Below are 141,765 nucleotides of genomic sequence, written 5' to 3' on the forward strand. Positions count from 1 at the left end.
TCCTTTTTATAACACAGACTCTATAACACAGATGACATAAGCGGAAGGCTGTGCTCTTTCCATTAGGAAAATAAAGATGAATCCCCCAAAATCTTAGCAGCTCAAGGACAGATGAAATAAAAACATGTAATGGAAGCATGAAAGGGAGATTTCTGACAGGACACAATATGTTTCTCTGGGTGTTATAACCGAAAGGCTATTTGTCCTCATATTCTCAGGCACATCAATAATTTAATCCAGCAGAAAATAAAAGAGGCCGTAAATGAAAATAAAGCAGGCATTCAATCTATCCATCACCGAGCATTCATTTTCATTACGCTAGCCTTATTTGTGCGCGTCTCTCCCTCTCTGTGTCTGTCTGCTCCCACCGGTACCTCCCAGCCTCTCTGACTGTCTGCCTCCCCTTTTATTAAACAACCTAAACACAGTGAGTCGGGGGAGATAATGAGCCTGATACTCCATGTTTCTGTTTGTTAAGCCTCTCCCTCCAACTACCATATAGCCCCCTGAGTCACGGCCCATCTCAAAGCAGAGGACACAGAGGACACACACAACCCTTATGCAATATTTATATTTAGACAATTTCACCTGACCAGAGCCTGAACTAATATGGAGTAAGGGCAGCTTGTGTGTCAGAAGGACTTGGGTACTGGATATCTGCAGCAGTGTGTGTCCCGGACCGGAGCACGTTAGCGTCATTAATGATGCTTCTGTCACGTTATCTTGCTGGACGAGAAATTGAAGCTATAGTGAAGAAGACTAGTAGTTAGTCAGGAGTGTATTGCTCCCTCTTCAGTCTAATGTGTGTGTACGCACACACACACACACACACACACACACACAATTTCTATCCCCCTTCCCTCCTCTGTTTTCAGTGAGAAATAGTATTTTCAGTCTTAGTGTTTAGTGTTGTTGCCTGTGTGGACATCTGGTGTGGGCTGTGAGTGTGTGAGTGTGAGGAGCAGAGGGTGTGCGGGCGAGACCGATTCCACCACACACCTTGGAGAATTCACACTGGAGTCATGTCAACACAAAACACACAGCTGAGGATCCATACCGAACCAAATGAATAACTGTCACGTTACATGGTTTACCCACAATTCCACAGGTTCTATTCACCGTGAGTAAATCAGTGATAATCGGGAATACGCTTCTCTCCTTGTGCTGTCACTGGGTATTGAGAGGTTACACAGATCTGTTATCGGTTTTGCTGACCCAAAAGGTCTTGACTGGCGAACCTCTGCTGTTATTTGGGTCGCCAGTAAAAGTGTAATATTTTGTTAATGCTTTCACTGTTAAATTTACTCAAATGGTCAAATATATAAGTAGATCTCACTTGTTTAATTCCAATATACTGTGGTGTAGAACAGATTCTATATCAGTATATATTACCAACATACAGTTCATTTAATGCAAAACTGTTTAAAAATGTAGATGTCAGGCAGGGCTAGTGAAATATTTCATATGGCAAACCTAGTATATTCTAATAAGCAATATTTGAATAACATATTAATATACACTGAAATCACGGGTCAGGAGTTAGTAGGACCCCCACTAGCCTAGAGAGTGCAGCAACTCAACATGGCAGTGATTCCAAAAGTGGACAGAAGACGTCTGGAGGGTCGTGGAGATAGACCATCTGGACCAGTGGCGGATGCTGGTCTTTCAAGGAGGGGAAGCTCAATTTCGGCTTGAGTTATAGAAGTCAGTCTCCAAACACAAGCAGCTACAACAAAAACAACCCGAAATAGAAGCTCGATTTGTCGCTAGTCGTTTTTAACGAAGAAAATGCCGCTAAGGGGATTAGGAAAATCTCCGGTTCAACTCAGAACAGAATGAAAATTTTAAAAAATTACATTAAATGCTCCCGCGGAGGTTTACACCAAAAGATCGCTGATTCGCTCATTTCGCTGTCAATCAAAAAGGGATTCGGCCTCAGACAGATCATCCAATCATCATGCAGAAGCTGAGCATCCGGGCCAGCTGAGGCCAGCCCACTGCCCCATAGACCCCCAGAGACGCTGAGCATCCGATGGGCGGGACAAAGCCCAGCATTTATCCAATGGCTCGTCTCGTTTCGCTGCAACTCTTTGCTTCGCTATTGAACTCTGTAGACGCTCAGCGTCCACACCGTTTAAAGCACCGTGAAGCTGCGGGACTGAGTGAGAGGAAAGCCGCGTCGTTACCAGTGTTAAGAAGCTGATTCTGAACAAAAGTTGAGCGCGTTGTAGCGCATATTTAGTCAATGACATGTACACACAACAGTATATGTTTGATCACTTATTTTTTGACATTTTAGGGGAAGCTGAGCTTTCCTTGCAGTCTTAAAGCAATCGCCACTGATCTGGACAGACAGACACAGCGTCCTGGTTTTTGTAGGTGCTCTCTCCCAGGTACGAATGGACCTCTCCACCACGTCCCATAATTGCTTGACAGGGCCTGTGTCAATGTGCGTTGGTTGGAACCATCCAGAATGTTCCTCCAACCAGCTCAGGACAACACGCAAATGGTCACCAGTGGAACATAGTTGGTACCGGTCAATGACATGTTCAGGCAGACCAGAGAATGCAACAGGCCGTGAGAACACACCCCACCACAGTTTGGAACCACCTCCAGCCCGCACAGTGCCTTGTTGACAACTGGGGTCCATGTCAACATGGGATCTGTGCCACATATAAACCCCACGAGACCACTGGTGATATGACTGACCGTACCACCCCATTGTTGCCATACCTCTAGGGTCCTGTTAGCAACCTCACGAACCCAAGTGAGGCGCCGTTAACAGGGCCAATCTGGAGGGGATTCTGTTCCCATGCCCCGTGGAAGCTAAAGAGCGCTGCACTGACCTGAGGGATATGTGTGTGTAGGGTGGCTCCTGCATCGAATGTGCATGTGATTTCTGCCATAGCTGTTTATCTGTTCATATGGACAATTCTTGCCAAAGACCTCCAGTCACGATCCTGAAGAACCTGTGGTTGGCCACTACGCTGTCCATGGAGAATTATACTCCAATTACCTTGTTAGCTAGCAGAAAATTATACTCCACTGTTAACTAACGGAGTATTATACTCCTATGACCTTGTTAACTAGCGGAATGTTATACTCCACTGACGTTGTTAGCTAGCGGAGTATTACACTCCACTGACCTTGTAAGCTAGCGGAGTATTATACTCCACTGACCTTGTTAGCTAGCAGAGTGTTATACTTCACTGACCTTGTTGACTAATGGAGTATTATACTTCAATGACTTTGTTAGCTAGCGGCATATTATACTCCACTGACCTTGTTAGCTAGCAGTGTTATACTTCACTGGCCTTGTTAACGAATGGAGTATTATACTCCAATTACTTTGTTAGCTAGCGGCGTATTATACTCCACTGACCTTGTTAACTATTGGAGTATTATATTCCACTGACCTTGTTAGCTAGCAGAGTATTATAAGAGCCTATTTTAAGATGAAGCTAGCTACCTTGACAACCCTGCTCAAATAGCCACTCTGAAATCATCACTGCCTCCTTCGTGCATCCATATTTTATCTCCAACACCTTTATGCAGGTTCTTAAAATGACTTTATTTTAAGAACATTTTGGCTAAACTACTTTATTTCATTCTGTCTTTCTATCTCATCACTAACATAATTTAGAGGGGGGTAAAAAGTCTGTGACTTCGCTGGGCTCAGTAATCAGCAGCTCAAACGTAGTCTAAGGAACCATACAAGGATGATGGCCTCTCTGGCTGTCAGTTATTGGCCCAGAGTGCACTGATGGAGAGGCTTCAAGCCGTGTCCTTGTTGGGAGGGGCTTTGGAAACAGATTTAGATGGAGTCCGTGGGATTGTACGGAGGGGGTGTACTCCTTTGGTAACCTGGTCTGGCAGAAGTTAGGGAAAAAACTGACTACCACTGCTTTAATAATGAATGAAAGCTACATTAATTATTCTCTTAGCAGTATTGGTAGATTGGGTGAAATTGATGCCATATTTGCAACAGTGACAGTTGTGTTTTGTGTTTCATTTTTCACATCAGTGGACAAGTCACAATTGCTTTATTTGTGGTATATATATCCAGTATATTTAGCCAATTTTATCGCATTTGAGGGAGTTCTGTGTTTGCACTCATTTGCATATGAAAGTACATTTTCTCTAATGCACTCACTATAAGGTTCTCTTTTGAGGTTTATGTATCTGTAAAATTATGTAAAATCATCCTCTCTGCTGCTTTCATTCATATTTTTTTTTTTTTCATTTTTTCCCTGGCCTTATTTTTAGCAGAACTGGAGAGTTAATGTAATCGAGTCTTCTCATTCCATCATTGCATTCATTATTCCATCACACAAGGATTTACTGCTGCGATTAGCAAATATTCCCTCCGCTGTGTCACTGTTCATCCTTCCAAGTCGCAATTACCCCCATCAGGCACTACGGTCGAGGCGCCGGGCACCTGGCTCTCGCGTTTCAGTACGAGCGCACTCACATCCTCCCCGCTGCTGCCGAGCCCAGGCGCTGGGGCTCATCCAAACAGTCACTGAAGTTTCCGGAACAAATTCCTGAAGCTGTGTGACACGGAGGCCGCGGCTGTACTTTGTCTCCAGAGAAACAGACCACAGCCTGTGTGAAAACATCTTGGGTGAAAAACGCAACTGCGTATCAAGAACACCTCTTCAGCGAGGGTGGTTATTTTTACGTTACAAGAGTGTCAGCTTGATTTACGAATGATTCAAGGGCGATTTAGCTTGGATTTACTACTCTGGAAAATGACATGCCAGAGGCATTAGACCATGTTTTTATAAATGGAATATGTTAAAATTTTTCACAAATGGCATTTGTTTATACATCGTAACTCTTTGTCTGGATATGTTTACATAACATTTGGCAAAGACAGTTACATCTGGCAAGTCGCTTTCCCTCATGGAATCTTGGAAGTCACTGACTTACATTACAGGCTGGTCCGAAGTGAGCAGATGTCCGCATTAAACTCTGGAAGGCCGCAATTACTGCAGCCAGGGCTTCCCTTCAGGCAACAGAGAAGGTCACAGAAGGTCATATTCTGGTGCTGGCTGAAATTGTTTTTATATGCTGAGCAGACAACCTGTTTTGTCACTTATAAGAGACACTGATCCAAGTTCAGCTCGTAACAGCTCCATTTACTGCAGCTAATATTTTCAGGAGCAGCTTGGTATTGGTCAGTGCTTATCTGCATAATGGGAAACCCTCAGGGAACACTGCAGGTTAGCTGAGGAATGGAAGGCTTCAGTAGAAAGGAGGAGGGCACGTGGGCCGTGACAGAGGAGACACTAACAGCACGAGCTCAACCCTGTTGGAGTCTCAGCCCCAAAGGCGCTGCCTGGCCGAGTCTTCCACTCAAGTCCAAGTCACTGAAATTAATAGCGGTGAGCACTAAGTGAGAAAAGGGGAGTCTCTTATTAACTATGACAGTGCAAATATCCTAAGGTAATGAACACAAACGCTCCGGTGCAAACTGCCTTGCAACGGCTGTGACATTCGCAGGCAGCTCTGTGGCAGATGAAGATGAAATAGCTAGCGTACGTTTGAAACGTGATTCGCAGCGAGAACATCATTTGGCGGGGTCCTGTGTTTACAGTAATGTAGTGGTGAGCCTGTCAGGATGCTGGGAACCCGTCAGACCGTCCAGGTCCCGAAGGTCCCAAACCTTTAGATCTCATCACCAACACTCAGCAGTATGAGGGGCACCACTGCATGGCTCTGAAAGCTTTATTGATTTTTATTGCTAATAAACATTACAGGCAAAACCCAATATTGATGTTCTTGGAAAATGGGGCACTAGAAGGTGTTCATCAACAATCAGTGCGCATACACTATAAAGTTGAAGCTCTACAAATCCCAATTTGTGTCTTAGGTTGGAAAAAACTCACTTTTCTTTTATCAATTTGAACAGACATGCATGTTCTGGACTTAAATGTGATATCAAAGCCTAACGGTCTTGACAAGACTATACCTATTTGAATATTTAAATATTTAAATCTTGACTATATTTGAATAGATCTGAATGTATTATATTCGAATAGTAAATAATGAATGTAGTCTGTTCTTTATTTGGACCATCTTCAACATGAAATTCATAAAAGAAAAGGAACACTTGCACTTGGACCTTAAATTAAAATTTTGTTTGTTTGTTTGTTCATACTACAAAAGACAAAAGGAAAACTCAGAAAGAATCGAAACCACCACTGCGGCTCCTGCATAAACGTAACTCACTTTAACTAATTTTCACTGATATTCACTACCTCCTTGTGAAAAAGTCAGAATGAGGAACATTCTCAGACACCCGTGGTACAACCGTGGTACAGGCGTGGTACAGCCGCGGTAAAACCGTGGTACAACCGTGGTACAGGCGTGGTACAGCCGAGGTACAACTATGGTACAACCGTGGTACAACCATGGTACAGGTACGGTACAGCCGTGGTACAGGCGTGGTACAGCCGCGGTAAAACCGTGGTACAACCATGGTACAACCGAGGTACAACCATGGTACAACCGTGGTACAACCATGGTACAGGTACGGTACAGCCGTGGTACAGCCGTGGTACAACCGTGGTACAACCGTGGTACAACCATGGTACAGGTACGGTACAACCATGGTAGAACCGTGGTACAGGCCCAGTACAGCCGTGGTACAACTGTGGTACAACCGTGTTACAGCTGTGGTACGGTGTATTATTCCGAGCAGTGACACTGACAGAGTGCTGGCATGGTAGTGGGTGTTGCACTGGAGAGAGTTTATCATTTTTTACTCAGAGTCACAACTGGGATGAGTGGGGAAGAAGAAGACGGCTAACGCAGACTGTCGGAGCACAGCGTCCACTATGACTGTGCACCCAACGGGACATGACTGATGAACAGCCTCAACAGAGTGGACGGAGAGTACAGCTTCTGCTGGTGGTGTTGTTGACTGAAGGTTGCCATGACAGCACTCTGTGTAACAACAACAGAAGTGTACACAAGCGTTTGACATGGCTTTTCTTCTCAGAAATCCGTGTCCTGTCATGCTGTGTCCACCTCCAGTGCTCTAGGGTCCTTCTAGGGTTTTCAATGAGGCCGTCTCTGACAACAGAAAATCATATGCGTTCTTTAAAGAGTGAAATACTTTCATACACTCCATTTTATATTTAATACATAAATATGATAATAAATAATACATTCATAAAAAGCATAGTGAACACAGCAGTGAGGCTAATTAAGGCGTTTTAAGTGATTGTTCTCTAGTTGCATGCGAGACAGAGAGACACAGAGAGTTATCTCACGGGTCTGCTTATGAAATATTGGTGCCAGAGGATTTAACCCTGATTGATACTGGATCCTGTTTCCGCTCTCTGTACTTTCATCTGTTTTATGCACACACAAACTGCTACAGACACCCCACCCCCAAATGCAAAAATGACCAATAAGTATGTGTGTGTGTGCTCTAAACAAATATCTCTGCCGATAACAAAAAACTCTGGAAATCAGATAATTTAGCACTTTTTTAAATTTTCCAAACATCTTGTCTTTTCAGTCACATTTAGTTTATATATGAGCAATTATGCAAAATTGTATGCTTTTAAAACAATTGCACAATTATTGCAATTGGCTTTAATAGAGGATTTAATCTTTCAATTAGTCCACTCAGCTCCCAGTGGTCCAGACATCACTAAACGATGAAGAATCCATTACATTTAATGTTGAAAAGACAAAGCAAACAAGACAAAACCTGGAAACGAGAGCAGAATGACTTTGCAGTTTATGCTAAGCAGGCACCACAATGGACGGGGCTAAATGGAGTCAGGCAGAACTCCTAGGCTGGATGGCCATGAATAGAGTAATGCTCTTTTTTCCACTTTGGCTTCAATTTTGCAGTTTCCCAGGTGAAATACCAGTCATATCAAAAATGAGTCAGGCACAGTGAGAGGGGAGAGAGAAAGAGAGAGGGAGAGAGAAAGAGAGAGGGAGAGAGAAAGAGAGAGGGAGAGGTGCGACCCAGGCAGGAAATGTGCCTCGTGGTTGTAATGTATTGGCCTCCATTAACATGCAGCGTGGCAGTGTGGATCCTGGAGCATGCTGGGTAAGCTGAGAGCCGCGGCTCAGAGGATACGCTAGAAATGCAGCTGGACGTGGAGAGCACAATGAGGACAAGTGCACACACACACACACACACACACACACACACACACACACACACACACACACATCCCACCCCCGACAGGTTAACGTTCTCTTACATTGCGCAGCCTTACCAGAGAAATCACCGAAATCTCTTGCTGTAGCATGTGACATCAGCAGCCTCTCAGGATCAGAGCATCGCATGAGTCTGGGGAGATCAAGCCCTGTGTGTGTGTGTGTGTGTGTGTGTGTGTGTGTGTGTGTGTGTGTGCGTGTGCGTGTGCGTGTGCGTGCGCGTGCATGTGTGTGCGTGTGTGTGTGCGTGCGTGTGCGTGTATGTTCAAGGCAGTGTCTGATAACTAGGATTGTATATCTCTGCTAGCAGACCACTGAAAGAGAAGAGAAAGATATAAAAGAGATTGATTCGCAAGCAGAAGAATGGAAGTGACAGGAAGAGAGTAGAGGAAGAGATTTAAACAAAGAAAACGAGATGAGAGTAAAACGGTGAGTGGCTCTCAGAGAGAGGCCTGCACTATAGATTTATCCGTGATTGAATATTTAATCTGGAGAGCTATGGATGATTCATCAGCTTCTACTGCAGCAGAGAACATCCTTCTTTGCTGACAGAACACACACACACACACACAAGTCTGTTCTTGTCACCAGTCCATGGAATATGAGACCCGATCGGTCTGTCAGGCTGTGTGCGTTTTAAGGAGCCTCCTGTCATGCTTGGTGAGACCTTATGCTGCATGTGGAGGGTCACACGCTGCAGAAGCTCCGTGCTGGAGGTCTAGTGAGGCCTCTGCTCTCCTCACACTCTCCACTGGCACCGCGCACTAGCAGAAGCACCCGCAATGGTGACAAGGGACAGGAGCAGGCCAGAAAACGTCCTGCCGTCTTACTGGAGCATCGTGTTGTTCAGATGTTCAGAGCCATTGATGGACAGTGTGTGGGTGTGTGTGTGTGGGGGGGGGGTGTTGAGATAGTGATTCTGGCAGCCAACACGCTTTGCTACGTATACCGCTTGCTGACAGCATAGCACACAGCCAGGAGGTGGACAAGTGAAGAAATAGAGAGATGAAAGGAGAGGAAGTAAAAGTAAGAAGGGAAGAGTAAACAGTGGAGTGGAGGAGTGGAGGAGTGGAGGAGTGGAGGAGTGGAGGAGTGGAGGAGTGGAGTCACCTGAGGGGTTTGGTGCAGCGAAGAGGAACCCGGGGGGGACGCAGAGCAAGAGACGACCTGGGACAGGCTGATGAAAGAGGACACAGAGGGGAGGAGGGACGGGAGGGACGGGGCAAAGCCAACCCAGGGCAGACGGGGCAACAGAGGAGCAGTAAATTATTACAAGTTCAGCAAATATGCCCAGAGTCTCCCTCCACTTCCACTCTTATTTGGAGTGACAGCGTAATTGTAGCATCACAAGATGACACAGCAGAAAAAAAAAAGAAAAAAGCAATGAAAAGGATTTCTCCAGGTCTTCCATCACGACTCGGCAAAAACGAGCCGCTCTAGAGGAAGAGCCTGGCTCTCGCATTGTTAAGCCCAAAACAATTACACCCACATCAGCTTTGATGCCTGGACTCATCGGCTCGTCCACAGAAGCTCGTGGCTCAGTGCAAACACTGATCCCAGTGGCCCACAGCGGGGAAACATAATGAGTGGACCTGCAGTGGACCTGCAGCTAATTCAATAGCAGGGTCAACTCAGGACAGGAATACGCTGTAATTGTCTGGCTGTGCACATGCGTGTGAGATAGGGGGAGTGAAAGGGGGGAGAGAGGGAGAGAGAGAGAGAGAGAGAGAGATGGAGACAAAGAGAGAAAGACAGAGTAAGAGAGAAAGAGAGAGAATGAGACAGAAATAGAGACAGAAAGAGAGTGTGTGTAACAGAATACTCAATAACTGCTTCCGAAGTAAAATGTGGGGAAATATTTGCTTTGTCAAGACAAGTTATTTGAATTCGAATTTTATGATGAAGTTCATGAGTATAAAACTTTTTTGAGTGTGAAACTTGCCTTTATTAAAGGAAAACATTGTTTGTACCTTTGACTGAACCCAGCATTAAAAATGACATTATAACCAAATTACCATTGCTACATCCTGTCACTGTTTGTTTTTTTTTTTTGGTTTGTTTGTTTTTGTTTCCCTCTCTCTCTCTCTCTCTCTCTCTCTCTCTCTCTCTCTCTCTCTCTCTCTCTCTCTGAACGAAACCACTGCTGTGTTGGAGGTGTGTGATTACCTTACTCCACACTGTGGAACTTACAGACCCTACCGTTTCAGAACAAAGCTTCATTAGAAACACTCTCTCCAAGTGTGACGAGAGTCTTGGCCGTGAACGCCTCAACACACGCTGGTTTGGTGAAGACCCACTAACCATCAGCCACACTTCCTGCTGGGTCAGCCATTTTCCATCTCCACCACAGACAACACTTCAGCTAAGCTGTTTCCATCACTGTCTGCATGGAGCACCCAGTGCACTGTGCACACAAACACATACTTAGAATACACGGGGTATTTCTATAAACAAAGAATGAAACTAAAGGACCGAGGTCGGGAAGCATTGGCACGTTTAACTTCAGCAAAGGCGTTCCCGCCAGATTTAACACCTGCCTTATGACACCGTCATAAAGGTCATTCCTATAGCAATGGACCGCCAGCTCACGCTGACCAATCGCCGCGCATCTCTGGGTGGGACGTGATGGTGCAGACCCCACTGACGTCACTCAGTCCGGCACCCCTCTGCTAACTGCACGTGCGAGACTGCTGGACGTGTGTGTGTGTGTGCGTGTGTGTGTGTGTGTGTGTGTGTGTGTGTGTGTGTGTGTGTGTGTGTGTGTGTGTGTGTGTGCGCGCGCGCGCTCGTGTGCGTGTGCGTGTGTGTGTTTTGTACTCCTAAAGTTAAAAGGTTTTAAGGAGCAGGTGTCGTAGATGACAACAGTGAGCAGCACGTTTCCTTCATCAATACAGGAATAGTAAATACTGAGCAGGTACTGAGCACGAGGCCGTGTAAACACCTTTTACAATTTGCAGTTGTTCTTCCATTTAAAGGGCTAGTTAGTCGAGACCCTTCGGCGTCTCCTCTGCGACTCAGGAGAGTGTAATAGCTGAAGGCAGCTGTTTCACACGACAGCATCTGGCGGTCCGTTTCAGCGCGTCCATTGTGCTTCCCCGCACGATAAGCAACACGAGATCCATTTCGCACGTTCCGCGTTTCCTCCTCACGGCTAATCGGACACAAAAGCGTGGCGCAAAATTACATCAGACTTTTAATTGCCTGCACGTCGTACTGCGGGGCTTATCAGTGTCAGCGCCTTTCAACACTCCGCTTTCATTTCAGCTGTCGGTGGCGCGGAGATGGGAGATATTGACTGGGGCTGCTGCCTCCCGTCCGTTACAGCCCCCGGGCTGATTGGACTGACACCGGGAGAGTTGGTTTCGGTCGTAATGAGTCGTTTCCCGTGGCTGGGGCGCATTTTGCATTTCCATTTGGCATCAGAACGGAGAGAGAGAGAGAGAGAAAAGAGAGAGAGCTCCCACAGTCGAACTGTTGGCGCTGCCATCTGAAATAAGAGGATCGACCCCACAATTCTGTTCTCCACCCTTAACACCAACATACTGCTTGGGGTTCTTTCCTTTCCACGGAATTTCAAGCACTATATTGTTATTAAATTCGTCATTAATGCATCATAAGTGAATCCCTCTGCGCATGTTAATGGCAACACGTGCTGATAACGGACACCAACTGAGAAAACATACACGAAGACTTATACATATATAACCGCACACTCCAGTGTGCAGACGTGTTGAGGAGTGAGGTGACGTTTCATAAGCCTACAAACCGAGTCTTACATTTTAAATTCTGATTTAATTAAACTGGCCTTGCCTTCTCTGACATGATCAGTGTTTCATAATGGACAGAGGGTCCCAAACGTTGGATTCAAACACGAGTGAATAAGCCACTTAATAGATATTTTTATTTGATTTGTGGCCGCGAGGTGCTCCAATTACACAGCGCGAATCATCTTAACAAAAGCGAGCTGTCATCTGGGATGCGCTCGTAGATGTGTGCACTGTCTGTCTGCACTTAGACCAGACAAAGCCAACGCCCATATTGTCCGCAGTGATGCATTCTATGACAGGGACGACTTGTGTGTGTGTGTGTGTGTGTGTGTGTGTGTGTTTAAATCATGGCCCTTTCACAAGATGACGTACTCTGAAAGGGCTCCTCCTTGGCTTCCATGCTACCACCGTGATAGGAACGGCTGCAGTGTGTGTATACTGACTGTATCTGCTCTATATGCCCTTTAAGACGTGTTATCCTGCTGTGGCGTCTTGTTGAGCCTGCCCTTCCGGCATGTTCCAGGACAGTCTTAATTAGTCTGTCCTGTGCTTACTAAGAGGGACAGAACCTGTGGCAAAGACAAACTGGAAAAGCCTCCTGAATAGAGGGGGGGGAGAACGGAGGGAGAGAGAGAGAGAGAGAGATGAAATAAAGCATCTAATTCAGTATACAAGTGAGTGAGTGACAGTGAGTTTGTGTGTGTGTGTGCGCGGGTGTGTGTGTGCCAATGTTCTGTGTCCTCCAAACAAATATCTGTGTGTGTTTATGTGAGTGTAAGTGTGTGAGTGTGTTTATGTGAGTGTAAGTGTGTGAGTGTGTCCTGCCTGAGGCGTAATCATTTGTGCTCCATGCACTCCATTGAAGAAGCCAGGCGTTGGGGACCACTGAACTGCACTAATTCTGCTTTGCAAGGTATCAGCGTGTCCTGCTGACCAGACAAGCCGGTTCTGGAGGGTGAGACCCAGATATGACACTGTAACACTCTGCTCTGGCGCTTGGCTTTGATCCGCTGAAGACTTCGGGTTTTGGACACTGATTCTTTCATGCACATACACACATACGCACGCGCGCACACACACACAAAACTGCTTTATTCTGATGTTTTAGATCTCTGAGCCTCCGTCACTCCCCTATACGGCATCAGAATCAATTAGCCAGTCATTTTCTACAAGCCAGAGAGCAGGAAAAAGAGGGTGTGGCTATGGAGACAATCAGGAAGGCTGTCAATAAAATCAAGTAAAGTCCTCTAAAGAGAGATGAATACATACACAGACAAAACGGGACTGCTGAGAACCTGGAATGGAAGTCAGTAAGTCAACTATGTTTACACATGGGTGGGACCGAGTTTTCAGTAATGAGCAGGTCACCTCCGAACAGAAACTTAAAAAAATCTTGTAAACTGAGGTTAGTAACAATGAGAATAGGGAAAGAAATGCAAAATGAGCAAACTCCCACAGCAACAGCATTTAAACCGCAACATTTTCCAGCATTTTTTCAATGCTTCTGGGTCTCCCTAACTTTAATCATCTGCAACTGAAGCTCCCTCCCTCAGAAGTTCTCCAAGCCGTCCATAGCACCGCCCAGTTCAGCGTCCAACCTGTGCCAGTACAACTGTCCCTCCGCAGCAAGCCAGCTAATTATCAGGCCCTTCATGACTGAATCGAGCATGTCAGCACAAAGCAAGCTATGTGATGCCATGACCCTCCGGGTCTGGATCTGAGCAGCACTGCCCTAGCTGAGGGGCATTAAATACTGAACTCAAATTGGCCTCAAATAGTGCTCCCATGACTCCCAGAGACTTGACATGTGCTCTGACGTAGCCTCACCTGGCCAAGAATAACAAAGATAGTCGGAGGACAAATATAAAGGCACAGCGGGGCAGAATCATTATGCCCTTTGTTACCCCTGTGTTCATCTGGGGAGAAATAAGAGGCTTGTGTCTTATGCTGAAGACCTCATTTAAATCTACATGCACCACTTAAAACTTCACTTAATTACCCACCGTTGTCAGAAGGCTTATATCTCCTCATCTTCTCACGCTTGGTATTCAAATACAGCCTAATTACATTGGCATTTAGAGGATCCCATACACTTGGTGCTTTAATAGTGCACCCAAACCCCACAAACAGCAATTATACAGTGATTGGTCGGTGACTATTCACATATTGACCAAACGGACAGACCACCGTCTGAACGCAGCACGATTGGCCACTGAAGCTGCATCAGAAATACGAGGAGTCGCGTGATTGGCTGCTCAGAAGAGCTGGAGAAATGAGTTTCATTCTAATGAATTCAGGACTGCAAAAACCAACAGTGTGTGTGTGTGTGTGTGTGTGTGTGTGTGTGTGTGTGTGTGTGTGTGTGTGTGTGTGTGTGTGTGTGTGTGTGTGTGTGAGTGTGTGTGTGTGTGTGTGGAGCGAGGAAGCATTAGCAAAGAAAATCAAACAGAGAGAGAGAGAGTGAATAAAGTCCCAGCGGGTAAAATCCAGCAAACAAATAAGCAATGGTTCATTAACAGCCCGTATATCACAAAATTCACTTTTGTAGTGAAGTTTAATTCTGCACCAGATGATAATGTGCCAGCACTGAAAGCTTTTAACGTGTGAATCAAAGCCTTTGGTCAGGATGGTCAAGGTCTGAGCTAGTTCAGTGCGTATCAAAATGCTGGTTAATATCATCAGCTAATGCCAGACGCATGCAGCGAACTGGGTGTGGGAGAGCGGTGGACAGAGACATGTCCGTGTGTGTGAGTGAGTCGTTTTTGACACTAGTCACTAACGCATTAGTCATCACACTGCGGTGGAGCTGAATCAGAGGGGGAGGGGCTAACGCCAGACCCAAAGAGAAAATACAGTTCAGCCATACACCAGAAAGTTCACACAGTAATCTTAATCCATGGAATCTCCTTGTGGTCAATACGGTGGCAAATCCCTTATCCCCATCAGACATCGTACATGTACGTGCACACACCTCTCATTAAATAAGCTCAGTTCAACTTAACTTCGATTACAAGCGGTATAGCCGAATCCTAGAATCCCAGTGTCCCAGTGTCCGGTGGGAGTTTGCGATGAGAGCAGCGCCCATACAGGTCACCATGCACCACAACAACCCCTCCTGGCTCCATCGGTCAGGGAAGGACCATCAAATCAAGGCCATTAGTGCTACATTACAGCCCTGCACGGACGGCCAAATGGGCCGAGCAGAAGACTCGTTTAGCACTTTGACGGCTATCAAATTCAGCATGGGGGGGGGGGGGGGGGGGGGGCGGAGCCTTGGCCCCCGGGCCAGAGTGATGGCAAGCCTTGGATGAGAGGCTTTGAATTACCACCAAATCAACTTGCACTAGAGATGAAGGGGAAGAGAGACAGACCCCCTGAGACGTCCCCGGACACGAGGACCCGAGACACATGGGCTCCCTGCACAGGAAGGGACGTCCGATGCAAGATAGAGACTAAATGTCTCTTTCATCCACCGAGAACGCAAACTGGATTAGCAGCACGTCACCGCAGTGGACAGTGGGCGATACTGGGCCACGTGCCAGAACTGCAGAGACAGGTGCAGTAATGTGACCCAGTAGCACACAATAAGATGTGCTGATCTCCTGGTAAAAGATGTGCTTCTGCCACCAATTAAGACCTACACCACTTAGCCAGACCCGAACCGAACCCAAAATCCCAGCCATTCAGAGTCTGCACAGCTACCAGCGTTTGAAAAGTCGCAGGGATAAGAATACTGGGTGAAAGTAGCATTAAATTGAGTCACTCTTTCTTTAAGAAAGTCCTTGGGAATGTGTGGTCACTGAAAAAAAAAAAACTCGGATTGAAAGGAAGAGGTTCATGGAGGGTTTTATGACCGCATTTGTCAAGCTTATCAGCACTGAATAATACAAGACGGTACAGCACTGTGGTTTAAAATGTACTTGTAGTACAATTGTTTTCCCTTTATAACATTGAAAGGGACAAAATTGATCTATTCATTTGTTTTGTTTAATAAAATGTCAATGTTGCAGTGTTTATTATCTTTCCACTGTGTGATATAAAATATAAGCATGAACATCTGATTTTTTCATTAGGAACATAATACACTTTGCTTTATTGACTACAAGCAGAATCTTACTCGAATTATTACTGAACAAATAAAGCAAAGGCACTTGGAGAGAAAGCAGTTTCAGAGTTCACTTTCAACCATTTCACAACGTGGAGGTGATACATTCCTCTCGTCCCCAGTGTCTGCAGCATAAATGACGCTACAAACGATACTCCCACACTCCAGGTTCTGGTGAACGGCTCTCTTGTGCGGGACGTGTGGCGTGTAGCGTGTGCGTGCAGGAGGAAGGCTAGGGCTCCTCTTCCTCATGCCGGCACTTCTAGCAGACTGGTGCCTTCTGTCCCCCATCCACACTCAGCATGCCATCGTCACGCTGCTCACTGGACGATTTCCAGCGGATCAGTTGCTTGTAATTAGAGATTCTGGACTTGAATTTGTGTGTTACATGCCTACATACACAGATACATGCCGACTTCATGAATAGGCCCTATTTTCTTGACGCAGATCTGCCTGTAGACCTTCCTACAGACTTGAATGCAGACCTTGCCGCGGACCTGACTGCGGACCTGACTGCAGACCTTCCCACGGATCTGACTGTAGACCTGCCCGTGGACCTGCCTGCAGACCTGACTGTAGACCTGCCTGCAGACCTGACTGCCGGTGCTGAAGGTGTGTTTGCGAAGGTCATGCTAGGCAGAGCTTATTCACCAAGACGCCTGTCAATGACACTTAATCTTTCGGATCGGCACAGCTTGACGGCATGCGCGGACGTACTGACGGCACCGCCTACCCATTACTCTCCCGTGTCAGATCCATCTCAAGGTGATTCTTTCAGCCGCAGAAAGAAAGCAGCACATTCAACACCACCCCCAGGTCCTCTCTGCCATCACTCGCTGGAATAACGCTGCACCGCCATCACAGACGCCGGACTTTGTAATGAGAAACTCGGCAAGAGAAATAAAGATATAGCGTCAGCCATCTGTTTTGGCTGATCCAGGAACAGGCCTACTGTTTATCTTAGATTGGATTAAGATAAAGATTTGTGCCCAGACTGATGCTAGGTCCTTTCCAGTATGTTGTGAGGCGAGGTATCTGTACCTGGTCCTCAGCTTCTCTTGCTGAACAGAGATGACTGTTTCTTATCAGCCAGATTACTTCCTCAAAGTCAGGGCCCCTAAGGGGAAGCAGCTCAGTTCCACAGACGAGGGCTGGACAGACAGGCTACAGTAAGCGTGAGTGTCCGCCTCCATCTGTTCTTTATGTACTCGTGCTCTTTCATGTGGAGACCCGGCTCCCGTATTGTTCAAAGAGCCATTTGTCGGACCCCAGAGACCACATGGCATAAGAGATGTGGAAACTGGCACCCGCCAGCATCTGCACACACCCCCGCCGCACGCCCTATCCACCCCACACACACACACACACACACACACACACACAGTCGATGTGTCTTTCATCAGGGTTTAAGAGGAAGGCATGAGTGGCAGAAACAGCGGAGAGCAGTTGCAGCATGTCAGTAACACCGTGTCCAGAGGTGTGAACTGTGAAGACCGTGTACAGGATGAAACAGGTTTCCTGCTGAAACAGTAATAGCATGATTCAAATCATCCCCACTGGACAGCATGAGATAATGAGTCAACCCACATTAACACACAAAAACACACACGCCCATGTTCCATACACACACAAACACATTCTCAATAATTCAGTGGCAGGGACTGACAATAACACAAATATCATCCTGGATACCACAGCTTTACCGAGCAGCACTGACACATCAGGCACACACTCATCACACACACACACACACACTTCTCCACCCCGCCCGTACTTTAAATGCTAGTACTGCACTCACTCCACATCGGCACATAGCAGGAGCAGCACCACCCACCACCCGAGCAGCCTCCACCCACAGGCCCCCGTCAGCAGCATGGGGGATGGAGGCTGGGTCGTGGGGTACGGAGACAGGGTCGTGGGGTACGGAGACAGGGTCGTGGGGGATGGAGGCTGGGTCATGGGGTACGGAGACAGGGTCGTGGGGGATGGAGGCTGGGTCGTGGGGTACAGAGTCAGGGTCGTGGGGGATGGAGACAGGGTCATGGGGTACAGAGACAGGGTCGTGGGGTACAGAGACAGGGTCATGGGGTACAGAGACAGGGTCATGGGGTACGGAGACAGGGTCGTGGGGGACGGAGGCTGGGTCGTGGGGTATGGAGACAGGGTCGTGGGGGATGGAGGCTGGGTCGTGGGGTACGGAGACAGGGTCGTGGGGTACAGAGACAGGGTCATGGGGTACAGAGACAGGGTCGTGGGGTACAGAGACAGGGTCATGGGGTACAGAGACAGGGTCGTGGGGTACGGAGACAGGGTCGTGGGGGACAGAGACAGGGTCATGGGGGACAGAGACAGGGTCGTGGGGGACGGGGCCAGAGAAGGCAGACACTCCCACCACAGCAGGAGGACGCTGGTCTAAAACAGCACGACGGAGAAGTAGAGGAGGAGGCGGGTGGAGCAGAGGAAGTTCTACTGGCTCACACACACCGCAGCGCCAGGAAGCAACACGGAGGTGCCGGGCACAAACCCACCTACACGCACACACATAAAAATGGAAGCGACTCGGGCGGAGGAGAACGCCGGGGTACGGGAGCGTCCGTGGCAACGTGACACAGGCAGCCGCTTCACCCCCACCCAACCTCCACCCCCTCAGGAGCGCCACAGGCATTGTACAGTGTGTGTGACACGTGTACCGGCAGCAAAATGGCCACCCCACCCATGCTGACACTTTTAGGTGAGTCAGTACAGAGGGAAGAAAGACACAGCAGGTGCACAATGATAGTGAGTTGAGCTGACCTCATAAACTCTAAATCTGGATTTAGACCAAAGCTTCTCGCCGTGTTCTGCTGGGAGTGTTTGTCTAAGCCACACACATTGCCGTAAAGGTGATTGTGTGGTGAAGATTCTGAGTAAAAACAGAGGAGGGTTCTGGGAGATGATGTGGCCCAGAGATGTCCCAGTGTCCGTCTGTCCGTGCCTGAAGGAGGTCCTGGGGGCAGTGTCTCATCCCAGTCCGTCTCACACACTCACACACACCTACAGCCACCAGTTGTTTTATTATAGAACAGCCTTAAAAGACTACCCTTAAAATAAGTGTTTGAATGAGAGCAAGAGAGAGAAAGAATGTGGGTAGATTTATTAATGACAGCAAAAATGCACTTCAGTCATCTTTGATCAAAGAAATGTCCTTTCATTCATCTCATTAGGACACACTGTTTCATCTCAGGTTGATTGCATTTTTACCATGAACGTCTTCTGATTGCATCACTCTGTCAGCTTCCAGACTTCCTTCCTGGCATGCATCTCTCTCTCTCTCTCTCTCTCTCTCTCTCTCTCTCTCTCTCCACAGTGATGGGATGCACATCTGTTCGGATGGCCGTCTGAGGGGATTCTTTCGGCATCAGCTCTGACAGCACCTTTTGTTCCCTGTGTGGTTTTTTTTTTCTTCTTTCAAAACTGTCACAGAAATGAAGGCTTAGACGAAGACATTCGACTGATTTTCTAAATTATTTTAGATGCTATGCCAATAATCACAGAGACAGAGGACTCAGAGAGCACAGATTCTTCTAAAACAACTTCATTATTTTATTATTTTGTGTCCGAAGGAACAGCTTTCAGGAATAATAATGTGCTTTAGCACCATCCATTAGCACTGGAGCTGCAGGCTCTATTGATTATTGCTGTTAGAAAGACTGTGAAGTAAGACATTCACCCAGTCTATTAGAGAGTCTGTGTGTGTGTGTGTGTGTGTGGGCACATTCATATGCAAACTGACAAGATCATATATGTTGGTTATGGTAAAATGTAAGTTACTTTTACACAATGATAGCCCCTTTTCTTATCATAGTGCCATATATGAACCCTGTCAAATTGTGAACATTTACTACCACCCACTTGTATTTGACCAGTACAGATGTCGCACTATCAAATCAAATCAAATCAAAGTTTATTTGTATAGCGCTTTTCACAACACATGTTGTCACAAAGCACTTTACAGGATTTAAAAGGTTAAAAATAGTATGGGTCCAGAACCCTAATGAGCAAGCCAAAGGCGACAGTGGCGAGGAAAAACTCCCTATGATGGTGGGGAATAGGAAGGTTGAAGAACTATGGGGGAAGAACTATGTACATATGCTCTTTTATATATTATCGTTGTTAAGAAGCTATAACACTCTTGATATTATATTAGCTAGTTGAAAAATTTATTATAAAATCTATAAAATGTTCATAGCACAAATTTCCTGTATATGGATATACTAATTTGGTTCCCTTTGTATCATTAAATGTCACTGACTGATTTTTGTTCATTTGTACCATTGAATGTAACCAGATGAGTCACTGACTGATTTGTGTTCCTTTGTACCGTTACATGTAACCAGATGAGTCACCGACTGATTTGTGTTCCTTTGTACCGTTACATGTAACCAGATGAGTCACCGATTTGTGTTCCTTTGTACCGTTACATGTAACCAGATGAGTCACCGACTGATTTGTGTTCCTTTGTACCGTTACATGTAACCAGATGAGTCACCGACTGATTTGTGTTCCTTTGTACCGTTACATGTAACCAGATGAGTCACCGACTGATTTGTGTTCCTTTGTACCGTTACATGTAACCAGATGAGTCACTGACTGATTTGTGTTCCGTTGTACCGTTACATGTAACCAGATGAGTCACCGACTGATTTGTGTTCCGTTGTACCGTTACATGTAACCAGATGAGTCACCGACTGATTTGTGTTCCTTTGTACCGTTACATGTAACCAGATGAGTCACCGACTGATTTGTGTTCCTTTGTACCGTTACATGTAACCAGATGAGTCACTGACTGATTTGTGTTCCGTTGTACCGTTACATGTAACCAGATGAGTCACTGACTGATTTGTGTTCCGTTGTACCATTATTCAAGTTCCACCTGAATAATAAAGCTCAATATTTATTCTGCCTTTGCCCTTGGTATCTGGACAACAACCTCCTGACAAAAAGGTATGTGGTTTACTGGCTTCAGGTTATGAAGCACAGGGGAGAAATTCAACTTTTCAATGAGGTAAATGTATTCAAAAGAAGAAAAAAAAACCCCACAAAGCTCATGCTGAAGATCACATATAAAGGGACCTGAGAACATTCCTGTAGACAAAATCTTCCTAAATCCTTCAAAGACCTTGGTCCTAGCTACTTAAGTCCAGGCCATGGGCTTCCAGAAGAGGGGGAGGGGAATGATCACACACTGTACCTCACAGAGGGCATTAGTGTTTTCTCTGAATGACCTCTGATGACAAAACCTTGCCCCATAATAATTAATGTAACATCACATAGTAGATTAATCTATTCATAGGCTACATGTTACCTCATATTTAGCAATAATACAGGTATTCTCAAAACTACAGATAGTCTCAAAATGACACAAAAAATCTAATTATTTACATAGTTATCTACCGTAACTATTTATTCATTATTCCACTGAAAGTATTAATCCAAAACGTATTAACACACACACACACACACACACACACACACACACACACACACACACACATACACACATACACACACATACACACACACAGTCCTGGTGTCAGGTTTATGTTCATCAATTCCATTTACTTGTGAGTGCTCAAGTAATCAATTAGGCAGACCAATCAAATGAGACATTCTTGGAAAAAAGATTTGATTAAAAGGAGAGGAAACCAACCAAACTGTTGTCGTGCCAAGGCGTAAAGCACACAGATCAACAACACAGAGAGGAAGAGAGACATCTGAGGACACCAGGAAGAAGAAGGTGACGGCCCATCAGTCTGGGAACATCTACACGACCATCTCCAAAATATTTCAGCTCCATCCATCCACTGTAAGACAAATCATCTACAAATGGAGGACACTCAGCATCACCGCAACTCTGCCCAGATGTGAACAGCCATAAAAACTCACACCAAGAAGCATCAGAACAATAATAATTCAGGTAAAGGCCAACCCACACATCACTTCCAGAGAGTCGCATACCTCTGGCAGCATCTGGGATAAATGTACAATCAGGCAAAACAAATCAATAGACATGGCATTCATGGGAGAGTTGCTAGAAGGAAGCATCTGCTCTCAAGAAAGAACAAAGTTGCCCATTTAAACTTTGCCAGAGAGCACTTGGACAAACCAGATGCGTTTTGCAAATCCATTCTGTGGATAGATGAGTTCAAAATTCAGAGGCACCATAATCCACAATTGGCACACGCCGCGCAAAAAAAAAATTATTGTTTTGCATTATTATAGTAGGTAGATCATTTTGACTTGGTCATCTTATAAGTAGCTCGCAAGCTGGAAAGTTGTGGGCACCCCTGCTTTATGGTAAGTTCATGGTCTTAGTGTGGTCATGTTGGGGTTTGTTTGGTTAGTCCGCGTCATGTCTAGTTTAGTTCGGTCATGTTTTTGTTCGTTAAACCCTCCTGCACTTGCATCTCTCCTTGTGTAATTTTACTGCCGCTAGATCAAAGCTACATCAGGTAGTTGAAGCTGGGACGGAAAATGGATTACTCAACAAGACACCGACCCAAGCGTTCCAGTAAGAGAAGGAGAAATGGCATAAGAGAAAGAAGATCTGTACTCTGGATCCGCCCAGTTGAAGTCCATCCCTCAATCCCAAATAAAAACTGTGATCAGAACGGCCTGTACACGCCAGATGTTCCTCCAACATCTCTCAACTGGTGGAGTTCTGCAAGGAGGAGTGGGCAAAAATCCTGTGAGACACTCGCTTGTGGTTACAGAAGATGTTTGGTTGAAGTAATGGATGCAAAAGGAGGTCCCACAAGCTACTAAGAGTTCACATCATTTTGCACTTGGCAGATTTTCAGTTTTTGGAGAGAGAAATTACATTTGTTGAATAAATAATGTATCCCTTATTTTGAAAGTCTGCTTTACAAATTTGATTTGTATTCATTTCATAAGATTATTTTAATGTTTTTTTTTAGAACACAACAACCATGTTTGGGCAGTGCACAAGCTTTCAAGGAGCACTGCATTTACATTGTACGCTGCAATACATTTAAATACATACTGCACAACTCCCAGAAAAAGTCCCCAAAGGAGTCATCAACCTTGCCTGCATGGACTACCCTGATAACTAAAACATCAAAAGTGGCTCTCTGTAGCGCTCGCTCCCTCCACCCCTCTCCACTGATGGTGCTGTGGATGGAGGCTTTGTGGTTGCTGTAATGAAGACAGATTTCTCTGAAGACCCACAATAACGCCACAGGAAAACCAAGAGACGGAATGGTGGAGGGGGGGATACGGTGATGTCACAATGGCCTAACGTTCCAATAGGCACTACGAAGATCTGGAGGTGCACAGAGTCCCGTTGACGAGATGTGTGTTTGGCGAAATTTCTTTGCTGGTGAAAAGGTGTTTTTTAAAGAATGCTCATTCTAAAATGTTTCCCGTTTCAGAAAGGCAGCCCGAGCTGTTGTCAGGAAAGCTTTGGAAATGGCCCCTTTTCTGACAGTGAAAAGAAAGAAAATGTTCGAAAGGAAATGACGAGGAACCAGAGTGTGAAGAGAAAGGCGAGGAAAGGTCGAAGAAATGACCTGTAATAAGCGCAGGTCCGAGACTGGGAGGAAAGGTCACAAAGTGAGGAAGAGAGCTAGAGTAAAAGCCGAGAAACACAAAACCATAAAACCAAGACGCCAGAGAAGAGGAAGCAGGAGACACTAAGAGAGAAAGCCTGGAGGAGGGAGACTCTGCCTCACATTACGTATGTGTGTGTGAGTCAGAGGAGGACACTGCAGGGCCCACAGGGCATTCTGGGACACCAGGACAAGAAACATGTCTCCCAACCCTGAGCAAGCATCAACATTTCCAGCGCTATGACAGAAGGCAGCAGTGAAAGAAATCACACACACACACCTTCATTTAAAAAGCAGCTTCTGCTATGTTCTTCATCCACTCCCAGAGGTGGATTTGAGCTAGAAGCAACGTGTGCTTCGATTCAAAGCAGCAGTCTAACGTTGGTTCGAAGGCGATCGGGGCAGCTGTGTGGATGCTACCTGTCGGCTTTCGGTGTTTGCCTCACCTGTGGGCAGTGTTGTAGGGCACTGCACGCGCTGAAGCATCTCAGCAGGGAGCCCCTCAGATAACAGAGTTCTGATAAACAGTGTTTTATATGAGGAAACGAAACGGCGGGAGGGGTTGGGAGAGCAGGTTTGCTCCAGGGACAAATCCTCATAAACAACAAAGCCGTATAGAATGGGTGCTTGAGGGACGATGGAGGGGACAGGACAGCAGGTCTAGACAGGTGTCTGACTGGGAACAGGGGCTTCGCACTGGGTGGCCGAGAAGAGACTGTGAAGTAAGTGTCTCAGTGTGTTATGACTCAAAACGAGGAAGCAGAGATACATTCCTAGTAACGTAGGAAATTCAATAATACCCATTATCGGGACTGTCTGGGACACAGTCTGATTAGTGCATGTGAAATGGAAGAGAACTCTGTAAGTAAGTAAATGATCTCCACACGCGCGCACACACACGCACACACACACACACACACACCTTACACCCCTCCCCCCCTTTTTGGAATTGCCGTGATCTCCACCTGGATGGTCCTTGCTGTTTTTCATTCCACTCAGGACAAACCTCCATGGCGCAGGAGCAGCAGGCTGTGGCCGTAGCCCCTCCCGGGTGCCCTGGCCCCTCCCGGGTGCCCTGGCCCCTCCCGGGTGTCCTGGCCCCTCCCGGGTGTCCTGGCCCCTCCCGGGTGCCCTCGCCCCTCCCGGGTGCCCTGGCGACCCGCTCCCCCACACTACGGCCATTAACGATTAATGCATTGTTTACTCCTCATTTGGCCACCCACTCTGGGCCAGAGGGGCCGCGGGAGCTGATTAGCGGTGCTGCGTGCACACGTCGCCTCAGCCCACCGAACCGCTCCCATCTGCCCCGGCGCCGGTTCGGCTGCTGCAGCAGACGCACCGTAAAACGAGCAGCGGGCTCGGCTGGCGGCGTCGCGTTATAAGCGCCCTACGAACACACCTGCGGGGGAGACTCACTGCTTCACTTCTCCGCTGCTATGCACAAGTCCCTGAAGGTGAAGCAACAACGACAGACGCGTCTGTGAGGAACTCTTGAGGTACCTCGCATGTTGGTCCACGATGGTATTGGGAAAGTTTTCCACCCCCGAAACGAACCTTGAAAAAACGTGATATTGATCTAAATCACAATAACTACACTAAGCCTTATTTGACGACCACCACAACGTATCATATCTTTACTGAACAAATGACAAACAGCCATGACGATTTGTATCAGCCATATTCAGCAAAGATCTGAAGAACACACGTGCAGTTGAAGATCAGACCTGCAGGATGGTGGGGAATTCTGATCCAGGTCTCAGTGAATAAGTCATTCATACAGAAATCCACATCAATCCAAAAGATTCAGAAGCTTCTGGCGATTTAGATGATTGAGAGAAGAGGAGGCAGAGTTTGGGCCAATCCCGTCTAAGATGGAGCTGTCGGGCGACGCTGCTCCAAACGAGGTGGCTCTTGTTGTCTTGTGTTTAGAGAGGAAACACCCCTGCTAACCCCCTGCCTAACACAGACTGATGAAGCTCTTAATCTCCCCACACCCTCCACATACGCCTAAAGGTGCAACGCAGTGAAGCTTAAAAAAACAATTCCCCATCTCATTACATCCACCAAAGCTAATGTACAGATGATCCCACCCTTACATACACAGACGGCCGGGGAGACGGAGCGAGAAAGGGAGGGAGGAAGGGGGGAGGAGAGACTCACACAAGAGTCGATGAGCACATAGTGCATCGCGCTCAGAGTTGCAGACTGTACGGTGCCACTGTGGCTGCTGTCTAACAGATGGCCGCTGCATCAGCTAAAGGTTTCTGCTCCCTCTGCAGAGACCACACACTCGGTCTGCACTGCAAAACTAACTAATGCAGAGTTCTATCAGTGTAAAACAGCCCTTAACTAACTACCATGCTGCACTGGTTTCGATCCTTCTCCTCCCAGAAGTCTGGCCCACATAACCCACATTCTTTGCCCCTCACCGCACGAGCACACAGTCATATAAAAGGTGTTATCTCCATCTCCTGCCGTGCCCCTCTACAGATTTCTGCTTAAAAACGGGTGTACAATACACATTAATTACAAGGAAGATGATTTGTACCCCAGGGAGCCCCTGAGTAAATAACAGGAAGTGTGTTGGTATGCAGTGGCTGTTTTAGACGAGATAAGAATAAGCGAGAGGTTTCGACTGTGAAAACTGGTAGCGTAGTTTAAGGTCAGAGGTCACCCCACAAGATCCACAGCACGGCGAGGTGCTGCAGTGAAAGGTGAAAGGTGCCTGCTCACTGTCCCCAGCAGTCCCCTCACGCTAAGTGCTACGGGGGACAGCGTCCCAGCTGTCTCCTGGCAAAGAGGCTGGCAGAACGCAGCTCGGGGGACGCCAGCCAGCTGCCCCAACACCACCAAGTGCAAACACGAGGAATAGAACTGTGGAGATTAAAGCAGCCGGAGCCATGCGCGAGCAACCGTTTTTTTTGTTTTTACCGATCTCTGGCCAGCTTCCTCTGCGGCAGACGCGATTCAAACCCACCCGGGGGAAGAATCACAAGACTGATCTGAGATCAGACTGCGAGCAGGAGGCACGGTGCCGCAGGCTGTAATGGATTGGATCAGCCGCTCCCCGGACTCGTGAGCCACGTAATCTGGGGCTGCAGAGGGGCGATTGTCAGGGTGAGGCAGGAGCAGGAACAGAGCGTGTCCACCGCCATCAAACAGACGCTGGACGCCTCTCACTGAAAAGACCCAGCTGTTCTGGTCTGGTACATGCACCTGTGGCACTCGCCACCCAATTAACACACACACACACACACACACACACCACTGCTGTCTCCTCGTGAAACTCAAGAGGCCTTTCAAGAACTATCTCTGAAATACAGCGACACAGGTTAATGACCCTGATTTAACGTTTTACAGCCTCTAAGCATTTATGAGCACTCTGCAGTGAGAATTCAACATTAACGCACAAGTGTTTGTGTCTGCCGCTAGGTGTGAATTCAAAAGTGCAGTTTTCAGCCAAAGTTTGAGGAGAACCTCTGTAATCAGCGAGGTCAAATGACCTAGTGTTTCATTTGCAAACAGGCTGTCCTCTTGTGGTCAATCTCTGGAACTGCAATACAGAAATATTCAACCTTTTTTCCTTCAAAAAAGGAAATTTGTTTTAAAACCACATCACACCACAACATTAAGAAATATTTCATTTTAATTAAATGCATCATAAACTGCAATTTTACAGCCTTGTAAAAGAATAGTCAGTACAAATATAACCAATATTTACAGACATACATAGGTTACATGGTTTAATACTGAAAGACTAAGAACATTGTTTAAAAGGTTGTAAAACAATGATGTCATTAACATACCATGAAGAGGCTTCTGTAACATGTCTAGCATTTGCTCACACTGAAATTGTACATAATACCAGGTTTTTTTTCTGCAATTACAATTCTTTGAAGAACAAACATAAAAATATGATTATTCTGTAACCACATCCATGACAAAACTTTATTTAAAACAGGGTTGATGTACAATATTAAATACAAATATTTACATGGTTAACCGATTATTTCTGTGAGGTTTCCTTCTCCAGAAACTTCTCCAGCTTCTCCAAACTCACTGTGGGTATCAGAGCCACTTCAAAGAAAACCCTGCCAGAAGAACCAAGCAGATATTTAAACATGAGGAAGATCTGAGGTGACATGGCGAGCGTCGTCTGGGAGCACTCAAATATGAATGAACTGCTTCGCTGCTCAAACAACTCAAATTCCAAACATCTGGTAGGGACCAGGGGAAAGCCAATTATAAATGAAAGGCATCTGTGTTGTGGAGCGCAACACAAATCACAGCCGTGAGACTCGGTTAACTTTGCCTTTCCTGACTCTCCCCGTCCATTTGAACACATCGCACAGGTAAAACTCCACGTGTGACCCTCACTCAGCCGACACGTGACCCGACACGACCCAGAGGGCGCTCTGCGACACGAAGGCCGGCGCACACGTGACCCGACACGACCCAGAGGGCGCTCTGCCACACGAATGCCGGCACACACATGACCCGACACGACCCAGAGGGCGCTCTGCGACACGAATGCCGGCACACACATGACCCGACACGACCCAGAGGGCGCTCTGCGACACGAAGGCCGACGCACACGTGACCCGACACGACCCAGAGGGCGCTCTACAACGCGATGGCCGGCCCACACGTGACCCGACACGACCCAGAGGGCGCTCTGCGACGTGAAGGCCTCTGCACATGTGATCCGACACGACCCAGAGGGCGCTCTGCGACGCGATGGCCTCCGCACACGTGACCCGACACGACCCAGAGGGCGCTCTGCGACGTGAAGGCCGCCGTGGCTTCCTGCCTCTGCGTACCTGCCGCCCGCTCTGCCAGAAGCTCAACGGAGGCGACGATGGCGTCGAGCCAGAGTGGGGGGCGGGGCTTACTTGTGGGAGTACTTGCTGCGGACGGTGGCCAGCTTGGCGTCAGGCGCGGCGCTCAGCATGCGGTGCAGGTGGCGGACGACGGGCCTCAGGTCCTTCGCGCTGTAGCCCGAGTGAAACTGCAGACAGGCGCTCTGGCGGTAGACGGGGAGACGTGCGTCAGCGGGGGACGTCAGGCACAACGGGGCCGGCTACACCCCCCGGGCTCCTGGGTCTCCTTACCTTACGCTGGCAAAGCACTTTATATCGCTAACAAACCGCCTCGGCCAACGGAGTAAATAGGCCTTCCAAATAGTCTATTTACACATCAAACTGTGTGTGTGTGCACATGGGGGGGTTTGTGCACCATTACAGGCCTCTAAAATGAGCTCTTACTGCTGACCAGGCTATTTCACCTCCAAGTCCATCACAAAACCACTCAGTACTCAAGCAATTAACTTAAAAAAAAATAATAATGAAATTAAACAATTAGCATGGCAGATCACTCCTGCACTTTCACTCCCTTGAACGTCTCTGCTGCAAGTCCAGGAGAAGCTGATGTTTTTTTTGACAGAGTGCTCTGTGTGTGTGTGTGTGTGTCAGGTATTAGCATATGTAATAAAGTCTTTGTGGTGGTTAATATAAGTGATTTTTCATTAGGCCACAATCAGCTCCATCTGCAGGCCCAGCCTGGGGTGTGTGTGTGTGTGTGTGTGTGTGTGCGCGCAGCAGCTCACCCATCCTCCCAGGTCCTTGGTCACCAGGGCGATGAGCAGGCAGGCGGAGGCCAGCAGGGAGCTTCGCACAGGGACGAAGCACATGTCCATCAGACTGAGCTCACACACGAACCGGGCCAGCGTGAGGGTGTCCATGCCGGCGCGCACACACTGCGCGCACACACACACACACACACACACACACACACACACACACACACACACAAGTCCTGAAGCACAGCAGCTAATGCAACAAATAAGAACTGTGTGAACAGTTCACTACCAGTTCAGTCACATATAAACCATTCCGGTTGGGGACAGCGTTTACAAACCAACACACGTTTGCGTACACACACACACACACACACACTCACGTACACGCACGTGTGCAAGTCAATGTCATTACACCCTAGCTAATGATTGTTATGCTAGATAATGCCATTAGAATCTGCTTTTAGGAGGGCGATTCTATTGTTTCAGTGGACTGCAGAACAAGCCTGAAGTCAATACTCACATTTCCATTCAAATGGAGTGTTCAGTCCCAGTTTGCAATGCTCTAGTGCCATTAGCTAAGGAAATCACCACCGCAGTGCAACCGCACTACAGGGCATCGTTAGTGAGCGATAGTTACACTGGCCCGGGTCTATTCCTACACTGGAACACCCTGGAAAACAAACGCGGCCCCAGTTCATTTAGCAAACTGGGATGAACTGGGAGGTTTGCGGGTCACGTGCGTTCCGCTCGCTCTGGTGCACGTGGAATGCTTTAACAGCCTGTGAGAATCTGCTGTGCAAGCCTGCAGAACATAACAGAAGAGGCTGAAGGCGGTTATTTATGTAGCATGCTCCAGTGTATGCGTGAAACTTTATACGCAACATGCAAACAAAGCCACGCCTCCCTTCAAACTTTGTGTGCACGTGCGTGTTTTATCTTATTAGAAAACCTGGCTGAAAATGACGAACTTTGACCAACATTCCACAGCAGACGTTTTTCCCCCTCACATAAGGTGGTTAACCTTTAATGTTTTACCCTCGGTGGCAAATGAGGAATGTAAAGCTATTTTTGAAATAAACAGGCTACTAATGCTGTGATTACACAACACCGCAATACTACGCTAGATTTGAAATACACTGAAATTACACAGCAAATGACGGCAAAGCACAACTTTCCCCCAGAGCCGAGAGGAACCCGCGGCTCCAATCAGACGAGTCTGCTATAAAAAGACAGCGAGCTGCACGCATCAGTGCGGCATACTGACAACTCACTGTCATCGCCGTCTTATTTCCGAAGAGCAAGAAACCCAGTCCCGGACAAGCAGGCACACGAGCGTGCGTCTGGCAGCAGAGAGGCGCAGATATCCGGGCACCAGGGCCCGCCCCGTGGGCCCGGCACCAGAGCCCGCTGCTCCGCTCCTCCTCCAGCGCACGGATCTCCAATGCCGTTTGATGTGATGGGATCGTGCTTTTGGAATGCAAGTGCCGTACAAACATTTTTTTTATTCCGAGCACAGTCAGCTTGGTGGATCAGGAACACGCAGTGATATCGTCGTTCCGGGCCTGCACACAGGTGCGTGCAGAGCCACACGCTCGGGGAGACGCACCGCGTGTTAAAGGACCCCCCCAGGAGGGTACAGAGAGGTCTTTCTGCTCTGGTTAGCCCAGGCCCATGCTGACTGCCCCCCCCCCAGTTGCTGAGGTTTGAGCCTCCTGCAGTCTCTCATCTCTGGTGGGGGAGTTAAATTCACAAAACGCACTGTGCCACCTGTGGAGACGCCCACCTTCCACGTCTCCGCCCACAGGTGGAGAAGACACAGTGCACGCGAAGCTGAAGAGAATCAGTGTTCACAAACAAAGAACGTCCTTAGTGAAGCTACGAAGATGAGGAATCCTTTCATTCTGGGGAGGACACCACCCACACTCGTTTTACACAAGCCCGCAGGAAGTGTGGGGCAGTGGGCGGGGTCAACAGCGGCTCCTCCTCTGCTCCGCCTCCTCCCATCCTGTGCACCACGGAGGAGGTGGGATGGCACAGCCAGCAGGCACAGTACATTTCAGGTGATGCTGCCAAAACTCACCGACCAAACCATCCATGCGTCTGGGTGGAACGTCCACTCTAGAGCCACCCTGACCTAACCCTTCACCCTGACCCTTCACCCACTCACCTTGGCGTAGCGGCGCAGGAAGCGGTAGGCGATGGGGATGTTGAGGTCAAAGTTGAGGCCCTGCATGATGTTCATTTCCATGGCGATGAGCTGAGAGCGTTTGTACGCGTCGTCGCAGACATACAGGAAGTCATCGACACACGGTGGCAGCCGCTCCTGAAACAGGAAGGCCAGAGGGTTTATGGGTAATGGAGTTGTTTAAATCGCAGGACCTGGGTAAAGTTAAAAGGCTGTAGAAATCCTCGGCACTCGTGTAGAAGCAGGTTATTCAACGCAGCCAAGGCAAAATCGACCCTCACAAAAGTAAACTAGAAACACACAGCACAGCCTACTGGACAGAAATCACTCCACCGATCTAGAGCTGGGGAGGCTCACCTCAAACTTGCAGGCCAGAAGCATGGCGGTGGAGCCGATGAGCTGGAGGGACTCTCGGCTGGCCTGGTGCTGGTCCAGGTAATGATCGGTTATCTTCACCGCTAGGTACAGCGTCTCATGATTCAACTCAAAGTTCTCCTGCCCAGCAAGTGTCAGAGCGAGCGAGCAAGAGAGGGAGAAGTAAGTAAAGTGGGGGGAATGGCTGAACAAAAATGTTGAAATCTAAACAATATCTTATGATTAAACCTACATGGGGAACCAAGCTATGGTGGTCTCATTAGGCATTTCTGACTGGCCCATATCCTGCTCAGCACTGCACCAATAGTGAAGATCAATATCGCATCCAATCCAACCCAATAGTGCAACCACCTGACTCACCTGGACCTCCACCAGCCAGTCCACCAAGATGGCCCTCATGGTCCCATTCAGACTTGTTTGACTCTCCATATAGTCGTGCAGTACGTATTTCTCCTGGACACGGTGATGGGTTCAGTTTAAGTTTCAGCAGGAGTCTTTAACAGATTCTGAGGGAAATGTGTAAATGATGGTGTCAACTGGATCCCACCACAATAACTCACTTCTCTGTTCTTGAGGTAGTCAAAGATCTCTTTGGCGTATTCTGGCGTGTGCGTGCAGTCATTTGAAGGATCCGAGTCGATGTCAAACTCTGGAGGCACCTGTACAGGAAATCCCAAGTGCAAGGATGTTTGAAAAATTCTTGATTAAACAACTCAAATTCCCCTGAACTTTGACCCTTCCGGGTACCCATCTCTGGTCTTACCGTGGGTGGCAGGAGATGTGGGGGAAGAGAAGGTCTGGAAATGGGCTCCTCTGGTTTCTCCACCAGGGACGCTCCATTCTGTACCTCCTCAGTTTTGTTCTCAGAACTGACCGAGGCCGACCTGGAGATGCATGTGGGCGTACATTAGGACAGTGAGGAGGGGTCCCTGCCTCGCAAAGGACGGAAGACAAAGCAGCAAACGGGTCTTTAATCCCCGTTTTTAATCTTTAGGTGTTGTGCAACATGGTGGCAGAGGTCTTACTTCTTTGGGTTGGCATCGTTCTTCACAGCCACCGAGGTTTTCTTCTGTACCTTCTTCAACAGATCCTTCTTTATAGGGTTGCTGAGCTCGATCTTGTGAGCCTAAAACACAAGGACAGTATTGTGTTTTAGTCTATTCACTTCTGCGTCTTTAGCCCTTCCCAGATGCAGGTGTAAGAACCATGAACCACAAACACAAGTGTTGGAGCATGATGGTGATTAGCATATGAAAACACCTTCTCAAGGAAACTCAGGTTCACCAAGGGAGGACCCATCAACGTAATACATACAGTGCACTCCTGTTGTGAAAGTTAAAAAGGATACACACTAGCCAACTGCCCAACTCAAATACACCCGTGGTTATGAAAGCAAAACACCTTACTGTGCACTGGTGCACACACACAGACTCAGCACTTACTGGCCTGACAACTTCCTCATCACCATCAAACTGAGGAGTCAGAAAACACTGAGACACAGCCTGGTCAAGCAGATGAAGGTGTTAGAGCATGCACACAACACACACTGGCCAAGATCTGAACGTTATTAGACTTACATTAGTGATATCAATAAACGCAGTCCTCTTCCTGGGGGCTCCATGAGGCGGAGAGGATGATCGCTTGACCTGCAACACACACACACACACACACACACACAGGGTTTAGACTGTCTAAACCACCAGAACCATCTAGTAAAGATAAGTGAAAATGATGAAAAACACCTACCTGCTTTTCTGCACTTTTGGCGCCTAGTTTGGGGATCTTGCTGGTCGTGGGCTTTTTGCCTCTTGTAAATGGCATCTTTTTTATATCTTTCCCTGGTTAACACTGAAAAACACAGAGTATCATCATCTAGTTCCCCCCAGGTCGCTGACCAGCCCGAGTTAAACCTCCCCACCACAGATGCTCTACATACACAAGAGACACAGACTACCTAACGCCAGTTAACCTGCTAAATCAACTGCGACTATGAACATTCATCGCCGACGGCCGCATAAAGGTGATAAAACTGACGCAGGGACACATAATTCAGACATTTAGAGACATTTAGAGCGCGTCTGAACACTCCAGCTGATCCGAGATCAGTCACGGCGGCCATCAGCACAGCCAGGTTAGCCGGCCAGCTAACGCCTTCAGGCGAACAACAACAGCCAAACGAGGGGAGGACGCTCTCGTATCTTACCTTATTAACTGCTATACTTCTCCCCCGTTACTAAACGGCTCTATCGGCCAGCGGGTTTCATGAATAAAACTATTTCCGCTCGGTGAGAGTTTAAAAGTGCAGTTGTGGCCACAAACACACCTTCGACCAGCGGCGTGAACACGAAACCTGCGCGCGCACGGTTATTCGCCAAGAGCTGCAGCCCGTCGACCAATGAACGTCCGGCTAAAATGCCGTTGTTAGGGGCGGGGATAATGGAATTTTCAAAAACAACCTGGCAACCAATAGGATCTTTTACTATTTGTTTACAGCCACCAGTTTTCAATAAGGAAGATGAGCTACTAAATGGATCTTCCTTTTGAACCCTATGTTGAAAATGTTGGATAGTACATTTTATTTGTATAATTATAACCCAAAGCTCTATATGTTACTAACTGGAGTACATAACCTATTTGAACCAACTCCTTATGTTTGAAAATACAATTTATAATGACATGTATAAACAAATGACACTTTCAGGACAAAAAGTGTAGATATATAGCTGGACATTTTATATCATTTTATTTGATCAAATACCTATACAGCATTTTTATGATTTTCAGCGTTTCTTTGTTTGCAAGGCCCACATTTCCCACAATACAGTCTTACAAGATTACGTGAAATGTTTTGCATCATGAATTTTCTTTCTTTATTTCTGATTTTCTTTTTAGGATTTTTAATACCCGTAGACTCTATTTCTTTATTATGGTCTCAGAAACCTAAGGTTCCTCATGCATAATCTATTGTTTATGTAAATCTGAAGACAAATGGGGCCGTTGTCCACTAAATGTTCCTCCACTCGTAACTGCGTTGAGCTTTAATCGCCGGCTGTTCCCACTCGTTCTGTCTTATTCAGCCGTGCCATCATGCCTCCAACACACTGAGATATGACCCTAACCCTGGGAGAGACGCTGGAGCTCCACAACAGCTCAACCTGAAAACAGTTCAGACGTTTGGGCGATCTGTGGCACAGACTGTCGCTTTGCTTTGTTAAAATCTCAACCAGTGTCTCGCTGTGCGTGAGTGTCTGTAGGTGTCAGACGACTGTAGACTGAAGACTGTGCAATCTAAACATACAGTGAAAGAAAACTATTTTCTAAGTGTTACAGTGGTCAGGGGAATGGCCTATGATTAATGAACAAATGAAAATGTAACAACTTTTCAAGATCTCTTGGAGTGAGATTTGAACCCGGTGGGGTGGCGAACGCAAATTGGGGGGATATAAAATGGACACAAATTAAGTATTATATCGCGATCCGATCACTGCGGTCAAGCCAGCCCTCACTTAAAAAATCTTGGTCAAGCCAGCCCCCGAAAAAATTGCGAAGTTGCGCGTATACCATAGATTACGGTAATGGGTGATGCTGCCTGTGATTCCACATTTAATTCCACAAGTAAATCGTTTAATTCAGAACTAATAAATCATGACTCAAACTGTATTTAATGTCTATGAAAATGAAAACCTTGAAAGTAAATTTAAATTATTACATTTGTTACTTTTACACCGTTTTATATTTACAGTGTCATTAAAAAAAATCCTCCTGATTGCACTGAATAATTTCACTACAGAATGGTAGAACACCACCTACAGATGTCACTCAGTCAAGATCAAGAAGATCTGATGTGGCATTTCAAAGTAAAGGTCCTCAAATTACCATATTTGATAAACTTTATTCTATGTTTACAGTGTCATAAAAAAAATCCTCCTGATTGCACTCAATAATTTCACTACAGAATGGTAGAACACCACCTACAGATGTCAATCATGTAAGATCAAGAAGATCTGATGTGGCATTTCAAAGTAAAGGTCCCTCAAATTTCCATATTTGATCAATTTTATTCTATGTTTACAGTGTCATAAAAAAAATCCTCCTGATTGCACTCAATAATTTCACTACAGTATGGTAGAACACCACCTATAGATGTCACTCAGTCAAGATCAAGAAGATCTGATGTGGCATTTCAAAGTAAAGGTCCCTCAAATTTCCATATTTGATCTTTTTTTTTTCTATGTTTACAGGGTCATTAAATAAAATCCTCCTGATTGCACTCAATAATTTCACTACAGTATGGTAGAACACCACCTAGAGATGTCACTCAGTCAAGATCAAGAAGATCTGATGTGGCATTTCAAAGTAAAGGTCCCTCAAATTACCATATTTGATAAACTTTATTCTATGTTTACAGTGTCATAAATAAAAATCCTCCTGATTGCACAGGATAATTTCACTACAGAATGGTAGAACACCACCTACAGATGTCACTCATGTAAGATCAAGAAGATCTGATGTGGCATTTCAAAGTAAAGGTCCCTCAAATTTCCATATTTGATCAATTTTATTCTATGTTTACAGTGTCATTAAAAAAAATCCTCCTGATTGCACTCAATAATTTCACTACAGTATGGTAGAACACCACCTATAGATGTCACTCAGTCAAGATCAAGAAGATCTGATGTGGCATTTCAAAGTAAAGGTCCCTCAAATTTCCATATTTGATCTTTTTTTTTCTATGTTTACAGGGTCATTAAAAAAAATCCTCCTGATTGCACTCAATAATTTCACTACAGTATGGTAGAACACCACCTAGAGATGTCACTCAGTCAAGATCAAGAAGATCTGATGTATCATTTCAAAATAAGGCACTCCACATTATCAGATTTGATACATCTTACTCTATGTTTACATTGTTATTAAAAGGAATCCTCCTGATTGCACAGAATAATTTCACTACAGAATGGTAGAATACCACCTAAATGTGTCTCTCAGTCAAGATCAAAAAGATCTGATGCATTATTTCAAAATAAAGGTCCATCAAATGACCAGATTTGATCAATTTAACTCTATATTTACAGTGTCATTAAAAAGAATCCTCCTGATTGCACAGAATAATTTCACTACAGCATGGTAGAATACCACCTACAGGTGTCACTTATGTAAGATCAAGAAGATCTGATGTGTCAATTCAAAATAAAGGTCCATCAAATGACCAGATTTGATCAATTTTACTCTACATTTAGTGTCATTAAAAAGAATCCTTCTGATTGCTCAGAATAATTTCACTACAGAATGATAGAATACCAACTAAAGGTGTCACTCTGTCAAGATCAAGCAGATGTGATGTGCCATTTCAAAATAAAGGCCCACTAAATTATCATTTTGATCAATTTTACTCTGCATTTACACTGTTATTAAAAGGAATCCCACTGATTGCACAGAATAATTTCACTACAGAATGGTAGAATACCACCTAATGGTGTCACTCTGTCAAGATCAAGCAGATGTTATGTGCCATTTCAAAATAAGGTGTATATGTAAAATATTTTTAATATTTTATAATATTAAATAATAATAATAATAACAATTTACTGAACCAATAACATCCCTTATTGTATTCCAGACTTTCTTTCATATGGACTCTTTATATATAGAGAGACTACTCTAAGTAGTCTGTGTCACGGTGAGGCGGCCCCCTACCGGTCGCCTCCGTCCACAGCGGCTGTGTTGTTGTTGTTTTGTGATGTCGTGTACGCCCCTCAGGTGGGCGGAGCCCGTGATCCGTTCCCACCTGATGGTCGTTTGTCTGTCTATATAGGTCTTGTCTTTGTACCAGTTGACCGCTGGTCATTATATCCTTAATTTGGATCTATTGCACGGGTTTTGGTTTGCACACTTTCTATTAAACCATCCTTTTTCCCTGAGACTTGGCGTGATCGCTTCCTTTTCGTTGCTCACACCTGCCCGTCACAGTCTGTCTATCATTATCAATAAATGTATCTCATTTAATGACATCATTGCCCACCTGTTATCCTGAGTTACCTTCTATCACATCAGGTGATCTGAGGAGGCAGGATGCAAGTGCAAGAAACAAACAAACCAAGAGAACAAAGACAAAATTAAAGTAGAAATACTGACTTATTGGCAAATCAATAAAATAATAAAAAACTCCAAGCAAATATAAGGCAAACAACCAGGGATATATACAGGCACAAATGACAAACAGCTGGGGCTAACAAGAGGGAGACAACCAGAGCAACTGAAAGCATGTTTGCTTCTCTGCACTGGGGTCTTGGGTTCAAGTCCCTATCTGAGTGGAGTTTCCATGTTCTCCCCGTGTTTGCGTGGGTTTCCTCCGGGGTCTCCGGTTCCCTCCCACAGTCCGAAGACATGGAAGTTAGGTAAATTGGCAGTCCCAGACAAATTCTCCCTGAGTGTGTATCTGTGTCTGTTGTCTGAGTGTCTATGCTTGTATGTCCAGTGGTGGATGGTGCTCTGTCACTAGGGTCTGTCCTCTCTCCCCTTCCTGCACCCCATTCAGTCCCACAGGGGGCTGTGGATCCTGGTAGAGAGTGCGCAGTTGGCTGCTGCTTCTTGCCGTTGTGTGTGATTGGTTGTGTGAGACTTGTCATCCCCGGTAGCTCAATGTGTTCAGCCACATAATCCCAATTAGAAACAAAGGGCAGGAACCTCTGAAGTTTGGAACCTCTGAAGCCTGGTGGTTAGGGAACTGGTCTTGTGACCGGAGGGTCGTAGGTTCGATTCCCAGACCTGAGGCCATGACTGAGATGCCCCTGAGCAAGGCCCTTAACCCTCAATTGCTCACTTGTATGTTAAAAAAAAGAGCTAAAAATGTAAGTCGCTCTGGATAAGGGAGTTTGCCAGTGTTAAAATTGTAAAGCGCCTTGGGTATCCTGAAAGGCGCTATATAAATTGAACATTCATTCATTCATTCATTCATGAGCGTGTGAGGTGCGGTGACAGTGGGCGGACACTAGGAGCACATGGCAGAAATGTAAACACAGGCACATGGCACTGACAGGACAATGAAAACAAAGACAGAAAGACAAGAATGAAGCAGGGCAGAATATGACACCTGTTTGCAATTGTCATGGGCAGACGACGAGGTTAGGCACGTTAGGCAGGAGTCCCCTTGGACTATGATGTTTGCTGATGACATTGTGATCTGTAGTGAGAGTAGGGAGCAGGTGGAGGTGAGCTTGGAAAGATGGAGATATGCTTTGGAGAAAGTGAGCAGGAGTAAAACAGAGTACATGTGTGTGAATGAGAGGGCAGACGGTGGACAGGTCCAGTTACAAGGAGTTGATTTGGTGAAGGTTGACGAGTTTACCTACTTAGGGTCAAGGGTACAGAGTAATGGAGGAAGTGAAAGAGAGGTAAAGAAGAGAGTGCAGGCAGGCTGGGGTGGATGGCATAAAGTGTCTGGGGTGATCTGTGATAGAAGGGTGTCAGCAAGAATGAAAGGAAAGATCTATAGGACAGTAGTGAGACCTGCTATGTTGTATGGACTGGAGACAGTGGCACTGACAAAGAGACAGGTGAGGGAGATGGAGGTGTCTGAGATGAAGATGTTGAGATTCTCATTTGGAGTGACGAGGAAGGATAGGATTAGAAATGAGTTTATTAGAGGATCAGCACATGTAGCATGTTTTGGAGATAAAGTTAGAGAAGCGAGATTGAGGTGGTTTGGACATGTACAGAGGAGGGAGGAGAGGTATATTGGTAGGAGGGTCTTGAGGATGGAACTTCCAGGCAAGAGGAGGAGAGGTAGACCTAAGAGGAGGTTTATGGATGCAGTGGAAGAGGATATGAGAGTGGCTGGTGTGTCAGTGGAGGACACTCAAGACAGGGCCAGATGGAGGAGTTTGATCCGCTGTGGCGACCCCTAAACGGGAATAGCAGAAAGAAGAAGAAGAACACTGCCTGACCTCCTAGAAGATACAATACAATGTTAGGCATGTGTGTGGGATTTGGGGCAAACGGCTTTCCAATGCCCCTGTTTTATTGTTTTAATCAATTCTAGGAAGACGTTTGCTTATTTGAACTAATTCCCATTCATTGTTCAGCAGCAACCTACTGAATAAATGATAAAACATCAAGGTTTACTAAGCAATGGAATGATAATGGGGCAGCAGCATCTTGACTGCAGACAGGAAGCAGAATGACCAACTCATTAAGAGGGCCTGGTCTGTCCTGATAAACCTCTTGGACCCAGTGCAAGAGATGGCAATATACTTAGACAGCACTGGACAGCTGCTACAGTCAATAGTTTCTTCACTTTAGTCTTCATAGTTTTCTTCATCTTTTCCACTGCTGTTAGACTACACAACCCACACTGCTCCTAGTAAAACCCACACATCAGCAGACCACCTAGATGTACAGAATATTGCGTGTACAGCCAGCACTACTCCCAAAGAAACTCTGGTCATCAGCAGTCCACATTCATATACAGATACTATACAGAACTGTGAATATGAATATAGCGCAAAACATTTGATACTCTGTTTTATTTCACTTTACTTTTTATAAAGCAACTGTATAGCTCTTATATGTTATTCATTCCTTAATTCTACTTAAGACATTATGCTTTTTTAATTCTGTGATTGTATTCTTATGTCCATTGTTTTATTTTTTTAATTTAATTTCTGTCTAGCTTCTGAAAACAGGAATCGAAGTGTTTTATTTAGGTGCAGCAACTCCACAGACATATAGAAAGGTCTGTAGTGGACTAAACATTTTTTTGATTATTACTCCATATTTTAGTAATTTCAGGAACCTTTATTTTGAAATGACACATCACATTTTCTTGATCTTGACTGAGTGACACCTTTAGGTGGTATTGTACCATTCTGTAGTGAAATTATTCTGTGCAATCAGAAGGATTCATTTTAATGACAGTGTAAATGCAGAGTAAAATTGATCAAAATGATAATTTAGAGGGCCTTTATTTTGAAATGGCACATCACATCTGCTTGATCTTGACAGAGTGACACCTTTAGTTGGTATTCTATCATTCTGTAGTGAAATTATTCTGAGCAATCAGAAGGATTCTTTTTAATGACACTGTAAATGTAGAGTAAAATTGATCAAATCTGGTCATTTGATGGACCTTTATTTTGAAATAATGCATCAGATCTTTTTGATCTTGACTGAGAGACACATTTAGGTGGTATTCTACCATTCTGTAGTGAAATTATTGAGTGCAATCAGGAGGATTTTTATTAATGACCCTGTAAACATAGAAAAAAATGATCAAATATGGAAATTTGAGGGACCTTTACTTTGAAATGCCACATCAGATCTTCTTGATCTTACATGAGTGACATCTGTAGGTGGTGTTCTACCATTCTATAGTGAAATTATTGAGTGCAATCAGCAGGATTTTTTTTAATGACACTGTAAACATACAGTAAAATTGATCAAATCTGGTTATTTGAGGGACCTTTACTTTGAAATGCCACATCAAATCTTCTTGATCTTGACTGAGTGACATCTGTAGGTGGTGTTCTACCATTCTGTAGTGAAATTATTGAGTGCAATCAGGAGGATTTTTTAAAGACCCTGTAAACCTAGAATAAAGTTGATCAAATCTGGTAATTTGAGGGACCTTTACTTTGAAATGCCACATCAGATCTTCTTGATCTTGACTGAGTGACCTCTGTAGGTGGTGTTCTACCATTCTGTAGTGAAATTACTCAGTGCAATCAGAAGGATTTTTTTTATGACACTGTAAACATAAATAAAGTTTATCAAATCTGGTTATTTGAGGGACCTTTACTTTGAAATGCCACATCAGATCTTCTTGATCTTACATGAGTAACATCTGTAGGTGATGTTATAGGATTCTGTAGTGAAATTATTGAGTGCAATCAGGAGAATTTTTATTAATGACCCTGTAAACATAGAAAAAAATGATCAAATCTGGTAATTTGAGGGACCTTTACTTTGAAATGCCACATCAGATCTTCTTGATTTTACATAAGTGACATCTGTAGGTGGTGTTCTACCATTCTGTAGTGAAATTATTGAGTGCAATCAGGAGGATTTTTTTAGGACCCTGTAAACATAGAAAAAAAATGATCAAATATGGAAATTTGAGGGACCTTTACTTTGAAATGCCACATCAGATCTTCTTGATCTTGACTGAGTGACATCTCTAGGTGGTGTTCTACCATACTGTAGTGTAATTATTGAGTGCAATCAGGAGGATTTTTTTAATGACCCTGTAAACATAGAATAAAGTTTATCAATTATGGTAATTTGAGGGACCTTTACTGTGAAATGCCACATCAGATCTTCTTGATCTTACATGAGTGACATCTGTAGGTGGTGGTCTACCATTCTGTAGTAAAATTATCCTGTGCAATCAGGAGGATTTTTATTTATGACACTGTAAACATAGAATAAAGTTTATCAAATATGGTAATTTGAGGGACCTTTACTTTGAAATGCCACATCAGATCTTCTTGATCTTGACTGAGTGACATCTGTAGGTGGTGTTCTACCATTCTGTAGTGAAATTATCCTGTGCAATCAGGAGGATTTTTATTTATGACACTGTAAACATAGAATAAAGTTTATCAAATATGGAAATTTGAGGGACCTTTACTTTGAAATGCCACATCAGATCTTCTTGATCTTGACTGAGTGACATCTGTAGGTGGTGTTCTACCATTCTGTAGTGAAATTATCCTGTGCAATCAGGAGGATTTTTATTTATGACACTGTAAACATAGAATAAAGTTTATCAAATATGGAAATTTGAGGGACCTTTACTTTAAAATGCCACATCAGATCTTCTTGATCTTGACTGAGTGACATCTCTAGGTGGTGTTCTACCATACTGTAGTGAAATTATTGAGTGCAATCAGGAGGATTTTTTTTAATGACCCTGTAAACATAGAATAAAGTTAATCAAATATGGAAATTTGAGGGACCTTTACTTTGAAATGCCACATCAGATCTTCTTGATCTTACATGAGTGACATCTGTAGGTGGTGTTCTACCATTCTATAGTGAAATTATTCAGTGCAATCAGGAGGATTTTTTTTAATGACACTGTAAATATAAAACGGTGTAAAAGTAACAAAATGTAATAATTTACTTTTTACTCATTCTGTTCACCATTTAGATTTAAATGTGGAATCACAGGCCACATCACCCTTTACCGTAATCTATGAAATACGCGCAACTTCGCAATTTTTTTGGGGGCTGGCTTGACCAAGATTTTTTAAGTGAGGGCTGGCTTGACCGCAGTGATCGGACTGCCGGTGGTTGGCGCCAGAGCGAACTAGTAACTCATTGAATCATAGTTTTAGATCAGAGGTAAATAAACTAGATTTTTTTTGGCGTGAGATACCAGATGTGTGGCGTGAGAGCGTGTGAAAACGGTCAAATGCGTGTGTCTCACGCTCAATGCGTGAGAGTTGGCAACACTGTAACAACCTAACTTAAACTTAGAAGCAACCTAAAAACGACAGTTAAAAAACGCAACCTTTAGCACAGGTGTTACTGGACGCATCTTCATATTTGCAGTTCTTCTCCTCTCTCCTCCTTCTTCTCCTCCTCCTTTTTCTTCTTCTCCTCCTCCTCCTTATTCTCCTCCTTCTTCTCAAGCACACACACACACACACACACACACACACACACACACACACACACACACACACACACAGGAAGCGAATTCAGGCTCATAAAAGCAACTTTCACTTCTGCTTGGCATTGCTGCAGCACCTAACTAAAGTTCTCTGACTGATCTCTGATCTCCGATCTCTGTGAAGGTACAAAGAAACTTTATTATTCACTTTTTTTTCTCAAAGCAACTTTCTAATTTTCCATTACCATCTATTGTCTTTCTCCTTTTACTTCTTAAGGCCGAACTACAGAAAGCTTTGATTAATTGTATGTAACTGACTAACTGAAACTTTTTCAGTTACATTCTGAGATGAAAGACTGAAGTAACCCTTTGTTTTAACCTCGGACTTTTGAGATACAGCATCATTTGAGTGGGTTAGGTCAATTTGGCTCCAGCCAATGTTTGTGATGTTTTAAAAATCCATTTGGGACTGTACACATTTCAAATATCTCCCCAAACTTCTGCACCAATCTAGATCACTAATCTCTTCATCTGTGAGCCTTTATTAGTTGCAATAATTCAACCCACCCTTGAAAGATCTGCTCTGATGAAGAGAAAGCTTCTGTATCTCAACTGATGTGTTCTGCATTCCACCCTTTATTTATTCCAATCATTTGTCTTTATTTTGACACAACAGGAAAGGGTGGATATAATTCAGGTTTATACCCCACCCTTATTAACGTTTTATGATGTCCACTGAGACAACATTAGCACATAAGAACAAGGACAGAGAGAATGAAAGAAACAGAGAATCTCCGATACCTTATGTGGGGGGGGGGATTTGTGATTTGTTGGGGAGGTGTTGGGGGGTACGTGTTGGGAAAACACTGTCACACGTGCACTCTCTCACTCCCTGGAACATCTCAGGCGCACCAGGCCTGTCGGGGGTGTTTCTCCGCTCTTCACTTCTGCAGCCAAATAGATTATACCAAAGTCATTTGTACAAACAAACAAGAGATTATCCACCCTACAGTATTTCTAGATGAACCACTCAACTGCTGTCCAACAGTCTGTTTTGCAGTTGATCTTACACCAGATATATCATAAAAGCACATCATCTATGAGGTCCGTTTGAAGCTTTTCTATACATTAGAAGACAGAACGCATCAGCTTACGGCCTCTTCCTGTCCAGAACCATGAGGTGGGCTTGCTTGTGTCTGTCAGATCAGTGCTCTCACTGTTCACCTCTTAGCTGCTTTGATGTCAGTGGGATCAATTCTGTTTTAATTCATTAATCATACAAAAATATAACACTGAAAATTTACCAATACTATGTTTGATATTATGTTTTCTTACTAATTTCGTCTTATAGGCCCGATTCAAACTGAACAATCTTTCACAATCTCAGATCAAAAGCAGTGAAACCTCTGTCACCATCAGTAGACTCTTTCTTTCCTGTCAGTCACATGATCCACTTCCTGGAACTGCACCAACTCTTCCGGTGATCATTTGCGGTTCAGAATGCAGTTCATAGATGTGATGCGTGCTAATGTCTGGTCTGAGAAGAACTTCTCCCACTTGAGTGCAAAGCAACGTGCTTCTCACTGTTCTGTGATCTCATGTTCTTCTCACACTGACCTGTCAAACATCTCCACAGCGACACACAGTTAAACATATCAAGCACAGGTTTTAGAATCAGGTGCCATTGTAGTTGTTTTTCTCGTTCTGTAATTGGTATATGGGGTAAAACATCAAACACCCTCTGTTTAAACACCCTCATGCAAGTCAAGCTGTTTAAACCTGAATGCTTATGTTTATTTAAACTACAGTAATTTTAAATAATGTTAGAAAGTTTATTCTTAGATTATATCAGCGTTGCATCATTTAATTTCTTTTTGTTTGATAGATGATGACTGAAGAATGGTTGTGCAGTACACTGAGACTTTGTCAGCTAACCACTGATTCAGATTCTGCTCCACCTAATGACTGGGTAAACAACCACAAACAAAATACTGCAAAAGTATACCCTTTGCATCAGTAAATATTTCATATATTTAATACTTCCATATAAGTTAATACTATTAATCTATAACATAGATTAATAAATTTATTTGCTAATATGTATGCTAATATTTGCTTCTTTTTATACATTGTTTAGAATGCAGAGGAAGTGGTGATTAATACCCATACGTACCCCAAATGTGACTATGACTATTCATCAATCTTCATAACACTAAATGCTTACACTGATACATTATATGAAGCCTGGAGCAGAAATACAAACCTGAACAAGCAACACAGGAGTCAGGATAATTCGGAGATCGTTGACCGTTATGCTGAGACGCTATGTGCAGATATAGTGGACATGGCTCTAAGGGGGAGGGTCACGACCTCCACTGACGATGGCACGGTGCGTCATCCTGAAAACACAGATAACGGCCAAGCCGAAGTGATCGAGTTGACCGTGAGTTGTCAGGAAAGGCAAGCTGAGAGACTAGCTTCTGAGATTTACAGCAGGGCCCTAGAGGAGCTGGGAGTGCTGTCAAGTGTCCCTCTGCCAAAACAGATGGATCAAACAGACTCCATTAGCGAAGTCCACAGTGAGCCAGCGCCCTTCCTCGGGTCTCCCACACGCCAGCCCTCGAAGACGACAGGGGACTGCGACAGAACACACAGCCAAGACAGACCCGATTATGATCCAGGCTCCAGAGACCGGGCCTCTGGTTCCGCCACATGCTGCGGCATGCTGAATGCTATCACCCCGACGGGCTCGCTCGACTACCCCGACGCACCCCCGAGCACCCCACTGCTCCCAGGAATGATGAAGAGCAGGGACAGCTTCACCCGAAAGCTAAAGGGCGGATTGGCGAAGGCGTTCATGCCCTCGACTCCACCTCCGACCCCCAAAGACCAGCAGGTCGGGTCCCTGCAGGGGGACAGGATGGCCGGGGACACCACGGGCGGCTCGGAGTTCATGATTCGTCTCGTGCGTTCACTGTCGCTGGCGTGTGCGCAGTGTGGAGACCTCGACGAGGAGGAGCGGGGAGGAAAAGACAGAGGCAGGGTTGAAGCTGCGGTCACCGCGCTGTCAGAACACGCAGACGGCCCCTCGGCGGGTATCAGCCACTCCATCACTTCAACCCAGACGTGTGTCAGTATAAAGGAAGAACCACCTGTTAGGGATGTGCTCTCCCTAGCTGACCACTTGGCAGAGGAGATCGTATTAATGTCTATAGCAGAAATGGTGTGGTGGACGGGCCTGGGTGGAAAAACACAGCAAAAGAGTCCAAGTTTGCCTGAGACAGAGACACAGGACAGAACCCAAGTGTTTAGTAAAGCACTGATGCCAAGATCAGGTCCAGATGTCCCTGCCATGGAGATCCTCAGAGCCTTGTCTGACAAACTGGTTGCCAACGCTCTGGTTCATGCCTTCTCCGAACTGGGAGTGGATGGATTACTGCACTCTTCAGGTCTTCTCGGAGCAGGACCAGAATCAATGAGATCCGGTGCAGGGAGTGATCATTGCTCTAATTCTTGTCTGGATACCACAACGTGTCATCAAATCACGGCTCCTAACCTTGGAACCTCAGAGCCTGATTGCAGCACAGGTGACATCAGAGCTGCGACCCTGACGCCGGAACGTTCTTTTGCCGAGACTATTGTAGACGAGGCTCTTCGGCTCTCCATGGAAGAACACTGCAAATGTCGCTTGAGCAATCGATCCAGTTCAGATCACCTCAGACTCAGTTCCTCGGTTCTTTCTCCAAGGACAGCAGGAAATGCCGTGGTGAAGGGCGTCGTGTCTGAGACACAGTGTCGGGACCTGCAGGACCTTCAGGACCTTCAGTGCATCCTGCTCTGGGCTGCAGCATCTCGCCTGGGAACATCAGTGCTACGACTTCAACTGCCTGAAGGTCACGTTCAGCAACAGGTATGGAATATCCATCTCCATCAGTAGATGACATTACATACAGGCCTTTCATTAACCCTCAGTAGAAACTTGCTAATATGAAGATAGTGTATTCATGCTTTTATGCAAAGTCCTAATAGGGACGGCACTTATGAATCTGCAGTCAGGACACAACACTCTTGTTCTTGTGCTAATCCAACCTCACTGTCGTCCCTCAGCTCTGCAGCCTTTCTTTGAGGACACAGTTTCGTGGCTGGACAGTGGGGGACCTGATGGGATTTGTCCTGCAGTATTGTGAGGATCTGCAGGCAACCAGCAGAGGGCGCTGTATGAGTTCAGACTCTCTCCTGGGGCATCTGCTGCTCTGTGTAGACTGAGCTAAAACTCACGGAACGAGCTTTTTTGACTGTGCTCGGAAAAAGAAATGGCTTTCAATTGATTCTGTAGCAGAACCTTTTAAAGTGAAAAAAGGAATATTTTCTGTGACTGGATTTCAAAGCATAAGTCACAAACGCATGCAGCTGACCATCATCACAACTCGTTTAAAATAAAATGCATATATCTCAAAATCATTCAAGCTGTAGCCAAACTCTGTGGCTGTTTTTGTGCGGTGCAGACAAAGCAGAGACTGACACACAGATTACACAGTACTGAATGTTGTTCTGAATTCTGCGCGTTACAAAATGAACGTAATTACATCTTCCTGGTTGTCCGGGGTACCCTGGCCTGTGAGACAGTCACTGGCCTTTGAGTTTGTGTTCTGATTCTTCTCATCTCACACTATTGTGCAGTTGTACTGTTGCAATGTTGTACGATGGGCCAGAAAATAGCAACATCTCATTGCAAGACACGCAAAGTATACGGAGGAGTGACAATAAAACCTGGAGTTGAACTTGAACCGAATTGAATTGAGTACAATTGCACCAGGCAGTGTGGAGAGCATGCCAGCTAAGCTGACCCAGGATCAGTTTTCCTACCCAATACCCCAAACCTCTAACTACCACCACCATTATAACAGACAGCCTGAGCTTAGTGTAACACCCATGTGGACACACAGTTATGAAGAAACAAGTCGAGTGTAGTGATACGATGAAGATCTCCTCCAATCACGGCCACCCGTGAACCCCCCACCTAACACTAATGCAGAGTGACAGAACAATGATGCAATAACGAAACACAGATGGTTGCAACTCAGTCATAACCGATTCCAGTTTAGCACATTAATATGTATTGAGGACACAAATGACACATCTGGCTCGCGCTCTGACTTTCTAGGATCGGCGCCCTCCAAAGCAAACTGTAGTCTTGACCATAGCAAACAAAACCCCGAAACTGATCTTAGATCAGGTTAAAAGGGCAAACCCCGGGCCAATGCTCCACTGACGCATTCTTGGGTTTAAGCTTCGGTATTGTGTCAGCAAATATTGTTCCATTTATCAGTGTAATGATGGATTGTTGTTAGGATAAACACTAACAGCATAGCATGACGCCATCACGTCCTACGACGTGATTGAAAGCGCTGTTAGGTGGGGCGCTTTGGAGACTTTTACACTATCCCATTAATACTCCCCGAGCACGGATACCTAACATGGCAGGAATGCGCTGCAGTGAACTCTTGCTTCCCACTCGCTCCCACTCTTGGCGACCAGCACTCGCCGTAACAACAATACGACACACACACACACACACACACACACGTGCGCGCACGAGCGTACGCGCGCGCACACAAAGGGTGCTGACATCGCAGCTGCGGCGCAGGGAAGACACAATGGGTCTCATTCCGCCCCGCGACACAGCAGCATCTGGAGAAGTGTTTGTTCCAGGGTCTAAGAGAGCTCCACTGCCACAAAAAAAGAAGAAGAGGAGGAGGAGGAGGAGGAGGGGGAGGAGGGTTGGGATAGGAGCCCACAGGGAGAGACAGCGAGAGGGAGAGGGAGGGACCCGCTGATTACACCAGCTAAGATGTATGAGGCTGAATGGATCACGGGGGTCTGGATAGTCTCCCAGTGCTGATCCCCGCTTTTCTCCAGGGCTGTAACACATCGATTTATTTTTCTCTTGCGAGAGGCGGGATCACGCAGACGGGCTTCCCCCTGCCACGCCAGCACCGCGGGCCATCAACAACACACACCCTCACACGCTGCCGGTCAATAAGATGTTGCAATGCACTTCATGTGAATCTGTGATGATGTGACACACAGGACGCTTGTATTTCTGTAGTACTGTAATTGTGCTGGTGGGGAAGAGTCCAAAATAATATGTAAGGTGAAAAGAATATTTGTAAATAATAGAAAGAGTTTTTTTTAGTGCGTTCACTGGTAAGACTGGGGAGTTGGGTTGTTAGTTTGTTGCAGGGTTGCCAACTCTCACGCATTGAGTGTGAGACACACGCATTTGACCGTTTTCACACGCTCTCACGCCACACTTCCGATATCTCACGCCGAAAAAAAATATCCAGTTTATTTACCTCAGATCCACATATATGATTCAATACGTTACTAGTTCGCTAGCTCTGGCGCCATCCACCGGCGATATAACACTGAATCTGTGTCCATTTTACGTTCGCCACCCCCCCCCCCCCCCCCCCCCCCCGCTCAACAACTTTCGCGTTACCCTGTCGTTACCCCGACGTTACCCTGGCGTTACCCCGACGTTACCGTGGCGTTACCCAGACGTTACCCTGGCGTTATCCAGACGTTACACAGACGTTACCGTGGCGTTACCCAGATGTTACCCTGACGTTACCGTTGCGTTACCCAGACGTTACCCTGGCGTTATCCAGACGTTACACAGACGTTACCCTGGCGTTACCCAGATGTTACCCTGGCGTTATCCAGACGTTACCCTGACGTTACCCCGTGAGTTCTAGCTCCGTTGACCGCAGCCCGGGTCATCCCGTGCACCCGAAACATCTGTCTCTCATCTTCACAGAATCTGTTTAAGGCAAACACACTCAGTTCACTGGAGATGCCGCCTCGTCGGTGTGCAGCTGTTTACCGCAGAGGCTGGTGTGGAGACAGCGCCCAATGAGTGATATTTACTGTGCGCGGCTAACACTGAAGAAATGCCGCGTCCCTCGTTTTAGTAGACATAGTTTATCTCAAGCGTGGAGGAGTGTGCAGCAGACTTTATGGACTAGATAAAGGTTATTTATTAGGCTAATCGTTAGGAGAGGGCTTACACAAGGGAAAACACGTGTAGCTTAGTTGTTGCATTCGTTTCCTTGTGTGTGTGTGTGTGTGTGTGTGTGTGTGTGTGTGTGTGTGTGTGATTTACTTGTTTCTTTTGTACTCTCCGTATAAGAGCTCTGAATCAACTGGTGCCTTCAGTGGGATGTGACCAAAAGGGTTAACGCATCCCCATCACGTCTTAAGAACTTTGACTCGGCCCATGTGAAGTGTGGCTGCTTTCAGCCCTGCCTCCCTGCTCGCCAGGAAACACGGATCCTGCTGTCCCACACCACGCTCAGCGAACACCAACTTTATTCATAGTAACCCATTTTATTTGTCAGTTTGTGCTTTCACTCCCGTCCTAGGAATGCCATGGCTACTCAGAACAACCAGGATTATTTCAGGTCGGTTAGCAGCGAGTCCACTACCTACATGATGGTTCCGGCGAACAGCCGCCGGGACTCGCCGTCAAAGTTATGGATTGCGATGGTGGTTATTGTGGTGGTCGTTCTGCAAATAGCATCGACCACTGGACTCTTCGTCTATTTAAACATGTCTTTATCGCAGGTGAGTTTATTTCACTTTTAAGCACACTTTTGGCTCTAGTGAAAACTAAAAGCTTGAGTATTTTTAAGTCTTAATCACTGTCTATATAGTTTAAGACAGTAACTAACGATGGACTAGATGGTGTTTCCCCCATGCGCCGGTGTGTTAAAGGTGCACTGAATGTTTTTATTTTTATGCTGTAGAGTGTGGAGAGAAATCCACGTTAGGGGTCGATCAACATGTATTAGTTTTGGCAGAAGTTTCAACACGAGGATCGTATCAGTTATCACTTATAATAATAATGTTTTGATTTATTTCTATGGATATTATACAATTTTTACTAGTAGATCTTACAAATAACGATAAGACTCCACACTTGTGATGGGATCCCTGCTTAATGCAAATTGAGACGAGGTGGTGTTTTGACAGAGAAGATATTGAAGGTATCCTGTTCGGTCCCGTCCCTCACAGTTCCTGAACACCCTCCACTGACTTATCTGACGCTGAGCTCTGCTGCAGTGGCTTTCTGGTTGTTTAACTCACCACTTCCTTATTTGCCATGCTCTCTACTTAGAAATGGTTTTTTTTTTTGTCTAGTGAAGCAGATTAAAATCATAGCTTCTGTTTTTTGTGAACCTGCCAGCTCAGAGTTCCAGGCACCATGACTTCATTAGAACTGAGTCGCTGTGTGTGAAGGATTCCAGCGTATCTGTGCAGTTCACTGCAGGCTCAAACCTGTCGCGCTGTGGTCTGACGACTCTGCCACTGCTGTTGTGGGAAGAGCTGGGTTGTTTTTACGCTCCATAGACCCTGCTTGTCTTCTGCTGATCTTGGATGTTTGGAGGGACTTTTCGCGTTTGTCACAGTGAATGTCTAAAATAGACATTGTGGTTAGGGCTATAGGGAGTGATGAACCACAGAGTCCTGGCCAAGGACATTTGGGATTTATAACATTTAGTGATGTGTAATGTGTTATTGCTTTCCTCACTGTATTTTTTTGTGTATTTGCTTCTGGTTACACGGTCACCTGCATTGTCACACAATGTCATTGTCAATATGGTATTCAATTAAAGGATAGTTTTACTGGTTTTCACCTGAAATCTTATTTTCCATGGTAATGAACACAACAAAGTGTCATATGTCTTCAGAGGTTCTACTTTCTACTGGTTTTTATTATATTGCCTTACCTCTGACGTGCCTTGGTTTACAGATGTAGCCAGAAAGATTTACACAGATGCCCAATAGAGTCAATAAACCCTGACAGAATGCCATGTACAATAAATTATTCGAAAAAGCAGTTTTTAAAAAAATAAAGTGGGTTGAGAAAGCACGAAGTGATCCTTTCAAGGAAAATAAAGTCACTATAATAACAGGGCCTGTTGAGAGCAGGTTGGTGAGTGGTAAGCCATGTTTCCGAGCTGGAGGGAGATAAGGCCCTATAGGCCTGTATCCAGCAGGGTCAGAGGTCGGGGGGGGGGGGGGGGTGGCTCTCCTGTATGTCCACAGCTCTGTCTCTGCTCTTGCCATGGCGTTCCTCTCATCCTACAGATGTCTGGAGCAGAGGTTGACCTGAGTCAGCTTGCCTCTGTTTTAAGTCACGGCAGTCAACTCAGGGCCTGTGAAAAAGCCACCCTGGTCCTGGGTTGGGGGGGTTTGTGCAGCTAGCGGCTACTTTTCGGTTGTGGGCTGGATGCCGACGTGTGTGTCCACCCAGTCTGCCCGCCCGCCCGGCTCGACTGCACACGGTCCACAAGGATCTCTGAAGAGGCCTTCATCAACACTAACAACATTTGGTGTAAAGTTATACTCTGCAAGTTTATGTTTGGCTTTCTCCTTCCAGTTCCCTCATGTAAACCTCCTGTGGCATTTTCTTTTGCCAGGATCCACAAACACCGTTAGTCCTTCTTCTTCTCTTCTCTTCAGCGTGCTGCTATTGTCTCTTTCTTTTGCGTCTTTCACTACCCCCCCCCATCCCACCCAGCCACCCACCCAGCCAGCCCTGCTCTGTGTCTTAGTCTTAGTATAAACTTTGGGCTGTATTTATGCAGCTATTTTTGGCTGCTTTTCTTTGGGGATTCGTGTTACACTGGCTTAGCTAGCCCCAAGGAAGGCATGGATATTTTCCATTGGGACACAAACTGTTTTACAAGATTTAAACTTAAAAGCAGTACTAACACATGCCCAAAGCTATAGACAAATATCTTGGACTTAGATTGGCTTTGACTATTTTAGTCCCATCTTTATTCATTTCCCGAGGGCAAACAGAGCATTTATTAATAAATAAACACTACAAAAAACCCCCATATAATTCTCAATCTCTGGTCTTCTCTTTTGTAGTTTTCCAGCTATCTTGCTTCATCCTCACCATCTGTTAATGGATCCCTGTGCACTGGTGACATGTTTATAACATGGCTGTACGATGACTTGGGATTTAAAAAATGGCTTAAAAAATTTGCAGCTCTAGTGATAAAGTTTATTTTCAAAAACACAGAAAACCCCCACAAGATTAAGAAAATATTTGTATGGATTAAACACTGGTGGTTTATGTAGAGAGAACACTCGGTTACTAAAGGCATTAATTCAAAAGCGAAAAGGGGCATGATAGATTATATATAATCACAAAAAGCTCATACTCGTATACACACACACACACGTGCACACACATGCACACACACACACACCCACACACACAGCTGCTGCGCAATGAACACTCTTCAGCACTAGCGTAAATATCCTGCACCCGCGCACAGTCGTAGCAGCCAGATGGCACGACCTCCCTGCAGTGTTGTCCCGAAAGCATGTAAACATCTTCATTCAGGCGCATGTCATCAAGGCCCGGAGAACAATACTGCCGTAATAACGAAGCCGCGGTTTACTCCATCCGCAACGCTAATAAAAAGATGCTATCTCTCCATTAAGACCCATTAGTGGAGATGTCAGACAGGGACACGGAGGAGGAGATTCCTCCTACTCTGCCTTATCATGGAAGTGATGCCTCTGGGAAAAGCTCTTTAACTGCCTGCATTGGGCCATCAGATCAGATGCACATTCTCCCTCTTTCTTTCTTTCTTTCTTTCTTTCTTAATTTGATCAAAGCCATCAACGGAAGGCTGCACACGCTCCTTCTTTCCCGAGTTTGAATCTGTTCAGTAATTACTCCAAGCTGTCTGTTTCAAGTCTGATTTTTTGTATTAATTAAAAACCACAAGAGGAATTCCTCTCTCCCTTGTCTTAGCTGAGCGTTTTGGTGGTTTTGGAGGTAGTTCAGCTCAATTCCCGTGTCAAGACCATAGTTAATACTCTGGAAGCACTCAGTTTGGTGAGTCAGAGTTGAAGACAAGCAGAATTGAAGAGAGCAGGAACATGGGTTGTTTAAATGACCCCAGGCCCTTTGAAAATGCCTCACAATGCTTCTTCTCAATGGGGCCTATCTCCAGTCATCATGTACCCGGGATTTACGATCCAGTGCAAATAGCCAAAACAAAGAAGATTATGTGAAATAGGATGGTTTCCCATAGCAACGTAGAGTAGGTGATTTTTGCGGCCGTAGGCATTCCCTGGTCTGTTTAGTTTTGTTTGTGGTGGTGTACCCAGGTTGGAGCTGCTGTGGCACTGAACTGCTGAGACTGCTCTTTGACTTCCCCTTAAGCAATCAGAAACTCAACCCATACGATAAAGCGAAACTTTTAACATTAGCCACACCTTTCAGTCTTATCACAGTGGAGACTCTATTATGCTCTGGCTTCCAAGAAATTATGCAGTTCCTGGACAAGGGTGGCAGGTAGAGTCTCAATCCCATAAAGATACAGACGAATTAAAAGAGCCTTCAAGTTATATTACATTCCCATTACGACCAATCCTGTTAATACTCAATAAAAATGTATCCTGTGAGATCTTTTTTGCTCTCATTGGGAGGAAGCGTAAGGGGTTCCTAAGGGCTAAGATCTTCTCGGTAGATAAACGTAGTGCAGGAGATGCCACACGTAGAGTCCTGACATTTGCAAATTGACGAAGGAATGCTTTCTGAGCAGAAATGCCATCTAAGGCCTGTCCAGGCAACCTCCTTCCCTGGGGCTGCTTCCTCAGTCAAGGCCGTAGTGATGAACTGGGAGACAGCTTCCTGCACCAGTCAGAGCACTGGTGAACCCTAACGTTCTCCTCACCCCTACCTGCAGACCTCAGAGTGGTTTTAACTGTGCGATGTTGTCTCACACTCATTTATTTATGTATGGTTTGTTGTGATCCCTGCTGTAAAGCACTCTCAGCCTCAGCTGTCATACCAGCGGTGTTGTATAAATAAACGCCTGCCTTGATTTGAGTGACGAACACTGTGTTTTTCCTCCTTTGGCAGCATGGGAGAGAGCGGGGGAGCGAGGGAAGCATCTGGGGGCAGACGGAGGGAGAGGAGGAGAGGAAGATCAACAGACAGAGTGAGAGATGGAGAGCCGGTGAAAGTTGGAGGCAACGAGACAGAACGAGACAGAATGAGACTGAGGGAGAGAAAGCGAGAGACAGGAGGCGGAGGGGGGGGGGGGGTGTGGGGGGAGCTCCTGGCACAGACTGAAGTTACACGCCTGGTTTCTCTTTTTAATCCTTGCCGGAAAAAAAAACCCAGCGAATGTTGAGTGAGGCAGAAAGTTCAGCAGCCACGGCTTGGCTCCGCTCTACCCCCCGGCTCCAGGATCCAGGGGCAACACTAGAGCATTGTTCCCCGTTTCCTACAAGCCTCTGTGGGATCAGAAACCCGCTCTCACCCTTCCTGGACCCCACGTTCGCATCCCTACCACCGGCACCTCAATGCCACCCTGTGTGTTGGTTTTATAGTGCTTTGCTGTATATTTTATTACCAAGCTCATGTTCTACTTTACATGTAATTCCACGCCTGCAGGAGAGGCTGTGTGGAGCGTGTGAATCGGTGTATTGGAGGTGCTACTTACATCTGTGCATATTGACAGTATTGATTAGGGCCTGTTTGAGCGCAGCGGTGTGCAGGAGCTCTGTGCCGGCGGTGCGGCTCAACGGTTCTGCCGTGCAAGTGGGCGCTGGTGCAGTGCATCCTGGGTAACGTCAGTGCCGTGGCACGCGAGTGCCGGGGAGACAATCCACTTGCGCCTTCGGAAGGATAAAGTTTGGCAACTGTTCGATGATAGTCCACTTGTTTCTCCGGTGTGACTTCAAGACAGCACATGGAGTCCAAGTCTTCTGGAACGGGTCCAAGTCCCAACACGTAAGGGAAGCAGAGAGCAGAACATGAGAGGAGTTGTTTCAGAGAGGCTGACAGGACAAGCCTCGCAAACCGTAACGGTTATAACGAAAAACTGTAAGTCCTCACCTTTGACTGCTACAAGAAAGCCTCAAAGCTGTACTGAGATTGGCTCTTGAAAGAGAGCTTGGATGTCACTGTGTTCTGCAAGTCCCAGTCAGACTGCATTATTGAAATCTCAGCCTTAAGCTTTATATAAGAAACTGTAAGGCTGGTACAGTCTGGGGGGACAGAGAGCCCCATTTCCTATTAAAATGCCTTATACAATGCAGGAGCGAGGGTTCTTTTGTCAAGCATAAACTCCCCCTCTATAATCCAAACCTTAACACATATGATAGAAACCACAAAACTGACCCGAGATCAGTTGGGTGCACTTCCTGCATGTGCACTCAAAATGGCTGAGGGGGAAAAGACCTTGCTGGCTGCCTGGTTGGTGCTGTACACCGTGACAAGGTGAAGTCTGGAAACACACGACGCACGCACACTCCAGAGGTGACTGTAAAAAAATCGTTATGATATACACAACGTTACGCAATTTCTAAGGCTTCAAATTGCAGGCCAAGCTCCTTAACCAGAGATCATCTGCAACAATTCAGGATGAGCAAATGCAGTCCTGAGAGGAAAAATGAACAAATGAACAGAGTGAGGGAAAGAGAGAGGGGAGGGGGTCGCGGAGGTCATGTAAATTTGCTCTGTCAGAGTGGTCGTCTTCTCCAGCTGGCTCAGGGTGTTTCGAATTGAACATGCCCTGAGCGGATTTGCAAATGGCCGACCCCAGAGCACGCGCCATTACTCGCTGCCTGTTCAACGGGTCAGGACTAAATTGGCTGAGAGTTTTGATTCTTGGCCCCAGAGATTGCTTACCCTATCAACCATCCCTCTGGTCTTGCTCAGCATTTAGAGTAATGTTGATTCCCTCATTATCTTGAGGATTACCTGGGATGGGATGAGGGAATAAACTTGCCCAGTAACTGTTACGATCTCTTTGTTAAAGTGTATAGAATCTTTTTTTGTGTAGAGTCAGAGAGTAAAAGCATTTATTTATTACCCAGGAGGGTGGGATAAGGTGAAAAGCTACCAAACAGTTGAAAAGTAATTTAACCTTCAGTGATTGGCTGGTGAAGAAGGTACACATGAACAAACTTTATTCCCATTGGCAGGTGAAGAACCAGGGGGTGACGGAGGAACTACGATGCCTGGGACTGCTCAATGCCCTGGACAAAGACAGGGACATTCCCGACAACCTGGCCCAGCTGTTTGGAGAGCCCTGCATCAAACTGGCTGAAGGCATCAAAGCGTACATCTCCAAGGTGCGTGCACATCTGGACATGGTTACAACCATCAGCGGTACATTATGCCACAACTCAAGTCAACGTGTGACGCCACTAGCCCGGTTCTTCAAGAGTCTAAACTGTAGCTCTTAATAGAAGCCCGTTTCACTGTTCTCATGGGCCAAATCAGTAGACAGTTTTTAAAACGCTCCCCCTCTTCACGGAGTAGCTTTCCGCTACCATAAATGTGTCCAGACAGGTCCTGTAAGGCTCCCGGTGTAGGAAGAGGACAGGTGTGACTCATGAACTGCTCTAAGGCATATTGGGCTTGTGCGTGCACTACTCAGCACCGTGCTGACTGAATCACCCACATGGCCTCCTTATGAACCACGCCGGCAGCCATGAGCTGAATCTGCATGGACTTCCCCTGGCACATCTGCTTGGAACTTTTTTTTTCTAAACTGCTGAACTTTGTGAATTCATCAAGCTTTATTTTGTAGAAGCATGCTGCTTGTGTCCCGTCCTGAATGGAAATTTTGCCCATCAAACAAACAACACAGATCTACAACTACTTTAAACGTTGTCTGAGTGGTGTGAATGTATTTGTTTTGTCTTTGGGAAATCGTTTTGTTGTGTGAGTGTTTCTTTATGGGGAACAGAGTACGTGTGTTTCTCCATGTTAATTATTGCATGTATGTGTTCTTCATGCCATGCCCCATAACGAGCATGTTTGGAATCATTGTGCACGGCACCCTGCTGTTTACAGTCCAACAGCTCTGTTTCGACATACTTGGAGACCTTTTGAAGCGTGTCGTCCCTCCCAACCGGTTCTTTCCCTGATATATGCAACCGACCGCGCACGGCATCAAATCTTTCACTGCTAATTGAAGGAGTCTGCAAACAATTTATTGGTGCTGGCAGTCAGAGGCATTTGGCCCTTAATTCAAAACACATGCGCCACTTCTGGGAGACATACATGCAATTATGGTCCCCTAAGGAATGTCCGGATCGAGTAGGGGGTCAGTCACTGGAAAAGAAAAGAAGGTAGAAATGAGGACAGAGATCTGACCTGGTCCCAGCATGAAGTTGGGTTGGATTATGTATATATAGATGCAGAGTTTATATAGTTTATGGAGATTATAGAGGATTCGATTGTGTGTGTGTGTGTGTGTTTGTTTACAAGTCTGCTCACAAGATTCAGTGAGTGAGATACTGTACATGTGCTGAGAGACAGGTCCAACCAGTGGCAGGAAAAATGTACCATGAAGAGAAAGAAACAGAGAGACTGAGAGAGAGAGAGAGAGAGAGAGACATTTATTAAGTGGAGGCATTCAGAATTTGGAGAATGCCAGCACACCTGGTAGTTATTACGGAAGAATGGGTGAAAAAAGAAAAAGCTTGATCACACTCTTTGGTCCTGCTGATCCAAGCAGGCTAGAGTGTGTGTGCAGGCTAGAATGTGTGTAGGCTAGAGTGTGTGCAGGCTGGAGTGTGTGCAGTGCAGGCTAGAGTATGTGCAGGCTGGAGTGTGTGCAGGCTGGAGTGTGTGCAGTGCAGGCTAGAGTGTGTGCAGGCTGGAGTGTGTGCAGTGCAGGCTAGAGTGTGTGCAGGCTGGAGTGAGTGCAGGCTGGAGTGTGTGTGCAGGCTGGAGTGTGTGCAGGCTGGAGTGAGTGCAGGCTGGAGTGTGTGTGCAGGCTGGAGTGTGTGCAGGGGTCTGTGATGGAGTTTCCGTTCCGATGTCTTTCGGAGTCTTGGCGTGCTTGACCTGCACCATTGTTACTGGCCTGGCTTAGCGTGGCCTTTATCTGGCTTTGATGTGAGGCCAAGACCAAGATCCGTTGGCCAGGCCCGCTCAGACCCAGAGAGAGCTCGGCTCAACGACCAGGGTCGCCGGGACAGCCCAACGAGTGAGCGCCCGTACCGGGTCCGAGTTGGAACGCCACGCCATCGCCAGATTCTCGATCATATCATCCCGTGGTAGTAACTGTCGTGTGCAATAACTCCGGCTGAGAGCGTGGTGAAGGGGGAAGAGGCGGAGTCTCCAGAACCTTCCGAAAATCCCTAAACCCAAGCTCACCCCCCCCCCCCCACTGCTCAATGGGACTTCTCGTCCCGGTGCTTCAGTCTCACGTCCGTCTCAGATTCATCTAATGACTCGGTAAATCAGACAGGGCACTTTGGTCTTCCGGCACGGAGCCTCTCAGAAGCAGAGGTGCAGCGTGACCACTGGGACACACACACAGGACCCCGCACTGGGACACACACACAGGACCCCGCACTGGGACACACACACAGGACCCACACACAGGACCCCGCACTGGGACACACACACAGGACCCCGCACTGGGACACACACACAGGACCCCGCACTGGGACACACACACAGGACCCCGCACTGGGACCCACACACAGGACCCCGCACTGGGACACACACACAGGACCCCGCACTGGGACACACACACAGGACCCACACACAGGACCCCGCACTGGGACACACACACAGGACCCCGCACTGGGACACACACACAGGACCCCGCACTGGGACACACACACAGGACCCACACACAGGACCCCGCACTGGGACCCACACACAGGACCCCGCACTGGGACACACACACAGGACCCTGCACTGGGACACACACACAGGACCCTGCACTGGGACACACACACAGGACCCTGCACCTCACACACTGTGTGTGTCATGGGTGATGCTCATACGTCCCCTGGCCTCCAAACCTCCTGTTCTTAGTCTAATGTCATTACAAACCCAATCGCAAACAGTTCCTGCCTGCCTTTGAATCTTTGTCCTCTGGGTCTCTGGAAGGGCTTAGTAGTAGTGTGTGTTGGGGTAACTAATTAGCAACAGTGTAATGTTTTTTATTCATTCTTTCTTTAAAAATATGAAGAGAAGAAAGAAAGAGTGCTTGTGACCCTGCTCCTCACCAACCCCTGTACTGCACACGTTAGTGAACTTGTGAGGTTAAAAGCTTGTGTGTGTGTGTGTGTGTGTGTGTGTGTGTGTGTGTGTGTGTGTGTGTGCAGGGCCGGAGTGGGACACTTTTTCCGCCCGGGAGTTTCATGCCCAAATCCGGCCCAAAATTATTTTTCCCTCCCAATCGGCCCAAACTAGAGACTGACATGAGGCGGCCCATCGGGAATCCTCCCGAATCTCCCGATTGGCCACTCCGGCTCTGTGTGTGTGTGTATTGTTGAGCACAGAAAGCTGTAAGTGCAAGGGGAATATACAACCAGCACTGGGAAACACTGATGTAAACAATAGCAACATTTGGGAGAGAAAAGGAGGGGTATCTGAAGAGAAAGGGGGGTATCTGGAGGGAAGGGGGGGTGGTTGGAGAGGGGGTGGAGGGTGGAGGGTGGAGGGTGGAGGGTGGAGGAGAACGAGGTTGCTAAAGCGCTGGAGCCTGGTTCATCTGGCACGCTGGTGCGCTCTGCGGACAACGCGGCTGCTCGCCTCCTGCCAAATACATGCGCAAAGCGTGCGGAGCTGGTTTGACTTAGTGTCCAATTTCACGAACCCACTGCAGCGACCTTCCTAGTGTGGGGGGAACGAGAGAGTGGGAGAACAAAGTGCGGAGAGAAGAAGTGAGAGAAAGAGGGAAAGAGAAGGAAAGTGTGAGGGAGAGAAAGAAAGATGTCACTGTGCTAGTTTTTTTTTCTACGGCCATGTTAAAAGACCAGTCACATCTTTAAGACCTCCACTCTCCATCAGTCAGGCGGCCATGTGTTAAAGGCATCCGAGTGGATAGATGGGGGGGGGGGGTGTTCATGGGGCCACGGGGGTCCAGTTAGCGAGACAGAGACTCCCTGCACTGGAGCTGCAGCAGGCACACGGACCATGCTGGTGAGATGTATGGACGTCCAGTGCCAGTGTGTGTGTGTGTGTGTGTGTGTGTGTGTGAGAGAGAGAGAGAGAGAGAGAGAGAGAGAGGCATACACACACAGAGTGAGTGAAGCGTTAGCCGTCTCAGATCAGCGCGTCCTGGTGCGCAGGGTCTAGCCGCTGAATATTTATCGATGAGTCACAGAGGCTCAGGCTGGGAAACGTAGCAGCAGTTCCTTATTAACACCCCTCCTAGAGGAAGAGGGCGCCGTGCGAGGGCCCCGCACTGCCTCACACACACACACACACACACACACTCATATTAAAGTATTGGATTGCCATATCTGCTAAGCTCAGCTGGGGAAAAGGCTAATAGTTTTCTCCATGGTGTGTTTGTGTGTTAGGCCTCTCCCCTCTATTCACCCTTTCACTTTGGGGTTAAAGGTTTAATACTGTGTTTGTTTATTGTTATGGTTGAAGTGCATTTATCTTTCTCATTCCTACCCCCCCCCCCCTCCTTCCATCGTTTGGAGCCTTCTGGTTTATAATAAGGACCGTCTTCTCCACAGAGACTGGACACATCTAAAAAGGGGAGGTGGGGGGATTTTAATGAAGTATGCATGTTGCCTCTATAATGTGCTCTATGGGTAAACTCCTTCTGAATCCTCAGACGCTGAGCTAAGACTCCTGCGGGTCTAAAGTCAGTACAGACAGACTGCATGAAGTGTCACCATTTTGAGAATTATATCTTGGAGAAAGTAATGGCAGTTTCATGCGCTCCATGATTTACACCATATGATTTAACTGATAGAAAACAACGACCCAGAATCGCAAACTGTAGCCGCTCGCGCTGCTCAACATCACAGCAGCGTCCGGATAACCTAACCCTCTCGAAGACGCACACACACACACACCCCAAATCGGGGGTATTACGGTACATATCAACCTAGCATGTGTTTTCATTTGAGTGGTCCAAGATGTTAGCAGTACATCATAAAACAACCTTTTATCACTAGCCGTGCGAGCTCTGCCGTCGTCTCGCAGAGATGATGTCACGGTAGAGGGAGCGCGCGTCTGACAAATATCGAGGCCGCGCAGCGCCAACGTCAACAGGGCCTCCGCAGCCGAACTGGGCCGTGACCTGCAGAGCGGCCCGCGGGGAAAGAAGGAGAGGGCGCGGGGGAGAGGAAGCCCAGCGTCTGGGAGCCCAGCGCAGAAAGAGATAAAAGAAGGAAGAAATCAAACAGAAGGACTGAGATGAAACCTACAGGATGCAATCGCTCCATTAAACACACTTGTTAGGAGCAGAGCGAATGAAGAATGTTTTTATTAAATCCACGGGCTGATGTTTTATGGGTCTAGTGGAAACTACGGTGTCTCATTAGGTTGCTTGAAGTTTATCACCACCCGGGCTACACCTCAAGGGCTGCGAGCGGCCTCCGATGACCAGTTTGTCGCCAGGCTTTGAGGGGTAGGAGGGGTGGACTGGCCTCCGTGGAGCTTTGTCGTGCTACTTTGTAACTTTTTTTTTTTTTGAAATGCGATAAGTGGCGACGGAATTCCTCAGCTCCCGAGTCGTGTTTCTGAGTTTGGCTCGTCTTCTCACACTCCCCTTCAGGTTTCCCACCATTGTATGTTTGGCAGTGATTGGTCATGTGACACCAGCCCACAGATTCACGTGCCTCTCAATAGCATGTTTTGCACAATTCTTTGCGTCCAGTGCATTCTCTTTTCCAAACAATTAGTCTCAGACAACAGTTACTCATACAGTCAAAATTTTTTTTTTTAATCATGGGTGGGACTGGATATTTTTGTTTAAAATATAATAAAAGTCCCCTAAATTGCATACTCAAATCGTCAAGTCTAGGATTAGCTACAGCAGGTCTGGGGGTTAGCAGTGGCCTTGGAGCAGCTGCCCATTATGCAGAAAGTTGCCGGTTCAAACCCCGGTCAGCGTGACACGGACAAATGAATCAAATACTAGAAAGTGACTGGCTTAAATACAGAAGTCACAGGTTACTGCAAATTTTGACATTCCAAAGCCCCAGTGCCCCCCTTTCCTGGGAAGGGTTTTCTTTTCCAGCCTTCCTGACCAACCTTGGACCTCAGCGTCCAGTAGACAGCTGCCAAAAGAACCTCTTAGAAGTAATGTTCAGTGTTATGTATTGTTTAAAGGTTGACAAAAGGGAGGACTTTAATGCTTAAAATGGAGGCTAAACATACTGGCATACCGATGAAGAGATTTAGATGAACCCGATGGTACAGAAGAACGCAGATTAGATATGCGCATGCAGACACAGAGAGAGCAGATGAAAGATCTTCAAACAAATCATGAGCAAGTGATGAGTCATGGTGTGTTTTACGAGTTTTCTTGACTGAGGGTTTTTTTCACTGTCTGTCACAGGTCACGGAGAATATCATCAGCAAACACACGTTACAAGGTGAGCGACCTTCATCTGAATGGGGCTGTCATGGTCTGGTGGTTAGGGAACCGGTCGTGTGACCGCAGGGTTGTGGGTTTGATTGGCCAGGCCATGACTCAAGTGTCCTTGAGCGAGGCACTTAACCCCTGGCCTAGGGTACCACAGCCCCCTGGTGATCACTAGCGCGCATGTTGTAACTCTGCTATATGCCCTAAATGTAAACAAACCTCTGTTTATCTTGGTGTATTTTGAAGTTCTGAATTCTGCCTTTCTTCCTCAGAAGCGAGAGCCATGCCTCGTACTTACAACACAACAGGGTCAAAGTTCGTGACCCAGAGGCCATCGGCACACCTAACTCTTAGTCTTCAAGGTGAGTTGTGGATTCGTTTTAAATGTAAATTTGTTTCTCAAAATTCGATTTTTGCTGTATTTTATGCTGAGAATTATATCTTACTGGGCATTATAACTGGATAATGATGTGTTAAATAATGTAAAATCAATATAGAATTTGACATATACTTGCTAAATATTAGGTCAATACTTGTGTGGAACACCATAAATAACGGTATTATTTTAATACTTGAATAAAAACACTGCAATGTTAACTAAAGCAGACAACATGTTCCAGTGTTGATCCAAACACCACCATCAGTTTTAAAAAGGTGACGGGAAGTAAGTCTGGCAAAAATACACACATCAGGTGATGAGCACATAATATAAGATTAGACAAAGCCACATACTTCAAATTATCTCTTAAGTATGCTTACGTGTGCTTGCCAGACAGGACTTTTTTGTGAGCATTTTTGCTAGTTACTTCCTTCATCCTGGTGTTTGGATGAACACCAAAAACGTCTTGCTTGCTTTTGTTTACTGTGGTTTTTTTTTTTTTTGTATAAACTTTTTATTTCCTGAACATCTTACAAAATGAGCTAGTGCAACCATTAGGTCAGTGTGTTGTTCATAAAATTGATGAAATAACTAACGTATATAAGCAGGAGTACCATACGGAAATTGGTGCAAATTGGCTTTGTTTTTACAGCGGGAGTCTCAAGTGTAATCATTAACCACAAAGGAGCTCACACAGGGCTGGAGTTTTTTTCTCCACAGCTGTCTTCCTGTTCAATTCCAGACACACCATAACTTAAATTCATGACTACAAGCAATAGAGCATTACTACCCCTCAGTTACCCCCCCCCCCCCCCCACACTTACCCCCCCTCACTCTGTCCACAACCCTTGATGGTACAGGTCATTTTTCTTTCTGACTGCTGCAGATGCTGGTCTACTTTTACCCACTAATCATGAGTACTGGTTCTCTGATCCCACCATCCTAACTCTCACTGGTTCTCTGTTCACACCATCTTAACTCTCACTGGTTCTTCATTTCTACATGTCATGAATCAAGTTTTTACCTGGCCATCTCTCTCTCTCTCTCTCTCTCTCCCTCTCTCTCTCCTGCAGGAGATGCCCCTCAGTTCCCCCACCCCCAGGCGGATCTCCACCAGTCCTGCCTCCACCCCGTGCGTTCCTGGGCCAACCAGAGCTTCGGCTCCCACCTCCACAACATGACTCTGGCCAACGGGCGCCTGCGGGTGCCCCAGGACGGACGCTACTACCTGTACGCGCAGGTGTACTTCCGCTACCCGTCGCCCAGCGAGGGCGAGCAGCACGGCACCAGCCACCAGCTGGTGCAGTGCGTCTACAAGAAGACCTCCTATCTGAGGCCCATCCAGCTGCTCAAGGGCGTGGGGACCAAGTGCTGGGCCCCGGACGCCGAGTACGCCCTCCACTCCGTCTACCAGGGCGGCCTGTTCGAGCTGCGGGCCGGTGACGAGGTCTTCGTCTCCGTCTCCTCGCCCTCCATGGTGCACGCGGAGGACTCCTCCAGTTACTTCGGAGCCTTCAGGCTGGACCTGTGAAGGGAAATCTGAGAGGCTATGCCAAGACTACAATTCCCATGAGGCACTGGGAGGATTTTTTTTTTTCTGTCAATGTTGTTCTTGGACAACATGGCCCTGGGAGACCAATCAGACATTATGTTGTTTCATTATCCTTTGATGACTTTATATAGTACCTTCCTTCCTATATATGTGCGTGTGTGTTGCGTGTGAGTGTGTGTGTGAGGGAAGGAAGTGGCTTAGAAGGCATTTGGACATTGATTATTCCTTTAAAAGGCAAAAGAATGTATGTATATTTCTAAAACCACATCAAAGATGTGGACTTTGAAAACGGTAGCAAAAAAAAAAAAAACCAAAGGACAGGAGTGTATTCAAGGCCACGCCCACGCCAGCCGTGCACACGTATGAGGTGGAAACTGAGACAATGGTGCTGCCTACAGCACCCTGAACACAGAGCCGTGAGAAAAGAGGGCTGACGGGAGGAATGTGATGGGAGAAAGAACGAGGGATGAGAGGCACATCGTGTCACCAGCCTCCCTCCGCCCTCCGGGAGGAATTCTCCTGGGCCAGCCAGACCAGCACAGCAGCATGCTTACACACACACACACACACACACACACACACACACACACACACACACACACACACACACTCACTCATCTAAAACCACATGACCAGCAGAGAAGCACCAACATACACACACAGCACACGTGGCTCCATAACCCCATAACACACTATGCCCAAGTGTACTTCCGCAGAGACTGCAATTGCATGCTGGGATACGCTGAGCCCGCTCACTGACTCGTATAAATAAAAGGCACCAACGTGTTTACTTTCACTCAAATACAAATCATACACTCCCACTCTTGAAGCACACGCCTCACTCTCTCTCTTACACACACACAGACACACACACACAGTCTCCTGCTACTGCTGTGAACAGACTGTGATATCTGTGATGGACTGAGAAAACCGGCAACATGCACCTGCGTTCACGTGGTCACAGCAGATCAAAGGTTAAACAAACACGAGGCGCTCTGCTGAAGAGTCACGCCCCCCGTCTTTTACTGCTTTGTTTGTCCAAAGCAGCTGACACAAATACGCATTCTCTGTGCAGTGACATGTATGTTTGTGTATGTCCCTTGCCCTCTTTCTCTCTCTTTCTCTGACTGGCTGATTGTACCTGTGTATATACAATAGACTATTTAATTTCTTAGTATGAGTCATATAATGGAAGTGAGTGTTTCAGTGGAGTCACCCTGGCTGATTTAAACCCCTTGGCCGAGGCTGCTTCACGTGTAGCGCATTTATGCGATTCTCTTCCTCTTCCTCGAAATCGGTTGTGGCGCAAGTAATCGGTGTCCACAAAGATACACGTGCTACAAGAACACTTGGGTTTGAATGGCGAGAACTTTGAACACAGTCACAGTGGCACTTGATCAAAAGGCCCAGTTGGAGCTCACTGTAAATGAAAATGGTTTTTTTGTTGTTTCTTGTCTGAACTCCAGCTCCAGAATTCTTATAAAGCAACTATTTTAAAGGTGTTTGCCAATACACAGAGCAGCGCAGCAGGAGAGGCAGGCAGCCGGGGGTTCTTGGGGTTTCTTTCCTGCAGACTCCTCGATAGACCCAAATATAAATCATTGTTTTCATTCGTCAACCGCTCTGGGTCGACGTCTTGGAAAAGGCAAACGTGCGCCATCAGCCAGACGTATTGTGTTTCAGGCGGTATTGATTAGTGTATATGGGCAATATCACTCACAACAGATGTTTAAAAAAAAGTATTTGACTTGTATGCAGGACTTTCCATGCAAGATGGTCGGACCAGGGCTGAGGAATTATTACTGTCTTTCTGCCAGGGTGTTAGGTGTGTTCACAGCATTCAGATAGCAACAAATCACCACACGTTTGAGCGTGTGTTAGGAAAGATACCACTAGTGCTCCTGTAGAACTGTGTTTAGTGTCTGCTTTTGTGTTGCTCTCTTATGCGAAGATCACTTTCCAAATGTAAATCTGAGCTGTAAAAGACAGAGTGACGTCAGTTAGGTGTAAATGCCAACCGTTTGGGAGGCGGAAGCAGGAAGCTTACGTGTTACTAGAAACGGACGGGCCCTTGTTTACCTTCATGTAGGTAAACGCAAGAACAGCGGAGAGGGTGTGTGTTGCAGAAACAACACATGTGGAATGCTACCTGATTTCTGCTAATACGCCTTAAATTCCACTATAATTAACTGAACACTACTCTCTGAACACGAACACTAACATCGCGCCCCCTCCCACCCGCTCGAGGCTGTGGAGAGCAAATCCAGTAATCCGTCCGCAGCGCGCGGGTAACGGGCAGCGCGCGCCGTGTAGCGCGAGCCGCAGAACTCTTGCCTAGAGACGGATCCCTAAAGGCCTCGTCTTCTCAACAGCGGGGAACTACCAAATGTGAAAAAAGGTGGATGAAATGTCTTATAGTGAATGTATGTGTGCGAGTGTGGTTTTAAGATGATTGTACATGGATCTAACGCTTAAAATACCCGGTTGAAATAATAAAAAAGAACTCTGGGTTTTGTTGCGACCAGACGGGCTGCGGTGAAATATTGGAAGAATCGCAGGCAATCAGGAGTCCTGGAGCAAAACAGACGTTGGCTGAACAAAAGCGCCATTGTTTGACTTGTTCTGCCCAGGGATGTGTAACTACAGCCTTTTCGTTTCAAATCTTAAACTCACCAATCTGGGGGTCTCAGTTTTTCTTTTGATGAAAGATAACATGCACTGTTTACCACTGTTATTTTCCTCTTTAAGAATGTACAAATGTCTGGCAGTTGGTCTTTACTGTAAAAATGATGCTTTGATCTTCTGCGATCTGTGTTTTTTAGGGACCTGTGTTAAGTGTCATTTCTAACAATTAAATTGCTCACTTTCCAGTGGGGAGTCCCTGCTGAGTGTTCTGATGTCTAGACAGTTTACCTTTCTCTTTTTTTAAACTCATCTGGTTACCATAGATCATGTTTTCTCAAGACATAAAGGACTATTTCTCCCTCTCGCTTGGAAATTTACACACACACTTAGGACTGAGTTTGAGATCATGCCCTCATCTGTCCCACCACCCTTCTTCTGTCATAAGTCACTGAGACAACCCCAACGTGAGTCACCGTCAGTTTTACTCCTGCTGGGGGTCTCCACCCCCGCACCCCATACGGACATTTATACAGACCACACACATCTAGCCAACTCAGTACTGACCACACAAGCACAAATCTGCGTAGTTATCCCACACTGGTCTGACCACACACCCACTTGGTCTCTTTGTCCATCAGACAAACACATGTGAAAATACACTCACAACTACAAACACACACACACACACACACACACACACAAACCCCCGAGACCACTCAACTTCACATAAGCAGAAAATATCTTGGTGGTTGCCTGTCCCCCCCACAACCCCCAAACAACCCCCAAACCCACCCACCTCACCTCCACCCTCCTCCATCCACTAGCCCACTTCATAAATATGTCATTTTAAATGTTCAATTGTCCTTCCAACAGTGCCATTTTTTCCCCACAAGACACATCATTGTCCACTTGCAATGCCCAATTTCAAAATGCTCCGGAATGTCATTTCAGAATGTTCCGGAATGTCATTTCAGAATGTTCCGGAATGCTGTGGGACCGTGTGCAGGGCCGCTCGGCCTAAATGGCTCTGCTTCCTGTGGCCTTCCGTCTCCTGCCAGACGGGGGCACGTTAACACAAACAAACAAGCAGGACGGTCGTCGAGGCAAATGGGACCGTGGCGAGCGTAGCTCCCTCACGCAGGCCTGGACACAGTCACCGACGGGACGAGAGCACTCTGGCGAGGAGACCGCGGGGTCCGCCTGAGAATCAGCTCCAAAGGTGCTTTAATGGAGTGTGAACGAGCCCCTGTCAGTGTGTTCGCATGAATCTTGGCCAATTTCTTTGGAAACTCTTACAGATGACACTCTCGTCATTTGGTCAGACACAGTTGCAGTAAGTGTTCTGATGTCAGGATGAAGGAGAATTACGATGGCTATATAAGTAACTCACTCACAGTAAGGTCAGCTGACCCTGTAGCCACACTTCTATCCCAAGGCCTTAACCGTAATCCCCTCGTTAACGATGAATACCGCTGAGTACCGTACTGAACACTGCACAGGCCTTCAATCGGCCAAACGAGTCATTTGGGAGGTTCTCTTTAGAATGAAACATGATTTAATGTCCATATTATTTCTGTTTCATTTTTGAAATGTGTTTTTGATTTGAGTTGAACCAAAAATTATGCACACCCAATTCGTCTCATGTTTGTTCATGCGTATGCACGCACACGCGCACACACACACACAAAGAGTGTCCTTACAAGTACCAAATGCTTAGATTTATTCAAAATGACCCAAAATATTTTCAAAAGATGTTGGCAGTCAATACAACAATGGATTGGAAATTCTACAATACACAATGTCAGCATCGTATAGAATAAATATCACGTTATAAACCAATTTTGCATAGTTCTCATTAACAAAAGTCTAATTAACCTTTAAGACCTTCAGAACATGACTTCCTGAAATTGTACCACAAAGATCACCAGTAAAACTAGGAGCCCTCAGAGTTTATGGAGTTCAGACAATAGGGCGGTGGTCCACAGACTCCGCCCATGAGGGGCAGTAGACCCCGCCCTCGAAGACTGCATCGGAGCAGGGGCCGCCCATCGCCCTCAGAGACCTTGTGCAGGGTGGGGAGGGCGAACAGAGAAAGTGGGCGTGCACCTTCCAGGGTTGCCATGGCGGCTAGGCGCTGCGGAGGGCGGTCCCTCTGGGGGTCGCCTCCCACCCACAGCATGTGGAGGGGGCGGACAGGCACCGTTCTCAGCACCTCTCGTGCGCCGCTCGGCCCGCCTGCCTTTTGACTTGTTTGTCTTCCTGAGTTTGAACAGCACATTAGTTACACCAAACACTCTTGGCAGGTGGTTAAATACCCCCAGCTGGAGAAAGTACCACCTCCCACATTCTTACACAGGGTGGTGGGCTGCGGGCTGCAGATAAGAGGGCTGGGGGAGAGGGGGGCCAGGCACGTCCTGTGGGAGTCCACATTCCCTCCAGTCCTGGACCGGCCGTGTACATGCAGCAGAGAGCTGGGTTACAGTGGAGGGCCATCACACTCACCAAGCCCACAGCACAGTGTGACCCACCTACAATCCATGTAGCCCAGTCTCACCTCCTCTCTCTCCATCTCCTCTCCCCCATACCCCCCCCCCCCCGCCCACCACATAGAAAGGACCTTTGTTGAAAGCGATCCGCTTGCTGACCAGGGAGCGCCGTTTAATTAACCTCCCCTCCTGCTTTCTCAGGGGGTCAGAAAAGAAAGACATTATTCCTTGTTCCAGAATACCTTACACACACACACACACACACACACACACACACACACACACTTAATCAGTTTGGGGGGGGGTACATTTCTTCCCTCATTCCAATAAGGCTGACCAGAGCGCTGCCCCAGTGCAGGTCCAGAAGCGCCCCGGGCTGGGCGGAGTCCCGGGGAAACAGCTGAGGGACATCCTGGCGACCGGTAGGCCAGACCAACGGGAGGGAACAATAGCTCCTCCAACATCTCCACCCCATTCACGGGCGTAGCAGGGGGTGGTGGGACAGGAAGAAAGCGAGGGAGTGAGAGAACAGCACAAGTGGCTTTTCGGCTGGACGCGAGAGGCCCGAAATGCCTTCGACGTGATATAAACAACTCGCCTGGTCACAGAACAAAAAAAGGCAAAACATTAACCTTTGAAAGATTTGGGGAGTTGAAAACGTACAAGGACAATAGGGCCGGCAGGCACAGAGCGGGGAGGACTGTACCAGGAGGCCAAGGCCTTCCACAGCGCGAGCAGGGCTTCCTGTAGGAGGCGGGGCCTCTCGTGATTGGACCACTACAGGAAGGGATGGGATGAAGCAGACTCCTGGGGTCACCTAAGGTCAGCAGGACAAAGCAGGTCAGGAGGGCATGGGATATAGGCCATGCCTAATATGAGCATGTCAAGCTGAGCGGGACCAGGACATCACGCTCAGCGGGACCAGGACATCAGGCATCTGATGAAAGCTCAAGGTTTGGCCCAAACGTGGCCCATTCAGAATGCAGCCTGAAAGTCTATAGTCTATCTCTGTGTGTGTGTGTGTGTGTGTGTGTGTGTGTGTGTATGAGAGTGTGCCCTCTAGTGGTGAGCAAGAACATTAGTCCACAGCTGAACTGGAAAGCTGAAAGTGAATAATAATATTGGAGGAGCTGCAGATTCACTGGATATAGTAGCAGAGTAAAGATGAGGGGGGGGGGGGGGGGGTGATGAATATATTAATATTTAAACTATTACAATTACATACATCATACATATATATTCATGTGAGGAAGTGAAGAAAAAGAGCAAGGGGGGGAGAGGGAGAGAGAGAGAGAGAGAGAGGGTGTCAGACTGAGAGGGTGATTAAATGCGAGTGAGTGCAAGACAGAGTGTGTGACTTTTTAACATGATACACCTCGTCTCATCTCGCAGCCTCTTCCCACAGCGATTGTCTGACCTGGGCAGGATCCGACACGTCACCTAGAGCAGAAACTCCCCCTACACAACATTCCCAGGACTGAGCTCACCAGACACACGTGCGGCGGACACAGGGCATGTTGGAATGACGAGGTACAGAGAAAGAAAGACAAGGTCCCTGAAATATACTTCTGTGCACGTTTGTGAGTGTATTTGTGAGAGTCTTTGGTCCACACAGGCAGGCCTCTGGTGATGGTACGGTCCACAGGGCAAGATCAGGACTGGGTCAGGACCCTGCTGTAGTTCACAGTACGAGCGCGGCTGGACTGGCAGGTGTCCCGTCAACAGCCTGTCCCGTCAGATCCTGTGCCTCAGGGGAGTCAGGAAAACGGAGTCCGTCTCCGGGACGGGTCGTTCCGCCCGGGCACGCAGCCTGTTCATACACCAGCTCACCAGGGTGGGCAACACACACACACACACACACACACACACACACACACACACACACACACACACACACACACGGTGGCTGGTGATGTATGTCCATGTGAAGGGAAGGAAAGGTGATTAGTTGAAGAGAATGGAATCAGGGTCTCTGTTGGCCATCCGTGCCATGTGCTTCAAGATGTCCTTCTTGGTGATAATCCCCAGCAGTCTCCTACACACACACGGGAGAGAGGGAGAGACTGATCAATTCTCTTGACCCGTTTAACTAAGACAACTGATCTGACAGATACAGCCAGAGATAATAAACAGCAGCGGGTCGTTAGCGGGTCCTGGGAGAGGCACGAGCTGCTGTGTGAGCACACGCGTGTGAATATGCACCGCCACATGTCCGTTACACACAGGCTGTGTCCTCGCTCACAGATGTCAACTCCATCTCGCCGGGCTGGGAGCAAGTTTGGCTCCGGGGCAGAGAAAGATGAACAGCCTGCTCATCTTTCGTGTGTGTGTGTGTGTGTGTGTGTGTGTGTGTGTCACACACACACATCCCCATCACGTTACAGATAACACAGCAGAACGATGCCTCTGCTAAGGGCCGCAGGGAACAGTGAATTGGCAGATTTTGACAAGACTTCAGTACTGACTACAGGCCAACGAAAACACTGAGGCAACCACACTGCAGCCATGGTGTCTGTGTAGGCTACAATTAGCATGTTATTACCCTTCATATACATGTTAAAATACCCTTGTTCTGTTTACACGTTTTGGATCTATACATTCTGGTTCTGGATGAAAGGGTGTCCTGCTGCAACCCAAACCCACCCTCCCACCCCCTCCCCAAAAAACCCACTAAAAACTAAAATATGCTCATCAAAGAGAGCTTAAGGAGAGAAAACAAAGTTTCCAAACATCTTCAGGCCTCACAGATGACTCCCTCAGCCATACGAAACCAATTTGTGTCTGAAAACTAGAACAGCATTCATGTTTTAAATTAACCAGTACTCAAACATGGGACATGCAGCAGTGTGGAAGCAACAGAGTACACCATCACACACACACACACACACACACACACACACACACACACACACACACACACACACACACACACACACACACACACACACACACACACACACACACACACACACACACACACACACACACACACACACACCGCAGTTTAAACCCCGCTCTCTCAACACCACCCTAAAAGCTCGGCCCAATAACCCCTCTCTTACCCGTTCTGGGTTACGAGGCACTGGCGGAGGCCGAGCTTGCGAAAGATGTCCACCGTGATCTCCATGGGGGTGTGGTCAGTGACGGCGAGCGGGCTGAGGTCCAGGATGGCTCGCAGGTTGAGCGGGGGAGGGGCGTCACGCGGCTCGGCTGGAGCGTGCTCCGTGAAGACGACCCGCGAAGCTCCCACCACGCCCTCCTGGCACCTCCGCGCGTTGTCTGGAGAGGAGGAAGGAGGAGGCCGTCACACACACACACACACACACACACACACACACACACACACACACACACACACACACACACACACACACACACACACACACACACACACACACGTCTGGATCACTCACCTATCGATATGACCAGATCCCTCCGCAGCACGAAGCCCACCAACCTATGGGACTCCAGAGAGACCACCACAGGGAAGCCACTGTAGGACGTGTCCGAGATCAAGCCCTCCACCTCGTCCACGCTCATGCCGTCCTGCGTGATGACCGAGAGGGGCGGGTCGCTACGGCGCGGCCGCATCACGTCGGAGGCCAGCGTGGTCTGCGAGAACTCCTCCTTGGGCTCCAGGAAGGGGTATCCGTTGAGGCGGATGTGCGCCTCATAGATGCCCTCCCGCCCCAGGGCGTCCGCCACCCACTTACTGGTCATGGTGGCGGCCATGAGGGGCACGATGTACTCCAGACCGCCGGTCAGCTCGAACATGATGACCACCAGGGACACGGTCATGCGAGTGACGCCACCTGCAGGCGGGGTCGGGAACGGCACCCGCGTAGAACCAGAGAGGGAGGGGAAATGGAGGGAAAGCCAGATGCAAGCCATGAAAAAAAGGGAGGGAGAGAGGGAGGGAGAGAGGGAGGAGAGAGGGAGGAGAGAGGGAGAAAGGGGTGAGGAGAAAAAAACAAAACAAAACGATGACACGCAGCCAAACGGCATCATGGCGTGGATTTGCACGCAAGGCTCTTTTATGTTTCCCATGCTAAATTAACGAGACGCAGAGATCGGATCTGAACTTCTCCGCGCAAGAGAACGCCGTCACGGAAGGCCGGCGTTGTGGATTTAGTTGGGCGTGTGGATCAAAGCTCGGCTCCACGATAACTACAACAGACCGTTTGGCAAAGGCGAGCAACCATGCGCACATTCCCCTCATCATACGGGACTCCGCTGCCCGGCGGTTAAAGGCGTCTCACCCAGGCAGGCGGCCGCACCGAGCATGGCGTACAGGCCCGGCGTGATGCAGTTGGACTCCGGCGTGCACCAGCCACGGAACACGGCCCAGTCGTGGTGGTAGAAGGCCAGCTGCTCCATCCCGATGCCCACGAGCCGGCCAGCTACTGCCCCCACCGCCATACTGGGGATGAACAGGCCGGATGGCACCTGCGCCGGAGAGAAGACCAGAGTTCAGAGAGGAAGAGGAGGAGAGAGGGAGAAAGAGTGTAAGACAAAACGCCATGATGAGGAAACACTTCATTCGCACCACTTTATATCCTGAATGTTCGCACTTTGGATGCAAATGTGCGAATTTCCTCTTATGTATCCATATAATGTGTCTGTCTGGCTAAAGTAAATGTGCAGAACACGAGAAATTAATTTACATTTTATTAGGATCATAAAGCGTTAGCAAAGAAGAATGAAGTTCTAACTCGCACTAGCGCTCATAAAACCCGAACGGTCCTGAAACTGTATATTCAGAGGTTGCGTGAGCATTGCCCAAAGCTCAAGCCAGCACAAGTATTCATGCATCATTTAGCTCACATTAACAGGGGCATTCTGGGAAGGCCAGCGCTCGTGACCAGTAAACGGGAGGAGGGCGCTAGAAGAGGAAGAAAGAAAAGCCCGGAACGTTGGCTGCTGTACCTTCATGCCGAAGGTCACCACGGTGATGGCCATCTTAAAGAGGAGCGCCATGGCCAGCTGCCAGACGGCCGTGTAGACGCCGTAGCCGGCCCTCCGGCCCCCCGTCGCCCCTCCCCCGGGCCGGCTGAGGTTGGCGGCCGGCTCCCCGGCCTTGGCCAGCGGGCCGTAGTCGCACAGCTGGGAGGAGTCCAGCAGGCTGCAGTCGTTGAAGAGCTCTGAGATCAGCTCGCTGCCGCTCATGCGGGTGTAGGCGTTGGGGAAGGCCAGGACAGCCGTGGCCAGGGCCACCAGCACCACCTCCAGCACCGGGTAGCGGCCCAGACGCGTGGTCTTGCGCCAGCCGCACCAGGCGATGTTGGCCCGGATGAAGAGCGCCCCCCACAGGCCGCCGAAGACGCCCAGCAGCACGAAGGGGAGGAGCTCCAGGAAGTGCCACTGTGTGTGGAACTCCACTTGGAAGAGGACCAGACGGCTGTTTCCGAAGGGGTTGATGGAGCGCAGCGTGAACGCGGCCACCAGGGCGGCGAAAAAGGACCTCCACAACGTCTTCAGGGGGAAGTAGTAGCTCACCTGAACACAGCAGCACGTCGTCACAAGGGCAGCGGCAGTGGTGAATATTAGTGTCAGTGATCACTATAATAGTACTCAGTGTGTATATCATTTTACTGTGTGCTGCTGTCTGATTGCTGCATATAACTGATGTGCACATATAGAACTGTTAGACCTTCTACACTAAACTCAACATTTTATGTATGGATTATGTTTCTCTCCCACACATACATATGTGTGTGTGTGTGTATGTATCTCTCCCTCTCTCTTTATGCGTACCTCCTCCAAACTGAAGAGCACTCCTCCTATAGGGGCTCCAAACGCCACCGATACACCCACAGCAGATGCTGCCGAGAGAACCTGAAACGACACAGCAGCTCAGTCATGCGCCCGCACACACGCTAATGTACACGCACGCACACACTAATGTACACGCACGCACACGCTAATGTACGCGCACGCACACGCTAATGTACGCGCACGCACACGCTAATGTACGCGCACGCTAATGTACGTACTAATAATGTACACACACATGCTAATGTACATACCAATGTACACACACGCACGCACGCACACACACTAATGTATGTACTAATCACTATACACACACACACGTGCATGACTAACCAAACAAACTTTACACAAACATCTATTAAACATTCATTATTCCATCTGAATACCAATGTAGTTATGTACTTGAACAAATGCTCATTAAACACCACCACATTCATTACAAATTAGACCTGATTTAACTGGGTGAGACCAGAAGCCCCGGGCATGTCTGCATGCTTGCTCTATAGCTGCCCCTACTGCCCCTGCCCCTACTGCCCCACTGCCCCTGCCCCAGTCTGCCCCTGCCCCAGTCTGCCCCTGCCCCAGTCTGCCCCTACTGCCCTACTGCCCCTACTGCCCTACTGCCCTTGCCCCTACCCTACTGCCCCTGCCCTACTGCCCCTGCTGCCCCTGCTGCCCCTGCCCTACTGCCCCTACTGCCCCTACTGCCCCTGCCCCAGTCTGCCAGTCTGCCCTCTAGCCTCTGCTCCCTGGGTCTCCGTCTCTGTTGGGGTCGTAGCAGTGGCAGACAGTTCTACACACATTACATGTCCACACGTTAGGCAGAGACACGCAGGAACCTCCCTCCCCATTAAGCCCCACCACTACGTCCTTCCATCTATCTATCTATCCATCCTTCTCTCTCTCTCTCTCTCTCTCTCTTCACCTCGCGCCTCTTGGCCTCATTCTTCCGGTACTTGGTGAAGAGGTGGCAGAGGATGTTGCCGCAGCAACAGGCCACGTGTACCAGCGGGCCCTCCTTGCCCAAGCTCAGACCCGAGGCCACGGCCAGCACCAGAGTGATGGTCTTGATGACCAGCGTCCACTTGCCCAGGTAGCCACGGATGATGAACCCGCTCAGGATGGTCTTGATCTGAGAGAGAGAGAGAGAGAGAGAGAGAGAGAGAGAGAGAGAGAGAGAGAGAGAGAGAGAGATTAAAAAACACAAACATGGCAATTTCTCTATCCGTTGCGTATCCAAAGAGAGGTGGGGAGAGGGTGAGACGAATTCAGAGGAGCCCTCAGAGGTGTCGGTCTCATCAGGGCCACCCGGCTTACTCATTAGCTCGGGGAGGTCTGGGCGTGAGACTTCAGGAGTCCCTGGGCCGTTGTTAGTGTCACACTGTCTGCTTCTTGGCAGGAAGCGCTACAAGGATTTTGAACCTTATCGATCATTAGGTTTGCTGGAGCTTAAAGCCTGGGGTTTAAGAGTGTCTTGTCTTAAGGCTTTTATATTCCACAGTTCAACTCTAGGGAGTGATGACACTCGGAGCCTTTCAATAAACTGTCATTTCATCTCCCGTGTAAACAGGCAGATTAGGAAGGCTTAAAATCTTCAGTTTGTTCCCTTTCTGAAGGCTTAGTTAGTGTGACAGAAGAGATGAAACAAGACATGAATACACACATGCTTCATTGCGCTAGGTACATAGGATACAAAGTGATTGCAGTTTACCAACTGTGGGAGAAAAGACTAGAGACCAGCGTCAATAAGACACAGAAAAAGGGTGATGAGAAAGAGGAGAGGGGGGCGTGTCCTACCTCAGGGATCCCCGAGCCACAAGCGTACGGGGCGAAAGCTCGTACGAGGATGACGGCGAGGAAGGAGAAGAGCAGAGCCCAGATCACGTACATCAGGTAGTTCACCACGTACGCACTCGCCCCCTTGTGGACACATGTGGAACAGCACCATCAGTCCCATATTTCTATGACTCATGCTACCCTACTTTGCACAGAACATATTGCGCAAAACCTTAATACACACTATATAAACACTGGTGAAAACTAGGAAATGTTTGTATTTTAATAAAGATCCTAGACTAGTGTAACTAATAGTACATAGTAAAACCTCCGTCAGTAAAACATGAAATACCAGATTTGGGAGGGGTTTCCCAAAAACATCGTAAAACAAAGATCGTCTTGAAATAGAAGTGTTACACTAAACTCTCTCTCATCTCGTCACTACATGATTTTTGGAAATGGGGTCCTGCTCTTTTATCTGCTGACTGAACACACATCTGTAAAATCATCACATGCATCTATAAATGATCATTAGTGTGACAACTTTAGTTCAAATGTTACAGTACCTCAAGCTCTGTTCAAGCCTTGGCATATTGTAAAGCACTATATTTATACATTTATGCATAAAAATGGGTTTTAGAAAAGATAAAAGGTATTTTTGTTTTACACTAACAAATGTATCAAATCTCCATGTGGCATACAACTCTGAACCACTAGAGGGAGGAATTTCCTTTATACACTCTCAACCACATTTGAAGTGTGATTGAGTAAATAATCGTTCACTTGTCCCCCAAAGCAAACCATCTGCTCTTCCTAGTACACAGAGACTCAGCCTCCGTGTGAAATGCTCTGTGAAATAACACTGTGGACTGGGAAACAATGGTGATGGCACTAGACTCTGAGCCTACCTAATCCTACCACAAACAACCATTAGGGCAACAGAGCAACAAACCCTTTTACCTTCAAATTGGCATCAGCCCTTTCACAAGTGTGTGTGTGTGTGTGTGTGTGTGTCCAGCCAAACTGACCTCAGAGACTCCCACGAAGAGCTCAGCCCAGCTTTTCCACTGCGGACAGCGGTCTCGCTCCTGGAACGTGGTCTCGTTGGAGTTCCAGCAACAGTGTTCGTGGTCGAACCAGAAGCCATTCAGACACACTCCCTCCTTCAGGTCAGTCAACCAGTGAGCTGCGATGTCGATACCTCCAGCCAAAGCTCCTGAAATGAGAGGCAGACCGAGAGGAAAATAATGAAACGGCTAAGGAGAAACTAAAGTCGTCGACTCCATCATCATCATCATAATCATCATCATCATAGTCAAAGACAAGGCAGCCTGCGGCAGAGGACACTTGTTTGCATCTGTCTCTGTGCAGCGTCCACGGAGACGTTTCATTTTACTGCGCCGTAAATCACACTGAATGTGTTCTGCAATTCCAGGGGTAGTCTGAACTCGTGTTTGGAGGTACGTCTGCATGAAGAGTGTCGCCTACGTTCACAGAAGGGTTCGTTCCACAACACTTATCACAAGATCAAGTGCGCAGTACTGCAGTGCTACAGTGTGCAGTGCTACAGTGCTACAGTGCTATATTCACACTATATTTACATGTGCAGGACAGTGCTACAGTGCTACAGTGCAGCCGAACCGAGCTGCACAGCTAGGAAGTGCAACAGTGAAAACAAGAAACGAAAACCGAAACTGAAAATGTAAACAGGAAGTCAAACACTTCAAGTGCAGAGGGGGGGAGGGGGGAGGGGCTGACCTGACAGGAGCCCAATGAAGAGCATGAGGAGCCAACCAGAGAACGCATCACTCACACTTAAAAGGAGAGCGATTACTGACTGCTTCCTCCTTCTGCTGATCTGCAGGTGAGAGAGAGAGTTGAGTTTCCCACACACTCCGCGTGGACGCGCTATGGCGTAACGTCGTGACGGCGCCTCACCTCTCTGTGGCGGTCTCGGTCCTTTGACTTCTCCCTCAACCAGTCGATGGTGGTGAAATCTTCGTAGGTGCCCACCCCGGGCAACCAGCCTTCCAGCAGGTCCAGCATGTCCACGCTGCCGTCCTTGACATGGCCGCCGTTACTGTATCCTGCCAGGTCACACAGCAGCGGTGAGAAATTGCAACCAGGTCAGTGCTGGCAGACACGGCACTGCAGGTACATTACTGTCAGTGTAGTGTTGTCTATATAGAAGACTACCGATGTGTAGCAAACGAAAAAACAGCGAGTGGCCTTGTACATCCGAGAGATTCTGTTATGACTGACAGATAACATCACAAAATTTGCTTATGAGTCCAGTGAAGTCAGCACACTATATTTACATGTGCAGGACTGCTTTTGAGCCCATATGTCTCATCTTTCTGTGTTAACAGGTACACTGCCAAGACGCTCACTGGATAAACGCAATAAAGAGAGAAATTATTTCAGAACACATTTAATGAACTGCACATGAATACCCAAATTAAAATAACATTTCATTTAAATAAGGCAATTCAACTATAAAAATGTAAGTATAATTTATTCTATCCCCTGTGAAATTATTTCTTCTAAACTCAATATCATGGGGCTGTAAGAGAATGAAATAAATCCCAACACGGCACTGAGAACAGAACACTAACGGAACATTCTGGAAGGGACAACGGTCATCAGAATAAGTAACTCTTATAAAGGGCAGAACATAACGCACAAGTGGGGTCATCTCAGGGTAGCTGAGGCTAGCAAAGTTTACTGTGATTGGCCAAACGGTGTAAAGGTTTCACCCGATTGGACAAATAAAATAAATGACTTTATTTCACACACTCCATGCGTGTGAATTGCTTATTCATTGTGCCTTTCACAATGTGTTTAATGTGAATGCTCATACTGCAATGACAATGAAAATACAATTTATCAGTCAGGATTAGTCAGAGAGGAAGCACAGGCAGGAAGCCCCACAAAGAGGAGGCACAGGCCCTAGGACCTTCAGAGAGGGGCCCTTCAGAGAGGCGGCACAGGCAGGAAGCCCCACAAAGAGGAAGCACAGGCCCTAGGCCCTTCAGAGAGGAGGCACAGGCCCTAGGCCCTAGGCCCTTCAGAGAGGCGGCATAGGCCCTAGGCCCTTCAGAGAGGAGACACAGGCCCCAGGCCCTTCAGAGAGGCGGCACAGGCCCTAGGCCCTTCAGAGAGAAGGCACAGGCCCTAGGCCCTTCAGAGAGGAGGCACAGGCCCTAGGGCCTAGGCCCTTCAGAGAGGCGGCACAGGCCCTAGGCCCTTCAGAGAGGCGGCACAGGCCCTAGGCCCTTCAGAGAGGCGGCACAGGCCCTAGGCCCTTCAGAGAGGCGGCACAGGCCCTAGGCCCTTCAGAGAGGCGGCACAGGCCCTAGGCCCTTCAGAGAGGAGGCGCAGGCCCTAGGCCCTTCAGAGAGGAGGCGCAGGCCCTAGGCCCTTCAGAGAGGAGGCACAGGCCCTAGGCCCTTCAGAGAGGAGGCGCAGGCCCTAGGCCCTTCAGAGAGGAGGCGCAGGCCCTAGGCCCTTCAGAGAGGAGGCACAGGCCCTAGGCCCTTCAGAGCGGAGGCACAGGCCCTAGGCCCTTCAGAGCGGAGGCACAGGCCCTAGGCCCTTCAGAGAGGCGGCACAGGCCCTAGGCCCTTCAGAGAGGCGGCACAGGCCCTAGGGCCTTCAGAGAGGAGGCACAGGCCATAGGCCCTTCAGAGAGGAGGCACAGGCCCTAGGGCCTTCAGAGCGGAGGCGCAGGCCCTAGGCCCTTCAGAGAGGAGGCACAGGCCCTAGGCCCTTCAGAGAGGAGGCACAGGCCCTAGGCCCTTCAGAGAGGAGGCACAGGCAGGAAGCCCCACAAAGAGGCGGCACAGGCAGGAAGCCCCACAAAGAGGCGGCATAGGCCCTAGGCCCTTCAGAGAGAAGGCACAGGCCCTAGGCCCTTCAGAGAGGAGGCACAGGCCCTAGGCCCTTCAGAGAGGAGGCACAGGCCCTAGGCCCTTCAGAGAGGAGGCACAGGCCCTAGGCCCTAGGCCCTTCAGAGAGGAGGCACAGGCCCTAGGCCCTTCAGAGAGGCGGCACAGGCCCTAGGCCCTTCAGAGAGGAGGCACAGGCCCTAGGCCCTTCAGAGAGGAGGCACAGGCCCTAGGCCCTTCAGAGAGGAGGCACAGGCCCTAGGCCCTTTAGAGAGGAGGCACAGGCCCTAGGGCCTTCAGAGAGGAGGCACAGGCTGTAGGCTGTATAGCTGTACCAAGCCGAGCTGTAAACAAGAGGAAAACAGCGGCTTAACCCAGAAACACTGCTAACACACTAAACACTCGGCAGAGTCCAGAGAAAAATGAAGAGAAGAGTTGCTACGGTTACAGTTTTTTTCCCCCACTGACAAGTAAGCCAAACAAAGAAAGTGCGTGCAAAATTAAACACGCGCACACACACATGCTTATTCACAGACGGCTATGCCATGACCCAAAAGCTTGTGATCAGGCTAGTTGAGCAGCTCGGTGGCCAGACAGGAAGAGTGAGTTTGTGGGTGTGAAAACTATGTGCAACATGAAGAAAAACGGCCCCGTGTACAGGAGCCACGCGGCCCCTCGCAGACACACCCATCACGTAAAAACTGTACTAAAAAAAAACCTATAGAACTGTATTTAATTCAATTTATTACCCATTAACAAAGTGAGTTTTTTCGACACTCCACGAAACAAGCACTATGGGTTTAGTGAACCAGACCCATTTATGGAGCGCTACGTCAGGCGTGATGCTCAGCATTATGGGGTGGAGGTCTCGCCAACTCTCGGGTGTCACACGTCACAAGAAAGGAGAAGTTCCTTCCCTGACTAAGAAGGACGGGTGGAGGCATCCAGCTGGGGGGGCCGAATGCTCTAGAAGGTTCTGGAGAACTACCACAAGGAGTGCTGCAGGACACTGGGGAAGTGAAGCCTGCAGTGCATTGGGCAACCTGGACCACTGCTGACTTCCTGACAACAGAACTTTGACCAATATAGTTTCTGAAATCACGCCTGGTTAGTTGTCAGTGGCTCGGCAGGTAGAAGGTCGCACGGCCACCACTAGGTCATGATTGTGGGAGGGGCCAGGACTAGGTCACGACTGTGGGAGGGGCCAGGACTAGGTCTACAAAAGAGACAGAAGCACTCTCCTGCAGAGCTGTGCTACACCGATATATGGTTTTATCAGAAAGGAATCACACTCAAGTTTTACAAGTTTTTTTGTGCAGACTCAAATACTGTCAAATATAAGGAAATTCAAAACAGACAGACATCTGAAGCCTGTTTGAGGCTCTTGTGCAACAATAATGTAGACTTTGACCAATCCTTGATTTGGACCCATATAAACATTACAGATAGTGTACCAACTGGTCAGGTCCTATAAAAAACAGTCAGTAAAGATCATGCAGGCCTTTATCCTGATGTCAGCATTTCAATGTTTGGGGTATTTGCATATCTGATTTTACCAGCTACCACCATCTCATCACTGATTCTCCTTCATCCGTTTCCTCTCTTACTCAACTCCTATGAACATTGCTTCATTCCTGGAAGTGCACACGTACACACGCGCAGGGCAGAGGTCATGGATCATAGGTCCAGCTATGTGATTGGATGGTGACTTTGTTTATTAGACTTACTGGGATCTCTTGACTGATAGTAGCAGGCTGAGTGGAAATGGAATTAGGCAAATGAAACATCACACCGAAATGAACACTGAAAGAGAGAGAGAGAGAGAGAGAGAGAGAGAGAGAGAGAGAGAGAGAGAGAGAGAGGAGACTGTGCGCGCGGATGCTGCATCACTTAGTAACTTTTGAGGACCGTATACATAACCTAAAAAACACCAAGTCCATATGACTACTTCACTCCTGCACTTCACATAATGAAGTCGTATTTTCCAAGGACTCATCTGTATTGTAGCCCAACAACCATCTTGGGCTTGAGAGAGACGTCTGTCTATGTCTGTTCTAGCACAGAGACAGGCTACTATATCATTAGGCCAGGGGTGGCCAACACGCGGCTCGCGAGCCGCATGCGGCTCTTTGCCTGGTTTCATGCGGCTCCCCAGCCGGTCCGCGGGCTCACCTGCACAAACGGGGCGACACACTGCTACATTTTCGTGGTGCGCGGTTAGTTTACAAGCCTAGCGAGCCGCTAATACTTTTAAAACCGGCGTAGTGGAAAACACGCATTTGACTGTCTTCACAGCTAATAATTTACACTCGCCACCCCCCCGCTCAACAGATTACACTCGCCCATGTACGATGTGGCTCTTTGCCGTAACACAGTAAGAAAAGTGGCTCTTGGTCTATGACGGGTTGGCCACCCCTGCATTAGGCCATTGCGCACACTGAATATTTTGGCAAAAAAATATATAGCTATATACATTAGATGGCTGATGTAGTAAAGTAACAGAGTGATGATGGACAACATCTTCTTGGCACGTCCCTCTCTCCCTCACACCAACCTCTGCTTCAGTTACAGACACCCTCTAAAGTCAACAAGCTCCATGAAAAAAGAGACACTCTAACAGAAAAGCACACACACACACACACACACACACACACACAAGCTAGTCACCACAAAAATAAGGCAGTTTGAATCCAGCTGAGGTAAATGCCCACGGGGCTGGCCAGGGCAAGATTGTCTTGATCTGAGCTCAGCTAGGATACTCACCCTACTTAACTTCTCGTCCTCCCTATTTTACACACACACACACACACACACACACACACACACACACACACACACACACACACACACACACACTCTCTCTCTCTCTCTCTCTCTCTCTCTCTCTCTCTCTCTCGCAACACAACGGTTTTCCCCTTTTACAGACTGCAAAGCTTCAGGAACAGAGAAAAGGCTAAAACCTCAATCTACAAACTGCTGAAACAAGGGAAATGAGGGATAGCTGCCGACAGCGACCCAGCTTAAACCAGCTAATGGAAGACTTCCTCATTTCACTACTAGCATGTGCGACACCATCAGAGCTTCATCAGTGTCCGAGAACGCGCCGCCTTTACCGGACACGTTCACACACGCGCTTCAGTGGGTTAGTAGATGACTGGAACCATATGTGCATTTGTTGAGATCAACATGCATTCAGACGTTTAACACGGATATGACTCATTATGAGTCAGAATTCACTGCTGCCACTCTTGTGTGATTGTACTACGCTGTACCGTCCATGTTCTTTGGTTCTTTGGGCTTTTAGCAGCACGGCTACCGGACGAACCAGTGCGGTTCTGATGGGCACGTTCACCCCCCAGAGGAGGCTGTGGTCACTCTGACACACTCCTGGTGTCCACAATTAATGTGCTGGTGTGAAAGTGTACAATCTTAACATTTCTAAAACTAGACACAAAAAGTGTCTAAGGCTACTGGTTTTTAAGAAGGCACTGCACTGTTTTAGAGTGGACGCTGCAGGATAGTGTGGCTCGCGCTCACCTGCGCCGCCGTCCGCGTGCAGGTCACACACGTCATCGGTGAAGTCGCACGCGGCGCCGCTCAGATCCACCAGGTCGTCATCGCTGCTTTCGCCCTCGTAGTTGTCGTTGCAGAAACCGCCGTCCTCCATCCTCGCTCCCTAACGCAACGCAAAACCAAAAATAACGCGCTGAGTAAACAAAAAAACTTGAAATAGTTTCAGTAAGCAAAACGAAGTTAAGAGGACAGAGTTAAACTATAGGATGAAGTTAAAAGAGGACGGATATAAACATGGGATGCCTTTGGCGATGGTACGCGTGCACCGTGTTCCGGAGAGTGAGTAAACACTACCGTGTATCCCCGCACCAGTCACAGTGCACAACGTCGTTTTCATATCACACAACACCCTGGAAACGCTGCCGACTCGCATTAATAAAACAAAGGACTGCGGCCAACAGTCAGGACTCCGGTTAAACAATAAAACCTAAACCACTAAATCAGTGTTGCTCTAGAGTCGGTGCTCTCCGGTCAGACGAGATCTCAACGATTTGGGTTTTTAAACCTTATTGCATCGTGATATAACCAGAAGCGCTAGCTGCGCTAGCCTGCATTTCAAGTTACAATCAAACAGGCTCGCCGTTTGTGACTGTGGCTTATAGTTTCATATTCTAAAATATAAAGTGTTACACAGTAGCTGAAAAGTTGAGTTCTTAAAAAAAAAGCGTGAATACATTTTCCTTTACGTACCTTTGTCTGGAGACAGTGGCAGGTACAGCGGTCACGAGATGAGCATTAAGACAGCGTCGCAGTCTTGTGATTGGGGTTTTAAACTCTAGATCAGCCTGCACGGTCCTCCACGCTGACAGTTCCGCGCGCAACACGCGTCAATGCACGCGCAGGGACCCGACCGCGCGAGCCCACCGTGGCACGCGTCCATCTGCACCGTTCGGATCAACCAAAACAAAAAACATTAACTTTATCCAGTGTGATTTGGGTTACTATTGGAGAGTCTAGCCCGCCGGTTCTTGCTGGACTAGCGCAGTTCTCTTCCTGACTGGTTGGGTACAATGCTGTTATTTTGAGTACAATACTGCCACCCACCGTGCAGGGGCTTTGCTTGCAATCATTTCATTTTCTTAGAAGAAACCCAAAATGCTTAGACATTGTCTAAATTCCGCCATGACCACCAAGCGCTGAAAGTTATAATAATTTAAAAACGACGCGGACCCAATACGACTGTATAATCTATCAGCTTTATTATAATCTTATAATGGACTTTCAGTGATTGGACTGTGATGAAACAATATTCACAGAGTAGGTTTTGGACCCAGCCACGAATCGTCATAGCCCAGAGCTACATACAGAATATCTCCTTTAGCTTTACTGGCCTGCTCTAAGTAATACAGTAAAACTACAGTGTTGTCTTGGTCAGACACTCAGTACCTACAGACACAGTGTATTGTACTCCACACTCCAGTGGTAACTTTCTGCTACGAAGCTTTAAACAAACACTCTTGGATTACCTCCAGTAGAATAAGGACAAAAGCGGATTAATATGCTGTAGTTTGGACATGTTTGGTGATTTGGGACAAAGCTTTAAGATTTTCCAGGTGACTCACTTGTCAAACTGTAAACAGAGTGGTTGAAGAGATAGAAGATTCAACAGTCTCTCTCTCTCTCTCTCTCTCTCACACACACACACACACACACACACACAGAGAAATGTAGGTACACACATGCACATACTCAGACAACTTTTCTCGAAGTGCGATAAGAAGAGAAGACAGAAGTCTAGATTTAATGCACCGATAGAGTCAACTTGAGGCGGGAAACCTCAGATCTCACAGTTTTTTGAGTATGTGTTTCTTATTCATAACTGGGTTCTTTTCTGTTGTTCTGTTTATGAGTGGAAGACAATACCATTTCAACATTACATATTGCAAAAAAAATTGTTAGCATTCGTGTGCCTGTGGCTAACACCGCTTAAATGGTTTCTGGTTCAAATGGATGGCTGTAACAAATAGCATGAGACAAAAGTACTATTCACTCTCTTTCTCTCACACACACACACACACACACACACACACACACACACACACACACACACACTCACACACACACACTCACACACTCACACACTCACACACACACACACACACACACACACACACACACACACACACACACACACACACATTTACATTTACGGCATTTAGCAGACGCTCTTATCCAGAGCGACTTACAAAAGTGCACATACACACATATATAGAGATAGAGGCAAGAAAGACAGCAGAAATTTAAGCTCTGAGATTGAAGCCAGTGAACCAGAAGAAGTGAGGTACTTTGGCTGTCCCACAGCAAGCGGGGGCGGGGTGGGGGGGTGCGTTTCTTTACGTAATGACAGGACCACTTTGGTGTCTTCACAACTGAGACAACGACTGAAGATGGAATGGCTCCAGCAGGGGGAGCTCTTGCATGCTGGTTAGCTGCCTAGCGTAGCTCATCTGGGGCAGCGATCTTCTCCAAGCTTGGCTCCACCCCCCAGATCTCACGGGCATACTGGGAGATGGTACGGTCGCTGGAGAACTTGCCACTGCCAGCAATATTGTGAATCACCATCTTGGTCCAGTCCTTAGTGTTCTGTTGGTGGGCATAAACAAGACGGTTTCAATTGCATTATCATTTTGTGTTTTTCTGGAAGGCACTGGACTCAATTCACACTGACAGAAACCCCCCAGAGAGTTTTAACGGGCATATACTGGCTGACACAGCCACAAACTGAAAAGCTGTAAAGAGCTACACTGACCTTGTACAGAGCACTCACTCTATCCTGACATTTCATGTAGTCCTCATAGTCAGCAAATACTTTGAATCTGCAAAAGAGAAGATAAGGAAAGAGGGAGTAATGACATCACTCAAGAGAACAGATGAAGGACAAAAGAATGAACTGATGAACCTGATGGGAATGTTTCCAGTCAAATATAATGTTTTGTCTTCTATTGTTACTACAGTTACATGCGGGGTTTTTTTTTTTTTTTTTTTTTACTTGGCATGCAGTGGAGGAAGCGCACCTGTCATGATTCATCAGCATGTTGACCACATCCTTGAAGAGGTCCGGCTGGCAGGGGCTGAAGAAACCTCCGGAAATTTGATCGATGGCCTGCTTCAGCTCAGGGATGCGATTGTAGTATTCAGAAGCATTGTACCTGGACACAGGATGTGTCTGAGCAAATGACTGAAGCAAGCAAACTATGTGAAACAACTGCTCTAAGTAGCAAAGCACATTTTAGTAAAAGTAAAACATGTAATGTGAGCGAGACTTGGTGATTGGATCGTGTACAACAGTGTAATCGTCTATAATCTCTTAGAGCGAATGAACGAGATGGTGAAGATGAGCAGCTACATAAAGATCAGCTCAACTCTTGTGTTTGCTCAGCTTTAGTTGTTACCCTTTCTTATCCATGGCCTCCACGTCCTCCACCCTCATGCCAAAGATGAAGAGGTTCTCCTCTCCGGCCTCCTCCGCCATCTCCACGTTGGCTCCGTCCATGGTGCCGATGGTCAGAGCGCCGTTCAGCATGAACTTCATGTTGCCTGTTCCGGACGCTTCTGTGCCCGCCGTGGAGATCTGCTCAGACAGGTCGGCTGCCGGTACCGCTACAAACAGAGGATAGAGAGACGTCGTCAAAGACATAAATAAAACGAAAAACACACATGAACAAAAACATGCGGCATTGTGTGAACTAAAGCATCTACTCCCTGCCCTAATAAAAAGGTTGAGATGAAGAGGTAAAAGAGGTGTGTCTAGAACAGCAGGAAAGTGTCCAATACAGATTACAGTGCCACGCCTACCTTTTTCAGCCAGTGTAACCCTGTAGTTCTCCAGGAAGATGACTTTGAGGCGGTCTCCCACCACTGGGTCATTGTTCACCACTTCTCCAATTGCAGTAATGAGCCTGATGATCATCTTTGCCATGTGATAGCCTGGAGCAGCCTTGGGGCAAACGGAGTTAGCAGTGCTGAGTAGGACAGAACCTGACAGCAGTGAACTGTTGAAAGTCTCTGAGTTTACCGTTGGGAGAGAGACTGCAGAATGCAAGTTGGCATAAAACAAACGATGAAAAAAGAAAGAGAGAAAGCACTGTTTTGATGTAGAGGAAGGTTAGCTGTCAGTCAAATGCAATCGTTCTCACCTTTCCTCCAATCATGATTGTTCTGGGAGTCCAGTACTTATTGGGTTCCTTCTTGATGCCTGAGTGGAGAAATATTCATGTTAAATGAGACCGAGCTTACCTGACCCAGATTAACCATAGTCGAGTAAAATCACCAGTATCCTCATTAATTCTACCACATGATTTTCATGTGGTAGATTTTCATGAATTTCATGATTCATTTCATGATTTTCATGAATTCTACCACATAATTTTCTAATGATTTGAAGTGTATGTGGTTTAGACACTAGTTGTAGGCTGAAGCGGAGTGGTAGAAGGTGGAGAAGATGGAGAAGATGGAGTCCTCACGGTTGTAGAAGGTGATGATGTGCAGGCAGTTCAGAAGCTGTCTCTTGTACTCGTGGATTCTCTTCACTTGGATGTCAAACATGGAGTTGGGGTTGATCTTCACCTTGTAGTGCTCCTCCAGGTGCACCGCAAACTTCATCTTATTCTCCTGTGAAAGCAAAAAAGGACGAGCGTGTGAATGCGGCGGAACACGGGGGTATTTCTGGTGTGAGGATGGACGAGCAGCAAAGTCAGCAACACTGAGTAACCGACAGGTGAGAGATTGGATTAGATTAGATCTTCTCACTTGTTTGATCTTGGCGACATCCCGGATGAAGGCATCATCATCCACAAATTTCAGGAGTTTCTTCAGCTGACCCAGATCACGGATGTAGTCTTCGTCGATTCTCTGGTGTGTTTAAAGAAAGACCCATAAGAGCGGCTAAATCCACAACAGCCCCACGACCCCCCACCTCACAGGCACCATTACACTCTATGATGAGCACCACACCCAAAGCACGACTCCATCACCCTCCTACCACACACATCCATGACATGGTTCACCGTCACGTCCCAGAAGGTCCCCTCACCTCAGCGATGACCTCCGCCAGGCCGGGGTTGCACATGGCCAACCAACGACGGGGAGTGATACCGTTGGTCTTGTTCTGGAACTTCTGTGGGTCCACGTCATAAAAGTCCTTAAACCTGCAGACAGCACTATTCATCAGGAGCGTCCACAGACCATGGTGACGACACCAAGTGATCTCTTATATGAATTACCCAGTAAACCTACTGTAGGCTTGTGAAGATTTTGGTTTAAACCTTATCAACACTGGCGAACAGGTGACCAAAGCCGTGCCCCTACCTAGCACCAGGGAAGCATGCATCTCCAGTTCAGCTGCTGAAGCTGTGAGCAGGTATAGCACGTGGCGTGTCACGTGGCATGTCACGCGGCGTGTCGCATCACGTGGCTCTTACACAGTGTTTTTAATGATGTCGGAGTGGATGCGAGCCACTCCGTTCACGGCGTGCGAGCCGACGATGCAGAGATGGGCCATGTTGATTCTCTTCTGCCCGCCTTCCTCGATGAGAGACATGCGTCGCAGGCGGTCTTCATCACCGGGGAACAGGGAGGAGATACGCTAAGAGAGACGAGTGAGACGAGTGAGACGAAAGTGATACCGACTAAGCAAACACCTCAGTCACAGCGAATGTACCTCGGATACGCTGCACGGCGTGTAATATCGTGCTTGGTGCGGAGCGACAAGTTTTTGAGAAGCCGTTTCAGCTCCAACTCACGTCCAGATGGCGTCGGTTGATCTCGTAGATGATGTCCAGGTGTCGGGGCAGGAGGTTTTGGAACAGGTCCACGGGCCAGCGCTCCAGAGCCTCTGGCAGTACCGTGTGGTTGGTGTAAGCGCAGGTGCGTACGGTGATGTCCCACGCCTGCAGGGGAGAAGACAATACCATATCACATAACCATGGAATCTGACACGGCGGACCAGAGCTCAGCATAAATAATCAACAGGCCTAGAAAATGTCAGCTTATGCGTATTATCATTTGGGATTTATTGTGGTGAAGACGAAGGCGTGTGGTCCACGGCTCACCTGGTCCCAGGTCAGCTTCTCCTCATCCAGCAGGAGGCGCATGAGCTCCGGGATGGCCATGGCTGGATGGGTGTCATTCAGCTGGATAGCCACCTGATCCACGGAGGAAGGACAGAATGGCAGCTCAGTGCTCTGGGTTACTCTCAATCAGACTTATAGGCCTCAGATATATTGCTCAGCAGTGCAATCTGCTGTTCTTAGCTGCGACGTTCACATATGCGTGGGTGATGTGAATGAAGTGCTACGCGTGCTAGTCTGTAGGAACGGAAGTTCTCCAGAAGGTCAGGTCTCACCTTGTCAGGTAGCTTGGTCAGGTCCATGCGCACCACCTCAGTTGAGCCGAACTTGGAGGCTTTGAAGCGGCGGATGATGTCCTGGAGTGTGGCGGCCACCACGAAGTACTCCTGCTTTAAACGCAGCTCCTTCCCCTCGAAGAACTGCCACGCACACACACACACGCAAACACACACACACACACACACGCATGCACATATGCACGCACACGCAAACACGCACGCAAACACGCACGCAAACACGCACGCAAACACAAACACATACAGATGTTTAACAGCTGTTATCCATATTCAGCTGATAAACAGCACAGTGACACCATCAAGACGGTGGGGGTTGTTCCTAAAGGTAATTCAATTTTTTGATTTAATAAATTTGATACTTACGTTGTCATTGGGGTACAACACACGGGAAATATTCTCTGCCAGGTTTCTATCCAGAACAGCTTGGATATAGCCACCCACATTAACTGTTGAATACAGTACAAATACAGCATGGTGTTAGGATACTGTAACATTTGTACTTGTCTTTAAAAATAAATAAAAACTGCAGAATACTAACATTCAAAAAGGACATGCATCCATTCCTGAATGTGAATGGATAGTGAAAGACTCACAGTCTTTAAGGTTGAATTCACAAGGAGCCTTGGCCGACCAGAGTCTCATGGTGTTGACGATGTTGTTCCTGTATCCCGGGACTGGCGTGTCATAGGGCATGGCCAGAACCACCTGTCCAAACACACACGTGTTGCTGTGGAGACGGCATCTACAACTGGGGTCACTAAGACTGTAAGTAGCTCTGAGAACTTCAGGGTGGGTTTTGGCACTTCTGTTGAAGGCGTCTGCCGGTGCTGTCCAGTTCTGCCCCAGAGATCTGCTCCTCTGCAGAATTCAATTCCAACCCTAATCTAACACTTGTCCTCCGACTAATCTAAAGGCTTAAGGTAGATCTATCAAATTAGATTAGATTACATCACGTAAAATTACAATTAGGGGAGCAAAACTGCAGTGCAGCAGATTGTCTAGGTGTAGAAAGCACAGCGGTTAAACTATTACAGCTCAGCCCTCTAGTTTCAATTAAGTAATCTAAAGTAATGCAATTCATTAGCTGCTGAACTCCAAGCTCTAACTTTTCTTGTTCTGAGCTGGCTTATGGGAAGCCAAGAGAATGTGCAATCATTAAACCATGTTGTCTCAGCACACATGCCTTTAAAAAAATATCACAGTTTCAGGGTTGGGTGCTTCTGATGTACTGATGTACGGATACTTCTGTTCTTACCTGAGTGTCCACCCATTTGACGCCGTCAGGACCGTGGTCCACTCGGCCGTAGAAGTGCACAGGACGCATGTACTCGGGACGGGCCTTCTCCCAAGGGTTGCCATAGCGCAGCCAATCATCTGCTTCCTCAACCTATTACCCATTGTCAATTGTGATGTGTCACAGCAACAGGTCTAATAGCTTTAGACAGTTTCTCTCCTTCACACTTTCACACACACACACTCACACACACTCACACACACACTCACACACACACTCACACACACACTCACTCACACACTCACTCACACACTCACACACTCACACACTCACACACTCACACACGCTCACACAAACCAGACAGTTACTCACCTGCCAGCCATTAGCAATTTTCTGGTTGAAGATTCCAAACTCATACCGGATGCCGTAGCCATAGGCTGCCAGACCCAGGGATGCCATGGAGTCAAGGAAGCAGGCTGTGGACGGAGACAGAGACAGAGACAGAGACGGAGACAGAGATGGGGGGAGAGTTATCCCACACCCAGCAGCCCTCCATCACTAGCAAGACTCATGCGTGCAGATGAGGGAGGAGCCAGGGTGACCTCTGACCTGCCAGGCGTCCCAGACCCCCGTTTCCCAGACCAGCGTCCTCCTCCATGTCCTGCAGTTCCTCCATGTCCAAGCCCAGCTGCACACACACATTCACAGCAGTTTTATTAAGGACATACAGTGAGGATGCAGTTTTATTAAGGACATACAGTGAGGATACAGTTCGTCCAGTGGCAGCGTTTACGATTTTAACAGTCTCCTCCACATGGAGTGTAATTTAATGTAAACATTAAAAAGTCTGTTGCACTATGAATCTGTGTCTTGTACTTGATGTAAACAGACTTGGTTTATAGTAACGTACAATTGGACAAACTGTATTTAGTTTAGATCGTATTTTGCTGTGTTGGAAACAGTGATGAGAGCACGTCTCACCTGGTACGTGGCCTCGTCACAGGCATTCTCGAGGGCCAAGTTCACCATGGTGTTTTGCAGCGTGCGGCCCATGTAGAACTCCAGTGAGAGGTAATACACGCGCTGGACACAGGGGGAGACAGAGAGTCACGTCCCTTCCTAGAGGTCATACGTTCTTGCGTTCTCCCGCAGTAAGACGAACGCATATTAAACCCACTTAATGTATTCACGTTTCAGACCAGGTGGGCAGAAATCGGAACGCCAACGTTGTGAATTCAACTCGACACCAAATGTCGAGGCTGTAATTTGATTCGTGGCGTTGGTCGTGAGCTCCAGATAACGACAGCAACTGTGCGGATCACACCGACTGGGTCTCCGGGCCTCACGATCGTGTACGACCGATAAACATCTCACCGTTTACACCCAGAACCAGAACCAGCATTGCTCGCTTTTGCTTTCATGTCGCGTAACAGGTAGAAATGCAGTCGGGAAATAAGAACAAAATGTCTGTGCACTCTGGCATTTGTGTCCGTGTATAAATAGGTGGTGGGATGACCTCCCAACAAAGGTTACACCGTGTGTGAGGATGCCGGCCATTCTGCACACTAAACACACACACACACACACTACATTATAATCACCCATGACGGACCTCGAAACGGCCTTGTATGGTGCAGATCCACTCATTTCCACATCGATCATGATTTATTATGCACTTATTGTTTGTCTTATTGTGGATTCGTGACACACACTTGAGATCTGCTATTATATTATTCTTCTGGAAGGCTTGGACGGTTTATCAGCCTCATGAGAATTACATAACAACACAACGGGGAGGCGACAACCTGCTACATTTTAACTCCACAATCTCGCATCCTCCCTGCAGGTTTGATAAAGACTAATCCTAATCCTAAACCTTTATTAAAGATCTCACAGCTCTCGTATGTGCAACATTTTATTCTCAATAAGTGTGAATGTCCATCCTGCTATCCGACACCCCATTATGCTTATGTAACACGCTATACAGCTATTTCAGTTGACCATCACTCCAGAAGGGTGGACGACATTACCGAGGTAATATTAACTGATGCATCATATATTTGTATTAAAAAACACGATTTTGTACTGATACTATAAGAAGACACGAGCGGAGGAGTGCGACCATCACCCCTTCCCCTCCTCTCTCGGATGACAGGAGGATCAAATAGCGCTTACTTTCGGGTCGGTCTCGTAGTAGTGCTGCTGTGTTCTGATCCATCTCCCCACCAGGTGGTCCCGGACGGTGTGCGCCAGGGCGAAGTAGTAATCCCGCTTGGTGGACACATTACGGTCCTTCACCAGCGTGAAGTGCAGATGGCGATTAAAATTGGTCTTCAGGTCGGCGACGTTTTCCACCCCGGCCAGACCGCGCACCGAGATCTGTTTCCGCTTCTCCTGGTCCGTCAGGGGTTTGGACATCTTGGACCCGTTTGGATATTGTCGTATTTGGACGGGGCTGGTGCAGCGAGGATGATGGTGGTGGCCCGTGTGATGCAGTGCGCCGCACAGAGATGCAGTTACACGGCGAGACCAGACGGAGGAGGCCCATTTAACTGCGGCCAAAGCAGCTATAGCGCATTGTGGGCGGGCCGTTGACGGGTTTGACCAATAGGATTACTGTATTGCAATATTTTTGCCGTTGGATGAGGAAGCCGACCTATAGGGAACGTTTACCGGGCACGACTGGTGAACACAGCAGGGCCAATGGGCCCAGTTTGAAGATGACAGCATCGACCAGTTTGGAAAACCTTGTATGCCACAGATGTGTAAATTTGCTCCAGTCAATATCCTTACTGTAGTTTATGTTGGGACCCCCAATGACTCCTCCATCTTAGAAATCCATTCTAAAATAAATCCTGGGGCAAACTAAGAAACCCTAGATTCTCTGAAAAACAAGCTGCATAAATTCTGCATAAATTAATCTACACTTTAATAATCTTTAATCTTGCACTGGAGAGGCTGGGGGTTCATAACGTGGGGCAGGAATGCACACGAGACTAACCACACGCGCTATGTTTAACCCTGGCACCAGTGAGAAGAACCATTCAGCGCTCAGGACAAAGGCAGGCGGACACAGAAGCTGTGGGTGACGTCTGATCTGGGACACGCAAAGTTATGGCTGCCAGTTGTCCATCCAGATTCATATTTTTTCACGGTGCACTTTGAATTTCACCCCTCAGAGATTCACAGGACCGTCTGAATACAAATGTATAATCCCCTTTATTTTTTTTAAGAATACAGAACAAAATGTATATTCACTTTGTGTGCATTTTGTAATTTTATACACAATAAAAATAACTAGTGGAGTACTCAGCACTGAACACTCAAAATTGCCTGGGTCAAACAAAATAAGCCAATAATCTTCTGCTGGTGAGTTTACATGTTATGGTAATAGCCACACACACATGAAGGCATACGAACCCAGGAGTCACGCGTGTATTGTGGAGGCAGAAGGGCTTGCAGAGTGATGAATCCACCGTAATTTTAATCACACAATGCATTACGCTTGCAGTCAGGTCCACGTGGCCAAACGTCACCTCACAGAGTTCAATGAAGCTCCATGAAACATACTTTGTACACTAAGCCAATTAGGCCAGTAGAACGTGAGCCCGACCGTCAAATTCAGCAAAAAAATACTAACGGGACCGAAGCCCCGTTAAAAAAAAACAGTAGATTTAAAATTCAGGAAGCTTAGTCTCATTTTTGTTGCCTTAACCTGGCCGGCACTCCTCCACGTTCTTTGCGACGTTCCTTTCACACGAGAAACGAACCGAGCACGTGTGCGAGAGCAAAACAAGCGAAGAGGGCTGCACTTCCGCACAGTTCCTACCGCCTAACGCTGAAGACATTTCAACTTTTATTTAGTTGACGTAGAATTACAAAAATATTCAAGGAAGGCAACATCTTCAACAAAAGCTTTTCAGGTATTGGGACGTTCATGAAAAAAAAAATGAAACATGTATCTGGATAACTCATGTTTGCCAATTCTTCATAGAGGAAAAACATCCAGCTTCGTAATGGCATGACTGCTGTTTAATATACTGTTCTGTATGGTCTGGAATGTCTATTAGCACTAACATTTGGGCCAATTGTGAGATAATGGCCCTGCAAAAACACATACCATTCCTTGAACATCGAAGTACAAACACAAATAATCTACCAAATGATCAAACACTACAATTTTTAAAATCAGGAACAAATTAAGTTAAGCAACTTTACAAACTTTGAAAAGAAAAAAAAAAAAGTCATGAGCTATTCGTCAGCTGTATTAACAATATGTCAAGCAATAACAGATCCAAGTCCTGTTTTAATCATCAAAACTCTCTTCTGCAGTTGCGATGGACCGTCACGGAGACGCGTGGGGGTTTAATTTTGGGGAGGTGGTGGTGGAGGGGCAGGGGGCATCCCGAACGGGGGCATCCCTGGAATCCCCATCATGGTGACGAAGTTGGGGTCCATAGGTGGAGGTGGTGGAGGGGGTGCGTACATCATGCCTGCGGAACCTGGAGGAGGGGGAGGAGGAGGGGGCGGGGCTCCAGGTGGCAGTGGAGGCTGGACTCCAGGGGGAGGGGGCACCATGGAGGGGTTTCCCATTGGAGGGGGAGGCTGGGCGGCGGAGGCGGCCGAGGGCTGGGGCTGTTGCCAGGGGGGAAGGTTACCTGCTGCTGAGGTGGAGGTGGTGGTGGTGTCTGTGGGAGACGAGGACAATGCCATGTAAACCAGTTGGACCACTAGCTCAACAACAAACAGAATTTAGCCTCTTCACACTGTCCAACTAACTACACTGTCCACCCCCACCTTAAATTTATTCCAAAGTACATAAACGCGTAAACTGAATTCTGGCGATTCAAATTACGTTAGTCTAGAATATCACGTGGTGCAGGAAGATTTGCATATGTTCGAGGATACTTACTCTGTTGCCACGGCAGTGGAGCACTGGTGGCCATACTGCTGGTGGGTGGAGGGGGTGGTGCCTGCTGTTGCCATGGTGGCAGGGGCCCTGAGGGTGGTGGCGGTGGCTGGCTGTTGGGCGGGGGTGGAGGAGGTGGCATCATACCCATAGGGGGGGGCATCATACCTGCACAGGTGGCAAGAGAGGAAGAAGAACTCCTGTTATCTCATCTTGTTTATTGTTCATTTTCCACGTTTCCATTTCTGTTGCTTATTCGCCGAACTTTCACTCCGGAAATGAAACTCACCCATGGGGTGTCCAGGGGGAGCTGGGCCCTGACTCATGGGGGGAGGGGGTGGCTGCATCCAGGGAGGAGGCATCCCGTTGGGATTGGGGGGCATCGGTGGCCCCCCCATACTGGGCATGGGAGGAGGGAAGTTGTGGTGGCCACCGTGACCTCCAGGACCTCCGTGCATTCCATGGAAGTTCCTGTTCTCAGACGGGCCAGAGTTCATCCAGGGCGGCCGACTCTGAGGACGGAGGAGGGCGAATGTTTAACCATTGAAGATATAGACGTGGATATTGTTAGAAGCTATTGAGTTATATACAACATGAAACAATAAAACCAGGATATGGTATCAACACAGGCTGAACATGGACCTGTCAGTATCTGTATGTGGTGCCACGGCTCTGCCACGACTGAACTGATAACCAGCTCAGCCAATGACACCACAGGCGTGCGTCTAAATAAAGACCCCACACGTACTGCCCCAGCACAGACACAGTCCCACACCTCAGACTCCTTCAGCTGTTGGAACTGCGCTGTGCCACAGGGGCGTCCTGCAGCCCCGGGCCTGTGCCGCCCCCCCTCTACCCCCCCCGTACTCACCGGAGGGGGCTGGTTGTTGCTGGGGCCGCCTCCCCGTGGGCCGCTGGACGACGAGCTGTTGTGTCCGCCGCTGGAGGAGGGCACGGGGGCCTCTCCCAGCTCCGCCATCAGAGAGAGGTACTCCTTATCCATACGGGCCTTGTCCTGGGCTGACTGGGGGGGCTCGCCCTGCCTCTGGGTGTAGGTGCTACAGTGGGGGTGTACAGGTGATGGTTAGGCGCTAGCAGGCTGGCTGTCAGCTAGAGGAGCAGCAGGCGGGTGCAGGGCGAGGCGGGTCACCTGGTGAATTTGCAGTCGGAGGCGATGTGTCCTGCTCCTCCACATTTTGTGCACACGGTGGTGTTGGTGATGCTTCGAGGCTCAGAGTTCTGCCACGGGCGGAGAATCCTGCAGAGGGGACGTTTGTAGTGAATATACGGTGATGTGCACCCATACGCTGGTGTATAGCCAACTGTAAGGCTTGACATTTCACTCCACGTGTGCAGTTTTAGTAACAGGACTGGATTTGTGTTCTGTAGCTGCATATTGTACTGCATGTGTCAAACTAGGAGACATTTAGTTCTGTCTAACTTGTGCCAAGTAAGAACACTTTTCTGCGGAGACAACAAAAGCACTTTTGTAAGTGGTGTGAATAACAGCGTCTGCTAAATGCCTGAAATGCAACACACTCTACTTATGGTTGTGGGGCCATTTTAAAACTATGGAAACTCCACTCACATGGTCATATGTCGAAATAACACTCATATTATATATATATATATATATATATATATATATTCTGGCCTACATGCCCAGGTAATCTTAAAATGAGCTCAGCACGCTCTGGCATGCGGGGGGCACTGGGGTCAGAGGTCAGCGGGGCTCACCTGTTGTCGTCCTCCCTCAGCGTGCCGTTAAGGCGGGCCAGCTCCCTCAGCTGCATCTTCCTCAGGTCATTCTGGTCCTCCGGCGTCTCGATGCCCTGCTTCAGAATGTTCCGGATCTGTGGGGGACCACACACACACACACACACACACAAAACCTCATCAGTCCTCACAGTTTCTCCACAGAGGCCCGGCGAGGTAAAAACACCTGGCGGCCCTCCCGCACCTGCTCCACGGCCTTCTTCACGTTCTCCATGGTGTTGGCCGTGACCAGCGCGTGCAGCGGCTCGTCCTCGCCGGGCAGCATCTGCCCGTCCTTGCGGCCCACCTTGCCCTCCTTCACCGAGCCCTTCCCGCGGATCATGATCTTGGCACAGCACTCCTTCTCGATGTTCTTCAGCGTGTTGCCGCTGCGGAGGGCAGGAAGCAGGAGACAAACATGTTCAAATTTGGTTACGGCAATTTGGATGTTTGCGTAAATTATAAACGGTTTGAAAGACTTTTGTGTTCAAATAAAACGAAAAGTTTTCTTGAGAGCAGGCCCTGCGTGTAGCTGTATTGGATTCATCACACAAACCGTGGCCCAATCAGTAGTCCAACAAAGTTGATTTCTGGGTACTCATCCTGCGGGATCATCACCTTGTCACTGACCCTGGTGGCCGGAGGCCTGAGGCACAGACGGACAAAATAAAAACAATAAAAATGAGGGAAACCAGAGCAGGAAACTCGAGTGCTAAAATCAAGAGAGGCTGGAGCTCTTACTTGTAGTCAGCGGGAGGCTTGAACTCTGGGTTCAGCCCAACCATCTCGGTGATGAGCGAGTGTCTCTCTTCCTCCAGTTTCTTGCGGGTGCGGTACTCACGTGTGTTCAACCGCTTGCCCTCGCTGTTATAAATGGGCTCGGGGGAAGGGGACCTGGTGGGGGGAAAGAACAGGGAGAGAAAAGGCACATGGGGGGTAAACCCCTGTCCAGGAGATTCTTCTCCCCCACAGAGGAGTGTCACACAGCACAACCTTCATTTGCTCGCTTCCCTAGTCCTGACTGACACGTCATGTGTTTCCATTTTGCCTTTTCCCCCCCTTTACTTTTTGAGGTCACCTAAAAGGTTCAAGTGCTGCCCCAATGCTGCATTACCACAGTGGAGCCCAAACTTGTTACCTTTGCCAGGGAGGGAAAAGAAATTTGCTGGTCTTTCACTGGGGAAACCTACAACAAAGAATGTCTCTTTGTAGTCTAAGAAAAATTGAATGCTCATATGGGGATAAGAGAGCTTAAGATGGCAGCCATGTATCTGCCCAGGAGACCCAAGACAGGGTTTAATCAACCTATTATATCTACAATGGGTGAAACTAATCTACCCCTTCACACTGGAGGAAGCAGAGATCTGGCACAGGAAGTATTATCTTTGGATGCCTGTGGCAGACTTCACACTCCTGAGAAGAGCGCTCTAGAGTCGTCTCCAAACGATACCTTACCCCTGGATGATGCTGAGAACCTGTTACGCTTCATTACGAAGCTCTGTGCTTGAAAAAGGTTACGAGAGGGGGAATTTGGGTTAGAGAAAATGAATTATGATTAGGTCAACCTTTTTAAAAACTCTCCAAAAAAAGAAAAAAAAAAAACCCCGAGAGTCGCATTGTCGTTAACAGGTTCACGAGAGACCACTCGAAGAGGAGGGAGGGGAGAACAAAAACAGAGGGAAAGTCTCACTTTTTGCTCGCAAACTCCACCGGCGACAACCTGAAATTCCCCCAGAATTAGTTTGCGCACGGAAGTGGGGTAAAATTCCTAAAATCCTGGAATGAGCGGATCTTCAGAAAGAACCTCGATTTGGGGTGTGCTGTGGAAATTCTGGATTAACATTCTGCTGGAGAGACTATGTCAGATGGGGAGAGCTGGGCTTGGGGCTAGTAAAGACACTCTCGCTCGAACCACGGAAGAACGACTGCTTTACAGAGGCTTACGCAAACTACCAGCAAGCCTTCATTATTAATTAGGGTTATGGTTACTCCAGGAAAGACAGCGTCGGAGGGTTTCTCCTCCAAGAGAGGTCTTCCAGTGAGGAAATCTGGAATACTGTAAAATTCCTGGACAAAAGCTGTCAAAGTCCGTTTGGATAAATCATTAGTGACCTTCAGAACAACCAACAATTCAGAACCAAAGAGTAGAAATTTTGAATTTATAATGCTGAATTGTGGATTTTAGGAAGTTGGGGTGGGTAGGTAATATTTAAACCAAAAATTATAATAAACAAATTATTTAAGATACTGGACATTCTATCTTTAAACATTCATATACAGTATTTGAAGTCATGTTCTAAGTGGCAAAGATTTCACTATCACGAATGCAACCGATACCTGTAATTGTTTTTTTATTCCGTCACCTGTTCTTTAGTCTGTGAAGTATTTTTGGCATGTACGCCATTCTAAAATCATCACATTAGCTATAATAACTTATGAATGGCACATTACGTTATCGAAGTGCAAATCGGCCGATATATTCGTGGGTCACTATTTTATTTTGTTTTTGCATGCACTGTAAAGACCCACCACCAGCGCTGTCACTTAATGCTCAATCTAAGCTCTCATTTTTTCCATTTGAAAGCCTGTCATGTGAACTAATATGAACATTAATTAATATATATACATACAGTAAAAAAGAGCTTGCGTTTGTGTAACTTTCTAGGATCCAATAAAATTCTAAGAGCTCTCAAATCTATCAGAAATAGAACAACAGTTAAATAATTACTAGTGAAAGTCTTGATACTTCACTATTCTATCAGAAAGAGTTCATCGTGTTGCTGTGATACACTAATTGGATAATTTAGTGGATCATTTAAAGTAAAGGAAGCAGATAAGATACTAAACTGACCGTGTCCAATAACCATCATCTTCAGTGTTCATTTAAATATAATGTGAACTTATGTGAAATTAATTCTCCAATGTGAAATTCTTATTTCAACACATGGAAGAATGTCCAAGCTTTTAAATCTAATCGTAAATTATTCTTAACAAGCACAAATAAATTACAAATAGCTACTAGCTGCCAGTGTTGTTGAACTACAACGAATTAATATAAACAATGTTAAATCAATAGCCTCCCCTCACCAGGAAATAAATATATTCCAATGTTGAAAAAACTATGGTTTAAAAATAGGTTCTCGACAATATTTAAATTCTAAAAATTAATTCCATCTTCAGAACGCATCAATAGGAAACCATGCTTAAATAAAAAATAATAATAATTGTTTGTTATTTTGCAACGACACTGTTAGGAGTAAGTGCTTCCTTTACTTTAATACTAAAAGCTGAGTTTAAAGGGGAACTCCAAATCTGCATTGTATTTTCATATTTGCCTCGCTGACCTGTTGCTAATATGACAGATGCAGCTGTCCAAGTTGGAGGGCTCTCACTTGCTGGTTGTGATGCGAACCAGCAAACAGAATAAAACATTTTGCTCTTTAGAAGCCCGAAGTAAGTTATCTAAATACTGGAAGGCACGCGGCCATTCAAACGGCGTTTCACCTCACAGCACATTACTGACAGACAAATATGAAAATCCCTTTAAGCAGAATTCTCCTTTAAGAGCCACACACTGGTCATGCCTTTGCTTCTCCACATGAAACTGCTCAGTTGCCTTAAATCATTACCAAATTGAGAAGCATTTGGCAAAAGGAAACTGTTCCAAATATCAGAATGGAAGTGCTATTCTAAAAATACTACTACTACTAATAATAATAATAAGTAAAGCATTGTGAAATCAGGAGAAGCAGAGAGATGACACTCCCTGGTATAACATTTTATAACTTGCCTGAAACCTAAATGACTGCATCTCTAAGTACACAATTAACTTCATTTTTTTTATCTAGATACGTATATTAGCAGACATTTTCTTTAAATTGGGCTTCATAATTGATGACAAAAAGAGGTAAAGAAAGTGTTACTGTTGTTGGGTTTAAATGATTATCCCGACCTGTCCTCAGGATTAACAGGGATTCCCAGGTCTCCTGTACGCAGTTTACGAGTCAGGTCTTCAATCTGCAGTTGGACTGGAAGAAATCAGGTTAGGAAAGAAAAAAAACAAGGATGGAGAAAAATGTGGTTAGTGGCAAAAAAAGAAATAAAAACAAAAACAAACACAAAAAAACAACCCCGAAAAACAGAGCATTTCACTTTAGTGACTTTTCATTGTAAAGATTAAAGAAAATGAAAACGTGATTAACATGATGAATGACAGGTCAAGAAGCAAGGTCAACATTTAATTATGCTAGAAAGACTTTCTGAAACCTTTCCTAATTTCTGTAAACCTTACATCTCCAAACTTATATGAGAAAGCAAATAATTCTATAAACAATACAGCAGCATATTATTATGCAAGTTTTACATAATAATAAGTAAAACTAAAAAGAATTCAAAAGATAAAACCCAAATATGTGGGAAGGTTTTCAATAAAGCATTTACTTTCAGAGGAACCTCACAATACATTTCACAAGTTAAAGGTTCACTGAGGCAGGCTTCTCTTCAACACCACCAGTTCAACAAACATCTTATTGACAGTCCTGTAACAAAAATATTTCCAATCTCATACATCGACTTATTCACCCCAATTCTCCTAGTATCAGATATAGTGAAGCTCTCTGTGCAATGACGTGGTGTTTTAAAAAGGCATGCCAGAGTGAAACACTGCTTGTCTAAATACTAATAAAACTTAATTGCTAAAATGTTGTGACCTGGGCCACCATACGGGACTTTTGAAGTAGAGGAGGGACATTTAGCATGCCGGTTTTAACGTGAGTACTCGACTTGCGTCTTCACTAAGAAGGAAGCATAGGAGGTGAACAAAAACGTTAGGCTGGGGGTAAGATTTAGGCTACATAAACATTGCTGGTGTCATTAATGGAAACTGAAGATGATTCAGACTATGTGCTAACCTAAAGGCCCGAGAGTCTTAAGGGAACACAGTTTTGTTGTGTTTTATCTGTGGAGAACAAGCAAGAAAGATGCAAAAAGCAACAAATGTGAAGATAAACACAAATCTCATTGGTCAGTGCTGCAGGGTTCACATCAGGGAGGATCAATTCTTAAACTTCCAACACTCGTCAATAACTCACTCTGTTATTGACATGCCACTTGAATGGTGACTTTCCAGCAGTGCTTAGACCCAACAGATGATTCATAATTTATCTAACCATATAACTAACGTTAAATGTACTTTCAAGCACCTACATCCTGCATGGTTTCAACCCATGCTATAAATTTCATGTTATTTCAACCAAAAATAAATTAATACTGGCAACTGGCCATGGATTTTATTTTTATAATCATTAATAACTACTGCAATTCGAAAAATGCTCTATAACTTAGCAAAACTGCATCCATGCTTCAAATCTAGTCAAGTGGCACAAGTTGAGGGAACGTTTATTGAATTATGTTGATACTGTAGGAGGATGCATTAGTCACATGAGGTTTTGAATACAACTAAACCACATGCCACTTCAGAGCACCTGACAGGAATGGGAGACACCAAACTCATTACACAGCACAGTCACACACTGCTGATGAAGATGACTGCAATCCATGTTAGGCCTGCACTTGCCTGCTCCTCGCCCACTCTTGATTGGTTAAAAAAATGTTTTCCATGGTTAACATGAGCAGTGATGACATCCTACAGCCAGAAGACGATTCACAACAAGCAACAACATCACAGAGAGACTGTGGGGCACGTGATGTCTGATGGGATACAAGCTGTGAAAATATTACGCGAGACTCAACTACGAGAATCGCAGTGCTTAATTAATAAACTACTGCATTAATTAGGAATAGCTGCAAGTGAGCAAAGCACCTTGTATTACAGTCTCAAACATGCTCAGTATGGACAGACATTAAGGAGCAGCACTGCAAATACATAAACCTGAACCCGATCTCGTTACTTTGGCAGCATTTTGCCATGCACATTTCAGTAATGTCTGAACACCACTAATAAGGTTCAGCAGCCATGTCCTCTGTGTGATGTGCAAATTGTTATGAAGCAATGGGCACATAACTTGAAAAAGAAGACTGAAAAAAAAAATCATAACTGGGAGCTGTGGGGATGTAAAGGAGAGTATAATTCTTCTAGCACAGTATACACCTACATAACGGGTGCATTCAGTCTGAGACATTGAAGATGAAAATGTGTCTCTGAATTACCTATATAAGCTCTCTCCTGTTCACGGGTGAGCCCAGGCGGGATGACTGTGGGCATTCCCGGGATTACGGTCTTCTGATCAGGAGTCTCGCTACTCCATCGGCTCTTCTTCCTTTTCTTCTGACCCATGTCTGTTGGGGTAAAAAACAAAACAGCATCGTAGCACGTGTGTACATGTATGTAGGGGGTGATCACTAACACGGCATAGAGCAGGAACAAACATTTGGAGGAAAAAAAACTGGAGTTACAGGTTCTCAGTTAAATAAAAGGTCAAAGCTGGGAACATCTCTACAAATGCTTCTCATGCTGGGCCAATATTGTGTTAATATGCCTCTACGTGAGTCCTTGGCTATGGAGTTTCCCAATAACTACCTACCTACATGTAGATTACAAATATGAAACATGACATTTACGACAAACAACACAACGTTTAGATGCACCTAGGTTAATGCTGGAGTAACAGCACCAACAGTAAACGCTGGAGTAACAGTAGTACCAGCATCACCACAGCTGGCGCCATGAGTGAAACAGATGGACAGAAACAGAAGACACAGGCCTGGCAATGTAGTGTTATCAGCTAGCGAGCTAATGTTACTCATGAACTAAACAAAAAGGGCGTCTAAGGAGCCTGAATGCTGCGTTTAGTTTGCTCTGTGCCGTATCGACTTGTTAAAGCTGAATAAGCCGACACTAATGAACCGGAGGCGCTCGTCGAAGGTTCTAGATCCGCGCAGGCCGCGCCGCCTCACACGTTCGCTGGGCGTGAATACTTTACCTCCGCCTTGCGACTGCACCGCGGCTAACGACGAGGTCGGAAACGACGCGGCGGCGGCCACGGCCCCGGGGAACTGGGCGAAGGACACGTTGGGCATTTGCGTGGGCTGGAAGGTCTGGAGGGGGAAGGACACGGGAGGCCCCGGCGGAGTCATCAGCCCCGCGCCGGGCCCCGCGTCGAAGCCCCGCTTAGCGCCGATACTCGGGTGCAGCTTCCCCAGCGGGGTTGCGTTCGCTCCCGTTGCCATTTCCCAACGTGTTCTCGTCCTATGGTCGGAAGCCTCTGTGGGGAAATGTTCTGTTCTGCAATCCTGTAACCGCGATATTCACACAAAAAAATAATATAATAATAATCGGGAGTCGATAACTGCGGAACCTCCGTCACCCGATGGTCGGACAAGATGGCGTCAGTCGAGGTGGACAAAGGAGGTTCAGCGAGTAGGGCACGAGTGACGGAATTGGCCGCGGGGCGTGCCAATCATTTACGTTCTCGAATGTTATTGGATAAAAGGGCGCTCCTTTGTCCCGCCTTCGGGTCGTACTGAAGCGTGATTGGCTGCACCGCCGCTCAGCTACCGCCGCGGAACACGCTCGGGTGAAAACACCCGCCCAGCAGGTTTGATGGGACGGCCGATCGCGTGGAGCGCCATGGCGGACCTACACCCACTAAATGGAGCAGCCGATGTGTGTCGCAAACGCTCAAACTTTTAGCACTTTCCATTCAAATGCAAGCGTTGTGTTTCAGATTGCACAAATGAAACACAACGCTTATTTCTTATGATTACACTACATTTTCCAGAACAAACAAAATCGACATAAACCGACTTGTTTTCAGATCTGCTTAATGTATTTCAAACCTATAGTAACAGATGAACTCTATGAAGACACAATTTACTAAAACTGTTATTTCATATAAACCTATAATTACCTCCGGGTCGTATAATAAAGAAATCTAGTTTCTATCGTCCCGACACTTTCTCGCTCTCTCACACAGCAAACCTTTTCTGAACATCAATTTATACAATTCTGTCGTATTTTTATTTTAAATAGGCCTTTAAATGTGATGTTTATGTAATTGATTTTCAATGTGAAATGTTTTAATGCACAAAACAATAAATACAAGAATACATCTAAATACAGTAATTTTATTGAGGACGTAAGTGAAATTACAATCCATCACTGCATATTCACGACACTAATCCCTATACCGCTGAATCAGGCCACATTTGCCATGTGGTTATGGTCATCGGAACACATGAAAAAGATATTCACTAGAATAAAAAACATTACAACCTCCTTTGAACTCGCAGGTTCTTGTCTATTGTGGCAAACTGCCTGTCTATGTTACTCCAATCAAATACGATGTTCAAAGGAGTCCGTGTCAATTGTTCAGAATGCAGCCTCGGAACATTTAACAAACAAAAATAATTAAAAACTTCTGGGTGAAAATTTGCTTCAATTTTGAGCATCGCTAGGTGTGATTAACATACGGGAATTACATTTAGTGAAATAATCAAAAGACCTTTTAATTTCTTGAACATAACTATTTTTAGATTATGATTTTAACTTCATACCACGAACACCCCAAAGTGTCTCTCAGATTATGAGTTTTATATATTAAAAAAAGAAACCAATTTTAAGAGTGTACTGCTCCTCAGACACAAAGAATCTTGTTTTAAGCAAAAGTATTAACTATTTGTTCTCATGGCTAGCTCTACTCATGTTAGCACTCCAAACCTGTTAGTGTAATGTAAATTCCTCAAGCAGAAATAAACAGAATCCTTTTTTCATCACAAATTAGTCTTTCAAATCAAAGCCAACGTTTACTGGTGCAGCTTTTTTCCAAGTGTATTTTAAGCCCCAAATCTGGTCTTTATTAATTTCATTCAGTTAATTCTGCATTTTCTCCTTTTTTAAGATTCCAAATTCACTAGTATCTACATTTTAACAATAATAGATGTAGTATCCGATACCCAAAATTAATTAAGGGTCACTTTAATCTGGAAAAATATCCCCAAACAGGCCTAAAAACTCACCAAATATAAAAAAAAAACTTAAAAAAAAAAAAGTTTAAAACTACCCAATTATATATGTTGGAAGAATTTAGTAAAAGAGTATATTGACCATCTCCATGGGAGACAAGCTTGTTAATATCAATATGAACACTGGATTTTAAAACTTATGAAATAAAAAAGATGTGTAAAATACTATTGTAACACCAACTATGAGCAGAGGTTTATTTAATGTTTCAAAACGAACAGAAAGGACTGAAATACTAATACTCAGCAAGTGATGGACATGACGAAGCATCAAATGTTCCTCTTAAAACAAACATAACACCTGCAACACCACAGACACGCCAGAACGTATTGAATGCAAAGTTAAAAGTAAACCACTGAATGTCTAATAGTCTCTGGAGGCACGATCGAAGAACACCTGCAAAGAGAGCAGATCATCATCACAACACAACAAGTTAATCATCAGGGCACTCTTGGGGTTTGCCTGCTAGCATCTGAATAAACATAAACACAAATGAATAAACAAACACTACTAAAATCCCAACTATAGATTAATTGACTTTAATAAGCATGGTTTCTATTTGATACAGAAAGCTACGCACGGTTGAGTCCAGAGGTCTCACTATGCTCGGAGAACACTGTCCTACATAGTCTGTGCGTGCACATTTACTGATCACGGGCGTGTACTAGGGTTAGTACGCGTAGCGCGCCCGGTCGGCGAAAGGATCCCGCGGCATCTCGTACGCGGTGGTCCGGGGGAGCGAAGAGACTGGGGAGAGGCGCGAGCGCTCGAACGTGTATCCTTCCGTCTCTAGAGGGAGTCGTCGGATCGGGCTCCGATCGCGGGCATAGTATGCAGTGACGGGAGCCGGAGGAGGGGGAATGGGCCGGCGCTCGAATGGGTCGACGCTAGTAGAGGACAGACGGTCTCTCGCGACGGCCGATGACGTGGGGGGAGGAGGGGCAGGAAGTGGCACAGCACGTCTGTCTTCGAAATAACTGGTTCCATACGGACGCGCCCGATACTTTTCGTAGTAGTCCACCACCCCATACGGATCCCTTTCGTCATAGGACGGACGCCGCATGGGGTACCCGGGCACCGCGCTGCCGTAGCCCGCACCACCGCTGCCATACACGGCCTCGCCTCCGTACATCGCACCAATGCCGTAGCCCGGTGGCACACCGTAACTCATTGCGCCGTCATAGCCCGTGCCCCTTCCGAACCCGGGGCCAGTGTAACCAGCTCCACGCGCCAAGCCATGCGTGGGCGCATAGGTGCCAGCGTAGCCTGGCTCACCACTGAAGCCACGATGAAAACCGCGACCGCCACGAGCAACGCCCCCTGCGAACCTCGGGGGACCAAATCCTTCCGCGCCCGGGCCCTCTCGGTAGGAGCCATTCTGGTCCAGCGGGCACTCCTTAGACCAGTGGCCTTCCTGCCCACACCGATAACAACCCGTCCTCTCTCCCATTCCCGGCGCAGTACGCAGGCGGCTAGTCGAAAGCTTCACACTCAACAGTTTGCCTTGGGAGAAAGAAAAACGCAACACAATTTGCCACGATACTTAACACATACAGGTTAGGATTTGTAAGCTCCATTAAGGCTCGAGTTAAAACTTAAGGTTTATAGACTAAAGAGTAACAAAATGGACAGTCCAACTTCTTCCACAGGACTTCTTAAATAAAAAATGTCAAAGCAATTGATGAAATGCTCCCAAGTCATGCTCACAAAATGGGTCAATCAAGATCACTGTGAAGCATACAATTGTACACAAAACACTTCTACACAATTTTAGGTAAAGATGGCCAAGGGGTCTCTTCCCTACTCAGTTGTTTAAAGCAGTGAGAACACCCCGTTGCAGCCAAGTAAACGGCTCACATACCTTTAAACCGTAATTTCTCTCTCTATAATTCCATACTCACCTGCTTTACAGGTCATATTTGATACAAAGGGAGAAAAAAATAATATATATATTTTTTACTTTCCAAATTACAATGATTCAGCTTGGTCACACGAAGGCCCTGCAAATGGACAGGCTATCTAAATCTGCATGCTGCTTCACCTTGAAAGGCTGTGTTGTCCAGCCCACTGATGGCCTCCATAGCGTCTTCCACTCGCTCCATGTGCACAAACGCATAGTCCTTCACTATGTCGCACTCAACCACGGGCCCATACTCCTCGAACTTCGCCCGCAGCTCTTGGTTGGTGCAACTACTACTGATGTTCCCCACGTGAAGTTTGGTGGAGGCCTTGGGCTTCCCCCTGCTCATCTCCACGTTCATGGCGAGCCCGTTGAGCATGTAATGGTGGAGGTTGCGGATGGCCTCCTCCGCCTCCGCCTTGTCGTCCATGTGGACGAAGCCGAAGTTCTTCACGATATCACATTCTGATATTTTACCGTACTGAGAAAACAGAGCTCGCAGCTCCTCCGTCGTCGTGTTCGGGGAGAGGTTCCCAACGAAGATTTTCACCATTTTTGGTGCTCTACCGTTACCACAAGTCCCTGGGATAGAGCAGAAAGAAAACGTGGTGTTAATAGTAACAAAAAACAAGTCGTAAAGTAAAACTTTAGCATGAAAAACATCACGAGTGTTCCTACTGTAGTGGCGGGTCGGGCCTACTGCTCGGGACAATAGAGCAGCATGGTGCGAACCGAGCGGAATTGCTAACGTTAAATAAGTCTCCGCTCCGAAGTCGCTAATCACAAATAATCTGTCGCTTACACCAACCGACGTACGCCCAATCCGTCTTAATCGGTTTAATCTAGTGATTTTTTTAATGATTTGGTATCATACCTTCGTTTGCTTTTCAGGATGAAGCCAGTCTAGGTTCTAATGGCGAGGACGGCCAAGCACACATCAAACGCGCATGCGCAGTGGTGACTACACGCACGCTTCTCCGCCCAGCCCCCTTTCGCGGGGTCGACTGGCACCACATCGCAAAATCTACTGCGGCCATTTACGACGAAGCATAAAACTTAATACACCAGATATTTTCACCATAATCTATTGGTTTATTACAAAAGATTAAAAAAAAAACCACACACTTCCGAGAGAAATCAATTTTATAAACAAATTTTCCAACCACACACCCATGAAGTTTCAAACACACCAGCAGTCTCAAAGGTTAACTGAGCCCTGAGTGACAGTTGGTCATAGTTGTACTCGACATCTGGTATATCCACTGTGAACACTGGTTTATGGGTAAACTAAGTAAGGGCTTGCAGTGATGATTTTTTTCACCAGATGTCCTCGTGCCACCAGTTAACAGGAAAACGTTGTGTACAAAAAGTTACACACCGATTAAAATAATTCTCTTTATCATCTTAAATAATTGACCCATAAATCCTCATTTGGGTCAAAATATTATAAATCGTTCCAAAGTAAAAGTAGAAACACTCCAAAATCTTACAATATAATTGAAAATCTCACTTAAAGTAACAACTTTTCCCTGTTTATGCACAGCTTTAGTCACATTATAACATACACAAACATCTTGTTTGCAAGTGAGAAAGTAAGAACAGAATCGAATGTAATGCAATACACTTTGTGTGTGTGAAAGAAAACAAGCAAGACGTGAGGGAACAGGAATGTTCATTTCATTTCCTTTACAAAGCTTTTTGAACTCAGACTTGACGAATAAAGTTATTCTAAAATATCACCTGCCATGCCAAGATAGATAGACTGTTGATGCGATGATTGCTAAAACAGATCAAGAAATTTAATTATGGAACTGAATGTGAAACAGTGACCCAAACCTGAAGTGTGAGGGTGAGGGGTGTGATACTAAAAAGTAAATAACTAGTAGATCACATGATTGAAGAGCTGGAGAAAACTCAAAGCTGGTAAAAGGTAACTGAGCTATATGCCTTTTTAGTCCTAAATTTTAAAGATCCAATCCTGCATCTCACTGTTTATTTATCTATATGACTGGAGTGAGGTGGAAGAAATGATCACAAAGTCCTGCTGTGTCAAAGCACCTGGAAAACAACAGAATAGATTTGTAAGGTTCCTTTCTCCAACCACCATTTAGACAAGCACGCCTCCACAGAAGCAGCTTCCTTTATAACTCACTTTAAATGACTGATGATCACATTTCTCCTTTGAGAAACATGCTCTGTAAAACATGTTAGAATACCATCTTGTCATCAGAACAAATTCCTGCCAACAGTCACGATTCCTAATTGCTCACCTTGGCATGTGGGCTGTTTAGAAAGCATATCGTGCACGCTCGGTGTGGGGGTCACTGGACTGCGAGATGGCATACGAGGTGCTCCTCTGGACTGGAGAAAGCCGCGAACGCTCGTACGAGTAGCCTTCAGATCCAGTGCCAATTCTCCTGATTGGGCTACGATCCCGCGAGTAGAAGGCAGATGCTGTGGACTGTGGGGATGGCGGCACAGTATGTCGGTCATAAGCTTCCACGCCCGAGGGAGCTAGTCTAATCCTCGAGAGGGAGGAAGAGGAGGAAGGAGGAGCAGGAGGAGCAGGAGGAGGTGGAGGAGGAGGGGGAACAGAGAGGCGTCTATCCTCGAAATAGCCAACGCCAAACGGGCGGACACGAAACTTCTCATAGCAATCAAAGCCACCAAAGTGGTCACGTTCATATAGGGAGGGCCTCTCCGGGTAGGCGCTCACTGGTTTGCTGAGGTAGTGAGCATCAGCAGGACCATACTCCCGTGAAACCCCATAGCTTGGCTGATGGCCCATTGGTGGACCAGGGGGCAGTCCAGGTGGATAGCTCCTAGCAGGGAACATTGCTGGTCCTCCTCTGCCATAACCAGGCCCTCCTCTAGGGAATCCCCTGCCACCGTGGAATCCCACCATGGGACCAATCCCATAGCTACCATTCTGACTGCGCCTGCAGTCTTTGGACCAGTGACCCTGTTCTCCGCAGACATAGCAGCCGGTTAGGTCTCCCATGCCAGGCACAGTGCGGAGGCGACTGGTGGAGAGCTGTACGTTTATCACCTTGCCTTATGAGGAAGAGGAAGAGAAGACACGCAAGACAGTGTAAAAGCTCTCTTTCGTTCATGCAATTGCATTCAAGAGCATGGACAAATCAAGACAGCCAAAAGTGGAACAGTCTGTTACAAAATTAATTGCAGAATTTAAATTCAGGTATGGAAAAATTTTTTACATGAATCTAAACAAAAACCTAAACTATTAAAGACCAAATGACCACTTGTTAAGCAGAAGGCAAACTGTACTTCATAAGCTACAACTGTTATTAAACAACAGGAACTTTTAACTGTGCTAGCATTGGCTTTCTTCATGTTCTTTGAAGGTTCACCTTGAAAGGTAGAGTTGTTCAGCGCACCGATAGCTTCCATCGCATCATCTTTCCGCTCCATGTGTACGAAGGCGTAATCTTTCACAATGTCACACTCAACCACAGGTCCATACTCTTCAAACTTCGCCCGCAGCTCCTGGTTCGTACAGTCACTGCTTATGTTGCTGACGTGCAGTTTGGTCGTCCCTCTGGGCTTCCCTCGGCTCATCTCCACGTTAATGGACTGGCCGTTCAGGTCGTGATGGTGGAGTTTACTGACGGCCTCCTCAGCCTCCTCTTTATTATCCATGTGCACAAAGCCAAAGTTTCTCAGAACGTCACACTCCGAAATCTTTCCATACTGCGAGAAAAGACTTCGCAGGTCTTCCTTGGTTGTACTTGAAGAAAGGTTCCCGACAAAGATCTTAACCATCTTCACTGCCGTTTTTGTTTATCCTGGGTAGGCAGAGAGTATAATTGCGAGATGCAACGTTACAGATGTTTCGTTGACCAGCTTAAGTTCGCTGTGTTATAAACCATGTTGATTACACCACCCTGTGAATAAAACTATGCACACTGTCTACAGAGTTGGTATAAACTGACTTGCCTCTTACTTTTTAAAACTTCTTTCGAGTTAGACACCACCTTTCAAATATGAACACTACCCATCACCCCGGCTGGATTACACTTGCCCAACATCCAATTCCTCTGGATTTCCGCAGTAACTGAAAATACTCACGTTAGCTACCTAGCCCTAGCAAGCAACTTAGCTACCTCGCGAGTAAAAAAAAGTCTATATATGCGTGTGTAGTTTTATTTATTTATGTATACACTCAAAGTACACACACATAACAGGCAGGTAGCTATTACAGGTAGTCGCTTGATGCCAGAATGACCGGAGCTAGCCAACGTTAGCTTAGCATCAGGTTAGGGAATGAGCTCCGGCTAATAACGTTAGCTTCAGGCCATATCGAGTCTATCGTTTGGGCAAATAAAGCCGTTTTACGGTACATATTCTGCCCGACAGTGCAGGTGTGTCGGCTGGAGTCGTGCTGGCGTACACACTCCGTTGGGCCTCGTTCACCAGCAGGACGAAGTCGGCAAAGTGGAAACTGAGGTAAAAAAGGGGTTAGTTAGCCTGAAGCTAAACTAACCTCACTACCCGTGTGACAACTGGAAGAGCTGATCAAAGGGCAGAAATACCACACGTTAAACAAAAAATAACAACATTTGTTGCACGTTAATTTAATCTAAAACACCAGTAGCTGCGTAACTATAAAAAATAAATCAATGTTTTAAAACTCCACAGCGCTTACCGTATAACGAAATACGAAGCCAAGCGCCAAAGGAAATGAATAAAACATGAAATGGCGTCGGCGGGAAAAAAAACAGAACATTTCCGGAACATTAAAAGTTCAGGTAGCATATACGCTACATTCATTGAGGAGCAAATTATTACTATTTATTTACATTTCTGTTAACATTATATGTGTGTGTACGATATCTTTATGTTCGACTTATGAGTATACATCTGTTGCAGTGCAATTTGTCTATGTGGACTTAATGTCAGAACTGCAGTTATGTGCATATATAGTCTATCCTAACATTTCCATATAATTTGTTATTATTGATGTTTGTGACAACTTTGAAAGCTTTCAAATAATACGTTTGAAAGCTCTCAATGTTGCCGGCACAATGTTGTATTACGACCCAACTTTTCTGTATACGTGTATCCAGGGTGTTTTTTGTTGTTGTTGCGCCTTTCACAATCAATTGCGACAGCAAACTGTTACTGCAGTTTAAAATATAAATAAATCCAGCGATTAAAAATGGTCTAATCCCATTAATTATGTTTTTTGGAAAATTGTATACAAGTTTAACTTTTTGTTGTTGCATATTTACTAGTCACAATTCGAATCGTTTTACTGTTGACTGGCGGCGTTCTGGTGCATACTTCACAAGTGTATAAAAGTGTTGAGGGATAAACAAACAAAACGAACAACTTTATTTTCCCAAAAAAATTTTATTTATTGTAGAAATGCATAACTCGAAAACGTTCCGGAAAATATTAATTTACACCAAAATATTTTATACACATGCAGTTATCTGAAAAAAGGGTAAACTTTTAGCTATTTTCTTAAGGCTCTATATCGGTATATACATATATATGTCTATATAATTGTAATGCTCAAAAAACTCACAGGGAATCCTGATGGAGGGATAAATGTTAATATTATTTACATTAGCAGCAACAGGTTTAAAGGCATCATCGCCAGCTGTAATGTACTTTGTGAACAATTTAGTCAAAAATAAACTTTAGCAGCTCACAATTGGAAACATCACTCCACAGGGAGGTGTTTAAACTTATGCTCAGTCATGAAAACAAGATCAGGCAGCCTGCACATAAAATTAATTCAAACTGACCAAGTTCTTATGGAGCCAAGTGGGAAAACAGAAAATGGACCCATTCGGTTTTGTAATTTTTTCTTAAAAGAATTCCAAACTTTCACTGACTTCTTAAGAAAGTCAGTGGAAAAGCACTTACTAAACTTCTACTTTCTCTCAATCATAAATCACATTGATTAAAGAACATATCTATCTACTTAAATCCAATTCCAAAGGCATGCAAGGTTATGAATATCATAACCTACTTACCTGAGCTCACCATCCCACCTTCTCAACCCTCACTCTTACGTGAAAAAGGGCTGAATGAGATTCAAACAGATGGACAAGATGATTTCCATTCAACAAGTTTAAAACGTCAACTCAGACTTCTAGGAATGGGGAAATTCAAAAGCTGTTGGTTGTCAGGCAGTGGAAGTGGGCGGCTTGAAGTCGAAAGGGACAAACGTAACCAGGGCACATTACAGCGAGCATGCTCTGTGTTTGTTTGAAATGTCGTTGCAGAGATCAAGGTTGATGCTATTCGTTTTATGACGAGACAACACGTTTAAAGTGTTAATAGGGCCATTCTATTTCAATTTCATGCTCGTTTATGTGGCAAACTCGCAGTGACTGGATCGTCCAATCGATACTTGCATTAACCGTCCTGTTAAAAAACCCAAATCGACGCATTAATGGCAGATTTTTTATTAAAAAAAAAAAAAAATTCGTTCCCTTAAAGATTACATTTTCCTATTAGAGGGGCTGCCAGTTTCTGTATCTACATTTCATTCTAAAGAAACTCATAACTGTAGCTGTTTTATTGCTGATCTATTAGCCTATTTGTTTTAATCGCAAGGCGCACGTGTGTACCCATTTAGTTTACTTTAAGACATACGTGGCACTTGTTCAAAGGAACTTGTTTTGCAGGTTTTTACAGGACTTAACCAAGTTACAAAAAAAATGGGCTTCAAAGTAAACAAAAATATTTTGACTTTACAGAAATGCCACAAAATGTACAGACGTTTTGACTGCTGAGTGTGGTCACACTGGGAACCATGAACAGCTTTAAGAATTAAAAGTTTAACAGAATCTAAAACTTTAGCCTGTCTGCTTGGTGCGTTCAGGTCAATAGTTCAATTACCTATCGAATTCTACATAGTAAAAACAAGCAGAACAAAGAACAGGCAAAAGGTTACAGTTCAAGCAAAATGACGAAATCGAGCCGAGTAAAATCTTTTAAATTTAAAGCGTGAAGTCTGCAATAGAATTCTTCCAAAAAGTGAGGCGCAGGCAAACGCAACGCGCTCCGTCAGACGAGGGGTGTATCGCGCCATGTGCACCTGGAGACGACAACGACGAATCTTGTCGAATAATTTACACCTGAAAAGAGAGCAAACCACATGAGTCAAGTGCCTAGGAAGGCCAACTGCACTGACAAGTCCACTGCATGGTATAATAACACAATCTATCAATTTTTCGCAAATTTAGGTCGGCTGTATGCATCTCCACTAAATGAATTTTAGGTTGTAATTTTATTTTTTACTGTCTTTTTATTCCATACTGCTTACGCGTTCCATTAACTTTACGCATTAGCGGTCAGGACGCAGCGTGAGGCTTTTTTTTTATTTTTTACGTGGAAAACTAGGTTTTGCATTAGGAAAAAAAGGTTCCCATGCTTCTGATCGGCCCTCACAAAGCTCTCGCATTGAGATCCTATCCTCACCTTAGGTACACAAGTGCAGAGATTCACTTTAGTACGTGTAGCGCACTGGCGGCGGAGGCGGTGCCCTGTCAGTGTAGGGGTCCCTGGTACGAGGCGCACTGAACACTGGGGCCCGAGTCATGGACAGAGGGGAGAGTCGGGAACGCTCGTATGTATAGCCGTTTCCCGTCGCTGCCACAGGGGCTGGTGGAGCCCTTCTGATGGGACTACGATCTCGGGCGTAATACGAGGACGGCGGGGGCGGGAGAGGGCGTCGCTCATAGAGGTCGAGAGTGGGAGTGGCCAGGCGTTCTCTCATAACAGCAGATGAAGGGGGAGGCGGTGGCGGAGGAATTGAGCTCAAGCGGCGGTCTTCAAACGAGGTGAGACCGTAAGGGCGAGCGCGATACTTCTCATAATAATCCACCACACCGTTACCGCCACGTTCGCGGTCATATGAGGGAAAGGTACGGTCTGGGAAAGGGGGACGCCTGGGCGGAGGGGGTGGTGGGGGTGGAGGAGCTGGCGGGTAACCGTGGGCCCCAGGAGGGGGTCCAAAACGGCCACTAGGATAGCCAGGAGGGCCTGGCTCAGGTCGGTCACCAGGGAAACGGGGCTGCCAATAGCCTCCTGTTTCCGGGGGGCCATAAGCATCCTCCTCTCCTCGCGGTCGGCTCTTTGAGATCTGAACGTGAATCCTTTTGCCTAGAAATTAAAGCATTGCAAATTTAAAGCAGCACATTTCATAATGATTCTGTTACAGGGATACCACATATTTCAAGGAACCATTTTTTTTTAAGATCAAGACTTTATATGCAATTGTGTAGGGAATTTCCTACCTTGGAATTCAGAGTTGTCCAAACCCTTTATCGCATCCATGGCCTCATCTGAGTTGCTCATGTGTATAAAGGCAAAGTTTTTTATTATGGCACACTCTGTCACTGTGCCATATTCTTCAAACAAGGCCTTGAGCTCATCATCTGCACCCTTCTCTACATTTGCCACGTGTAGCTTGACTGGACCTTGGTTCTTGCCACGACTTGCTTCAACATTAATTGGTGTTCCATGCAGTTTGTACAAATGAAGGCTTTTGATTGCCTTTGTAGCACTCTTCCGATCCTCCATATGAACGAAGGCAAAGTTCTTGATGATCGCACATTCTGTGACTGTTCCATACTGTGAGAACAGTGTCTGGATTTCATCAGTCTCAGCCTGTGGTGGCAGGTTCCCAACAAAGATCTTCACCATTATTGGTGTAAATAGAAACCAGAGTCTGAAACACACTACAAGTGCAATAGGTTGAAGATAAAAGTTAAATCATAAATTACCTCTAAGCGGTCTAAAATATATGAAACAAAAACGAAACTAAAAAAGATCCAGCAGTACTTGTTCATACACCTGTTTTAAAAACTAGTTAGACGGACTCGCAAACTCATATACCAGAAACGTCTACTAGAGGCACTTCCTGCTTCGGACACTTTCACCTAGATACTAGATAGTCAGCTACTTTACATAATATTGCTAGTTAAGTATATGGAGTAAATTAGAGCAATAAACGTTAACTTCAGTCGCATATAGACACTTTAAAAACGATTTTTGTTATGACAACCTAGTGTCAAGCTCAAAAAAAAAATCTTCAGCTAGGTTACTAATGTAAGGTTGGCTTAGAAATAACAGGATTAGCCAACTTAGCTACCCCTATCGACGGTTGAAACCAGGTGAATATGCGGTTCACCCACTCAACTGTACATTTTAGTTCATTCTTATATATCTGCGTATTAGTCGCTTCCTTGTACTGTGTTTGGTGTTCAGACAGCACAACTAGCCACCTTAGCTTAGCAAAAAACGAATAACCACCCCGCGCGAGGTAGCTAGTTAGCTAGCTAATCGCCTGCTAGTCGATCTACAGACTAGATGTTCACGAATCCATTTTCTTCACCCCCCGAGTTCATGATGGTGGTGCTGTTCATTTAATTAATTAGAAACTACTCGCATTCAGATCATAAAGTAAAGTAATCGCACACTGTTCACAGATGGGGTGTTTTTTTAGCAACAGCTGCACATTAGCTAACCTGGCTGACGTCTGGTTAGACACACGGCTAGCCAGCCTAAGTTAGCCAAAGTTAACGAGATTAGCGAGATAAAGAGCAAACTGCCGAATGTAAGCGAAAACTAAATGCAGTTACATTAAACGTACAGCCTGGTTTTAGGTTACGTGTTTACATACGTACACTAGGATATTATATAAAAGGTCACCGTAAGAGCTAGTAAGACACTCACCCCTTGCGTCTGTCCACACTGAGGTAAAATGGGTGTCGTCGCTGTATTAAACCGGTTCCTCTAGTCCCGCCTACTTACACTACATGTTGAACCGAGTTCACTAAACCGATAAAACGCGTTCATTACGGCGGGTTTAAGCTCTTTTACACTGTTTTTTTTTACTTAAGAGGAAAATAGGCCCTATGTGTTTGTTATGGAAGCCCACTTGCGCCGCTTGAAGAAAGGAAAAAGTCTCTACAGTACATCACAATTATGACTTAGTACTTAGTATCTTAGTGTGATTCTATGACACTTAGTATCTCGTTTTAACGAGATAGTCCTAATTACGTAATTACGAGATTGTGTGTCAAAATTGAGTTAGCATCTCATAATTATGAGAAACGGTATGGGCTTTTTTTTCAAGCGGTGGAAATAGGCTTCCATACCAGAAGTTAAGCCACAAGTGCAGGATGTGCAGTATCTACATTATGAAGAGGAACATGAACATATATATATATATATATATATATACATACACACACCTGTTTTAAAAACTAGTTAGACGGACTCGCAAACTCGTATACCAGAAACGTCTACTAGAGGCACTTCCTGCTTCGGACACTTTCACCTAGATACTAGATAGTCAGCTACTTTACATAATATTGCTAGTTAAGTATATGGAGTAAATTAGAGCAATAAACGTTAACTTCAGTCGCATATAGACACTTTAAAAACGATTTTTGTTATGACAACCTAGTGTGAAGCTAAAAAAAAATCTTCAGCTAGGTTACTAATGCAAGGGTGGCTTAGAAATAACAGGATTATATATGTATATATTATATACATATATATATATATATATATTATATATGTATATACTATATATATATATACATATATATATATATATATATATATATATATATATATATATATATATATATATATATATATATATATATATATATATATTGTAACGCTGGGTGTGGGCGGAAGGACGAGACACGGATCCTTTCTGCAGCAGCCAACGTAACTCGCTTTATTTGCACAATGAACACACACACGCACACGCACACACACACACACACACACACACACACACACACACACACACACACACACACACACACACACACACACACACACACACACACACACACACGACGAGCAAACTAAGACAACGACAAGCACACGACACTGCGCGAACGCACATTAAATAGACAGACCACATGAGCCCCGAGTGATTACGAGACGAGCCACAGGTGGGACGGATGAACACACGCAGACACAACCACACCCACGAGGAGCCACAGACGCAGACGGCAGGACGCAGACGACGCAAACACACGCCCACAGGGAGGGGTCCGGAGCTGTTCCGTGACATATAAAGTATTAAATGTACTATATGTACATCTGTGTACATGTATCTGTGTACATGATATACAGATGGGTCTGCGTAAATGTAAATACAGAATACACATAATCATATACCATCACAATATACCATCACAAGGTGCATACAATGACTATGCAGGAAATTATAGTACTTCTTGGGGTAAGAAGCTGTTCCTCAGCCTGCTTGTCTTGGTCCTGAAGCCCCGGAAGTGCCTGCTGCAGGGCAAGAGGCCTGTCTATGGGCAGGGTGGGATTAGCCTTTCAGGGTGGGAGGTGTAAATGAAAAAACACAATAAGCATTCTAATATGTGCTAAGCAGGATGGATTAAGCACTATCTGGATGGTGTAAATACCATAAATGTACATTTAAGTGTGTTATCATAGTGCAACCCCTTCAAATTATCCTAGGAACAAAAAGCTCTTTAAAATCTGATTAACTCATCTGACTGTGGATTCCAGTCACACTTAAAGCCCTATTGATTTAACCTAATTCCAGGTGTGACAACACTGCAGGCTGTCTTCAGGCAGGTTTTCCAGATAGTTTGTTGGCATGGAAATGGTGTAGTATAACAGTAGTAATAAAAAGAGCAACTCTTATACACCAAATATAAGACAAAATGACATTTAAGATGAGATTTAAAAAAGAGCTAAAGTGGGGGCTAATCTAACACACGGGGGAAGCTTAATCCTGAGCCCAGGACCTAGCTCAAACACTAACCTGCATCAACCTCGACTTGGACAGGGAGTAAGAAGCTAACAGATCTGAGGAATTGGAGCTAAATTATTTAGAGATTTATGTACAAATAATAAAACTTTGGATTTAGTTCTAAATTGTACAGGAAGCCAGTGAATGGCAGCCAAACTGGAAATATGCAGATTATTACGACTTCCTGTCAAAAGACAGTTTCTGCCCGAACTGTAAATGTGAGAGAGAACTCTGACTAATCCCAACATACAGAGCATTGTCAAGGCATGTATGACCCTTTTGAAACATTTAAAAGATAAAAGGACATAACTTTAGATAAAAGCCTTAGCTGAACAAAATGCTTGATTACTGTAATCTACTGAGCTTATCTGTTTGACCAGTTTAAAATCACTATCCACAATCAGATCTAGCGTTTTTACAGTCTGTCTCACGAAGGTTTCCATAAAGGCCATACAAACTTTTATGATCTCAAAGCAGTCCAATAATGGTTAAGAGAATTTTTTTTCTAGCGATTTTAGCAATAAATAATTTTTTTATGTCATCTGCATGACACAATAGTGGAAGGAAGTTACACAATTCCTAAGAATGAACCCTAATGGTAGCATATAAAGAGAAAGAATGATAGGCCCAAGAACCACCCTGGGTGGCTTCACAAAAAAAATCACCAAAGCTAACAGAAACACTTCTGTGAGCTAAATAAAATCCAGAGTTTACTAAACTAGAAATGTATTACTCAATACATTTTGAGAGAATTGCAAGTTTAGATATTGACACACAATTCGAAGGAACTGAAGCGTCTAAATTGGATTTTTAAAAATAATCGGTTTCATTATTGCATATTTAAAACTTGATGGGACAACTGGTAAGACTGCTATTCATGATACATAGGACAGCAAGGCCTGTTTATCTCATCTCAGTATGATGTTTTGGAGCCCTATGACTCTTGATGTACTTGCAAAGTGTGATGAGGCTGCAAAGAAGTTTGGAGTGGAGACAAAATATTTGAATGAGAAAGAGATCAGAATAGAGGCTCATCAGAGAGCAGGATATTTCAGTCTTCAGGTAGGCTGAAGAGAAGTTAGGGTATATAAAATAAAGTCAGAGTTTAATGGGATAAATTAAAGAATGACAAATATGATGTTACAATGTTATCTAAAGGCTGCTTAGACTAATGTGTCCATGTCTTTGTACAATCCTGTCCGGTCCTGTGTGACTAGGGTTGGAACTTCACTCGACAAGACCTTGTTAGATCTCGTTGAGCAGTATATTTTGGATAGGGGCATTCAGAGCCCATTCACCAATGGGAGACCGTGATGAAAACGGTTTTACCATTTTATGTGAGATCATCCTAAGCTGACCATTCACAAGTGAGAACAGTTTCCTGTGGCTAGAGCTGATAAAAGCATATTCACCCACTGGTCTGAGATGCAGAAAAAATAATTGGATCTGGCAGACATCACAATAAAACCTGAAAACATCTGCAATGTAAATGAGACAGGATTCATCACTGACCCGTCCCTGGACTCAAAAAGGTTGTAAAAATGTGTACCAGAATACAGGAAGAAGTGGGAGGATAACAGATAACAGCATGCATTGCTGGGATTGCCGCTGGGCGAGTCCTGCTCCCATACATTCCTGGTGTCAAGGTCGTCCATGCCAGTTTGCTGCGAAAGAACTTGGTTGGATGGGGAAGACGGTGCTTTAGACCAAAATAATCTGTTTTTAAATAAGATAATGCTTCTTTGTCTCCTCCCTCATCTGACACACGTGTTGTGCCCTTTGGATAAGGCCGTGTTCAGGGAAATAAAGAATCAGAATTAGGTTTATTTCACCAAGTATGTTTGCATAAACAAGGTAGTACAGTTGGTCACTCTCTAGGTACAGTAATTAAGAAATTAAGAAAATAGTGAGCATATAATTTAGGGCTATGTACAATTTACAGACCATATACAACAACAATCAACAATTTACAGACAATACACATAAAGTGCAGACATGTAAGTTGTGGTGCAAAGCAGTGATGCAATAGAGTTATATGCAATGGCGTAAACAATGGACAGCATGTCAGGAATGAATTTAAGGAGTTTCTCTGTTATTTATGAGAGTGGTGGAACTAAGAAGGAGTTCAGGTGTCAGTTGCCATGCAAGGGTGAGCAGAGGCAAAATCAGGAAGGAAACAGTTCGACAGAAGCTGAAAGATGTGTTGGACATTTTACCTTAAAGGCTGAAAAAAGGCTGAATGTGCATTTGAAAGCACAGGGATGTATCCTGTCAGCCCACAGTGTACCCCAGAGGGGACAGAGAGCAATTTGCCATAGAACATTTTGCCATAAACATGACATAGAGGCATTTTATAATATAAAACAAATACTTAACATGTTAATGAATACATGTTGATGTTTGTATTCTTTGAAAATAATGAATATATCAATAATAATAAATATATCTTTTGTCAATAAACCATGATGTGGGCTTATTTGGAACACACACTCTATAAATGGTACCACAGCACCTATTAAGCCCATGTCAAACTTTGGACATATTTAATAAAATATCTATTTTTAACTAAATTTCTATAACATGAACATTCATTATAACTAATGAATACATTTTCAATTAAGACATTTATCTTATTCATTATTAATCAGGTCAATATCTATGAAAAATACCTGAAAATAGATTTTGGGGGGCTTAATATGTACAGTTACCCCTAGCAATCAAATTGGTACAGTCACAACTGAAAGATGTACACTGTAAAAATTGATGCTGACTGAAAGTAAATGATACTCAAAATTGTACTTAAAATTTACATAATAAAGATAGGCCCATGCTGTTTCTAAATATTTTCATGTTCACTGAACGTACAGTTTACAGTATAAACTGAACTCAATAATCTCATCAACATTTACCGGTACTTAAATGTTCTATATTTCAGAGTAACATTTGTGAATTACATTGGGAGAACTTAATTTCATTCATTTCAAATCAGAAAGAGGGAGGCAATCTACAAAACGGGCACCATCATGCACTTTGGATTTAAGGTAAGTTTCTCATCTCCTTTAACATGTCAAAACCTAGTTTACATGTAAAGGATCATTGTAAGAATATATTTGCAGATTATGTCAGCATTAAAGCCACAACTGGCTTCACGAAGTTAACGTTAGTAACCATACTTCAAGTGAACTTTGAGTCCACATTACTGCTTCTGTTTTATGAGAATTTGCAAGAAAAAGGTTTGTGGTTATTCAGGTGTTTATGATTGCGTGGGCCAATGAATTACATTCATAAAATGTATTCACTGTGATTTTGTAACATTGATTCATTTTTAAGAAGCCTAATTTATAACTCCTTTAACCGATGATGTCTACATTGGAAGCGCTTTGTTGCTGTTGGTCTTGTTTTGTAGGTGGAGATCTGTGGCTCGTAACAGATTTTACACTGAGTAAGGTGACCATATTTTTATTTGGGAAAACCAGGACACCTTGGAGCCGGGGGTGGGGGGTGGCACATACTGTAGCATGCACTCACTTAACATAGGCCCACCTAATCCTACAATAACATGATATTTACAGTTGGTTTATTAAAAATGCTTTTCAGTAAAGGTCAACAACAAAACTCCAATAACAAATGGTAGTCCAATGAAGGTAATTTAAAAACCGGTCCAAAAAAGGTCATTTATTTTTCCTCACTTAAAAAAAAAACCCGGGACGCCCGAGACAGGACGTGAAATACGGACATGTCCCGGGCCAGGACGTGAAATCCGGACATGTCCCGAGAAACATGGACGTTTGGTCACCCTACACTGAGGTCATTTGTTTTACAGGCCTGTACAATATTTGCATTTGCCCAAAAAGGTGGTGTCAAGCTATGAAGACTCTGCAGGCAGTTCCTTTCGAACTAAAAATATAAACGTGTAATTTTAATTCAGTCTTTTACATAACCTGTCAAATGCTAAAAATGCTACAACATTGATCAAACTTGGTGTTACCCATTTGGGGTCAGAATAGAATACAGACACCCCACCTGGCAAACATGCTAATTCCAGGGAGGTGGTGGACCCCAATTGGATTATTCCATGACCTTCTCCTAACATTAAAACATTTTGATTGTCTTTAGCTCATTTAATATGAGTACAGTAGTGTCAGTTATTCTGACAACAGCCGTCAGTAATTGTGACCCAAGTACCGCTGGATCTACAGTCACAGAATTAGGTGGTCACAGATTTCGGTGTGACACCGGGACGTCCTGCAGACGTGGGATATCTGAGGATATATGAATATAGCTAATGTAGCATTGAACCAAAACCAAATAAATGCTGATCAGTTACACAGTTAGGTTTTGGACAACTTATATACACGCGCGATGTTAACCTAACAGGCATTTTACACGACTGAAAAATGGGGGTATTACCCAATTCCGGACTTTCCGCGCGTGTCACATGTCACGAGGGTGTTTTTCTTCTGTGACGCAATCTGCGGATCACTTTTAATCTGGTGAGATTAGGCGCAGTAGGCACGGTCCGTTAGATTGAAGATGAGCTGTGCGGTGTACAGTTATTGACCGTTTCCCGACAGAGAAGGTTTTTTATCAGCTCTTGGTATATAAAAGGCAATCTAAACTGCAGTAGCCTATGAGGTAAGTACAACGTAGCAAAAATGGAAGCCAATGGATGGAAGTTATCTGCATGTAACTTATTGTAAACACGGAGCTATCTATCTATAGAAGTCGTCTAGATTACACGGGGCTGCACAAGTGTAACATTTTGTGGGTACTCCTAACATTTAACCATGCTAAAATTGTTTTCTTGTTTTAAATACAGGTTGTGTTTCGGTTTCTGTCGTAGATAGCCTCTAGCGAAACGGACTCCTTCGCATTCCTAAGAATGTCTGTGTCTCAAACACTGACGACTGAGGAGACCCTCACCTGCCTCCATATTGAACTCTACCACCCTGACCAGGGCACTCAGCCCCTCTACAGCCAACTTCGTTTAAGTCAATCGCTCAAGATCAGTGCTGAAGACACGGTTATGCTGGGGCGAGACGGACAGACCTGCCAGTTTGTCCTGAACGACATGCGCGTCTCCCGAAAGCAGATTTCCATCCATGCTTATCGAAAACCTGGTAGTGCAGCGATGCGCTTCAGCGTCCAGAACATCAGCCAGAAGGGCAAGGTACTGGTTAGCGGTTCTGAACTGGGATATCTCGAGAGAGCCGATCTCCATGACAAGGCTCTCCTCCGATTCGGCCGCTACGAGTTGCTGATATGGACGGACCCCGGCGAGGCGCAGGACTGTTTTGAGGTTCTGTTTGAGAAGCAGAACACCTCCCCGTCGCGGGATTTAGGGATGGATGTGCCCTGCACGTTAGCCATGGTGGATACGGGTATGAGAAACTACCAGAGTGGAGGACCTGTTAGTCAAGAGCCACTGGAGTCTGACGAGACTCTGTGAACAGTTGGTGGTGGATATATTTCCAGGGAGTGATCCAAAGTGGAATTCCCCAAGTAGTGGAGGTTTTTTACGGGACTCTCTGGGGGGGGGGGGGGGGGGGTGTCCAGCACAAAACAAAACACACAAGTTCTCAATGTTTCCATCCCCTTCTCAATTTACAGGGGGTGTGACCATGTTTTCTCTTTGTTACTCAGCCCTGATCAAAGAACCTGATCAAAAACATTTACTAGCTAGATTCTAACATGTTTTTTTACTTCTATACTTCTTGTAAAGCTCTGTCCTCTCAATTAGGATATTTCAAGTATTCATTGCATTATATTTAGTAAGTTAAGCCTATCATTTCAGTATCATGTAGCTTATATGTTTAGTGTTTACACATTGTTTCATGCTGTGATAAAGTTTAGGCTGAAATGCCAATGTGAAGTTTATTGTTGTATGTTTTGCCTGAAACATAAAGCTTTGTATTCTCAACAATTTAAATTTTTAATAAAAAGGAATAAAATAGAAATTAATTTTCTTGGTGCGGTACACAAGTCTAAACTAACCCTGTGTGATGTTGCCAACCAGTTCATGCATTTAAATGCCTTCATGCCACGCTGCTGGATGATTTGGTATCCTGCACTGATAGCTTAAACAAACCGATAGCAGAACTGATATGATTATAATCAATGGACAATGGAATCGCAGGTAAGGTGATATATTTATGATCTCAACTGGAACCTTAAGCCTTACCAACCATATCACGACCATATCATATTACAACAGCTTAGAAGAAAATTGTGTTACATGGGCCAAGGTTCAAATATGGAGATTTCCTTGGCTTGCTCGCTGCCAGTATGAAGCCTCTAGACTGGCCTTTACATGGAACTATGTACTCCTGTATCAGATCAGGCACTGAGGTATGTGGGCGAAACAGCTGCCGGCTCTGGGACTCGAGGTCAACAGAATAGTTGTGCAGAAGAAAGACGATATCACGAACTAACACTGCAAGTCAAACTAGTTATACAGGAATTATACTGAGAAAGGAATGTTAAACTACAGCTCAACTAATTAAAGATTAAAAAGACTTTACAAAAGGAAAATGTTATAAAGGGAGTTCACTTTGCTTACTTTCAAGAGGTGTATGGGAGATATAAAAAAAACATGGCATATGTGTCATGGATTCAAGTCCTTGAATTCTAAACTGTAATGTGTCCATACTGAATTACGAAAGGGTCAATAGAGGCAATAATACAGGTAAAGGACTAAAACTTGTCTACTGGATGTAGTGCTTTGTCACCCCAACCTCAATAAACTCACACGTAGTCCGCTGACCAGTGAACAGAACGTGAAGGTCACGTGAGAGCACTGGAGGTGGAGACTCAGAGCAGACCAGTAGAGTGAACACAAGAGCTCGGCCCTCTCCCTTCTCCGAGCTTGGACAGTCCTAAAAACAGAACTTCAACACTTCCGTGATCTTTGAGGCCTTGTGGTGTCCTCTTACACAAGGAGACCAGAAGAAGGCCCAACCATGTGGTCAGCAGAGTGGAGCTCAAGGTGAACAATGGCGAGACAGCACCAGAGGTGATGGTGTGAGTGATGAATGTTTATGTCTTAATGGTTCCAGGAAGAGGTGATTAAGACAGTAAACTAATTTTATAAAGTAGTTTAGAAATCAAAACCAATAACAGCACACACTTTATTGTTTTATTTATATACACGGGAAATTCCAAATGTTCTACAGTGCTTCCATTTTCCTTTATATATATATATATATATATATATATATATATATATATATATATATATATATATATATATATATATATAAATTTCGATTAAGGTCAGTAATGATAACTTAGCTGCTAAATGTATTCCTACAGTAGTACGAGCAAACAGTTTTACCAGTCAACACTTGACCACATGTCGGGGTTCAAATTAAGAAACAAAGTGTCAAAGTCCACGTCAGACAAATTGACCAATTCACTGGCGAGATGGATTGCTGTGGACTGTAGACCGCTCTCTGTGGTCGAAGATAAAGGCTTACAAGAAGTGCTGCAAATTGCATCAGCTAATGCAAGTTACGAACTGCCGTTCAGAAAGACAATGTCGAAGAAAATCCAGCAGCTGTATGATGTGGAAAGGGAAGTAAAACAGGTTATTGTTAAGAGCGCCACAAATGTGGCTCTGCCTGAGGATCACTGGACCTCTGTTAGCAACAAGAATTATCTTGGTGTGACAGCTCAATATATAGATGATGAATGGAAGATCCAGTCATTTGCTTTGAGCATGCAGAAGACCACTTCTAGGCACTATGGAGATGCCTGTGCAGAGGCCTGGGAAATTAAAGAAAAAGTATACCATTTAAAATGGTATTAAAAAACATCTTCTGATTTACTTCAATTCTTCTTATTCTTCCAATATCCTGAGCAAAACGCCCAAAATTAAACATTTTTTGTTCTGAAAACTATTTGCTCTGTTTTGTGCACTCATCTATTGGTCTGTGTAGACTGGTGGAAAAATAAACAAGATGTTGAAGTTTACGCTTATGTTCATTGATTCATTCATCATTCAAACTTAAATTAATATTTCTCATGTTACATATTGAAATGCGATTAAAATGCGATTAATTAATTACAAAGCTTCTAATTAATTAGATAATTTTTTAATCGAGTCCCACACCTATATATATATATATATATATATATATATATATATATATATATATATATATATATATATATATATATACTGCTCAAATAAATAAAGGGAACACTTAAACACCACAATGTCACAATGTAACTCCATGTCAACCACACTGTGAAACTAACCTGCTCAGTTAGGAAGCGACACTGATTGTGATAATAATTTTTATTTATATTGTTCATTTTTGTTATTTTGTTCTCAACGCATTCCACCATGTAATAAATAAAGATTTTCAACTGGAATACGGTATTTTATTCATTTTAAGTTTACCGCCCAGTACCCCCCGATCACCTACCTGATACCTGTTATCACCCCCCCCTCCCTTCCCTATTGGTTGTCTATGCTTCTCCTATACACCCTCCTTCCTGCTATCTGGTGCGTAGTATGGTCTTATGTGGCGTACCGAGGGGTTATCTCTCTCTGGTTTCTTCCCTGCCTCGACCTGTGCTCTGTCCCTAGACCCCTCATGCTTGATCCCTGGAAGTACGTTGAACTCCACCCGCATGTTGCCGACCTGGACCGTCTGACCTGTGCTAATGAGAAATGGATCCTGATCTGTTTGCTTACCTGTGGCTGTTTGTCCCACTCTCTCCTCCTGCCTACATCAGCCAGTGTGAATAAACTGCCTCAGGCATTCGGATCCTAGTCTCCTCGTGTTTATTTAACACCTTACAATTCATTATTCATCGAGGATGTGTTATTTTAGTGCTCCCTTTATTTATATATATATATATAAATAAACAATATAATAATAATAAACATATAAGAATTCACACAGAAGTGGCTACATAAATGTATATTTTATTTATTGATAAATAAAGATTCTTTTATATTAAGATGCCAAAACTCTATGAACTAGGGACTGATATGTATACAAAATATATATAGTATATGTATACAAAATATATCTAGTCTTTAAGGCCACCATGTGTAAGTCACATTAGCACTAATGTTGTCACCTCGGAACAACTGTTTGGACCCCTGCATAGATTAAATGGATTCGATTTTTTAGATTTTTGCTTCTTTTACACATTCATAGTGAATTTAGTATCACTCATTATAAGAAAAACACACTCTGTAAAATGAATTTGAAGTGGCTTGATCACTCTATAGTGCTGTTTACAGTATATAGAGATTATATTTTTGTAATGCAACTTTACTACTTTACAGTACAACTCCACATATAAAGGATTTAGGTTTATTAGTTAGGTCATACACCTTAAAAGAGTTTAAGAAGCAGTTATAACCCATACATATAGGACAACAGTGACTTATTAACATGTCATTTCTGGCTCTAAAACATTCTATGGTATTATGATACTGGTATGATAGTAACTTGTTAACACGTATGCAGATGTACATGGATAATGCTGAGTGATTTAAAAGAGAATGTGAGTAACCAGCACGTTCTGGTAACAAAGAGGTTATAAAGGAGTATAGGTACACCGATTAAGGAGTAACAAGACACTGTTGTTCTCTTGTATGTTATAACTGCGTATTAATAGTTTATAAATAGTTTTTTTGTACCTAAATAACAATTTTCAATAAACTACGTTTAAATAATTTATGCACCCTTCAAAGGTTTCACTGTAGCTTTGTACTAACGTTTTATACTTTATCATTATAGTATAAAATGTGATATATGTGATTTTTAATTAGCAAAGCTGGGCTTTAGCCTTGTCAGTGTGCTGCAGGTGGATACTGGCCCATAGGCTGCGGTTGAACTGGCCCGTATGGTGGTCCGTATGGCTGTGGTGGATGGTAGGATGGGTTTACGGGAGCGTTAACAAACACTTGGGGCTGTCTGCGATACTTCAGCTCTCTGGCCATCTGACACCACACACAGATCCCACAGCAGGTCGCCATGCAGCAGTCGTCACACATTGAACCCTGAGAGGAAGCAAAACGGCTTTAGTCCAGATCCAGACAGAGACGAAAGGAAACAATAATGGCGTAAATGATAACACATTAAAACGTGTTTCCCTTTGGGGATACATGGGTTCTAAGCTACTGTGTGTTGCAATTCACAATGTCACAATGCACGTTGTCACAATGAACGTTGTCACAATGCACAGCGTCACAATGCACAGCGTCACAATGCACAGCGTCACAATGCAGTTCAGAGCACACTGTACCCGAATGCGGTATCTCTCTCTAATGGAGCTTCTCAGAGCGTAGGTAACAGGCGGTATCCCGCTACCAAAGAACATCTCCAGCAGGGGGAGACAGAGGCACTCTCCAAACTCTTTGCTTGTCTTACACATCAAGCAGCAGGGGCACCAGAATCCAAAACAGCCTGTACAGATACGTGCAGCATTTACATGGAGTAATGATAAGTGGGTATAATGCAAATTTATGGTACAGTCACAATAAATGATACAGTCACAATAAAAGCCATCTTATCAAAAATATATCTCTTATCAGGCTCCTTAGTAGAATGTTATGATTTTATTCTTAATCAAATCTAAAATATTGTTAGCATTGTATTCTTAATCAAATCTAAAATACACACACATAAAAACACACACACACACACACACACACACACACACACACACACACACACACACACACACACACACACACACACACACACACACACACACACACACACACACACACACTCACAGATGCCCATGTCTTCACAGCAGTCACACACTGAGCTGCTCCACTGGCCAGTCTTGGGGCTGTCAGGAGAGAAGGCTGCCCCTGGCTGTGTGGTGACTATGGCATTTGCCATCATGACGGCAGCGCCCTAAGGAACACATACACACACACACACACTGGCTTCAATTGCAGCTACACTTGCCCGAGGCGAGGTGTCCAAGGGTGGGATGTCCAGGAGTGGGGAGTGTAGGGGCGGGGTGTCCAGGGGTGGGGTGTCCAGGAGTGGGGAGTATAGGGGTGGGGTGTCCAGGGGTGGGGTGTCCAAGGGTGGGGTGTCCAGGAGTGGGGAGTATAGGGGTGGGGTGTCCAGGAGTGGGGTGTCCAGGGGCGGGGTGTCCAGGGGTGGGGTGTCCAGGAGCGGGGAGTATAGGGGCGGGGTGTCCAGGGGTGGGGTGTCCAGGAGTGGGGAGTATAGGGGTGGGGTGTCCAGGGGTGGGGTGTCCAGGAGTGGGGTGTCCAAGGGTGGGGTGTCCAGGAGTGGGGAGTATAGGGGTGGGGTGTCCAGGAGTGGGGTGTCCAGGGGCGGGGTGTCCAGGGGTGGGGTGTCCAGGAGCGGGGAGTATAGGGGCGGGGTGTCCAGGGGTGGGGTGTCCAGGGGCGGGGTGTCCAGGGGTGGGGTGTCCAGGAGTGGGGAGTATAGGGGCGGGGTGTCCAGGGGTGGGGTGTCCAGGAGTGGGGAGTATAGGGGTGGGGTGTCCAGGGGTGGGGTGTCCAGGAGTGGGGAGTGTAGGGGCAGGGTGTCCAGGGGCGGGGAGTATAGGGGCGGGGTGTCCAGGGGTGGGGTGTCCAGGGGTGGGGTGTCCAGGAGTGGGGTGTCCAGGGGTGGGGTGTCCAGGGGTAGGGTGTCCAGGGGCGGGGTGTCCAGGGGCGGGGTGTCCAGGGGTGGGTTATACAGGCACACATTCAGCCCAGCCTCACAGTAAATCATACATGGTTGTCAATGCTGGATTAAAGTGATGCTGCTCTAATAACCTAACAGCCTTACAAACCAACTCTGCTCTGCCTGGTCATGTTCTTAATTTACACTGTGGGATAAATCAAAATAAAATTTCCTACAATTATTAAATATTTTAATTCAGACATCAGTTGTGGGCGTCAGTTGTGAAGTTACAATTTGTGTAATATTGTACAATATTCCGTCAATATGCATTTTCTTATATATGCCCATGTAAGCTACGCAGGCATTATATTTTTGTTTATTTAAATACATCTCATCTAGAGTGGTGGAGTAATTATCCGTATGTATTAAGAGTCATAAATATGTACGATAAATAAATAAATGTGTGTGACATTTTCCCAAGACATTTTTTCAGTGTACATGGAGAAAGCCTGAAAGAGAATGTTTTTTTTTCCCACTCCATCCACTGTATACGATCCCCGCCCAAACCACAGGCCAGGATGTATTGTTCTGCTGTTTCCCAGGCAGACCCTATCAGCCCTGCAGGGTGTGTTTTACCCCTTTTTATAACAATCAGGAAAAACTAGCAGTTCTTTCTTCTGTATTCATCACCAAGGGGACCAGAGCAAGCACAGTGTAATGTGAGAAGTTGAGGTTAAAAGACGTTGTGTCCAACATTTAATTTGCAAGCCTGCTTTCCCTTGCAAATACTGTTCTAACTTTCACAAATGGATTATTATATAAAATCACAAGCCATTTCCTTCTGTTTTCATATTTAACACACTATGTACTGTTTGAATTTGTATGTTATTATTCAGTTAGTTAATATTTATATGAATCAATTCTACAAGGAAAACACACTGCACACTGTTCAGTCACAGGCCGAGACTGAGTTCGGACTGAGATGCTATCCGAGATTCTGAAGAAGTGTTCTGAGGGGTGAGAGATGCTCTTTCAGTGTCATAACCAATAAACACCAACACAAAAACACAAATGTCAGTACACAGAAAATGTCTATTTTTTTTTAAGGTCTAATTTTTTAAATCATAAAAACAACCAAAAGGAGACCCAAACAAACACAGAATTCAATAAGATTATATACAGTATATTGAATAATAATTAATTGCAACATTTATTAAGCCATAAAACACAACATACCTGCTAGCAGGCTGATCTGAGATATTTGTTGTGTGTGTGAGAGAGAGAGCACTGATCAGGTCGAATGGCGCAGAGCAGCGTGAGCCAGGGGACAAGGGACGTTTCCTAGTGTCCCTTAGCTAAGAGGAGAGAACACGGGCGGGATTCAGCCTGGTTTCCTGGTTACGAACTGGTTGATGTGGCAACTATATTATAATGTGGTATATAGTGTGCGTTAAATGTAACATACATAACAACTCTGAATGGGGTCATTTGGCAATGAATACAGATTATTAAGTCTTTCGTAATCAACAGTCAAGCTCCATCTTAGGAAAATCATAACCTATTAAACTGGATGTTGCTGTTTTGCTGCTAAACCACATTATTTTAAACTTCGCATGGTAACCTGAAAGGTCTTGTTGGTTTTATTGAAGAAACAGGGCATGCTTTTCATTAATAAAAGAGCTTGTTTCCAAACCATTTATTGCAATGTCCTGGGCAATATAAATCTGACCACTCCATCTAAAAACACAAAAACTGGTTTGACAACTACATCTCCACAATGCAGCCGATCTCACACAGACATGCAGGTTTGTGTTGTCATGGAGGACAGAAGGCTCTGACCTTGTGGTTAATGGAATATTTCCTTTGTCACTAGATAATTGTGGAGTCGGGTTTATAAATGGACTCAGATCAAATAATGTGAATTGCTTACATCGCTAGTGTCCCTGGCCCAGTGATGGTTATATAAGAAATATGAATTTTAACTACTGTGTGTAATAACATTAACATTAACAGTTCTGAAAAGGCAAATTAAATGAGACGCGAGAGTGAAGGTTCACTAATCTGTCCAGCAGGGGGCAGCAAGCTTTGCTCATACAGAACGGACTGAACAGATCTGCTGCAGGTCATTAGAATGCTTTTGGTGGTATAGCAGTAGACGTTCACCAGAATCTGAGTGGATGGAGGAGCATTCCTTAGACCTCACAGGAAGGTGCCATTTTGTCTTCTGATTCCTGGTGCAGGTACTGGGAGCCTGGGTGAGGAACCCAGGAACCTAATGCTAATGCTCCATTTAGGCAGAGGCGGACGAAGTACTCAATTTCATTACTTGAGTCAAAGTACAGATACCACTGGTCAAATGCTACTCCGATACAAGTGAAAGTTGCATGTTCAAAATCTTACTTAAGTGAAAGTACTGAAGTACTTGCTTTTAAAAATACTTAAGTATTAAAGTACACCTTCCGTCACATTTGTAAAAAAGTTATAGTTTAAAAGTATTATACATCCTACCAAATCCACTTTGGGCATAATATTCATACAGTCTTTGATAATAATCCATAAGGCATATTCCAATGATGTACATCATTCAGGTAGTGGTAGCAGAAAAGTTTAACCTACACTTTAGTTTAAGGAACAAAAACATTTTCTAAAACCACAATTCACTGATTAGCCTAGCCTAACCTGTTTAAGCAAATTATGTTACCATATTAAAAGTTAATAATAAAATGACGGTTTTCTCTCTCTGCTAGTTAGGTATTCAGTCATCCAATACAACATTATGCTACAGTCAATATAAACAAAGACAAAGTAAAATTAGCAGTGTGGCATCTTGGTAGACTAACCTTGCTACAACCTTTTGCAGTATGGCTAAAGCCCACCAACTCCATGCCACCCAACATGCTAACAAACTCTTTTCAAACTAGAAATCACAGCCACATTAGAATTATTGACATTAATTCTACACTGACATTAGAATGGAAACATTATTTGACAAGATTCAATTAACCCACACGGTTTCCCTTATTGATGTTTCCGTAGTTTGAATTACTTGCCAATATAATGTTAACATTATTTATAGTGATCCTAGCAGACCTAGCAGTGGAGTGAGCAGGCAAAGTCATTTCATTAGCCTTACTGCAAAGCTCCTCTGACTACATAGTCACTTAACAAAACATTTAGGCTGCATACCGTAATATACTTCCTCAGGTGGGACGGTGAATTTTGGTATGCAGTGATAGTTTGTTTTTGGCAAAAAAAGCATGCATTTAAAACGATAGGAATGATTCATCCGTTCAGAAAACTGGAACATTTTGTCGAGATACGGCCATGGGTGCAAAAGAGCATGCCAGGGTTGCCAGCTCTCACGCATTGAGCGTGAGACACACGCATTTGACCGTTTTCACACGCTCTCACGCCACAGTTCCGATATCTCACGCCGAAAAAAAATCTAGTTTATTTACCTCTGATCTATATCTATCAACCACCGGCGATCGCGATATAATACTTAATTTGTGTCCATTTTTCACCGCCCCGGTAACGTTCGCCACCCCCCGATCAACAATTTACACTCGCCACCAAGTCCAGGTTCAAATCTCCCTCCAAGCGATCTTGAAAAGTTGGCAACCCTGGCATGCTCCATCACTGCCGTCTCCGCTCATGTTGCTGTTATTTAGGAAAAGAACGACTAGCAACACCGAACTTGATTTTACACCTCACAGACACATCCTTGATTGCTGATAGGCTGTCACCTGTGAAAATACTATCGGGGGAGGGGAGGAGAGTTGTGTGTGGAAGAGCTGGACAGAAATGTAGTGGAGTGATAAGTACTGTATTTGTTATTCAACTGTAGTGAAGTGAAAGTCATAAGTATTTAAAAAAAAATCTACTTAAGTAAAGTACAAATACTCAAGAACTGTACTTAAGTACAGTACTTAAGTAAATGTACTTCGTTACTGCCCACCTCTGCATTTAGGCAGATGTTTTCTACCTCAAATCCACAACGAAAAATGAAGGCCAAAGCCGTGCAATCTCCACAAACACTGGTAGCAGAACGAGCTTTAAGAACTCACTGGCCTTAAATGTGACACATCATACATCGCCCGGCGTCAGTTTGTGAAGCGTCTGCCCAGGTCGATTGTAAGTGCTAATAGTGCGAAATGGAAGTGTTTAGAACAGCAGCAGCTCAGCCATGAAGCAGTAGACACACACACCCACCGAGCAGGGATGCTGAGCCTCTGAACGTTTCACGTTAATTACATCAATTACTACAGAGTCCCAAGACGCCTCTGAACACACACAAAAAAAACCTGCATCACGATTATCATGAAGTGGATGCCCATGGTTGAGTTGAAGATGACTATGCACAATGCTAAGTGTAGACTATAGATGGCTTCACTCGAGTCTGAAGCCAAGGAAGCATGTTCTCTGGAGTGATGAATTGCACAACAATGAAACTGTGATGGATGGTTTGGGTTTGGCCAGGGGGAGGAGTCCACATGGACTAACATGGACAGGAGCTGGTTTTTCAGTGAAGGCTAAAGTTAATCATATTTTAGACATTTATTACCATTTCCAACTTTCTGGTCTTCTGTTTGGGGGAAACCTCGCCGTGTTCCAGGATGACCAAACGAGGTGCATGACGACCTGATGAGGTTTGATGAATTTGGTGTGACCCATCAGTGACCTACACGGAGCTGTGAGAACAACTCCATTGGAAACCTTCAGGATGCTGATGGTCAGCTAGGCCTTCTTGAGACCTCACAAATGACCTTGGATAGCATTTCAACACATTACTAAACCTTGGAGGAATCTTTCCTAGGAGGAGTGCTGTGATTACTGCAGGGGCCACCCAACCATGTTAAGGCCTAAAGGTTTGGAATGGGACATCCCGGGTATATACAGTGGTATTCAGGCATGATATACGTCAGTGTATAAGCACAAAGCCTTTATGTTTATGCACTTTATAATTTAACAGATCTCAGATTCACGAATTTAAAGGGCCCAACCTACCTTTTTACTTGACGTTCACTTGCATCTGTGTGGCTTTGTGACTCATAATTCACTTTAACAATCATTTCCCAACATCTCTTTACCCCTTACTGAACTCTTGGGACTTCAAAATGAGTCCTGTTCTTATTGACTGATCTGTATTATGTGTCTTTCAAAAAAGACTCACAGCTGAAACATGCCTGATGACAATGTAAGTAGGTGAGACTAAACTGCATGCATATATATATATATATATATATATATGCGCATGTATATGTAAATGACAACATGGATTCCTAAACGGTAGTATGGGTGTGCAAATAAAACTAGTACGAGAAATGGGGAGAATTAAAACTTAGTCTATCAAAGGCCCAATTAGCTGATCGCAACACAATAAAAACAGACAAATAAAGGGCTCATTCCAGAAATAATTTATTTCATCTCCATTTTATTCATTTTTTTATGATGTGAAAAGAACAACCAAAAAAGTTTGAGAGCATAAACCAAGATGACAGTAACAACATGAGCCAATAGGGAGACGGGATTCTCCCAACTGTGTCTTTTCGACTGCAACAATGAGGAACGGCAGACACCAGACACCTCGGCTGGCTGTAACTACACAGTCCAGCGGCCTGCCAGTCACCCCGTTTAAACCTCCCTGCCCAGAGACACAGGGAGTCTAAACTGTCTAGTTATATTTATGTATATTCTCAAACACCTGTGTGTGGCTCTCAATTTTTCCGAGGCTGTGCTATTCCCCCTACAGTACGTCTTCTTGCTCAAGTTGTGTAAAAACCCCCAACCAGTAGGTGGCACCACAGAGTGCCCCCTAGTATACTTCATACAACGGTTTAACGTGGTATGAAAGTTGCAACTGTGTGCATTACTTTTAAGCACTCTCCCACAAGATCACTTTCCACACTCCCTCCTCCAGAAATAGCTGTGGATTTGGGGTGGGGGGGTTTAAGGTGGGGCGGGAGGGGGTGAGGTGGGGGGGTTAGAGGCACTGAAGCTTGTTGGGATATCAGTTCAGGCTGAAATTAGCACTCTGGGTCTGCAGGTTTGTATCTGTTCATCTCTGGCTGGTTCGTAGGGCCGTTCTTAAAGCAGCCACACTTGTCTCCTCCCTTAGTGCACGGCGGAGAGAAGTGGAAGCCCTCCTCCTCCTCCTCCTCCTCCTCTGCTTTAACTAGACTTCCTGGGGCAATTCCTTCCTCTCTCCAGGGTAGGCTTCGACATTATTTAACAATTCTCCCAATTTATATTCTACTGTTGCATTGCTAACAACTACACATATACCAACGCACGCATACACACACGCACGCACAATAAACGCTGCTCGGTTCATGACTCCTACTACGGATGAGTGTTCTTAATTTCATGTTTGGCATTAGTATTCAATTTTCTATCCTCGTCTTTCCTTTTCAAGCCCAACCCAGCAACTGGCTTCTTCAATGTCTTGTCTCAGAAAAAAAGAACAGTATCTTCCGTCCCATGAACAAAAACAAAGAATACTCAAGTTATTTTTTTTGTTTTTTTTTTTCTTTTTCAAATTCAAGGCACAATGTCTCTCCTTGTCCTCACACACCCTTAATCTCAGAGTACCAAAGCCTCAAATGTTACTAACATGAGGCTCCGCCTACATTACCGCCTCTCGGCTAGCTCCTCCCCTTGCCATTAACACTGCTTCAGAGATGCATCTGTTTGGGAGTGTGACCACAATCCCACACCAGTGGAAAAACAAACAAACAAACAAACAAACAAAAACAACAACTGTGACAAAACGGAAAAAAAAAAACGTTTCTCCAAAGTAACAAATAGTCACGTCCTGTGTTTAGTTACGTCAGATTTTCGAATCATACCCACCAGCTCTTTTTTGGCAAGCTTGTCTTAAATAAGCACTAAGTACTGATAGAGGATAAACATACACCGTTACGTGTTTTTAGGTAGATGCGTTTGTCTTTTTTTGTATCTTTTTCTTTTTCTGCTCATAATCTCGTATGATTTCAAGATTTTTAGTCGATTTTCACTTGTCTGTTTAAAGGTTTACGTAAATGCAAGCAGGGACAGAGATCGCCGTAGTGTCTTGCTCTAGACGTGGGTCTTGAGGGGTGAGACGACGTTTTGTATTTTACAATTTACGAAACGCCGTTCACCAGGGTCAGAGCCTCCCCAGGTGATGCCACGCCGTTGCTAGGGGAACGCTTGGAGGGGGCCGGCTCTTCCTTGACACTAGTTCCATTCTCCTGTAGGGGCAAACCAGCCAGTTGACACACAAATATGCAACGCGAATCAGGCACTGCAGAAATTCTCCTTTTTGTCAATTCTGCTTCTAAA

General features: G+C 45.7%; 11 protein-coding genes and 1 long non-coding RNA gene across 20 annotated transcripts in view; 3 read left to right on the top strand and 9 right to left on the bottom strand.

The window, feature by feature from the left end:
• Window positions 1-27,305: 27,305 nt before the first annotated feature.
• On the bottom strand, window positions 27,306-34,189 carry ccnb3 (cyclin B3). Of its 3 annotated transcripts, XM_076987438.1 has the most exons (13): window positions 34,011-34,187; window positions 33,554-33,655; window positions 33,385-33,453; window positions 33,250-33,309; window positions 32,833-32,933; window positions 32,571-32,691; window positions 32,368-32,466; window positions 32,168-32,260; window positions 31,790-31,927; window positions 31,415-31,570; window positions 29,275-29,424; window positions 28,562-28,692; window positions 27,311-27,760 (listed from the first exon to the last, which is right to left on the bottom strand). In XM_076987438.1, exons 2-13 carry the CDS (start codon window positions 33,626-33,628, stop codon window positions 27,676-27,678), a joined length of 1,278 nt encoding a protein of 425 aa, XP_076843553.1. In that variant the 5' UTR covers window positions 33,629-33,655; window positions 34,011-34,187; the 3' UTR covers window positions 27,311-27,675. The 3 variants fall into 3 exon arrangements, with proteins under 3 accessions (XP_076843555.1, XP_076843553.1, XP_076843554.1); XM_076987440.1 differs by lacking the exon at window positions 29,275-29,424 and having other exon boundaries at window positions 27,306-27,760; window positions 34,011-34,189; XM_076987439.1 differs by lacking the exon at window positions 33,250-33,309 and having other exon boundaries at window positions 27,312-27,760; window positions 34,011-34,186.
• Window positions 34,190-43,522: 9,333 nt separating this feature from the next.
• LOC143488553 (uncharacterized) lies at window positions 43,523-49,162 on the top strand. The gene is made up of 4 exons (XM_076987331.1): window positions 43,523-43,605; window positions 45,307-45,390; window positions 45,559-47,331; window positions 47,529-49,162. Exons 2-4 carry the CDS (start codon window positions 45,307-45,309, stop codon window positions 47,685-47,687), a joined length of 2,016 nt encoding a protein of 671 aa, XP_076843446.1. The 5' UTR covers window positions 43,523-43,605; the 3' UTR covers window positions 47,688-49,162.
• On the bottom strand, window positions 44,235-50,436 carry LOC143488555 (uncharacterized). The gene is made up of 3 exons (XR_013124436.1): window positions 50,166-50,436; window positions 44,576-45,820; window positions 44,235-44,368 (listed from the first exon to the last, which is right to left on the bottom strand). It is a non-coding gene; the product is annotated as an uncharacterized LOC143488555 (long non-coding RNA).
• Window positions 50,271-68,666, top strand: tnfsf10l (TNF superfamily member 10, like). Its single transcript, XM_076987332.1, has 5 exons — window positions 50,271-51,047; window positions 57,450-57,599; window positions 63,806-63,842; window positions 64,105-64,194; window positions 65,285-68,666. Exons 1-5 carry the CDS (start codon window positions 50,853-50,855, stop codon window positions 65,740-65,742), a joined length of 930 nt encoding a protein of 309 aa, XP_076843447.1. The 5' UTR covers window positions 50,271-50,852; the 3' UTR covers window positions 65,743-68,666.
• Window positions 68,667-70,091: 1,425 nt separating this feature from the next.
• On the bottom strand, window positions 70,092-86,883 carry clcn5b (chloride channel, voltage-sensitive 5b). The gene is made up of 13 exons (XM_076987376.1): window positions 86,573-86,883; window positions 85,847-85,985; window positions 80,361-80,509; window positions 80,181-80,280; window positions 79,451-79,638; window positions 78,444-78,566; window positions 77,572-77,778; window positions 76,629-76,709; window positions 75,801-76,370; window positions 75,134-75,320; window positions 74,288-74,686; window positions 73,937-74,153; window positions 70,092-72,909 (listed from the first exon to the last, which is right to left on the bottom strand). The coding sequence occupies exons 2-13, from the start codon at window positions 85,974-85,976 to the stop codon at window positions 72,819-72,821; spliced, it is 2,442 nt and encodes an 813-aa protein (XP_076843491.1). The 5' UTR covers window positions 85,977-85,985; window positions 86,573-86,883; the 3' UTR covers window positions 70,092-72,818.
• A 176-nt stretch (window positions 86,884-87,059) lies between these two features.
• On the bottom strand, window positions 87,060-96,031 carry pygmb (phosphorylase, glycogen, muscle b). Its single transcript, XM_076987297.1, has 20 exons — window positions 95,656-96,031; window positions 94,462-94,563; window positions 94,090-94,168; window positions 93,853-93,956; window positions 93,502-93,633; window positions 92,840-92,951; window positions 92,610-92,692; window positions 92,226-92,369; window positions 91,933-92,025; window positions 91,624-91,770; window positions 91,303-91,466; window positions 90,915-91,029; window positions 90,632-90,733; window positions 90,346-90,493; window positions 90,019-90,077; window positions 89,678-89,819; window positions 89,275-89,482; window positions 88,897-89,031; window positions 88,632-88,698; window positions 87,060-88,465 (listed from the first exon to the last, which is right to left on the bottom strand). The coding sequence occupies exons 1-20, from the start codon at window positions 95,896-95,898 to the stop codon at window positions 88,316-88,318; spliced, it is 2,529 nt and encodes an 842-aa protein (XP_076843412.1). The 5' UTR covers window positions 95,899-96,031; the 3' UTR covers window positions 87,060-88,315.
• Window positions 96,032-96,680: 649 nt separating this feature from the next.
• On the bottom strand, window positions 96,681-107,505 carry sf1 (splicing factor 1). The gene is made up of 12 exons (XM_076987298.1): window positions 107,086-107,505; window positions 106,313-106,441; window positions 104,097-104,172; window positions 100,886-101,038; window positions 100,701-100,790; window positions 100,350-100,533; window positions 100,127-100,242; window positions 99,540-99,647; window positions 99,261-99,447; window positions 98,679-98,901; window positions 98,393-98,557; window positions 96,681-98,168 (listed from the first exon to the last, which is right to left on the bottom strand). Exons 1-12 carry the CDS (start codon window positions 107,330-107,332, stop codon window positions 97,846-97,848), a joined length of 2,001 nt encoding a protein of 666 aa, XP_076843413.1. The 5' UTR covers window positions 107,333-107,505; the 3' UTR covers window positions 96,681-97,845.
• Window positions 107,506-108,209: 704 nt separating this feature from the next.
• On the bottom strand, window positions 108,210-113,659 carry rbm4.1 (RNA binding motif protein 4.1). 4 transcript variants are annotated; one of them, XM_076987302.1, is made up of 3 exons: window positions 113,295-113,659; window positions 111,166-111,606; window positions 108,210-109,520 (listed from the first exon to the last, which is right to left on the bottom strand). In XM_076987302.1, exons 1-3 carry the CDS (start codon window positions 113,515-113,517, stop codon window positions 109,360-109,362), a joined length of 825 nt encoding a protein of 274 aa, XP_076843417.1. In that variant the 5' UTR covers window positions 113,518-113,659; the 3' UTR covers window positions 108,210-109,359. The 4 variants fall into 4 exon arrangements, with proteins under 4 accessions (XP_076843417.1, XP_076843414.1, XP_076843415.1 ...); XM_076987299.1 differs by having other exon boundaries at window positions 109,308-110,627; XM_076987300.1 differs by lacking the exon at window positions 113,295-113,659 and adding an exon at window positions 111,899-112,048 and having other exon boundaries at window positions 109,308-110,627.
• Window positions 113,660-117,290: 3,631 nt separating this feature from the next.
• Window positions 117,291-120,895, bottom strand: rbm4.3 (RNA binding motif protein 4.3). Of its 2 annotated transcripts, XM_076987373.1 has the most exons (4): window positions 120,742-120,894; window positions 119,301-119,744; window positions 118,483-119,166; window positions 117,291-118,139 (listed from the first exon to the last, which is right to left on the bottom strand). In XM_076987373.1, exons 2-3 carry the CDS (start codon window positions 119,707-119,709, stop codon window positions 118,511-118,513), a joined length of 1,065 nt encoding a protein of 354 aa, XP_076843488.1. In that variant the 5' UTR covers window positions 119,710-119,744; window positions 120,742-120,894; the 3' UTR covers window positions 117,291-118,139; window positions 118,483-118,510. The 2 variants fall into 2 exon arrangements, with proteins under 2 accessions (XP_076843488.1, XP_076843489.1); XM_076987374.1 differs by having other exon boundaries at window positions 117,291-119,166; window positions 120,742-120,895.
• Window positions 120,896-127,275: 6,380 nt separating this feature from the next.
• Window positions 127,276-128,782, top strand: tifa (TRAF interacting protein with forkhead associated domain). Of its 2 annotated transcripts, none has more exons than XM_076987304.1 (2): window positions 127,276-127,456; window positions 127,665-128,782. In XM_076987304.1, exon 2 carries the CDS (start codon window positions 127,704-127,706, stop codon window positions 128,268-128,270), a length of 567 nt encoding a protein of 188 aa, XP_076843419.1. In that variant the 5' UTR covers window positions 127,276-127,456; window positions 127,665-127,703; the 3' UTR covers window positions 128,271-128,782. The 2 variants fall into 2 exon arrangements, with proteins under 2 accessions (XP_076843419.1, XP_076843418.1); XM_076987303.1 differs by having other exon boundaries at window positions 127,278-127,456; window positions 127,641-128,782.
• A 2,954-nt stretch (window positions 128,783-131,736) lies between these two features.
• Window positions 131,737-137,676, bottom strand: ponzr6 (plac8 onzin related protein 6). Of its 2 annotated transcripts, none has more exons than XM_076987429.1 (4): window positions 137,629-137,676; window positions 133,584-133,710; window positions 133,091-133,251; window positions 131,737-132,845 (listed from the first exon to the last, which is right to left on the bottom strand). In XM_076987429.1, the coding sequence occupies exons 2-4, from the start codon at window positions 133,696-133,698 to the stop codon at window positions 132,636-132,638; spliced, it is 486 nt and encodes a 161-aa protein (XP_076843544.1). In that variant the 5' UTR covers window positions 133,699-133,710; window positions 137,629-137,676; the 3' UTR covers window positions 131,737-132,635. The 2 variants fall into 2 exon arrangements, with proteins under 2 accessions (XP_076843544.1, XP_076843543.1); XM_076987428.1 differs by lacking the exon at window positions 137,629-137,676 and adding an exon at window positions 135,679-135,809.
• Window positions 137,677-139,844: 2,168 nt separating this feature from the next.
• fxr2 (FMR1 autosomal homolog 2) overlaps window positions 139,845-141,765 on the bottom strand; it is a 22,771-nt gene continuing 20,850 nt past the window's right edge. Inside the window, 1 exon segment of the mRNA XM_076987327.1 lies at window positions 139,845-141,674. Coding sequence (XP_076843442.1) covers window positions 141,567-141,674 — 108 coding nt within the window. The 3' untranslated portion in view covers window positions 139,845-141,566.

This window comes from Brachyhypopomus gauderio, unplaced genomic scaffold (assembly GCF_052324685.1).
Source record: "Brachyhypopomus gauderio isolate BG-103 unplaced genomic scaffold, BGAUD_0.2 sc52, whole genome shotgun sequence".
Lineage (NCBI taxonomy): Eukaryota > Metazoa > Chordata > Actinopteri > Gymnotiformes > Hypopomidae > Brachyhypopomus > Brachyhypopomus gauderio.

Coding starts and splice junctions, on each gene's coding strand:
- ccnb3 (XM_076987438.1), bottom strand. CDS start 33,628: ATGCCATTTACAAGAGGCAAAAAGCCCACGACCAGCAAGATCCCCAAA. Junction 32,261..32,367: donor ACTACCTCAAGAACAGAGAA/GTGAGTTATTGT, acceptor CACCGTGTCCAG/GAGAAATACGTACTGCACGA. Junction 31,571..31,789: donor TTCTGGCCTGCAAGTTTGAG/GTGAGCCTCCCC, acceptor TTCCTGTTTCAG/GAGCGGCTGCCACCGTGTGT.
- LOC143488553 (XM_076987331.1), top strand. CDS start 45,307: ATGATGACTGAAGAATGGTTGTGCAGTACACTGAGACTTTGTCAGCTA. Junction 45,391..45,558: donor CTGCTCCACCTAATGACTGG/GTAAACAACCAC, acceptor TACATTGTTTAG/AATGCAGAGGAAGTGGTGAT. Junction 47,332..47,528: donor AAGGTCACGTTCAGCAACAG/GTATGGAATATC, acceptor GTCGTCCCTCAG/CTCTGCAGCCTTTCTTTGAG.
- tnfsf10l (XM_076987332.1), top strand. CDS start 50,853: ATGGCTACTCAGAACAACCAGGATTATTTCAGGTCGGTTAGCAGCGAG. Junction 63,843..64,104: donor CAGCAAACACACGTTACAAG/GTGAGCGACCTT, acceptor TTTCTTCCTCAG/AAGCGAGAGCCATGCCTCGT. Junction 64,195..65,284: donor CCTAACTCTTAGTCTTCAAG/GTGAGTTGTGGA, acceptor TCTCTCCTGCAG/GAGATGCCCCTCAGTTCCCC.
- clcn5b (XM_076987376.1), bottom strand. CDS start 85,976: ATGGAGGACGGCGGTTTCTGCAACGACAACTACGAGGGCGAAAGCAGC. Junction 76,371..76,628: donor TGCTCTTCAGTTTGGAGGAG/GTACGCATAAAG, acceptor TGCTGTGTTCAG/GTGAGCTACTACTTCCCCCT. Junction 72,910..73,936: donor TGCCTCGTAACCCAGAACGG/GTAAGAGAGGGG, acceptor GTGTGTGTGTAG/GAGACTGCTGGGGATTATCA.
- pygmb (XM_076987297.1), bottom strand. CDS start 95,898: ATGTCCAAACCCCTGACGGACCAGGAGAAGCGGAAACAGATCTCGGTG. Junction 92,370..92,609: donor TGTTGTACCCCAATGACAAC/GTAAGTATCAAA, acceptor TGTGCGTGGCAG/TTCTTCGAGGGGAAGGAGCT. Junction 90,078..90,345: donor CATCATCACCTTCTACAACC/GTGAGGACTCCA, acceptor TTCTCCACTCAG/GCATCAAGAAGGAACCCAAT.
- sf1 (XM_076987298.1), bottom strand. CDS start 107,332: ATGGCAACGGGAGCGAACGCAACCCCGCTGGGGAAGCTGCACCCGAGT. Junction 100,534..100,700: donor GGACTACTGATTGGGCCACG/GTTTGTGTGATG, acceptor TGCCCTCCGCAG/CGGCAACACGCTGAAGAACA. Junction 99,648..100,126: donor CTGAGGGAGGACGACAACAG/GTGAGCCCCGCT, acceptor TCCCCTCTGCAG/GATTCTCCGCCCGTGGCAGA.
- rbm4.1 (XM_076987299.1), bottom strand. CDS start 113,517: ATGACCGACATACTGTGCCGCCATCCCCACAGTCCACAGCATCTGCCT. Junction 111,607..113,294: donor TAAACAGCCCACATGCCAAG/GTGAGCAATTAG, acceptor GCTCTATCCCAG/GGACTTGTGGTAACGGTAGA. Junction 110,628..111,165: donor GGACAACACAGCCTTTCAAG/GTGAAGCAGCAT, acceptor CTTTCTCCCAAG/GCAAACTGTTGAGTGTGAAG.
- rbm4.3 (XM_076987374.1), bottom strand. CDS start 119,709: ATGGTGAAGATCTTTGTTGGGAACCTGCCACCACAGGCTGAGACTGAT. Junction 119,167..119,300: donor GGACAACTCTGAATTCCAAG/GTAGGAAATTCC, acceptor TTTAATTTCTAG/GCAAAAGGATTCACGTTCAG.
- tifa (XM_076987304.1), top strand. CDS start 127,704: ATGTCTGTGTCTCAAACACTGACGACTGAGGAGACCCTCACCTGCCTC.
- ponzr6 (XM_076987429.1), bottom strand. CDS start 133,698: ATGATGGCAAATGCCATAGTCACCACACAGCCAGGGGCAGCCTTCTCT. Junction 133,252..133,583: donor CTGTGAAGACATGGGCATCT/GTGAGTGTGTGT, acceptor GTATCTGTACAG/GCTGTTTTGGATTCTGGTGC. Junction 132,846..133,090: donor GAGAGAGATACCGCATTCGG/GTACAGTGTGCT, acceptor GCTTCCTCTCAG/GGTTCAATGTGTGACGACTG.